Source organism: Ylistrum balloti, unplaced genomic scaffold (genome assembly GCF_031769215.1).
Source record: "Ylistrum balloti isolate Yb309-2 unplaced genomic scaffold, AGI_CSIRO_Ybal_v1 Utg370840, whole genome shotgun sequence".
NCBI classification, from domain to species: Eukaryota; Metazoa; Mollusca; class Bivalvia; order Pectinida; family Pectinidae; genus Ylistrum; species Ylistrum balloti.
In genome coordinates, this window is record NW_026782484.1 from 1,216,495 (window position 1) to 1,360,673 (window position 144,179).

At 34.4% G+C, this 144,179-nt stretch overlaps 6 protein-coding genes across 7 annotated transcripts; 3 read left to right on the plus strand and 3 right to left on the minus strand.

Annotated features, from left to right (window-relative positions):
• Positions 1-8,835: 8,835 nt before the first annotated feature.
• Positions 8,836-24,165, minus strand: LOC132558941 (probable ATP-dependent RNA helicase DDX28). The gene is made up of 15 exons (XM_060223561.1): positions 24,056-24,165; positions 22,821-22,929; positions 22,254-22,532; positions 21,109-21,225; positions 20,034-20,091; positions 19,597-19,742; positions 18,594-18,665; positions 16,805-16,886; positions 14,814-14,920; positions 13,377-13,493; positions 12,075-12,171; positions 10,950-11,101; positions 10,329-10,421; positions 9,883-10,035; positions 8,836-9,629 (listed from the first exon to the last, which is right to left on the minus strand). Exons 2-15 carry the CDS (start codon positions 22,896-22,898, stop codon positions 9,531-9,533), a joined length of 1,650 nt encoding a protein of 549 aa, XP_060079544.1. The 5' UTR covers positions 22,899-22,929; positions 24,056-24,165; the 3' UTR covers positions 8,836-9,530.
• A 38-nt stretch (positions 24,166-24,203) lies between these two features.
• On the plus strand, positions 24,204-31,753 carry LOC132558942 (BRISC and BRCA1-A complex member 2-like). Its single transcript, XM_060223562.1, has 11 exons — positions 24,204-24,325; positions 24,996-25,072; positions 25,678-25,775; positions 26,208-26,399; positions 26,853-26,927; positions 27,371-27,471; positions 28,511-28,610; positions 29,148-29,218; positions 30,435-30,517; positions 30,886-31,036; positions 31,417-31,753. The coding sequence occupies exons 1-11, from the start codon at positions 24,204-24,206 to the stop codon at positions 31,478-31,480; spliced, it is 1,134 nt and encodes a 377-aa protein (XP_060079545.1). The 3' UTR covers positions 31,481-31,753.
• A 6,322-nt stretch (positions 31,754-38,075) lies between these two features.
• On the minus strand, positions 38,076-46,290 carry LOC132558975 (GDP-D-glucose phosphorylase 1-like). Its single transcript, XM_060223601.1, has 12 exons — positions 46,267-46,290; positions 45,285-45,368; positions 45,056-45,172; positions 44,142-44,339; positions 43,600-43,626; positions 42,817-42,903; positions 42,384-42,442; positions 41,794-41,896; positions 41,352-41,452; positions 41,097-41,242; positions 40,802-40,867; positions 38,076-38,212 (listed from the first exon to the last, which is right to left on the minus strand). The coding sequence occupies exons 1-12, from the start codon at positions 46,288-46,290 to the stop codon at positions 38,076-38,078; spliced, it is 1,149 nt and encodes a 382-aa protein (XP_060079584.1).
• Positions 46,291-48,323: 2,033 nt separating this feature from the next.
• On the plus strand, positions 48,324-51,115 carry LOC132558912 (uncharacterized). Its single transcript, XM_060223528.1, has 2 exons — positions 48,324-48,852; positions 50,838-51,115. The coding sequence occupies exons 1-2, from the start codon at positions 48,324-48,326 to the stop codon at positions 51,113-51,115; spliced, it is 807 nt and encodes a 268-aa protein (XP_060079511.1).
• Positions 51,116-54,519: 3,404 nt separating this feature from the next.
• Positions 54,520-67,798, minus strand: LOC132558949 (AP-4 complex subunit mu-1-like). Its single transcript, XM_060223573.1, has 13 exons — positions 67,626-67,798; positions 65,126-65,211; positions 64,612-64,718; positions 63,440-63,536; positions 62,795-62,908; positions 62,395-62,466; positions 61,767-61,832; positions 60,843-60,963; positions 58,596-58,702; positions 57,821-57,912; positions 57,139-57,237; positions 55,892-56,015; positions 54,520-55,693 (listed from the first exon to the last, which is right to left on the minus strand). The coding sequence occupies exons 1-13, from the start codon at positions 67,681-67,683 to the stop codon at positions 55,499-55,501; spliced, it is 1,338 nt and encodes a 445-aa protein (XP_060079556.1). The 5' UTR covers positions 67,684-67,798; the 3' UTR covers positions 54,520-55,498.
• A 94-nt stretch (positions 67,799-67,892) lies between these two features.
• LOC132558968 (RAC-beta serine/threonine-protein kinase-like) lies at positions 67,893-116,282 on the plus strand. 2 transcript variants are annotated; one of them, XM_060223594.1, is made up of 11 exons: positions 67,893-67,965; positions 79,563-79,651; positions 84,886-85,008; positions 86,382-86,590; positions 87,264-87,395; positions 87,733-87,798; positions 87,995-88,186; positions 89,115-89,243; positions 89,710-89,924; positions 90,181-90,268; positions 109,242-116,282. In XM_060223594.1, exons 2-11 carry the CDS (start codon positions 79,594-79,596, stop codon positions 109,500-109,502), a joined length of 1,473 nt encoding a protein of 490 aa, XP_060079577.1. In that variant the 5' UTR covers positions 67,893-67,965; positions 79,563-79,593; the 3' UTR covers positions 109,503-116,282. The 2 variants fall into 2 exon arrangements, with proteins under 2 accessions (XP_060079577.1, XP_060079576.1); XM_060223593.1 differs by lacking the exon at positions 109,242-116,282 and adding an exon at positions 98,567-99,525.
• The last annotated feature ends 27,897 nt before the right edge of the window (positions 116,283-144,179 follow it).

Genomic DNA, 144,179 nt, shown 5'->3' on the forward strand with positions numbered 1-144,179 from the left:
GGGGCTCGATCTCACAAGAAATCTGTACTGTTGTCTTTCTAGTATTGTATATTGTCCGAGAATTAAGTTGTGTTGTATACGTATATTTTCCGCAAATTGTACTGGAGCAAGCGTTTACACCTGTACCACAAGACGGAACAATTACATCATATGCCTGTCTCGTGCAAAAATTAGGAAACTGTAAGAATGTAGTAACAAATGAAAGTTTTCATAAAAGATTGAAGACTGACGGATGGAAATGGAATCTTCAGACACGATGACAAAACCAAGAGGCCCATAGGGCTTTATTTGGTTAAAATTGCTTTATCCAGAATACTGTAATTCTTACAGATGAAGTATCTTAGAGACTTTATCCTATTTCCTATATTTGGCCCGCCCCTTCCATCCCAGGGGCCTTCATCCAAGGGTGCTTTAGATCCAAGTGGGAGAGAATCTATACATTCTTTCCATATTGACCCATGTCTTTCCTGTCCCAGGGGGCTGAGACCCACTTGTACCATATGAAAGGCATTACTATATACCATAATGCGACCTCGAGATTCGTTTGATGTACATTAAAAGATCAAACTAGTCTTTTCGTCTAGTTCACAAGGTGTCGCATACGGAACTTTCAGTTTTACCATGACATATTCCAGGGGTGCAGAGAGCGAAAGTGATCGTGGCCTATGGAGTATCGAGGATGTATACAAATAATCTTTGTACTCATTTCAAACCCCCCTGTTACCTGTACAAGTAATCAAGATGTCCACCTGTACAATAATTGAGGTACCCCTTTAATACCTTGTCACCTGTACAATAATTGAGGTACCCCTTTAACACCTTGTCACCTGTTCAAGTAATCGAGGTATCCCCTTAAAGCCCTGTCTTCTGTAAAAGTAATCGAGGTTCCCACTTACAACTCTCTGTCACATGTACAATAATCGTGGTACCCCTTTAAACCCACTGTAATCTGTCCAAGTAATTGAGGTAACCCTTTAACACCCTGTCACCAGTAAAAAGTATTCAAGGTACCTCCTTTCAACCCAATACCACTTTAACCAGTATGCACCACTTTCATATGTACAAGCTGTTGTACACCTTTGAACTCCATGTCACCTGTACAAGAAATCAATATAGTCTTTTTAAACTCACTCTCATCTGTACAAGTAGTCGATATACCCCCTATCACCTGTACACGCTGATTTACCTCCTTAGAACCCCATGTCACCTGTACAGGTATGCTGATAAGAGTCAGTATTGATCTACGCTGTAGCTGTTGTTGACGTTAGCATTCTGACCTTACGTTCAGCTTCGATTTGATGTCCGAGTGCATATTTACAGTGGCAAGACTTGTGCTGCACAATTATGCTGGCGGTTTCTCGGAGACAGTCTTGTTGGGCGGATCGAAGCCTTAGATTGTCTAAACCAACTCAGACATTGACAAAACGTTATTCAAAAGTTTTTGGTTAGTTCTTTGATAGAAAACTTACAAATGCGAGAATAGTCGTGTAGAGAGATGATTACATCCTCTAACCTGGAACGTGATCAGCTAACGACCTTCTCGGGACATAGCGCGCGTGCAGGCAACAATAAATCTCTCAAGAAGTAGACAGTAATGTTAGGGAAACCTCAAAACAAGCTACTGATTAACTCTGTTATCATCAAAACGTCAGCGTGTATGAGATATAGTTATGTGCTTCGGAGATGAAACAAAATGGTAGTTCTTAAAAATATATGAAAAACATAATATTACCGACAAGAACGCCTTATCATTATGTTATTTTCTTTAAAACTCTTTCAATGTCAGTAATGACTAAACTGCGTACAAGAAAAAGAAAGTTTATTGCTAAAGGTGACAAAATTTGGATGGTCGGATGGCGCAGTGGTAACACACTCGCCTTTTACATAGGCGACTAGGTGTCCAGGGTTCGATTCTCAGAACGGTTAATGAATGGCTCTACCTGCCCGACCACATACGTTTTCTCCGGGTATTCGTTGCCTACCACCCACGATAAGACCCCCCCTCCCTGCCCCCCACTCGCTTACTTCCATCCAGGCCAGCTCAACATGATAAATATACGCTTAAAGCTTGTTTCCCAATCGTAAAGTAAGTTTATATCCTTATTTCGTTGTAAACACAAGTTCTTGAACCATTTTGCACAAGAACAATAATATGAAGTCGCTTGTTTTTAGCAATCTCAGAACGAACAACAAATATAGGATGCTCACATAAAACACAAGCATACATTATCTTGAAACTAATCTTGAGCAACACATATAAACAGCATTTATAGAAAGCACGTGGGCCTATATTCTCGTGTACGTTAGGTCTTCAGTCTTAATAAATGTAGAGCTTTTGATGCAAGCTCCACAATGTTTCAATATTTCTAGCTTCTTACCTAAGCCAATTTCTGTTGAATACCTTTATGACAGGAAGCAGACATCTATGACGTAACGCCTGTCGCGTGCAGTGCTTTTACCAACGAACCAATCAGCGGGCGGCCAACTGTTGCTCCTGACAGCTAGGTCTGGAATGAATGTGAGGATATTTGAGGCATGGAGAGCGGTTGATATTAAAATGCATGGTGTTGACATTTTAACAATTAAACAGACCTATTTACGAATCATTCGTGCACAGGAGAATTAAACACCCATAGGGCGCAAGTGAGAAATAACCTGATTTTACAGTGATGGCCATTAATATCATTAAGAGAGTTACAGAGAGTTCTAATAGGCTAACTTAAATATCTATACCACAGAATCGTTATATAATCCGTTTTCTTCGACTTAAAGTTTAAATAGTCAGACGTCATCTTTCAAAACAGGTTCTGCAAAGCAAATAAATTTCGTTGCATAAATAACACATCCGTCAATTTTGACCCCGAATCCGTCTCAGCTGTTTGTAACGTCACATTGAGTAAGTTTTTTGGCATGTGGCAGAAGGTATGATGAGTCGCGAGCCAAGGGTTTTCAGCCTTTATCAACAAAATCTTATTTCAAATAAGCTTATTTTACATTTTTTATTAGTTGTCACTAAAGGGGAAACGTAAATGTTGTAAATGTGAAAGAGAAAAGAAACAGCTTGTAAAATCATTAATTTTGTATCATTTCAGCGATTGAACATTTTAAGCATGTAATTAACCATGATTTTTTTTAGTTCTAAATTCAAAGAACTAGGCTTGATATTCCACACACATTATATCAAACTGAAATAGGTTATTCGTAAGCGACGGTGTAATCCTTCAAATTAAACACTTTTCATTGTTGTCTCTACGGCGATAGCGATGATGTCATAATGGTTACCCGCGGGATATCGCGCCATTTTCTAGTGATATTGACATCCGAATACAATTACATGTATAACAATCGAGATAACACATAACATGTTATGATATACCGTATATACACCATCTATACGATTTGTATCTTATAGTTAACACTGTTTTCGTGTTATTACAATTTACACTATCTGTTACTGGTGTTAAAATGACTTAGTGTAGTTAAACTTTACCATCTTTAGTTAGTAGTAAACTATACTTTAATATGATTACAGATAACGCTTTTGTACTATCACAGTTTACACTAATAAGCTTGTATTAAGACATATTTTGGTATTATTACAATGTACAGTATTTAGCTTGTATTAAGACATATTTTGGTATTATTACAATGTACAGTATTTAGCTTGTATTAAGACATATTTTGGTATTATTACAATGTCCAGTATTAAGCTTGTATTAAGAAATATTTTGGTATTATTACAATGTACTTGTATTAAGAAATAGCTTTCAGCTTGTATCAAGAAATATTTTGGTATTATTACAATGTCCAGTATTTAGCTTGTATTAAGACATATTTTGGTATTATTACAATGTCCAGTATTTAGCTTGTATTAAGACATATTTTGGTATTATTACAATGTCCAGTATTTAGCTTGTATTAAGACATATTTTGGTATTATTACAATGTCCAGTATTTAGCTTGTATTAAGACATATTTTGGTATTATTACAATGTCCAGTATTTAGCTTGTATTAAGAAATATTTTGGTATTATTACAATGTCCAGTATTTAGCTTGTATTAAGAAATATTTTGGTATTATTACAATGTCCAGTATTTAGCTTGTATTAAGACATATTTTGGTATTATTACAATGTCCAGTATTTAGCTTGTATTAAGACATATTTTGGTATTATTACAATGTCCAGTATTTAGCTTGTATTAAGAAATATTTTGGTATTATTACAATGTACAGTATTTAGCTTGTATTAAGACATATTTTGGTATTATTATAATTTACAATCTTCAGCTTTTAGTAAACTGATGATGTATTTTTACAATTCAAACTCTTTGTTTTATAGTGAAGTATACTTTGGTATTACATAATGTACTATAATTTTCAACCAGTTTCTGTTAGTAAACTATTTAATACCTAAACGAATACTTTTGTCATTAATGGAAAATATCTTGGTATGTTTTCTATATCTTGCTCAGTCTATTGACTAAAAGATATGTTTTGTAACGTCTTGTGAGCTCATCTCCAAATCAAACTTCTTGTCCGATCTGAAAACACATCGGTAACTTTATGTATATTGTTCAGATACTGGTCTCGGATCGCAGGAGCAAAGTGTTAAACGAGCTCCTGATTTTTGGCCTTTACTATATTGTTGAATATTTTATTGAAATCCATATATGAAACATAGTTACAAGTAGCCTTTTGTTAATAATTACTTCATTCCGTCAGATATTATGGACTTTGTTAATAATTTACTAGATTGTAACACCAGTCCTCACTGCGCTATGTTCAGTTTGTGTTTAAAACAATAAAGCGTCCATACATCAGATGGTGCGGTTTTAGGGATAGCCGACACCACGCTTAATGTTACTCTCGTCGCGACAAACCCGCCACTGTGTTACAATACACCTGGTTTTTATAAATTTATCATACTTCTCTAATCGAATTACGTTGGTTTTCAAATGCTGAAAGGATACTGTCAGCTGATGAACTCTGACAGATATTAGTTACGTATGAGGCTTTGTTGATTTGTTTACCGTAAGTGAATGTCCACTGCAGACCGTTGGTAATTAAACACAGCATACACCTGGTTTATATTCAAAACCCCCGCTCAATAAAACACCTGTTATATTGCGCGTGCGCGCTTGCGGTGTTTCCCAGCACGTATTGTTCTACACATAGGGGCCATATGGCATAAGAGACTGAACAACCACACGGTTTTTAGAAATGTGTTAATTTTAATATGCGGTTGTGTTAAGTAATTCGCCCTGACATATATGTACAATGTACTGAGAATTTTTAATTAGAGATGAACTGACGATTGTCAGCTCCGTATCCCAAGGGCGTTAGGTTAAAGCAGTGACACGTCAAACGCTGGACTGGCATACATGTGCTGCAAAACATGTTAATATAAAATGTTATCAATATAAAACGAGGTAACGATAAAATCCAGCTTAAATCCCGAACTAGATGGATCAAATCCTGTATGAAAATTGCAGATAATTTCCTTGGATTTCGGCAGAATCATTTTATTAATTATTTATCTATTTTGTATGAAGGAAAGAAATACAACATCGAACACTAAGGTACACTGTCCGCAGCACACACTTACCAGAAAGAATCGAAATGTTATTTTAAAATGTTCAACGTTTTAACCATTTATCTGATGTGTGACGTCGCCAGTACAGACACTGAGTTTCAATTTCTACATAATACCCAATGGTATTTCAATATCTATTAAAGCCTGACATTTCGTCTCATACTAATGGATAATCCATTCTTGTACTTTTTTATCTTTGTTTTTCGTAATTATTTTTCTTATGTCGTGTTTCTAGAATCAAGAAAAACAACATTGATTAAATATACATGTATAAATGCAAAGTTTCAGTTATGGTAGTTACTTAATTCGAATCGATATCCGGTACTTATTTGATCATGTATGTATAATGGTAAGTGCTATTATATCATTATGTACATACAATGTATATAGATTCAATTATACTCATATTAACATCAAACTGTTTAAATAGTTTGTATAACTAGTGATGTTACAGTGACATTCTCACACTCTACTCATTTATGTTCTAGGAAGATAATGCTAGGTTTGTGACATGCTGTCGATATGTACTGATCACAGAATCAGGTGTGGAAGATGCGACAGCTGGTTCGTCCTCCGCATCGCGAGTTAGAATACCCTGATCCCTGCTTGCCAGCTGTGATCTTATGCAAAAATACCCTTGCACTGTTTGAGTCTTTGTTAATGCCTCGATTACTGTATGTTTCCTATTGATAATCCGATTACTTTTTTCTTTAACCTTGCGAATTTTACGATCGAATCTTTCATATTTGGTGTCCAAGCCACATAATTCGTTATTTCCCACGTTAGAGCTGCCGATGTAGCGGCGTAGAACACACAGGGATTCGCCTTATGGCAAATCTTCATGTAGTTGAGTTTTAATGGAAATATAATAGAAATCACTTCCAATTTCCTTAAAGTCTGATCACTTTCAGAGAAACCGTTTCCGTGTATTTTTTAAAACTTGTCATAATTAAGCTTATTTGAAAGAAGACACAAGCGCACGTGTTGCGAAAATATTGTTTCAAAAATATATCCAATGGCCACTAATTCTGCCACGACTGTCATGTCAATTATACGACGTTCATAACCGTTTTCTTTAATGTCACGAAACATCATTAGAGCCAATTTTGTTACATTTAACAAGTAAGTAGCACGTGCCTTTCGAAAATATTTTTCATTTCGATAGATTTATTTTCAAATTATTTAAGCATATTTTTCCATTTCGTCTCTAATGAGGACAAAAGCGGAATAGGTACCTGCACATTGTTGCCTCACCTGTGGTTTACGATGCTACTTGATACAGTAATGACAGTTCTGTGACGACAACTGACGTTCACATGTCACATTTTACCGAGACGACGTGAGATGAAGTCCCGCAGTAATGACGTGATATCCGGTAATCAATGCACACCCAGTCTCCAATTAGTTGCAAGTGTCATTTTTCCCAGCGTCAACAAGTTTTGGAATGTATCAAAAAATTTCCTTCTTTCAAAATAAAAAGTCATTTGAAATATTTTTTGAAATCTTGAACATTGATAGTTACCAAAACCGCAGGTTTTACAACGGCTCCTTCCATGATGTATTTACCTATACAATGGACACCTATCATAGTGTACATACCTATACAATGGGCACCTACCAAAGTGTACCTACCTATACAATGGGCACCTACCATAGTGTACCTACCTATACAATGGACACCTATCATAGTGTACATACCTAAACAATGGGCACCTACCATAGTGTACATACCTATACAATGGACACCTACCATAGTGTACATACCTATACAATGGACATCTACCATAGTGTACATACCTATACAATGGACACCTACCATAGTGTACCTACCTATACAATGGGCACCTACCACAGTGTACATACCTATACAATGGACACCTACCACAGTGTACATACCTATAAAATGGACACCTACCATAGTGTACCTACCTATACAATGGACACCTACCATAGTGTACATACCTATACAATGGGCACCTACCATAGTGTACACCTATACAATGGGCACCTACCATAGTGTACATACCTATACAATGGACACCTACCATAGTGTACATACCTATACAATGGACATCTACCATAGTGTACATACCTATACAATCTACATCTACCATAGCGTACATACCTATACAATCTACATCTACCACAGTGTACATACCTATACAATGGGCACCTACCACAGTGTACATACCTATACAATGGGCACCTACCACGGTGTACATACCTATACAATGGACACCTACCACAGTGTACATACCTATACAATGGGCACCTACCACGGTGTACATACCTATACAATGGACACCTACCACAGTGTACATACCTATACAATGGACATCTACTATGGTGTACATACCTATACAATGGACATCTACCATAGTGTACATACCTATACAATGGGCACCTACCATAGTGTACATACCTATACAATGGACATCTACCATAGTGTACATACCTATACAATCTACATCTACCATAGTGTACATACCTATACAATGGACATCTACTATAGTGTACATACCTATACAATGGACATCTACCATAGTGTACATACCTATACAATGGACATCTACTATAGTGTACATACCTATACAATGGACATCTACCATAGTGTACATACCTATACAATCTACATCTACCATAATGTACATACCTATACAATGGACATCTACCTTAACGTACACAACTAATACAATGGACAACAACCATAGTGTGTACATATATTCAGTGGACACCGCTGACAGTTGAAAGGGCAGTAACTCTGACAGGAAAATAAGGATTGTCAGTCAAGCTAAATGTTTGTATAACCAACCATATTTGATGCAAAATGTCTCATAAATCAATATTTGATGACAGCATCTAGATGAAACATAATAAAATATTGATGAAAACAATTTCAATTATACACATTATCCAACCCCTTTCATGCTGTCCTTCCAAGCCTTTTCTCAATACTGACTTATTTTGGAAAAGAAAGAGAGTTTGTAAGGAAAAAAAATCATAGAAATCCAGAATGTTAGCTGGAAAGGGAAACAATCACATGTTGATTTCTGAGTTTTAAATGCCCCAAGGAAAATTCATACCATTTTCCCTTCATTTCTATTACTAAAGTTAAGTGATAATGTGAATATCAATGAGTCCTTTTTTTAAATGTGGCTTGGACATATCTAATATCTGATATGTAGTGTTTCAAAGTGAAAAATCCATATAAAACAGAAAAATTAAAACAAACAAACAAGGATTAAACAATCTCTAAAGGAATAGTTTTATTCTTCATGTTATAAATGTGACATCTGACTAGAATTTCCAGTCGTATGTTTTACTGTAACATAGGTGTTATATGATCAGGATATCCAGCAAGAGTAGCCTCCCCTCATAGCTTTACAGTACATTATACAGGTGATAAGTCATTGATACAAACATTATATATTTTAAATGTCATTGTGACAAGGACATCATGCAGGAGTAGTCTCCTCTCATATCTTTACAGTACATTATGTAGGTGATAAGTCATTGATACAAACATTATATATCTTAAATATTATTGTGACAAGGACATTATGCAGGAGTAGTCTCCCCTCTCAGAACAATACTTTACATATGTGATATGTCATTGACAGAAACATTAGGCAAAGTAGTCTCTCCTCCAATTAACCAAGTCCCCGTTCCAATACCTTTATATAGCATTTATTACATGTAATAAATTATATGTACAGGTATATCTCTTTATCACTTACTTAAAATAATTTTTAGTCACTGTAGACATAATTTTTTAACTCCAAATGGAGTTAGGGTATCACAAAAGATTGCATATATCAACATTAACAATTAGTTTGTTTAAAACAGGCTGTAGTTTTTACCCCTTGGTAGTGTGAATATTGAGAGTACACTCCAAATAAAAAATGGCCACAATTTTGTTATGTCATAAACACTTTATTAAGAAGAACTTCGGAATTTCCTCCTTACAATACTTGTGATTTTCTTTTTGATGTTTGCATTCACATTTTCAAGTTGTGCTGATTTTCTTGCTGCAGTCTACAAAAAATGGAAGAAAAAAAGGTTAGAATGAAGAAAAGTACATAAGGCTGAAAATCAGAAATAATCATTAACTACTACCTTCAATGAGAGCGTTTTGATCAAGAAATTTCTGATTTGATAACTAACATCAATTAAAACATTTGTTCTTGAATCTTTTTAATTTGAAATGATTATTTTTTATTTTCTTGACTTCAAACAGGTTCCAGTATTTTGATAACCACCTTTTCCTTACTGTTTGAATACTACTTACCTCTATATTCCAGACTAGTTTGACATCCCATCTCTGTGTTACAAAGCTGACCACTCTCCCATTGTCCTCAGCTCCCACACGTCCTACTCTCCCTGCACGGTGGATGTAGTCAGATACAAACTGAGGAAGGTCAAAATTAATCACCTGCTGCACCTGAAACATGAGTTACATAGAAAGGTAGTTTTAAACAGATTATAACATTTTCTTAATACAAAAAAAAAGAAAAAAAGTTTATGACCTTTTACTGTGATAGCAAAGACAAAACCATGAACTGCAAACACACCTTTCTGTAGATATGTATCAAGTCTGAGGTTTTTGAAATTTTTTTTATAAGATACATGTAACAAATGGAAAATACGATACAATCCTTCGGGTGGATATTGTAAATGAAAATGGATTTTAAGCATGTTAACAACATGATCGTTGATGTCAATTTTGATCCCTACCCGTAGTGTATCCAGGCCTCGGGAGCAGATGTCTGTACACACAAATATATTGGCGGCTTCATTCTGGAAATTTGAAAATCTGTTCCTCCTCAGCTGAAATACAAATAAGAAACAACTTTTGGCTGTTAGGTTAAAGTGCATTCACATAACACAACAAAACAACACATAAATTGTAGGTTTGTTCTTAAACCTTGAATTCTTGCTAAAAAAAGAGAACTAAACCCACTGATGGTGAAATAAATACTGGTATAATTTCAAGTTAAGTACTAAATACTGGTTTATTTCAATGGTGCAATTTAAGGTTAAAAGCTAAATATTGGTTTATTTTAATGATCCAATTTAAGGTTAAGTGATAATATTGATTTATCTTAATGGTGTAGTTTAATGGAAAGTGTTCAACATTGGTGTATTCTCCCATCATAATGATTTAATTGGTATACGTTTTAATAGTAGGTAATGGAAATGGTAAGTGTTAAACATTGTTATTGGTATATTTTCATGGTTGGATACTTAAACATTGATGTACTGTGATGGTAATGTTAAACATTTAGAATATTTTCTGATAATTATTTAAAATATGACAGCATGGATGAAATATAACAACAAACTGTGACAACACACCTTGCCATCCATCTGAGCATTTAGGACAATGTTATGAATCCCATGCTCCACTAATAACTTATGTAGCCAGAAACATGTGTCACTTTTGTTACAGAAAATCATGGTTGGTATGTTGTTGGTCAGATTTTCCTTTGTAATGTTCAGGATCTCATCTGCAAGATAAAAATATCCAGTCAGTAAATGGGTCAACATATCATTCAATAACCACTAGGAATTCATGCAACAAGTTAGTGAATATCATCACACATTGAGAATGTCCAAAGACAACAAAGCTGTTAGTATGTGATAATCAACATCACAAGTTGTATGTACAATACACAGGATCATGAGACATAGAAACAAGTCTGGGAGGCCGTAGAGATAAAACACTGTAAACCTTTCAGTCTCTGTAGGAAGAGATCAGGAATATCTTAACATGCCCAAGGACACTATTAATCTGTCAAACACAAGGCTTACTGTGGATGGCAAATGAATTATTGTCTTAACAAAATATCATTCTTGTGCACATCACATGCTTACAAAACATCAAATACAATTTAAAACTTTAAATAATTTTGATTTTAATAATAAATTGTGTATTGAGTTTGGATTTTGACAACACAGGATTTTCAGTTTTGAGAATAACACCAGATTTCAGAAGCCGAGGAACTCTAATGTACCATGGTATGTGTACCTGATAAAAGTTGTTCCACTTCCAGGTCACGTGAGTAACATCACTTAAATGGTTTTCAGAATGTGTAGAGAGTACATGTAGCTTGTCTCAACCTATAGGGAACCTACTGGGAAAAGGTTTAGATTTACCTGTCCAGGGTAACAGAATCTTTTATATCTGAACAGTATTTTAATCAACCTTATCTTGGATTAAAGAAGCTTATCACTGACAATTAAGGCCAATTTGATCCCTATTGGCCCAACCTCTAGAGACCCAAAGCTAGTGGACTTAAAATTAACAATCTTGATCCATATTTTGGCCAAGGAGAAGAAGATGTGTGAATGTGAATTGTTTATGAAAGCACAGCTACCGATGATGACGGACAAAAGACAATGTTAATAGGCCACTTCAGACATTGTCACAGGTAATTTAAGAAATATTGAGTATTTCTTCATGGTGTAGTTATGTCTTACCAGCTTTCTGCTCATGATGGAGACGTACAAATGTCTGGGGAACATGTGGCATCAGTCGATGTAAGCTGTCTGTCTTTATTTTCTTGAAAGATTCAATCTGAAATTAATAATTTAACAAAAAACTTTAAAAGCCACAAATAATTTATTACATAATTACAGTGACATCAGTGTAACAACACCCATTGAGTAAATATTTGTTGTGATGTGTAATGTGTCCTGATGGAGCTGGCTGAAGGTTCTCGTTGTTTCCATCCTGAAATCCTGTCTTTTTGTCATCATGTACCGGTATTGTCACGATATCACCAATTTAGCTTTTGTATCAGTCTAATAAAATGCTATTTTAGAAAATGAGCAGAAAGTAAGTAATATCAATTGAATGGTAGTTCTTATAACACAACCAGCAGAAGATTAGAGTGTGATATTTTGATGACTACACTGTCACTTTCTTCAGACAAATGACAAGTGTGCAGAGTACTAGCAATGATTATCAACCAATTTTTAGGGCTGTACTAAAATCTTTTGTAAAATAATCCTGATAAATGATGTTTCCACTAAAGCTTGGAAAACTTGCTGTGATAAACAGAATTTTACAAGAGTTTCCATGAGATCTATTGAACCTGTCACTAATATTTCATTTTATGAATGAAAACCCATTAAGATCTACTATAGACTGACTTTTTTAGAGTCCAAATATCATCAAGTCAACAAGTTTAATCAGGCAAGTAAATTAATGAGCTGGTACATGTAAGATCATGTGTAGAGGCACTACCGTAATCCCAGTGGAAAAGATGAAAACTAGAAACTGATTTCTAATTGTAATGTGACTTTACCTCTATAGGAGTGTTGGTACATAGGATCACAGACAACAGATCAACATACCCAATAGGATCACAGACAGCAGATCAACATACCCAATAGGATCACAGACAACAGATCAACATACCCAATAGGATCACAGACAGCAGATCAACATACCCAATAGGATCACAGACAACAGATTAACATACCCAATAGGATCACAGACAACAGATTAACATACCCAATAGGATCACAGACAGCAGATTAACATACTCAATAAATACGGTTGACAGACGTAGGGTGTTCACTGCTGAACATTTAGACTCATAAAATAACATCACACTGAGACGGAAATCAGGTTAGGATGAATTATCTGCCCTTACTTTGACATGTTATAGACAGATGGCAGCCAGACTACCAAATCATGCCTGATATAAAGGTGGCCTATGGCACTACATATACCTTACACTGTTGTATACGAAGATAGGAGTTGTCTACCCTTACCTCTATATGGTTCCCCAGGACAGTTTCCAGATAACGTGGCATGGTGGCGCTGACCAGCAGTAACTGTGTGCTATGCATGTTTACCTGGTCTTCTGTTAGGCCATCAGACACAATAATCTGTAAATGACAATATTGGTACAAACTTGTTCATTGTTTTCTGTTCCTCACTTTGACAGTCCTGTGTACATCTCATAAAAATATAATTACTAAATATATGTATATCATTGCAATTTCACATTTAAATATTCTTGTCAAAACATAGCTCATTCTGAATCTTATATCTTGGCATATTTTGACCTTTACAATTTCATAATTTACAATTTTAACAAACTTGGTAGGGTTTATGCAAAATGAAGTGTAACTAAATATTGAAATTCATTTCACTTTGTTGAATAGAAGTCGTTTGAAGATTTTACATTGACCTCTGTGGGCTTGAATGAAGGTCAAGGTCATTCTTTTTAACAAACTTGGTAGGGCTTCATCAAAGCAAGCTACAGGCCAAATATTAGTTGCCTGGGCCTTCCAATTATTGAGAAGAAGTCGTTTGAATGAAAAGTTTACGGACGGCGCATGGCGGACGGCGCACGGCGAACGACGACGGACGAAGCATGATGACTATAGGTCATCGGACCCTTCGGGTCAGATGACCTAAAAATATAATTACTAAATATATGTATATCATTGCAATTTCACATTTAAATATTCTTGTCAAAACATAGCTCATTCTGAATCTTATATCTTGGCATATTTTTCTTTACAATTTCATAATTTACAATTTTATACAATTCTGAATTATGCAAAATGAAGCGTAACTAAATATTGAAATTCATTTCACTTTGTTGAATATAAGGATGCCTGCGACTGTATATTGCCTCTTTAGGCTTGAGAAAGGGCAGGTAAGAATGAAAAAAAAAATATCAAGAATTGTCAGAGACACAGAAGGGTTATGCTAACTGAATTGGACAAAATTTAAGCATGAAAAATAACGAAGGGCAACAACTCCTAAATCATGCAAAAGAGAGTTATGGTTCTTATGTGATGTAATCATCTTTGTTGAGATCTACCTACCAAAGTGTGTTATGTTAAGGACAAAATTTTGATGGATGGACAAATGGACAGTTTAATGGATGGCTCAACAGACAGAAGGACAGACAAAGCAACATCTATATGCTCTCTCTTCAGGGAGCATAAAAAAACAAAAATAATAACCTGCATGATAGTGTCAGCAATGGCAGGGAGCTAGACCTATCCTAACACATCATACCAAGAGAAATTGCCTTTGTGTGATCACCTTGCATGAGTGGTAAGTACAAGTCTGTCAAGGCCCATATTTCTGTTGTACAGATATAGCTTTAAATATCAAACACTACCTAGGTACACTACACAACTATACAGAATCAACACCCACACATGTGTTATGGGCACTAACATACATACTTGTAAATGCTGCATTACTTTCTTGATGACATCGCTGAAACTGTCATCCAGCAAGGTGTCTGCCTCATCCAGTATCAAATGCTGACAATTGGCACCACTAAGCTTACCTGTGAAATCATAGAAACAAACTAAAATATCCCTCTAAGACAAGAAATTCCTGCTCTCCAAAAATCTTGGATCTTTCCTTGAAAAATTTCCTTAAGGTGACAGTGAATATGACCTTGTACCTAAAACAACAGCATTGATCTATTTTCCAATCCAATATTTGTATCAAATTCAATTTAAATAATTTGGTATTTTTCAAAAATCTGTTCTAAGACCGCTTTTATTACGTTTAGTACTTAGTATCTATAGTTGTATCAATAAGAACTGGAATAATAGTAACTTTATGGTGTATAACATCTGGATTAGTGTTGACTTGATGGTGTATAACAACGTGGTTAGTGGTGACTTGATGGTGTATAACAACGTGATTAAAGGTGACTTGATGGTGTATAACAATGTGATTAGTGTTGACTTGATGGTGTATAACATCTGGATTAGTGGTGACTTTATGGTGTATAACAACGTGATTAAAGGTGACTTGATGGTGTATAACAATGTGATTAGTGTTGACTTGATGGTGTATAACATCTGGATTAGTGGTGACTTGATGGTGTATAACAATGTGATTAGTGGTGACTTGATGGTGTATAACATCTGGATTAGTAGTGACTTGATGGTGTATAACATCTGGATTAGTGGTGACTTGATGGTGTATAACATCTGGATTAGTGGTGACTTGATGGTGTATAACATCTGGATTAGTGGTGACTTGATGGTGTATAACATCTGAATTAGTGGTGACTTGATGGTGTATAACATCTGGATTAGTGGTGACTTTATGGTGTATAACAATGTGATTAGTGGTGACTTGATGGTGTATAACATCTGGATTAGTGGTGACTTGATGGTGTATAACAATGTGATTAGTGGTGACTTGATGGTGTATAACATCTGGATTAGTGGTGACTTGATGGTGTGTAACATCTGAATTAGTGGTGACTTGATGGTGCATAACATCTGGATTAGTGGTGACTTGATGGTGTATAACAACGTGATTAGTGGTGACTTGATGGTGTATAACATCTGGATTAGTGGTGACTTGATGGTGTATAACATCTGGATTAGTGGTGACTTGATGGTGTATAACATCTGGATTAGTGGTGACTTGATGGTGTATAACATCTGGATTAGTGGTGACTTGATGGTGTATAACATCTGGATTAGTGGTGACTTGATGGTGTATAACATCTGGATTAGTGGTGACTTGATGGTGTATAACAATGTGATTAGTGGTGACTTGATGGTGTATAACAATGTGGTTAGTGGTGACTTGATGGTGTATAACAATGTGATTAGTGGTGACTTGATGGTGTATAACAATGTGATTAGTGGTGACTTGATGGTGTATAACATCTGGATTAGTGGTGACTTGATGGTGTATAACAATGTGATTAGTGGTGACTTGATGGTGTATAACAATGTGATTAGTGGTGACTTTATGGTGTATAACATCTGGATTAGTGGTGACTTGATGGTGTATAACATCTGGATTAGTGGTGACTTGATGGTGTATAACATCTGGATTAGTGGTGACTTGATGGTGTATAACAATGTGATTAGTGGTGACTTGATGGTGTATAACATCTGGATTAGTGGTGACTTGATGGTGTATAACAATGTGATTAGTGGTGACTTGATGGTGTATAACATCTGGATTAGTGGTGACTTGATGGTGTATAACATCTGGATTAGTGGTGACTTGATGGTGTATAACAATGTGGTTAGTGGTGACTTGATGGTGTATAACATCTGGATTAGTGGTGACTTGATGATGTATAATATCTGGATTAGTAGTGACTGGTGTTTTCCAACAAAATGAATACATTGTGCTACTTTTATAAAAGGATAACCTTTTATCTGTAAGAGATTTCAAAAATCTGTCCTACCTGATTTGAAGAACTTCAGCAGTGTCATGGGAGTTGAGATAACAATATCCATGTCTTCTTTTCCAAGATATTTTATGTTTTGCTGCAAACAAATGAAGAATCAAATTGATGTGAACCTATAGAGTCTTGAAACTAACACAAGTGTATAATCCTTTTCAACAATTTTCACACTGCAGAACTATTCTCACCCAACTTGTCACATCATATAAACAAAACAAACATGTACAATGTATTCAAAATTTCTAAAATGTCTAGAAATATCAAGGTTTGATACTAAACATCCAGACACATATAACAATATGATGTTTACAATAAAAAATCTATCTATCTGAATATTTGACAACAAATTAGATTTCTATGGAGGAGTATTCATACATCTAAAATATATGTTGACCTAGTGCCGGTCTCAGACAAAATAATTCCTTTGAGTGGTATATGTTAAACTGTTCTATTACATGAGTGGATTGGTTTCTGGATATTGTAAGTAATAAAAAAAAGTTCAATGGTTAATTAATACCTAATCTGATGAGATTAAATGTGACTTTCCCTTTTTAATTAATTTATTTATTTATTTTAACAGGTTTTACGTCCACTATTACGACCTTTTGGTCTTTCAGCACACAAGTCCCTCTTTAATGTAGGGAGGCTTAACATATACATATACATATAATGAGAGAGGCCCAATTAGAGGCGTGCACAGCTGCCTAATAAGAAACAGAAGTCAAGGTAATGGTGAGTTATGACCTCCAGTAGTCATGGTCAGTCATTATATTCCAGCTTACATTCTTAACTATTGGTAAAGAAAAGGGCAATGCACATGTATGATTTCACTTGGAGATTTTTAAATTGAAAAATGTCAATTAAAGAAAACTGACATTTTGGAAATAAAATCATGTTCTTCTGGTCACATTTGAGAGAATTATGAGGAATTGATAAAACTTTCGTACAGCTTTCAGGAAATCTGTTATACTGCGAATGACAATGGGAACTGAAGCACTGTTAAGATTAGAGATCATACAAAATCTTAACTTCATCTACAAGTGGACTGAATTTTATGTCAGTGGGTAGAAAATTCATTTCTAACCAAATGAAGCAAAAGTAATAATTTCAGAACAATTGAAATGTGAGAAAAGTTTCGTCAAATTCTTCCCTTACAATAGTGACAGTCTTTAATTGTCAATTGATGTCATCATCTCGCTTCCTAGACAGTCCACAACAAAAAATAGAAGGAGTACAGACAATAAGTAGAAACAGTAATTACCCTCTGACTGTCTCCAAAAAACACTGATGACAATGTTCATTTTATTCTTTCAATCAATCTCAAAAATGAATCTTTAACAACTTGGAAACTAAGGAAAATCATTCAGTATACAGTTAAACTGTTTTGCAAAATAATAACAAAATTTCAAAATCTAAAATTGTTGTAATATAGCAATTGATGTGAGTATTACATTGGTGAAAATTTTATTTAGGATCTTAAACTCATTTCTGAAGTGTCAACTGAAATTTAGATCAAGACAATGTTAATTCTTCTCTATATACCTTTCCCATTGTAATGAAAGATGCAATACCAATATTTCAAAAGTGGAACTATGCTAGCTTTCCTGAATGTCATAACTATGAAACATTGCCTTATTTACTTATGGTGGATTGTGTCATCCTCCAGTCCAGAGTATCCATGACAACAATTGTTAATTGACAAATTAATACACCATATGTAAGCTCTTCTCACCTTTGACCAGAAGAGCTAAAACCTTTCAAAAAAAAACCTCATTGTATCTATACTTACACTAGTGATGCCTTTCCCTGATAACAGCTTCACGTTGATATCACAGGCTTCTGCAAATTTGCTGGCAACATCCTAGTAAAAATCAGAGTGAACCATAAAAAGAACTTTCTTCTTTTATATCTTAGTTTTACCTCAAGAGAAAAGCAACATATATATTTTTCCATGGCAACCATATTTGTTTGATTGGTGTTTGTTATAATGATACTGTGTACTGTATCATATTGTCTGAGATTTCGATGGATTGGTACTGATATCAATAGTATTGGGATAATTAAATGCCTTATTGATTAAATGATTGATAATAACAAAATCATAGACTAAATAGCAATTTGTTTATGTGTTGATTTTAATGAGCTATACATTATACTGTTTAATAACAATTACATGTAATTACATGTACTTGCATTGTAACTCTACAAATTGTGGGACATGTTAAGAATCCTCGATTTCAAAGATGTTGAAGTTTTTATCACAGAAAATGAGAAGTAAAGGAGAAAATTTTATGAAATTCTGCACTATTCTGTAATGATTTTTAAGTTATGATTATTTTATACAGCCATTTCTCAAAATATGATGTTTTAACCCAAATATATACAACGAAAGAAATCAAATTCAAATTATCTGTTCGACTGTAAGAGATTGTATCTCTCCTGTAATCATAATGTATGCATTCTTGTACTCTCTGAAAAACAAGCTATTTATACTCAATGCAAAATCTTACATATTCTTTTCTCAGCATTCCTAATTTTCTGAGATCTTGTAAAATATGGACAATATTCAACATAGGATGGGTTTACAGACCTTTCCTCTCTGCAATCCAACTATTTATTAAATTAATCTAGCTTTGAAATACAGTTAAAACTTTCTGAGCAATGGATCTAAGCACAATACTTTACTGGGTGAAATGTTGGTACCACTACAGAAGAAGCTTTTTCACAGTCTTTCTTGTTCACACTATTTTGTAACAGGTGAGGCAAAAACTTCTGCTCAGATAGAAACTTACCATGACTTGGGTGGCCAGTTCAAGGGAGGGTAAAACAACAATAGCTCTGGGTGAGTTGGGCAGAGTACCCTTGTCAGACTCAAAGGACTGCATGCGGAACACCAACTCCATGACTGGAAGCAGGTAGGCTAGTGTTTTACCACTGCCTACAACAGTATAGTACATAGTTCAAACATTTAAAAACATTACCAGATACAGGCAGGCTAACATTATACCAATTAAACTAAAGGAAACTTTCCTCTGGACAATCAGGAACAACCTATTATAAACACTTTGTCCTCATGTGCCCCCTGATAGGAAGTGAACTAAGGGGTACAGACTACCATCTCAATATTCTACAGATAAATTCTCTGAATGATTGCATCAGAAATAAGAAAAAGCTTCTATTGATCAATATAGTTCTATATGTACTAATTCTTTAGATTAAATAAATATACCTGTTTCTGCAGCACAGATTACATTCTGTCCTTGTAACACAGCATTGAATGTATATCTCTGGGGAAAACAAGCCAGTGATCATTAAATATCCATAGAGAAATGCCTGTACACAGAACAAGGGATTTTTACTTAGGCCGGAAATATGGCTGTTTATCATTTTCAAATTTTAAATTTAAACATGCATATTTTTGCGGTAATCTTATTTTAGTGGAAATCTGACAATCTCTCCCAGAATGCATTGCGGCACCCCAACAACACCTCTGTAAACGGCTCATACCATTTCAAGATTTTTGAAAAACATATTCGTGTCAAATATTAAAGTAGCACATTATTTTTCGGTTTTGTTATTTGTATTATTTTCTTGTAAACAGAGATTTTTTAAAATATAAAATTACTACATTAGTTTTATGGTTATAAAACTGTGTGGATTACATCATGAAAGATTATTTTTGAGTAAGCAGTCACCATCCATCATGTTCACATTTTGTACTTTCGTTTTTCAGCTACAAAATTTTACTCCAGTGACATGTTCATATACTGTGACATCGGTGATAACTGATGGTATTCTGGCTAAAATATTGGCTCATAACCTCACAAAAAACTCAGATGTTGTTTTCCTTCTATCGATAGCATATAAAACAGTTTACAAAAAAGTGCTTCGTTGGTGTTGTCGGGGATGACCCTGACTGGAGGTCAACTACGGGTAGTCTGGGAGCTGTTTACAGAGTAGTATTGTGACTATTAAGGAACAACAACTCTGGTAGAAATTGGCAATCTGATTTTAGTGGTAAACTTATTTTAGGACTTTCTGCACTGAAGGGACAGTACTAAAATATGATAAAGCTAATTACAATAAAACAGGTTTACAAAATAAATATGAAACAATTACTTGCCAGGAGGGATTTTGTTGCTGACAGCTAAATTGTTTGATATCTTAAATTTACATGTACAGTGAGGTTGAAGTATGGACAAGAACATCAACAAACATTAAAAAATGTATTGTATAATGGGTACATTATCGTTTAATGTGGAGGTGTTTGTATAACGTACAGCTATCATTCATCAAGTGCATACCTGTATTTTGGTTGGATATTCAAAGTCTAATTTTTCAACCTGCTCTAATAAGTGTTCATTCAGGTCGTAATCTTCAAATCTCTGAACTGTTTCATCAACAATTTGCAAGGCTGGATTCTGTAAATAAGTAATGAATATTTTGTACAGCACTAGAAAAAAATCCCAATGTCTGGTAATGGATATCAAAACATAAAAGTCAAAACACAAAAGTCAAAACACATCATTATTAGTGTAAACAATTAAATCAGGCAATTGCCTAGAGAAATAATTACATAAAATTTAGTGTAAACAATAGAAAGTGGGTTGAGGTCATTCATTTGAACAAATATCTGCCCAATATCAGTCGGTATTAGTGTAAACAATCATATCACACCATTATCAGTTGAAATAATCATATCATGAAGTCCATTATTAGTGTAAACAATCACATTGGGCAAACATTGTTAGTGTAAACAATCATATCTGGTCGGTATTAGTGTAAACAATCATATCACACCATTATCAGTTGAAATAATCATATCAGGTCATTATTAGTGTAAACAATCACATTGGGCCATTGTTAGTGTAAACAATCATATCTGGTCGGTATTAGTGTAAACAATCATATCATGCCATTATCAGTTGAAATAATCATATCAGGTCATTATTAGTGTAAACAATTAAATCAGGCAATTGTCAGTGTAAATCTAGAGAAATAATCTGTACCAGCAGCAGGACATAAGATTTTACAAAGCGACCATAGTTCACATTCCATCATAAGCAAAAAAGTATTTTACCTTTTGCTGAATTGTGTTTTTGGAACATTGTCATGAAATGCTCAAAAACATCGTAATTTTATTTATATTACAATTAGCTGCCTGTATGTCTCGATTCTGAATATACAGGTTTATCTGGCTGTGTGTCCTAATATTGAACAGTACTGATTTAACTGGCTGTGCATCCTAATACTGAACAACGCTGATTTACTTGGCTGTGTGTCCTAATACTGAACAATGCATGTTTACCTAACGTGTGTCCAAATACTGAACAATGCTGATTTGCTTGTTAATATGCCTTAAAAATGAACAAAGCTGCCTTACCTGGCTGTGTGTCCTAATGAACAAAGCTAGTTTATCTCAGTGTGTCCTAATTCTGAATAATATTACCTGGCCATGTGCTTTGATGGTGAAATGATCCCCTATAGACTTATAGTTGTTCCAGCCATGGGAGGCTAACATCTTTGGGTTAAATTCACTGTAGGTCTGCCCTCTGTGATGGTTATATTGTGGACGTTTACAGTTGATTAGAAGTGAAGATTTCCTGTTTGACATGTTCACTTTTGCCTGTATGGCTTTCTTCCTCAAAATTTTTTTCTCCTTCTTTTCAAATTGAACTTTAACCTTATGAGGAGTTGTTATTCTTGGTATTTCTCTGTCTACCCTTGTCTGAAATACATAGTATGTACATTTTAGCCGCAGTAGAAATAAAATGAATTTTGAATAATCCATGATTATGTCCAGTTTTCATTAAAGAATTAAAGTTAGAATACACTGCTTCAATGACCTATAAATATCCAGTTTTCAGTGTATCCTAGGAAATAAATAGTGTTTAAATTACCTTGTATACTACTCATTTCCAACTTTCCCTATTCTGATATTTCCTTTGCTCTCCTACTGTTAGGTGGTAAGACCTTCTAACATACACACATAAAAAATGATTGAAGGAATACTTACCACAAGCTGTCTGTACAGGACAGACACCAGTTGGGACTGGATAGTCCTATTCAGCATAACCAGGGAACACATTTGCATCCTTTGTCTTCAGAAACAGGTATGCTTTAATCTTTTATAGTAAACAAATGTATCCATTAGCAAAAGAAGTACATTTAAAAACATGATTATTTAAAATCACTAGAAACATCGCATTCTTCCATGGTGGAATATTTTGTTTTCTAAAAGTAACTTACTGAATGACTGTTAATGTAAAATGACACTTGTGACATCATCATTAAACAATAGTATGATCACATGTCAGAAACACATACCGACAACTTTCCAACAAGTTGGACACAACCCTGTATATGAGAAATACTAGTTTTGCATCTGAAGGATAGTTATTGCTTTTAGTAATCAATCAGTGATTCAAATTCAGGATCATTTGAGATAGGAACACAAAGTTGTTTTTCAACATTTGACACAAAATTTGGCACTATCTTTTCAACAAGACCCAATAGTCATTGAGACATGGTATCCATCTGCATAAGAAATATTCCTTTTTGTTATCTAACTGTGCTAAACTGACAATTTATATCACTGATTTTGATTTGTTGACTTGCACATTGTATATAGCCATAGGGAAAATGCCAAAGGTAAACATGAATTTACTAGAGTTCTACTTCAAGCCACACTATAACCAGTGGAGGTGATAAAGTGTGTGATTTTTACAAAAAAGCGAGATAACTGAATAACTCATTTTTTGTGTAAAAATGTATAATGTTGCATTTGTTATTAGGCCATGTTTAAAAGATGACATCCTATTTGTCGCAAATATGTATCGGCTTTATGCGTTTCGTTTCCTAATGACCATGCATTTTACTACTCAAAGAAGTAACTTTCCTTCAACTGCAGGACTACTTCCCATATCTGTATACGTAGGGTTGAGTCCAACATGTTCAATAGGCGAGATCTTAAGACAATGTAAGAAAAAATAATGATGTCTGTTGAATGGTTCGTTGAAAAAAAATATACAGAAAGGGCATATTTCAAAACAGTAAGACATTTATTTTTTAAAATTTGACGACGCAACACCACAATCCAGAACCAAATACATTGTTTATAATGAGGTCCGAAACAGACTGACGTGAGAGCTATGGGGAAGCGTGCTTTTAAGTCTGGGTTGCTTGAGCCTTAACGACTATTGTCTGTTCGTTCAAATACTGTTAAAAACATATTTTCAGGAAGGAATATACCTGTTTTCAACTCACACAACCATGGCATATCTTATACTGCCCTGTCGTCAGTCATGTGCTGGTATTTAGTTGGATCATGGAGGCTGACATGACACCGGAAGTTGGTTAATCTTGGTCAAACGGAGGCTTCTCCATCAAACACGGAAAGATGGGAACCGAATACATAGGAAAAATTGCCCCATGCTTTACACATTTGATAGATACGGTCATCAGGAATGGGAAGATTGGAATATGTGGAGCACATGTGCGCATATCAGACATCAGAACTGGGTATAATGCAGCTTACTACTTAATTAGCTAATCGCCTATCAGCTTTTCTGCAAGCGTATCGTTTGCACACTGAATGTTATTATTAACTGAATAACAAATATGTAATAGTACTTAATTAAGATATCAATCGTTGTAAGAGAGTGATGTTTTTTCAGACGACGTTCTTAAAAACTGTTAAGATGTGACACCACTGAACACGGGAGGCAACTCTAACAAAACCGTGACTCATTTTGGTATCTCAATCTTTTCAGTATAATATTAATATTCACTTTCTTCCTAAAAATAAGAATGAAGATTTTCGTTCGAAATGCATGCCAAAACAAGGAAAACATGGAAAGAGCCGCACTGATTGACTCCTTGTGTATGTTCATCCCAGAATCTCAAACATGTATCATATAACTAAATGTGATTTAGCTTTGTGTCTTGCATTTAAAATTTAATCACATTTAGTTACTTTATTTTTAAGAAAATCAAATCCTTTGAAACACACCATATTATATTTTCAACAATTTTATACATGTTAACAATATATAGATATTGTATGATGTATTGATAATGCTATGATAATACTCTTATGATTAATCATTTCCTGCATTGTCTATTATGATGAATGTGCTGTGATCCATAAAAGCCAGACTGAACATAGAACTTTATTGACATTAACTTGCAGGTCACTTAGTACTTCAAAGAAGCCTAACGGTGACAGATTTCAGGTGCTACTACCTTTTGCAGGACAGACACTACAGTGTAAGTTTTGCATTTTTGTCAACATATTTCTTGAAAACTTGGAAAGAGATACAGAAATTTAAATTAATGTTGCTTGTTCACGCAGGTTTGCATCCTCCATAGTTGGGAAACTATTAGTGCGACAGTGTGAAACTATCATTAGTGTAGTTTGAATAAGGATGCTCTGCTGATCAGCACACATTGGATACATTTCTCATATCAGTGACGGTATAAGAAGTAATCATTTACTGGGCAGGTGTTCGATGTTCACAGCTCTAAATAACATCCTGATTGACAAATTTCTAGTAAGCTGCAATATGTACCAAAAGTATCTCATCTAACTCAAGTTTCCTCTGGACCATAAAACAGACTTAAGCATTTTTAGAGACAAATGTTTGACAAGGAAGTCTACATCATATCATGACCACTTTTAATTTTTTGGGTGCTGTTTGGGGATATAAGAGACACCATTGTGCTGTTATAACTGTATACTGGTACATTGTATGTGTTAGATGTAGCTATATTACATATTTGTCTTTACTAAAAACTTCAGGACTGCATTTCAAATTATACCCTATCATTGATCTACTTTATACCTACTGTGGTATGTGTTTTCTGTTTAATAGGGGATGTGATTTTTGACTGTAACTACCCTCAGGACCCACCAGATTTCATCTTTTCCGCAGATGACAGTGATTTTTGTCCACATGAGGAAGATGTCAAGGTTTGTTTCTTATCTAAGATGAAGTTCTTAATACAAGGACTTGCACACTATATCAGCAATTTGTTGATGAAATTCATATGTTTTATACTGCTTATATTTGTTTCAACCGGTGATGAAGTGTTGATTCTGTTAAGTGGTTCCTGATATGTGTACAGGTTTCATTATTCATTGAAAAAAAAATCATTTTCGTAGAATTATTTTCATTTCATTGGTAGGTATTCTATATATCCACATGATGATATAAATAGATAAAAGTTAACATGGATTACAGTACTTGTAGATTTCTAGAGCAAGATTTAATCACAAAATCCGGTTTAAAAAGGTGTAATTTTTTTTTGAAAACCACTGAATTTGAACCCCACAAAATAAATTTGACAGTATAATCACCTGAGTTTAATGACGTGGAATTACAGTGATTTTTATCGTCACCAGGGTTTAGTGAATTGGGATTACAATGATCCCAATAGTCTACTTAACGTACTCAATGAGTTGCTGATATTGTACCGCGAACACCATCAGCGCCGGATTGAGGCCCACTCCCGTCTCCAGTTTGAGTACTCCTCCCTCATAGACCAGGCCAATCTATCACCAGAAGACATTGAGATATTCGTACACAGATCTGAGGTGGGTGTTTTCTTTCACCTACTGGTGAGGATGATGAAATGAAGAGATGAGTATGTGGTATGAAACATCCTCTTTAGTTCTCATCATCCTCCATCAGTTTAATCATATTCAGTTTTCCAGTTTTGTTCATCATTCATACAACTTTGTTTTGGACTTATCACCTAAACCATTGATTAAACTTGAGCATGAAAGTATGTTAATCCGACATTGACAAAATGGGAAAGATTAACTCAGTACAGTATGTATTTTGTACATTTGATAAAAGAATGGACATGAATATTGAAATACTTTGAGGTCATATATTGACCAGTTGTATATACTTTTATCTTGTGATGTCATTAAATGTAGATTTTCTGTCTTAATATTGATAAAGAAAAGGACCTCAAACTGACTAGCTGGATACATTCTTGGGATTGCTGTGTAATCTGATAACATTTTGTTCTGTATTTTCAGTCCAAGGTTGGTCCAGTTGTGTTTCTGGTCAAAATGGCAGTAGATTTTACAAAGATACCAGCTTACCTGACCAAGGTGAGTCCTCAGTTTAATGTGGGAATCAAAAGTATAACATATTGTTATAATGTTGTAGTTGGTTTTTTGTTTTAATAAAGTAAAATAATGAACTTTGATTTTTAGGAAAACATATGGCATATTTGCTGTGAACATTTATGTCAAAACCATATCCTGACAAGTTGATGTTAGATATAAGTTTCTTGTCAGTATCTCAAAACTATCAAAAAAAACAACAACAAAGCTTTCTGGTGACACTGATCATTGTTGATCATGTGATCAGTGAATTATGTTGATCATGTGAAAATTGAAAAATTGAAATATGTTCATCACTTTAGACTGTTAACTTAATGGAATAGTCCGTTATGCTATGTAACTCAAATCCTGATGTCACTACTTGTAAGTATGACACTCAAGTTGATGCCAAGTACCAGTGGTCATGGAAAGGTGCTCATTTATTTTAGGACAATCCTGGAGAGGACTCAGCAGTGCTTCTGGTCAATTTCCCCTCCCCAAATACCTCACGGATTAGCCCGCAACTGTACCTTTCACCCAGAGTAGAAAAGTAAGTAATTTTTTCACTGACAAGCACTTACACCATTAGCAGATAAATTGATTAATGATAAGTAGCACATTAAATCTCCTCATCTCTGATTTATCTTGAAAATTGTGAAGAATAATCAATTATACTTCTACATGTTGTACCACAACTTATTATATGAGAAAGGGATATTAATTCAAGATAAAGATTGGATGCTGCATTTCTGTACATCCTTCGGACGTCTGTTGTCTGTCAACTTTTTCCTATAAATCGCAACGAGTCATGAATAATTGAGTGCAATTGAATCAGATTTGGTCTGAAGCATGCTTAGGAAAATGGAAACCAATTTTGTATAAACGGTGGGTCTGACTCCCTTATGGCCTGATTTTTCCCATATTTGGTCTGAAGCATCCTTTGATGAAGAGGAATCATTTCAGAATTTCTGAACTTTCTACTTCTGCCCTTTGGGCCTTTGGGGTGGGAGGGGCAGGGCTCAATGGGTGAATTAGAGCAAATTCCATTAAATCCTTCATCTGTAGGAATACCTGGATGTTGTCCCAATTTGTCCTGAAGCATGCTTGGGTGAAGAGGATCCATTTTGTAAAAACAGTGGATCACTTTTGTATGAACATTGAGTTCCTGTCTACTAAGGTTGGAGGGGCGTGGCGAGACAGTAGAAATAGAGCTAATTCTTTAAAAATCTTCCCTATGTTAGAATTGAATACAAACTGGGTGAAGATAACTTAGATTTTACAGTGCATCCCCTTTTTAAGAAGGGAAGAGTCTATTACAGGGATATAGATACAAGTGTTTAAATGTTTTTCCCTGTGTTATAATGAATCAGTTTCAGCAAACTAAACCAGGTGAGCAATACAGGCCATATGGGCCTCTTGTATTTATGATTGCTTAGGTGGAGTATTCCCTTCTGACATTGTGGGATTTAATAACTACCAGGGTATGTTGCAGTTTATATTTCTATCTCGTATTTAGTACTGAAGGTAATATATAAATGATCCCATTTTTTATTTTGCTATCTGCCATTGTGTGGTTTTATAATTATCAGTGCTTTGGGAGGATCGGCTAACCTGAGGATACCTCCTTATCCCAGTGGTGGCTGTTTGCTGGATTATGTTCCAAATGTCTGCGAACTCTTACAAAATAAGGTAAAATGACCCAAGTCAACTTGATTTTTAGTAAAACAAGGTAGGGTTCTGATTAATGACAAACAGGAATTAGGAACAAAATTATTTAAATTGTCAGAGTTGCATTATATTGATACAAATTTAGATATTTCATAAAATTCCAATCTTCTTTCAGATTGATTGATACTGAAACAATCATTTTTGTAGAGGATTTATTTTCGTTAGATTATTATGTAGTCAATCAGAGAAATTATTTGTCCTATAAGTGGAATTTGTGAGCATGGTTTATCCATGAACTTAATTTGTAACAAAAATGTATGTTTTTGAAAACCACAAAATTTGAGCTCCTAAAAATATAGGATCTTACAGTAGATGATAATCAGAATTTAGAAATATGAAATTAAACATGACAATGAAACTAATTATTGCATTTATTTTTAAAAAGAAACTATCAATTTATTGTTAACTATTATTTGTTATCATACCTTACAGCTAATACATCATCTACTTGTACTCATTGTCATGTATACACACATAAAGCATGTATTATGTGTTTAGGTGGACCAGATATCAAATGTTCATGAAAAGAAGAAAGAATATATTGCTGCTTTTCTCAGTAATTTTGGCAGGTGAGCATCATTGGTTTCTTATCAATATTATAATGTTAAACATAAAAAAAATTGGATTTTTAGGTCATCTGACCCAAAGGGTCAAGATGACCTATAGCCTTCGTGCTTCGTCCGTCGTCCGACGTGCGTAAACTTTTCATTCAAACAACTTCTTCTCAAATACTAGAAGGTCTAGGGGGCTAATACTTGGCACAGAGGATACTGGCATGGAGCTCTACCAGTTTGTTCAAATGAATGACCTTGACCCACTTTAAAGGTCACAGGGGTCAAATATGTTAAAATCTTTAAACAACTTCTTCTCATTAACCAAAAGGCTCAGAGTGTAGATATTGGGCCTGTGACATGCTGGGATGAAGTGCTACTAAGTTTGTTCAAATGAATGACCTCATCCCACTTTCTAGGTTTGGCTTGCTTTTTGTCAGATGACCGTTAAGGCCCATGGGCCTCTTGTTATTGTATTTGAACATCTTCAAACATCCTCAATATTCCAGGGGTTATGATCATTTTGTTCCCTGCACCCTTGGATCATGTCATAGCCAAATTGAAGGCACAAGTGAACTAATTTGATTGGCTCCAGGAAAAAACCCTGACCAATCACAGCCTGATATGTTCCTTTTGAAGATTACAAAGGAGCAACCCCCAGATTCAGAGCATTACCATATACGGTTATACAACCACAAGATTTGGTCTTAAAAGGATCAAAGTGTCGCAGACAGAACCTTCAATTTTGCCATGACATGTTCCAGGGGTGCAGAGAGAAAGTGATTATTTGATTTATAGCTGAAGCTTTTATGGCATTTATGATCAACATTAATGCAAGAGCTTTGGAAACAAACTTCTTATAACACACAATAGTGAAATATGGTATGTTTACTAACCAATCTCTCTCCGTAAATGTAACAAGACAGTTCAATTTCCAAGCACATTACACTCTTAAACATATTTTAACTCATTGTGAACGAAAGTAATTCATTATCAGCGGTAACCCTTCAAATGGAATAGTACATACTATGTAGTTGTAAAAGTGTATTGATAGGTGTCACTGTCATCAAAAATGATATATATTTCTTAATAGATTCCTTATGACTCATCTTTCTGGTTTAAACAGTAAAATTGCCTTCAAAATATTAACATTTTTGGAGAGATATCAGTATGGTTATATTTGCAGATATAAAACTTGTATTGATTGATATGTATGTTGCTGTTTTTTTTTCAGATCGGTGTTAGAATATGATGCAGAATTGTTTAGTAGGATTTCATTTCTGTTTGAATGGAATGATTTCTTCTTTATCCTTTATGGTAAGATAAAAAAATTCTATTTGAAAAAAAATCCAATTGTACATTCAAAATTATTGATGTTGAATCAGATTAAGCTTACGAGAATGTAAGAAATAGCCAAAGACAAGATTAGTATGGAATATTTTAAAGCTGTGAAATAAATTTGAAATTTGCATAAGATTAGAATTTCTATCTTTGAAAGATAATCTTGTTTGGAAAACTTTGTAAACCTGTTGATTTATTTATATGTAAGTACATTGATATTCCAGCAGAGTTATGTTGGATCAGATTTCATCCAGTAGTCGTCCTGTGATCATCATCACAGCACAACTGTAAATGTGTACATATACAACAACTGATCTTCAGATCACTGTCTTTTACTATTGCAGTGGAGCTGCCTTCATTTTTCCCCCAGGAGCCTCCCATCTTTACTTTCCAGTCCATCTATCATGAATCCAAGGGCAAACCTTACACAGAGACAGTCAACGACTACCCATACAGTCCTCGCTGGAGTGCACTCAAAATGGCAGAGAAAGCAAGGCAAGCAATTATCACCAAAACCTTGATTTTTATTTCTTATTTCTGCTATGATTGAAGAATTCACTATAGTTAAGTAAGAAAAAAACATTACCTACCTTTGAAAAATCTCTTGAGTATAGAGATTAGTATAGATGGTTGAACTTTATTTTTTCTTCTCTACAACAGAAGTGATAAGATTTAAATGAAAACTTTATGAAATCTTTTTCATTATTAGTGTGTGAACCACCCTTTTGGTATTTCAAGATGTGATTTAGTGTAATGACAATTTAGTAATAAATTTTTCACTAAAATTAAGCTTACCTTTCAAATACAATTCATAAACATTATATCAAAGTTAACAGTGCATTCTTTTAAAAACAAGTGTTTTATTTGTTTTGTAGGGAGTACATCCTAAGCAATATTGGAACATTCCAGAAAGCTTCAGTCCACAGTGGTTCTCTGTAGACTTTCATATCAACTACTGAAAAATCAGTTTTCTTTTGTTACCATAGCATTATACGATACCACTTTTATATGACAATTTTATATGCCTTTGATTCCTCAAATATAAAAATCAAAGTCATTTTAAAATATTATTTATTGTATTATATAATTGAGATTCTCCTAAATGGACAATAAAGTTAACCTACCAAGTACATTGTAATAATAAATGTGTATTTCATTGTTTTAGTCTACTTTTGAGATGAGCTTTAATACTCTACCTTCAGTCAGTGAACATATATGGTTTAAAGATTTGTCATCTAGAATCATTAAATTCTGATTTTATCACTTGACAAATTGTTAATTATTTTTATCATTATCTGTAGATTTGTATCACAGCAATCACTTTCAGGAAAAATCTTGAAAAACCAATAGTTGTTATTAAAGATTTGGTAAAATGTTTGTCACCCATTGTGAAACATTTTCTTTTGATTGTTAAGTACATATATATATAAAATAGAAGTTAATTTGCCTTCTTGTGTATTCTTCAACACTGATTATGATAAAGGGACATCTATTCTAGGTATGCTACCCACATGTTTTGTAGTTTCTGGAGGAATTGTTAACCTGTTATACTAGTGATCCCACTTCAGAATCCCTAATTTCAGTTTAGAGCTTTGTGTTGGCTCTCAGAGCTTTCTGCATTATGAATATTTTAAGACCAAAGATAGCCATGGACATTGAATATTGAATACTGAATACAACATGAATTGGCATTATCATTTATCCTTTAGACCAATTGTGCAATATTTCTCTTTTTCCTTGAGTGATAATTTTTAAATAAAACTCCCATGATTCAGTGTTAAAAGCCAAAATGGCCACAGGATTCATCTCAGAACTGGCCAAACAAACATTAACTAGTAATAGCAGTTATAGGGCCATGCTAAAACAAGAATCTAACAAGAAATTATGGATACTTGTTATTTTTTCAAATGTGAGAGATTAACCATCTACGTGCTGTGAGCATGCTTTTGAATGAGATTCATCTTTTTTGTTGACACGTATATATTTAGTGAATAATATAATGTACATAAAGATGATAAGAATGAACTCTTCTTGGTGCAATACGCACTGTTTTTACAAATAAAAGACCAAATTTAGTTTTCAAAAACCTTTTATTAAGAATAGCACAAAAATAAATTTGCAAATAAATGTACACTTAGTGTAAATAGATACTTTAACCAAACTTAAATTCCAGAATAAACAAGACATCCCAGAGGGATCTTGGCGCCCACCATTTGAGGATCTGTTTTCAGTTCTTGAAGATTTTTTTTTTTTTTTTTTTGTTACAGGTTTTGTAAATGTTCATGAACTGGTCTTCATTGAATGTACTCAGTGATGGCACAAGATATTTTTATCAAGCACCTATTAGCAAATATCATTTGAAAAAGATCCCAAAGTATTATTAGATAGCAGTCAGTTACAGGTGGATAATGGACAATATGCTTGTGCTGTATTACTGTCGACATCCAAGATGGCTGCCTGTGGGCCACCTTGATTTCAGATCAGTCCAAAAAAGGTACAATGCACAACTAGGGACCAAGGGAAATCAATATCTATGAAATATCAGAAGGATCGATCCAGTACTTCCTCAGATATAGCAGTAACAGGATTTTACTCTCAAAACAGGCAGCCATCTTGATTTCGGATCAGTCTAAAAAGGTATAATGCACAACTTGGAACCAAAGGGAACTTGCATATGAAATTTGAGAAAGATCCATCCAGTACTTTCCAAGAAATAGCAGTAACAAACTTTTACTTCCAAAATCCAAGATGGCCACCTGTCGGCCATCTTGAAAGCGAATCAGTTCAAAAAAGGTACAATGCACAACTAGGGACCAAGGGGAACCTGCATATGAAATTTGAGAAAGATCCATCCAGCACTTTCCCAGAAATAGCGGTAACAAGAATTGTTTACGGACGGACGGACCACGGACGCAGGGACGATTTGAATAACCCACCATCTATTAGATGGTGGGCTAAAAATATACCCTTACAATATTATATTACATTGACATTTCATTGGTAATTCTGTGAAGCAGCAAAAATAATTTCTGCTACTACAAAGTGAAGAAATATATAATATCAGATAAAATTCTCAAAGGTGGTAAAATCTGGGCTTTAGTTGCTACCAACACAAACTGTATCATCAAAATGCTACAGACACATTGTGTAACTACTGTTACCTCTCCCTTTATCACAGTATTAGTCTAACTTCAATGTCCCAACATTTAAATGGTCCCCCAAGATGATCTTTTGTGCAATTCAAAGTTCATCTTTGTATCAAAATTATTTTTTTCATTCTTTATTGCCACTAGAGCTCTCAATCTTTAAAAATATTGAAAGACTTATCAATTTCACACACTCTCCCCCTCTTTAGGAGAACTTTGGCCAACAAGTCAACAATCACATAAGAGACCATTAAAGACAATTCATTTGGTGTCCCAACTGGCATGTAATACTGATGTGCCAAAATTGTATTATAAACTGTACCTTCACACTTGCACATTACAGGTAAATGACTCCCAAAACTTTTTTGTAATTCAGATGGTGCTCATTCACTTTTTAAAACATATTTGACCCCCGTGGCCCTGAAAGTAAGTCAAGGACATTTATTCAAATATAATGGCTCTAGGCCTCTTGATTATTTGGAAGATTGATTATGGCATAAGCTCAATGGTTACTGTTCTTACAGGTGAGCTTGACATATTCCAACATCTACATGTAATTGGACTGATGGAAAATTGTATTACAGTTTTACTGTATGTCATATTCATTACTAGGCTTAATTTGAGCTGCGTATTAAATTTGCACTCATGAGGTCGTTGCCAAATGTACCTTTGATGTGAGAGTATTACATACAACAATCAAGCAGCTATGTAACATGTAAACAGAAATGGCTAAAGAAATTGCACATTTAAATAAATTTATCAAAAAAGGAGCATGGCAGTCTATTACACTGAACTGTCATTATTTCCAATCAATTATAAGTCATTTTAGCACAATTCAATCCATGTCAAAATCATACAGGGAAATCTTAGAAGTTTGATCATTTCTCATCTTTTCTCTTCTCTCCTCTGTATTCGCTCTTAATGATACAAAATTTGAACACATCTTTGCAGAAATAGCAATAATAATCATTAATTGCCAAATCCAAGATGGTCACCTTTAAATCATTTTGGTTTTCTGATCAGTCCCAAAATCAAATGGGCATAACTAGGGCGAAGGTGATTTTTAACATGAAATTTGAGAAAGATCCATCCAGTACATCTGAAGAAATAGTTTACGGACAGATGGACAATGGACTACGGACATTGGAAGATTTGAATTGCCCACCATCTGATGATGGTGGGTTTAAAAACATTGAATTGTACAAGCACACCTGGTCAACTGTATCACCATTAAATAGCCTATCATAAAGAAAACACTGTCTGTGATAAAATTGCATAGTAATTAAAAGTGAAAATTGAATACTTGTAATACAGTAAAAAACATTAAATAGATATAATTGTTATTATGCATCCAAATTAAAAAATATAAAACCGATATTGACAAAGGTCTTCAATGGTTTATAAATGATATATTATCAATTTTTTTGTTTTAAAACAATTGTGAAACAAGGTTTAAGCTTATATCAATCACTCTTGTTGGCCTGGGTGGAAGAGCACAAGGAGTATTTTGGGAGGAAACCAGATTACCCGGGGAAAACCCATGTGGACAGGTAGGTAACCCATACGTTTTCACGTCTGTGCCTGGAATTGAACCCCTGATGCCTAGGTGATGGGCAGGTGTGTTACCATTGCACCACCTGACCACTCAATGGTCTTCAATGGTTTTCTCCCAAACCTGAGATAATGGACATTGTACCACTGCTGCCTGTGTCAACACTCTTCATTTATCCATTGCTAAATCACCATAGTCCAGGCAAGCTCCATACAAAATAAACCAGACATCCCCTTACCAACTGTGGATCCCTGTCTTTGCATGTACAATATTTAGTTCCCACCTAACCTACATTCCTCTCTGCCATTCCCAATATCAGTATTGCTTTAAAATTGATGTTTTATTCACAAGCACTTTTCATTTAAACATTTAAAATTGTTTTCAGTGTACAATATTGCAACTGCTGCAATGATCAATAAGGAATAACACCACGATTAAACACCATTCAAATTGGTCCCCATACCTATCTAAAGGAATGGAATGTGCTCTAATCCTTCTTATTTATTTATTTATTTTTTTAATTTCCTTAAGATGAACTAGGTGTTTGTTGCTTTCACATCATTGCTCATTTCAAAGTAGATATAATAAATAAACACACAAATACTGATATTCAAAAGCATTAATACTGTATGATAGAAATTCCTGACTGCAACGTATATCAAAAAATGAAACAGTAATGCTGAACAAAAATTGATGTATTATGCAAACTGTAAAATAACTTGTGCTCCAACGATCTGTTTCCTTTTATTGATCTGCCGATGTGTTTGATAAATTCAAACTTTGAGTGAAACAAGAATGAGAGAGTTCAAACTATCACCTGACAGAAAGTTATTGTTGGTATTGAACTTTTTCTATCGAACTGACCAGAGGTTAAGTATATGTTAAGACAATTTATGAGCAGAAATTGAAAAACTATCAAGACAGTATACAGTACACAAAGTAATGAAGTATTTAAAAAAAATGTCTCTATGTCAAAGATTAGAAATATCTAGTTTGACAAAACTTTGCCAGGAAAAGACTTTAAACAGGTCAGCAGGGCATGACTTAGAGTGAAGAAGCAACTTTTACTCTGAGACGTTAAACCCGAGTGGTGTAAAAATGACATAATTAAAATGTTGTAGATTACTTTACATTTTATAAACAAAAAATATTTTAATTTGAGATTCATGAAATGAATGTCAGTCTTTATTACAATGACAGGTTCTATGAAATAGGTTGTACAATAGATACGAAAGTGAATATCGCTTTTTAATGGAAATTTTGAGTTAGATACAGTAGAGCCAATTAATGAATTAAGCTGCATCATCTGACTGTTCCGTCCTTCTAGGACTCGTCAGTGATACTAAAGACTTAAGTTTTGAAGCCTTTGAGGCAACTAAGGAAAATGCTAAGTGATTGAACAAAAAGGCAAAATCTAGACGGGGAGGAGCTATCCCATAATTCAAGAAATTTGGTACTTTTCATATACACGTATTAGAAAATTTGAGAAACGCAAAGTACAATTGTATATTCTGAAATGTGCCACTATTTGATTGAATTTAAATGTAGCATGCAGGTTATGGTTTTTGCAATGACTTCACAAATATATAAATAAAATCGAATATCATTTACATCATAATAGCAGTAATGTACACATTAAGTAAGATTATGTTTATCCACCTTGTCATCATTATCAGGTCATGTCAAGTCTCTTGAACCTGACATCTAAAAAGGCTACTAATAATACATTAACAAGCAGGCCATGGCCCTTGCAGTCATCTGACAGACCACAGAATTTCCTGATGGTGCTCTAACCAGTCTGATGAATTCAAATTTTGAACATTCTTGGAAAGTGTTTGAAACTTATAAATGGTAGGCTCTGTGAATGAAAAACAGTTGCACAATCATGTTTAAAAAATGGTTACTGTGGCAACCATATTAAAGTTTTGACCAGACTGAAAAATAACAACATATCTGTTTCTTTTCCTTGACAAATTAAACTCAAAAATATTAAGTAGTTCAGACTATTTGTTCAAGATGAGTTACATTGGATATTTGACCAAACCTAAAAACAAGATTTGTTCAAGACAATCTCTTGAGCACTTCATGCATGTCTGATATTGGAGGAAATCCACCCACTAAGGAATTAAGAAGGAGTAGCATTTTGTAGCAAAATATTGCTTTACTTCCCATTTTGGGGTTCTGTCCCAAGTCCCAAGGGGTCCCTGGGGATTGAATCAACTTTCTGACTTTAAGAAATAATTACCCACCCGTAATGATGTTTCAGACCAAAGCTGATTCAAATCTACCCAGACATTGAGAAGGAGTAGCATTTTATTAAAAGCAACATGTAGTTTAACTTCCCATTTCTGGGACTGCCCCTAAACCCATAGGGAATAAATTTTCTGAATTCAAGAATTGTTTCAGACAAAATTTTAATAGCATCCAATCAAGCATTATTGAAGGGTAGCTTATTGGAGCAAAGTATCGTCTGACTTCCCTTTTGGGGTTTCAATCCCCAGCTCTCTAGGAGTCGAAGCAACTTTCTGAATTTAAGAAATTATTTTCCACCCCCAATGACATTTCAAGGTAAATTTGGTTGAAAGCTTTGCTGGCCTTAAGTAGGAGTAGTGTTTTAAATGAAAAGTTTATGTAAAGCAAATGGTGAATGGCAACGGATGACACATGATAGCAATACCCTAAGGGTTAAGATGACCTTAAAACAATCAGTAAGGACTGACACAATGTATAAACACAAACATACCAACAGATTCCAGCATTTTCTCCAAAAGTTATTCATTACATTAAAGTCATACAAGACACTATTAAAATGTGAAATGCTAAATATTGGCCATCATTAACTGGAGCTGTTTGCTGGAGTGTACAACTTCATAACATTGTCCTTTATGGTTTGGTACTCTGCTTCATCCAGCTGTGCTTCCCGGATGGTATCGTTGATAGACTCTTCTGTAAGTCCTCCATACAACTCAGATACTGAAATAGTAAATAGAATGATATATCCAGGTTACACTGACCTCTGGAAGATTTTAAAGGGGTATTTCAAACAAATCAATGTTGTGTAAAACATTTTTTTTTACTAATGACTTGCCACAACCTTTGTTCAGAAACCCTATTTATTTTTTGTTTTTTTATTTCTCATACCTGAAATTTCCTGAATGAATAAAAAGTTCTTTTGACTAATCTAAGGAAACTGCCTAATGTATTTGCCAGTGATGCTATAATCCATCCTAAATTGAAGCAACAAAACATCCTGTGATTCTAATATATAAAGGAAAAAAGGGCAGAAAATATCATTTTATTGAACAACATAAACTTGTTTCCATTGGCAGTGTGATACAATGTGCACATATTTAGGTACCAACAATGCTTCCTGTTACATGTACACATATTAGGGTGACTGACTACAGGTGTTTCCTGTTACATTTAGGGTGACTGTCCACGACTGTTTTCTGTTACATGTATATATGAGTATATATAGATACTGTTTCCTGTTACATGTACACATGTTAGGGAGACTGACTACGACTGTTTCCTGTTACATGTACACATATTAGGGTGACTAACTACAGGTGTTTCCTGTTACATGTACACATGTTAGGGTGACTTGCTACAGGTGTTTCCTGTTACCTGTACACATATTAGGGTGACTGACTACAGGTGTTTCCTGTTACATGTACACATATTAGGGTGACTGACTACAGGTGTTTCCTGTTACATGTACACATATTAGGGTGACTGTCCACGACTGTTTTCTGTTACATGTATATATGAGTATATATAGAGTGACTGACCACGACTGTTTCCTGTTACATGTACACATATTACGGTGACTGACTACAGGTGTTTCCTGTTACATGTACACATATTAGGGTGACTGACTACGACTGTTTCCTGTTACATGTACACATATTAGGGTGACTGACTACAGGTGTTTCCTGCTACATGTACACATATTAGGGTGACTGACTACAGGTGTTTCCTGTTACATGTACACATATTAGGGTGACTGACTACAGGTGTTTCCTGTTACATGTACACATGTTAGGGTGACTGACTACAGGTGTTTCCTGTTACATGTACACATATTAGGGTGACTGACTACAGGTGTTTCCTGTTACATGTACACATATTAGGGTGACTGTCCACGACTGTTTTCTGTTACATGTATATATGAGTATATATAGAGTGACTGACCACGACTGTTTCCTGTTACATGTACACATGTTAGGGTGACTGACTACAGGTGTTTCCTGTTACATGTACACATGTTAGGGTGACTGACTACATGTGTTTCCTGATACATGTACACATGTTAGGGTGACTTGCTACAGGTGTTTCCTGTTACATGTACACATGTTAGGGTGACTGACTACAGGTGTTTCCTGTTACATGTACACATGTTAGGGTGACTGACTACAGGTGTTTCCTGTTACATGTACACATGTTAGGGTGACTGACTACAGGTGTTTCCTGTTACATGTACACATGTTAGGGTGACTGACTACAGGTGTTTCCTGTTACATGTACACATATTAGGGTGACTGACTACAGGTGTTTCCTGTTACATTTAGGGTGACTGTCCACGACTGTTTTCTGTTACATGTATATATGAGTATATATAGAGTGACTGACCACGACTGTTTCCTGTTACATGTACACATGTTAGGGTGACTAACTACAGGTGTTTCCTGTTACATGTACACATATTAGGGTGACTGACTACGACTGTTTCCTGTTACATGTACACATATTAGGGTGACTAACTACAGGTGTTTCCTGTTACATGTACACATGTTAGGGTGACTTGCTACAGGTGTTTCCTGTTACCTGTACACATATTAGGGTGACTGACTACAGGTGTTTCCTGTTACATGTACACATATTAGGGTGACTGTCCACGACTGTTTTCTGTTACATGTATATATGAGTATATATACTACAGGTGTTTCCTGTTACATGTACACATATTAGGGTGACTCACTACAGGTGTTTCCTGTTACATGTACACATATTAGGGTGACTGACTATTTTACATGTACACATATTAGGGTGACTGACTACAGGTGTTTTCTGTTACATGTTACATGTACACATATTAGGTTTCCTGTGAGTGACTGACTACAGGTGTTTCCTGTTACATGTACACATATTAGGGTGAGTGACTACAGGTATTTCCTGTTACATGTACACATGTTAGGGAGACTGACTACGACTGTTTCCTGTTACATGTACACATATTAGGGTGACTGACTACGACTGTTTTCTGTTACATGTACACATATTAGGGTGACTGACTACGACTGTTTTCTGTTACATGTACACATATTAGGGTGACTGACTACGACTGTTTTCTGTTACATGTACACATATTAAAGTGACTGACTACGACTGTTTCCTGTTACATGTACACATATTAGGATGACTGACTACAGGTGTTTCCTGTTACATGTACACATATTAGGGTGACTGTCCACGACTGTTTTCTGTTACATGTATATATGAGTATATATAGAGTGACTGACTACAGTTTACCACTGTTTTGGAGAAGAGTTTCTGACATACCTTTAATTGGTAGGTGTCCTGCTAGCTCTACCACGGCCACATTAAAACATGCCTCTTCCTTTACACCTGGCAAAGGACAGCAGCAGATTGAAACCAGGTAAATTAGGTCAATTCTCTAAAGCAATTCATAATGACATGATTCATATTTGAAGATTTCTTGATCACACCTAATTTCATTTAAAATAGATGGATCTTAATTCAATATATATTACAGTAAGTTAGATGAAAATGACGGAAGATGTTTTTGATTAAACAAGAAAACTTTTAAACCCATCAAAAATATCACTTTGTGTACCTATAAACTTTTTCCTTGGCCACAGAAATAACCTGACAGTCCTATTGCGACTGGTTTTGTCTTCCCCAAACACAGTGCCTCGGGTTATAAACAGGTTGTGGGCTACCTCAGACCTCTGCATGTAATCTGCCACTAGATAAATCACCCTGAAGTAAAGATGATAAGGCTAGCAATATAACCAGTATCAATTTATGTGCGAGAGAAATAAAAAAGCAACTCTACCACTTATCTGTGTATATCAGTGACAGTACTAACCTAGAGACTTCTTCTATTGTTGATCCATGTAACTGGAACACAAATCCCTTTGTTGGCATCACCTCCAATTCATATAAGATTCCCTTCAGGTGTTTCACAGGCTGTCAAAACAATAATTCAATTAGAGCATTTCTAATAATGTTTACAGCAACTCAATGAAATATATAACAGCTTTTTTTTTTCTCCCCAAAAACCTATCATCCAAAGAAGTCATGCAATGAACTATGAATTTTATTATTTATGTCATTTTCAATGTTCTAATTGTTTCATGCATTTAAGCCATCTATGAAAATAAGAACCTTACAGTAAACAGATTTCATCATATAAATTTTAAGGATTCCATTTATATTTTCACAGCATTTCACCATAATACATATGATAAAAGTGACACCCCAAAGCTGTTTACTCATATCATAAACTGTACGTCAAGACAATTACTTACACAGGATTCAACAAACAATTCCTGTTCCAGGTAGTAGGCATGGAGATGTTGATGATTGACGGATGCAAATGCACAAAGACTGTTGAACCCCAAACGGAAGCCACTATGGAAATCAAACAGACAATACAAACTAGTTTGAAAAAAAAAACAAAATAGACAAAAAAACAATACTAAGATATCCTTTTTCAAAAAAACTATTTAAATTGTATTAAAATGGTTAAACCATATTCAAATTAAAGCATATTTATTGTATAAACACTATATACTATATGAACAGTATATATGTATATACTGGCAACACACTAGACTTGTACTGATATCTACTGACAACACACAAGACTTGTACTGATGTCTACTGACAACACACAAGACTGACAACACACTAGACATGTACTGATATCTACTGACAACACACTAGACTTGTACTGATGTCTACTGACTACACAATAGAGTTGTACTGATATCTACTGACAACACACTACACTTGTACTGATATCAACTGACAACACACAAGACTTGCTCTGATATCTACTGACAACACACAAGACTTGCTCTGATGTCTACTGCCAACACACTAGACCCATACTTACTGATGTCCACTTAACAGAAGAGTCTCCATAGCTAATTGTATTGCACTCTCTGTCAACATCTGAAGAAAACAAAGATCCAAATGAATAGAAACATTTCCTAGATGTAACAATCTTTCAGGCCGTTGAATGTTTTACTGATCCAATCCATACATTCTTTAATCACAATTAATATAGGAAATATATTTTTATTAATATTCATCATATTGGGACGAAGTATTTATTTGTAGTTATATGAAAGCAATTTAGCAATATATGAAAAATGTATTAAAAATTCTGGTTATTTCATAATTTTCTTTTCATCCAAATCGTTACTGAGTTAACAGAGAAAATCAGTGTCATGCCATCGGATAATTTATTGTTTTTCAATAAGTTTGTGGCCAGCATTGTTATTTGATTATCTCGTCCATCAGATGGATGTGCTATAAAAACTCACCTGTGGTTTGAAGGAGTAAACGTCTGGTACTAGGAGGACATGGCCATACTCTAAAGGGCTAATGTTTATTATAACCAGATTCTGTGGCTGAAATGGCAACAGACAAAAGAAAACATTAACAAGTTCATAATGCATGAAATAGTCCAATATAGATTTATCTTTACTTTGGTCATCTGAGACAGTTTCAGGCGACCAAAGGTTAATGTCTTTTGTCACTGTCATTGTGCGTTGTCCTGCATCAACTGTGCATTTGTAAACAATTTATATTTTCAACTTCTGAATACCCTTTAACCAAGTTTAATGAAGTTTTGCAGAAATCTTCCATGGCAAGGGATGAACCAAATTTGTGAAATATATTGTCCCCACTCTCAAGGGACCTTAAGGATGGGACTAAATGGGGTCAAATTGACTCAAATGTCAAAAATCTCCTCTAAAGAAATCACATCCTTTGTACAGAAGGATGGGTCTTCAGGTGCTGTAATAAAACTGTGAATTTCATGACCCCAGGATCTCATATTTCCTCCTGAAGAGGGATTAAAGTTTACTTTAGATCATATTAGGAAATGACATTTCTGAGCAGACTTTGTTCAATTTCCAATGGAAATAATTCAAACTTGATTAGAATAACTAATGACATATTGACATATTATTTGTGGTTTACCTTTACCCTATGTAACTCATTATTTAATCTGTGTGTATCAAGAGTTCTTTACCCTGTGTGACACTAAAGTTTGTCCAGTACCTAATTTTATGCTGTGACACACTGATTGTTCTGTACCTAACTTTATCCTGTATGACACACTGTTTACCCTGTATGACACAATGTTTACCCTGTATGACACAGTTTACCCTGTATGACACACTGTTTACCCTGTATGACACACTGTTTACCCTGTATGACACACTGCTTACCCTGTATGACACACTGATCATCTTGTACCTAATTTTACCCTGTGTAACACACTGATCATCTTGTACCTAATTTTAACCTGTGTAACACACTGATTATCTTGTACCTAATTTTACCCTGTGTAACACACTGATCATCTTGTACCTAATTTTACCCTGTGTAACACACTGATCATCTTGTACCTAATTTTACCCTGTGTAACACACTGATTATCTTGTACCTAATTTAACTCAGTGTAACACACTAATTATCTTGTACCTAATTTAACTCAGTGCAACACACTAGTAATTATCTTGTACCTAATTTTACCTTGTGTAACACACTAATTATCTTGCACTTAATTTAACTCAGTGCAACACACTGATTAGCTTGTACCTTAATCTTCCTAGGTGTCTACACACTATCCTGTACTTACAGCATCATCCTCTGTATCATCACACATTTCCCCCTCCACACTTGTTGTATCAGGAGGACTTTCAGTCTTTCTATCCAACAAGAACAACACCTCATCAGGCTTTATACGGGAAAAATTGAAGAGGTTAAGGTTAAATGGCTGATTTACGATGGTGATCTCTTGGGGTTTCCTTCGCTCTGTGGCCCTTTTGACATTAAGCTAAAAATGATCAGAACAGGAAACATTACTGTATGTTATCAGAGTACAACAAACGTCAGCATAACTCTTCAAGTAAGTATATTTAGTATACCATAAAAGGCAGATAACAATGTTCTGATGAACGTCAAATTTACCTGTTTGATTGTTAGTTTACATAATGATCATTAGCATAACAAAGTTTTTCTTTGTGATATAATTGTGTAACATCTCTTCAAACACCTCTGATATACATCAAATGTAGAACTCTATGGGTGACCTACAATATTACATCACTTCCTCTCTATTTTTTCCAATGTACAATGGATATGATGAGATTGTGAGTTTTTAGTGGAGAATACATCATTATAGCTCAATGGCTCTATGCAGAACATTAAAAGTTACAAAAAGATTACATCACATTCATTTTCTCAATAAATTTATTGAAACCTAACATGTTTATATAAATCATACCAGATGTTAACTGTTCTTTCTGAGCATTGTATTGATAAGACAAAATCTTTCCCTACAGCAATGATTTGTAAAATAAATGGCAACTTTAATTTTCTGTAAAAGACTTTTTGAAACTTTGATTGCTGACTTGAAACAATCCTCCAGACAGACGATCAAAAAGTTAGATTTCTCTGTCATATATTGGAACTGGAAGGAATTTTTATTGGTTATTCAAAGTAACATTATTGACCCAGATAATTATCTTGTAGTAATCAAGTAATCATCACCTGAGCTACATATCTTTTCTCCCCTGGAATGATTTTAGTTTCCACCTTGTCCAGGTGATACCTAAAGTGTCCATTCTTCATACATTCATCCCACTTTCCTCTCAGCAGTTTGTCAAACTGGAAAAAATAGGAGATCAGACAAGTTGTACAGAGGCCAAATAAAATTTAATAGAATATTAACATATACTGTTAATTACATCATGATGGATATACATGCTGTTGTACTTGCCTCACTGAGATGATACTCCTTGTCATCCCAATGTTTAGTGTCTGTAGTCAAATCTTTATCATCGTAATGGAAAGAATCCAGATCCTAATAACAAAAGAAAAACATTTCAATTCATAATCACAAAAAGTCATATATTGGTGTAGTATTGTATTGTGAAGCTCAGAGTGTGGTTCTTCTAGTTACAAATTTTCTTTACCTGATCCAACCAGAGACTATAAGATATTGTTCCAATATCAGATTTGCACACTACCAAAATGAATGGCTGTAGTAGAAGTATGTGTACTTGTGAATGGAGAGACACAATAACTGGAAGTGTCACATGGTTGTCATGCCAGTATTTATCTAACACAAGACCACTTTTTCTGCCTTTACAATCAGAGAACATTGTCAACAAAGCAAATTTTGGTATTCCTTTGTCAAGTACATTACCATGCAGAACTTGAAACAACAGTCAGAAAAACTACAGTACTACAAATTGTCAGAGGCCACACATTCAAACTCAGGACCTCATTATGCATAATTATAGACGTTTTAGGAAAGATCATTTGTTGCTTTCCTGAAGTACAGATTTTACTACATGTACAATATATTTAACTCTCATTTGCGCTGATTGAATAAAATGTACATTTTGTTGTTAGGGCGCTAATTTAGTTATCCTGTGGTGATTACTAGGGTCATTAAGTACACAAGACGTCAGGCTGATAAATCTTCATTTATAAATGTACCAACACAAATCTCTTTATCCATGTCAATAATTTTTTAGATACGAGATTTAAACACATATTGAACAATGATCACAAACAGGAACGTTTATCCAACATGAAGCTGTTTTTTATGAAACGACAACAATTAAAAAATATCACAATCAACAGTGCGTTAGCCGGTTAGCTGCCACTCCCTGACTTGAAATAGAAAGGCCAGAACCATCACAAAATCTTGTAATTAACATTCATTATTCTAATTAAATAAATTGCTATCACACCTTAAATCCGTTTGTTGTTTGCATAGCTATAACTGATTGAAAGTGAAGCACACGTGTACAGAGATGTCGCTGTCAAGTCAAAACAAACACAAACAAGTCTGATCTCAGTCCGTGTTGCGTTTGAAATGTACATCTAAATCACTAAATTGAATAATTATAATATCCGGAATCCACTCATCTTTTCACAAAATAACACACTTGCTACAAATATTTAAGTTTCTTTAAAACTTATGTGTATTTGTCTTTTGTTTGTTTTTGTTTTTTTATTCATGTAGTTAGTTCATCGCATACGACATTTTTATTAAAGCATAGCATATGATTTTAAACGCAGCTGTATCAGCAGAATACTTTTCTGAAGGAACGATAAATGATTTTTCGAACATTTAATATAAACACGATTTAATATGATATCCAATGGACGCAGGATCTCTGTCCATATCAGTCAAATGACTTTAATTCAAATAGTTTAATAGCAACTTCAAGAGTCGAAGTATCATAATCTTCAATAGAAACTAGAAAGTTATTTTTCATAAGTGCATTGTTCATCCAATCTTATTTTAAACTGTTAAAAAACATATGATGAGTCTACACATAATATTGCGGAGTTGTTCCATATACATTTTTTTATCAATATTTGCGTTGACAAAATTTCCCTCCGAAATTCGGTGTTACAACATTTAAAAGATATTTTGTGAGTGTGTCCTCTTGCCCTGTCGTTACTATCCACGACCGATGTAATTGATTTTATTCGGATCCATAAGCTCGACATGTCTCTAGGTTATATGGCACGAGTGTTTCATTATTTGACCATCTAACTACTAGGTAGCTATAGGTAGCGCTAGAGAAAGAATCTTCGAGCGAGTCCGTTAATACTGCTTGCTTTGTTTCCGATAAGTTGAAAGTGTGTTGTGAAGTTGAAATCTCCATCCACTGTTAGTCTGATGTACTTACTGGTATACATGGGGCTTGCGCACCTCCCAATGTAAACTTTAACATTTTTTTTCGATCACTGTGGATGTTCTTCAGTCGCCTCCTAGGTTTCACATTTTGCAACTTAGCATCACTGACGAGTCCTAGAAGAATGAAACAGCTTTATGGTGCAGTTTAATGTTTCGCTCTACTGTAACTGTATATTGTCTGTGTTTTAACTTGTGTTATTCACTTATATGTCTTTCGTAAATTCTTAATTTCCGGATGCAATCATTTCTCTTAATCTTCGATATAACTGATGAAACTTCAAACTTCTAATGGTGGATTTCAGGAATCACTCATCTGACCAGGCTTGAAGTAAAACCTTTCGTAAAACGTTCTCGATATTCCTTTTATATATATATATATATAACTTCTGGAATTCCTAGTTGTCTCGTATCTCGTTTATACAAACAATAAAAGGTTATCGGACCTAGTGCAGTCTCTTGCGTAACGATGTCACTAATGGATATGTATCACACGTATCTCCTTTTGTATTCAGTTCGTACATGCATGCATCGTTTAATACTTTTACGATATTATATGAAAAATGACGAGTTAAAACAAAGGCGATATTGGTTCTGTTTTTGACAAAGCATACTTAATTTAACTTGTCAAAATCTCCAGTAGAAACTAACTCTCGGTTGTCAAAAACAACATATTTTTCTACCTAATAATCGTGTCATAACATTAACTCCATATGAAAGACAGTTCGTTGCGAGGCAGAGCCAGAGATATCTGATTTGTACAGAACGTTCGCACGTGTACTATGCAGCTAGTGCGGGCTGATATCCATGTTGTAATTTAAATGTCTACACCACCTTTTATTTCTTTCCAAGAAATACCTTTTAATTTGTATACGAGATTCTTATATGCGGGCACTATACGTAACATTATCATTTATGTTTTGATTTTTAGGTTGAAATTGGTTAATTGAAATCCTTCAAATTCTGAAAGTCTGTCGAGTAAACAAACATGGTGTTATCTTTGGAAGCTTATTATGACGTCATAGTCAGCAATTGATTAATGCAACTTATGACGTCATAAGTGTAGTCAATGGGTAATAGGCCTAGTATAATCCCGCAACCATGCTGCATATGACCCAACAACAAGCTATGGAAGTAACGATGGTGGCGAAACAGATGCTCAATGAGCATTCCTACACATGCAAACAGTCCCCTGAATCGGCAGGATGCAAGGTGTCTTCACCAAACATGCATTTGTCCTTTCCCATAGTAATACACGTGAATGAGCGAGAGGGCGTTGATCCTAGCACGGGTTTCCCCCGTCGGACTTACTACGTGCCTTGCCACCGAGGAGATCTGCTGTATCCACACTGGTTACACAGTTTGTTGGATCGCGAACTTAAGTTCTACACCTCGTTAGATAATGAGGCGACACATGCGGCTAGTATGTTCCGAGAGGGACAGTTGTTGATGCAGAAACTGAGGTCTATATCTGCGAAGTTTTCGTGGGATCCAAAGAACCCAGTTGGACTGAAACTGTCATTGGCTGAAAACCATGGAAATTGTCGCCTGCCACAGCGAAGACGACAGAAGGGTCTATTGGCTGATTGTGTGTTCTTAGACAATAAAAGTGATTGTGTCGCCATCCAAGGTATGTTTGAAAACAATAGTGCCGATTGCTATAGTTGGCGTACTCATGTGTGTAATAATGCGGAAATCCAATAAACGAAATGCTTCATCTTCTGGAACAAGTATACATAATTAAAAAAATAACCAAGGAAGGACGAAAGGAGGAGAGAGCAGACTATAGAAATACGAATACATAATAAAAGAAAGCAACTGGGATGCTTTAACTATGGAAATCTCAACAAATCATTTAACTGTCGGAAATCACATGTTGTATACCATGTCCGGCACAGACAGCTCCAGAATACCAACTTATGTGTATCGGGATGATAAGAGAAGTATATGTGCATGCACAGACAATACGAATACTTGTTTGGCAATCTTTAATTAGTCGGAAGGGGAACTCGCGGACAGATAGTCAGAACATTTGGACTGTTATTTGGGATGAAAAGTAGATACCGAGGAAGTCATTTACATAGTACTCAGCGGGGACGAACCGTAACGAGTGGTATTTTGAAATTAGGCTTGCTGTAAACTTATATATATGGAAGCTGGAACGAATGCTAGATGCTTTGTGCGAATTGCGTTATTACAAATGCTAAATGTGAAATTCTGAGTGCGAAACGCTTTGTGTGAATTGCTGTATCATATTAATATGTGAAATGTTGTATACTAAATGTTTTATGTGAAATAGGTCGTAGTACTTTAGATGCTGAATGCTCTGCTCTTGGTCGTCTTCACACAACCGTGGACACTTTGTGTATCTTTTCCAGTGCGATCTTCTCCAATCAAACATTAAGCATTTAAAATTTGGCATAAAGCGATCTGCAAAAAACATTAAGCATGTCCTGTTTGCGTTCCATAGCTATCTGAATAAGTTTCCTTTTTATAAAGCATAATCGATCTAACTTGAAGCTGGAAGGACAGTGTTTAGGGGCAACATATTTGCGTAAAAAACACTTCACGAACATCACTATTATGATTTACAAATGGCTATATACACATGTATATGTACAATTAAGGAAATGTACACCAGTGAAATAACTAAAAATATAGAAAAAAGGAATATATGTAATATTACATACTTAAATACAAGCACGTGTCTACCTGACAAAGGTTCCAGTTAACATCAATAAAATCTTCGAACATAATACGTTTTCTTATTGATCGACGCATGTTTGATCCGTACACTTTGAACAGGATCACAGAGACAATTTATCGATGAACATTATTAAGGAAATGTGTCGTCATCGGAAAGTCGTCTGAATCCATGGTAACAGTATACATACCAATATACACATACAAACCATTTGGGTACACATGTACTCGACAGGAAACAACGGTATGATTTGGAAAAAGGAAAGACAAAGAAGTGAAAATTGAAAATGAAAGACCTGTTGTTAACAAAATAAATTGTATATCGACAATCACCAGGTCGTGTGTAGTTCACAGTTGTGACCAGTTTCATTAACGATCACCAGCTGGTCTTGTGTAGTTAACATTTTGACCAATCTCATTAACGATCACCAGCTGGTCTTGTGTGGTTAACATTTTGACCAATCTCATTAACGATCACCGGGTCTTGTGTAATTAACAGTTGTGACCAGTTTAATTAACGATCTCCAGGTATTGTGTAGTTAACAGTTGTGACCAGTATGTTTGACGATCACCAGGTCTTATTTTAATCGACACTCGTTCATATTAAATTCATAGTTTGACCTTACATTGTTTATTATTTACAGTTGTTAAGAGGACATATATGTAAATAATTTGGTTGGAATATAGTTCTCAGAAATCTGTGTACAGTGTACTTGTTGACATGTGTACATACCTATAAACCGTTTGTAAATTTTTTTTTTTTTTTTTTTATTCTAAATTCGGTATTCTTAATCTAAGAAATTATAACGGTATTTGTATATCCCACCCCTATTACATTATTGGCGTCGAATAACATGTACATAGAAGCAACATGTCGCTGAAGGTAGTTTTTTTTGTTTTTGTTTTCTAAAGGTAAGCTATTTTCGATGATAATTGGGATGCCATTCCCCGGAGACGTGATGCGTGACGTAGAAGACCCAGGGACGAAAATTGATGTCGGGATGTTTTTCCGTACACTGGAATGTGCACCCAACATCCGTGCTAAATGGACCATATCACTAACACGAAAAGACATCCCAAAACATGAGCTAGACGTTATTAGCGAAAGGGAACGTGAATTGGAGGATTTCGATGACGACGATGAGACCTTGGATGGTGACGAGTCGGATATGGAAGATGATGAATTTTAACTAAAACAACTCAAAAGAAAAAATACAAAACGAGAAGAACATTTCATGCCGCAAAATGAATTGAGTTTCTTTGACCAGGGATGGTGTGCATCTCTGGTGAGGTCTTTTATTAAAATCTTATATATTTGTCTGTATGTAATTACAAGGTTGAGTTTTGTTTTTCTAAATATTTATAGATATTGAAAGGTGTCTTGCGCAAACACTAACACATAGCATCATCAATGTACGTTTCTGGAAATGTTAGATTAATATGTTCTATTCCAATTTATACTTAACCATGGATTTCCATGTAGTGATGTAAAACCTATACACACACACACACACACACACACATATATATATCATTGGTTTGCAAGGGTCGATATGCTTGTTCAAATAACGTCAGGTTGATAATGTAGGTAAGATCTACTTTGTAGGATATTGTCTTATCAAAACAGGGGATAAGGCAAACATCATTATGTAACAATGATGTACATGTCCAATTGAAACAAACAGTCCAATGAGATTGATACAAAACCTTGGGTAGGGATGATGTCATTATAGAAACTGGTGTAAGAAAGTAGGACAAAGAATATACATTTGTACATCATTATAAGGTAACTTTGAAAGGCTGGTGTAACAGTGGGTAAGGAAGTACACAAAGCAAATACATTATTATGATGTAATTTAGGGAGGCTGGTGCCACAGTGGGTACGGAAATAGGACAAAGCATATACATTATTATGATGTAATTTAGGGAGGCTGGTGCCACAGTGGGTACGGAAATAGGACAAAGCATATACATTATTATGATGTAATCTAGGGAGGCTGGTGCCACAGTGGGTAAGGAAATAGGACAAAGCATATACATTATTATGATGTAATTTAGGGAGGCTGGTGCCACAGTGGGTAAGGAAATAGACAAAACATATACGGTACATCATTATGATGTAATTTAGGGAGGCTGGTATCACAGTGGGTAAGGAAATAGACAAAACATATACATTATTATGATGTAATTTAGAGAGGCTGGTGCCACAGTGGGTAAGGAAATAGACAAAACATATACATTATTAGGATGTAATTTAGGGAGGCTGGTGCCACAGTTGGTAAGGAAATAGACAAAACATATACATTATTATGATGTAATTTAGGGAGGCTGGTGCCACAGTAAGGAAATAGGACAAAACAAATACATTATTATGATGTAATTTAGGGAGGCTGGTGCCACAGTGGGTAAGGAAATAGGACAAAGCATATACATTATTATGATGTAATTTAGGGAGGCTGGTGCCACAGTGGGTAAAGAAATAGGACAAAACATATACATTATTATGATGTAATTTAGGGAGGCTGGTGCCACAGTGGGTAAGGAAATAGGACAAAGCATATACATTATTATGATGTAATCTAGGGAGGCTGGTGCCACAGTGGGTAAGGAAATAGGACAAAGCATATACATTATTATGATGTAATTTAGGGAGGCTGGTGCCACAGTGGGTACGGAAATAGGACAAAGCATATACATTATTATGATGTAATCTAGGGAGGCTGGTGCCACAGTGGGTAAGGAAATAGGACAAAGCATATACATTATTATGATGTAATTTAGGGAGGCTGGTGCCACAGTGGGTAAGGAAATAGACAAAACATATAGGTACATCATTATGATGTAGGGAGGCCACAGAAATGACAAAACATATACATTATTATGATGTAAAGAGAGGCTGGTGCCACATAAGGAAATAGACAAAACATATAAAGGCTGGTGCCACATATACATTATTATGATGTAATTTAGGGAGGCTGGTGCCACATAAGGAAATAGGACAAAACAAATACATTATTATGATGTAATTTAGGGAGGCTGGTGCCACAGTGGGTAAGGAAATAGGACAAAGCATATACATTATTATGATGTAATTTAGGGAGGCTGGTGCCACAGTGGGTAAAGAAATAGGACAAAACATATACATTATTATGATGTAATTTAGGGAGGCTGGTGCCACAGTGGGTAAGGAAATAGGACAAAGCATATACATTATTATGATGTAATTTAGGGAGGCTGGTGCCACAGTGGGTAAGGAAATAGGACAAAGCATATACATTATTATGATGTAATTTAGGGAGGCTGGTGCCACATTATTATGATGTAATTTAGGGAGGCTGGTGCCACAGTGGGTAAGGAAATAGGACAAAACATATACATTATTATGATGTAATTTAGGGAGGCTGGTGCCACAGTGGGTAAGGAAATAGGACAAAACATATATATGATTATGATGTAATTTGGGGAGGCTGGTGCCACAGTGGGTAAGGAAATAGGACAAAACATATATATGATTATGATGTAATTTGGGGAGGCTGGTGCCACAGTGGGTAAGGAAATAGGACAAAACATACATTATTATGATGTAATTTAGGGAGGCTGGTGCCACAGTGGGTAAGGAAATAGGACAAAACATATATATGATTATGATGTAATTTGGGGAGGCTGGTGCAACATATCGGGTGCTGATATACATGTGTAAGCATTAGGTATATATATCAGGCCTGAGATATAGATGAATATCTAAATGTGCATTTGTTTTATAAAGATGCTGCCCTACCAAATCCTCAAGTAAACAGTAATTTAATATGACTGGTAAATTGTATTACCATGGAATGTATTTAGATTAGAAAAGTAGTACACATCATGGAAAAGACTCATTTTTGTCTATTACTATTATTCTAATCATGACTCAGGGTGAGCCAGTCCCATGCTAGGATTAAGTGCTATCAAGTTTTCAAATGGATGACCTTGACCTAGTTTAAAGGTCATTGTGCCAAAGGTGTTAAAAAATCTTCATACAACTTCTCAATAACAGAAAGGCTCAGGGTATTATGAAATCACGCCAGTAGCATGAGTTGGTAATTGGTTATCAAAGTTTAATAAAATGGATGATCATGCCCCAGTTTCAAGGTTAAAGTGGCCCAAGTCTTAATTGTATAATCTTAAATCACATCTTGTAAAGAACATGAAGACCACTGTATTGAGCCATAGTACAAGTGACATAAGACTCCCCATGTTTGATCAAATTAATAACCTTGACATTCTTCCAAAGTATCCCAGTATTTTTTTCTGAATAAGAAGAGACCCTTTGTCATTTGGTTTTACTTGCAATATAACAGAAAGAAACGGTATGTTGCATTGTTTGGGATAAACTTTAAAACAGCCAGAATGTATTTTTAAAACAAAGTCTCTGTAGAGACTGTAGAACAGAGGAGTGATACAAAACTGTTGGACCACTTGTTATCAAAAAATCGTCTTTACCCATCACAAGTAACTACATGATGTACATTACACAAAATAGGATGTCATATAGCATTATGGAATGTGGGTCATGGATAATACACATTTTAGATTAACAAGAAACAGAAATGAACAATTTTCAAGTAATTTTATTTGACTAGTTGAAATACATCTCAATGGTGTTCCAAAAATGCTTCACAAAGGATACACAAAGTATTTAAATTCAACTTTTCATGTGAATAAATAATTACTCATTAAAAAAAAAATCATAAAAATTTCACAAGCCATACGTAAGCTTAATGTTATTTTGGGGAGAACTTCCTTATTGTGAAATCAAAATATCTAAAGAAAAAATCCTCACTGTTAGATCAACAGCATGATTTTTCCTGGTTTAAAGCAATGGGCATGTGATACTGTTACAACATTATGTAGCTAACAAGGTGTCTTTATATAATCAAGCTGTATTTATTCACAGCTACAATGACCTTTAAATTTTAATCATCAGAAATGGAATAACACCAGATTTTCAGTCTCATTCAGTCAAACTTGAAGTGATAGAATTGTTACTAAACATTTTCATTTTGCCTGATAAGGATTATACAAAAAGATTATGCAAAGCATTAGTGTAACAACTTCTCATCTCCTCAAACTTGCCCTCTCTGTTAAATGAAAAGGTATATAAATTTAACATATTTTCACCTCTTCTTAGATTTGCCCTCCCTGTTAATGCCCCCAAAAAGTAGAAGTTAAATGAAGGCAAACATCTGATACAAAAAGCAAATTTCAGATACATAAAACGGATATCATATACACAAATAACACCACCTCACTTCTAGTGTTTCTCTTCATATGTTAAGCTGGTTTAAAATATTGCACATAACAGCAAAACCCTGTCCATATAGCATACAACCTTTGGTTTTATGTCTAGATTTACCCTGTTCTATTTGAAATAGGTATTAAATCTAGCCAATTTACCATTAGCCAACTTAACTCAGAATGAAATTAGCCTGACTAACAACATTTGAAACAATTAAAGTATGAATTAGTCCAGCACAATGACTTACTTAAATACTTTCTGAAATGATGTGTAACAATAGAATAATATTTTAATTTCAAATTTTGACAAGGTAGGAGTCACTGACAGTCATAGATCTGACCCAGCGATGAGGAGTGTTGGTAGGGTCCTGTACAGGAATGTGTAGGAATCTAACTCGCAGCCCAGAACATGTATACTTTGATATCTCAAACTCCACAACCATTGGCCCTAATTCTTGTTTGTTCAATTTGCCATTGCCTTGATTGATCACCTGAAAAAGAAAAAAAAAGTGTATCAACCCCATGTATTTCAACCAATGAAAACACTTTGCCAATTCAGAGAAACAAATTAAACCTGATTCATTTAAATTTAATTTGAATTTCTAAAATATCAGCACTGGTAAATCAATTAAATACTGCTCATATATTTCACTAAAATAAATTCTGCTATAGACCAAGTGCTGTCATACCCTAAATCGAGCCGTTACTTCAGTCTGCCCTGGAAGTTTCTTTATTTTCCATACAATTTTCTTGTCATCTTCCTTTTGTCTCAACTCTGCCATCTGTCCTGGGCCATCTAGGTGTTGTGAAACACTGCATTTATATCAAAAGATAATGTTACAAATCATATCAAACATTTGCCAAATAAATGTTAATGGTCAATCTGTATATATAACACTTACAATAAAAATAAATAAAAATATAGAAAGCAGAGTCATGAAACTTGAATTATTGGTAAAGATAAACTAAGAATTCATTCATATGTTGGTAGAAAATTTTATTTACTACATAGCTAGACAGACTTTTCTACAATCTTGTTAGTATCCAAACTCTATCAACTTAAAATGTTCTAGGAAGATTTGTATCCAACTAAAATCAAGGGTAACAGTAAAAGTGCACAAAATTAAACAAATGTTTTTTCTAAAGTTCTGATACTCCACCAGTTCTTCCAATGATCTTGATGATAGCATATCACAACATGGGGCCAGAGTTACAGATGTAGCATGTCACAACATGGGGCCAGAGTAACAGATGTAGCATGTGTCCCAACATGGGGTCAGAGTAACAGATGTATCATGTCACAACATGGGGCCAGAGTAACAGATGTATCATGTCACAACATGGGGCCAGAGTAACAGATGTAGCATGTCACAACATGGGGCCAGAGTAACAGATGTAGCATGTCACAACATGGGGCCAAAGTAACTGATGTAGCATGTCACAACATGGGGTCAGAGTAACAGATGTAGTATGTGTCCCAACATAGGGGCCAGAGTAACAGATGTAGTATGTGTCCCAACATTGGGCCAGAGTAACAGATGTAGTATGTGTCCCAACATTGGGGCCAGTGTAACAGATGTAGTATGTGTCCCAACATTGGGGTCAATGTAACAGATGTGGTATGTTAAGAGTAACAGCATATTTAGCATGCACCTATCTATCATTTTTAAGGGGTGTTACGTACACTATTACAGCTTTTTTGCAGACAAGTGACCCCAGGATGTACCTAGAACCAATTTTTCATTACCTTCCCTAGTGACAACTACAAAGCCAACACTTTTGAATGAGCTGAAGAAAACATGCTTCTTACCAAATCAGTCAACAGAGTCTAGCACTTAACCAAGTCAACATCTAAAATACTAGTAGTACACATACATGGTCATACATTGTCTAGGGAAATGATAATTACAAAACAAGTAATAACAGGCAGACTGACCTGGTAGTGTTGTGAGGTACTGGGATCCGCACACAAATGTTCACTGCCTGTGTATTTACTGGAGATTCACTCTTCAATCGCAGAGTCAAGGACATGTCTCTGAAGGTTTAGACAATATAATTCAAGGTCATTTATTTTCATAAACTTTGTTGGACTTCATCATAGGAACATACCAGACAAATATCATGCCTCTAGGCTTTTTAGTTCATGAGAAGTTGTTTATATGTTTCAACAAATTTGACCCCTGTGACCTTGAAAATCAGTCAAGGTAATTTGTTTTCACAAACTTTATTGAGCTTTATCATAGGAACATACCAGCCAAATATCATGGGTCTAGGTCTTTTACTTCATAAGGCCTAGAGGGCCTTATGAACTAAGGGCCCTTCAAGCCAGGTGAGCTAATAAATGCTTATTTCAAAAACATGCTAGTAAAAAAAACTGATTATTAGAAAATAAAATTGTTTAAATGATGTTACTCAGGTGTTGAATTCAATAGCTTCAACTGCTATACACCCGTTTGTGAAATTGAAAAAAAAGAGTGGTCAGATGAACAATTCTTGTTTCATTGTGTTTTTAAAACTGTAACAAATGATGTTGGTGCCTTTTCCTGCTGAAACTGTATTTAATTCTAATATCAGGTACCAAGTTTTAATAAAATTACTATTAAGTAACCCCTACATACCGGCTGTTTTCTGTGTGGTCCACAAATGGAAGAATTCTGAACGGTGGACTGAGAGCACCTTCCCCAGACACACTGTAGGTCATCAAGGAAAGCTGAAACAGATCTTATCTCTGTAACATCAATTCGTCAAAAACATCTAAAACAAGTCTGGTGTACATTGAAATAACCTGCAACTTTTTATGAATATGCAATGAGTATACAAACAGCTTTATTATTTCTATGACACCAGAAGTAAGCCTTTTTGTCATTGTTTTTATTACTCATTGGCATTATGTAGCAATGTACATATCTACAAATTCTTGTGTGGATGGCTTATCTTATCTTATTTACAAAGTATTTGCAAATATTTACCACTTACATCTTATCTAATTTTGCTGATGGTAACTTACACCTTCACACCATTCCATCAAAGTTCATTAACATTTTCAGCAGATATAATGGTGAAACCAATTCCTACTAAAGAATTTAAAAAGCTCCTATGACATTATAAGAGGTTACACGAGTGTTTGTTGTATACAAGAATACTTATTATGTACCAATGTGAGTTTAATTTTTGACATCAGTTGAGGAGAACTGATATGACCTATTGTGAAATGCAGCTAAGTTAATTACTTATTACAAATATATGGAAATAAAATGATCCATTACAATCCATTTATCTAACCTTCATCACTTAATCTCAATGGTCTGAAAGTTGGATAACACAATGTATTGTGGTAGAACATTTTCTATCAAATTAAATGATGTATCTTCTCCTTAAATAGTTCTTATATACCTCCCCAACAGATGGTTGTATCTTCAACACCCTAGATTTCTCAAACTCGTCAAGTTTGACTTTCTGGTGAAAAGAACAGTGGTCCAGTTGTACTTGGTCACCATAGGCTGGAAGACACAAGAAAAATGAAAATGGTCAAATACTTGTGACATGTCATAAAAACTTTGTACTAGATGTATTGTCAATAAATCAAATACAGTATTGATGGGAATACATGTCTTTCTGACAAATAAATGAACTCTGTTGTAAAGTCAGAGAACAGCATTAAACAAATATTCTAGCAATAGTATCTAAAAGATTTCTGCTCTCTGTAATTGTGATTATTTGTATTAAATAGTGACATATACAACCTTAAAATAACCAAGACAGACAATTTCAGTAAAACAGAATCTGATCCTGATGTTTTATAACAACTAAGACAACTTCAGTAGAGCTGAATCTGATCCTGATGTTTTATAACAACTAAGACAACTTCAATTAAACAGAATCTGATCCTGATGTTTTATAACAACAAGACAATTTCAGTAAAATAGAATCTGATCCTGATGTTTTATAACAACTAAGACAACTTCAATTAAACAGAATCTGATCCTGATGTTTTATACCAACAAGACAATTTCAGTAAAATAGAATCTGATCCTGATGTTTTATACCAACAAGACAATTTCAGTAAAATAGAATCTGATCCTGATGTTTTATACCAACAAGACAATTTCAGTAAAATAGAATCTGATCCTGATGTTTTATAACAACTAAGACAACTTCAATTAAACAGAATCTGATCCTGATGTTTTATAACAACAAGACAATTTCAGTAAAATAGAATCTGATCCTGATGTTTTATACCAACTAAGACAATTTCAGTAAAACAGAATCTGATCCTGATGTTTTATACCAACAAGACAATTTCAGTAAAATAGAATCTGATCCTGATGTTTTATACCAACTAAGACAATTTCAGTAAAATAGAATCTGATCCTGATGTTTTATAACAACAAGACAATTTCAGTAAAACAGAATCTGATCCTGATGTTTTATAACAACAAGACAATTTCAGTAAAATAGAATCTGATCCTGATGTTTTATACCAACAAGACAATTTCAGTAAAATAGAATCTGATCCTGATGTTTTATACCAACAAGACAATTTCAGTAAAACAGAATCTGATCCTGATGTTTTATACCAACAAGACAATTTCAGTAAAACAGAATCTGATCTTGATGTTTTATACCAACAAGACAACTTCAGTAAAACAGAATCTGATCCTGATGTTTTATAACAACAAGACAATTTCAGTAAAATAGAATCTGATCCTGATGTTTTATACCAACTAAGACAATTTCAGTAAAATTGAATCTGATCCTGATGTTTTATAACAACAAGACAATTTCAGTAAAACAGAATCTGATCCTGATGTTTTATAACAACAAGACAATTTCAGTAAAATAGAATCTGATCCTGATGTTTTATACCAACAAGACAATTTCAGTAAAATAGAATCTGATCCTGATGTTTTATACCAACAAGACAACTTCAGTAAAACAGAATCTGATCCTGATGTTTTATACCAACAAGACAATTTCAGTAAAATAGAATCTGATCCTGATGTTTTATACCAACAAGACAATTTCAGTAAAATAGAATCTGATCCTGATGTTTTATACCAACAAGACAATTTCAGTAAAATAGAATCTGATCCTGATGTTTTATACCAACAAGACAATTTCAGTAAAATAGAATCTGATCCTGATGTTTTATACCAACAAGACAATTTCAGTAAAACAGAATCTGATCCTGATGTTTTATACCAACAAGACAACTTCAGTAAAACAGAATCTGATCCTGATGTTTTATACCAACAAGACAATTTCAGTAAAATAGAATCTGATCCTGATGTTTTATACCAACAAGACAATTTCAGTAAAATAGAATCTGATCCTGATGTTTTATACCAACAAGACAATTTCAGTAAAACAGAATCTGATCCTGATGTTTTATACCAACTAAGACAATTTCAGTAAAATAGAATCTGATCCTGATGTTTTATACCAACAAGACAATTTCAGTAAAATAGAATCTGATTCTAATTTATAACATTAGCACTAATCTAATTTCTAGGAAAATGTAAATACCTGTAAAAACTGACCTTTCTCACACAGAAATTACAACATCTTAACGTTAAACAATATAAACTGGTAGACAATTTTTTTGTGGAAAATTGGATCATGTTATAATGCATATATTACCTTTGAGAGCCCCTGCCTTAATGGCAAGGTCCTCATTCAGGCCGATTTTTATTTCTGGGCTGTCAGAAAGGAAATTCTTCATGTTTATGCTACCGTTGGCCTCAAGACGAGAAACTGTGCCCTGTAGAATGCAAATAAATCAGACCTTAACATAGTGAAGGTGCAACTGAACTTTCTAATATGCTAAAGCCACCTGCTTTTACCAGAGTGCAACATGTAACTGAATCTTTTACCACAGTACAGCAAATAATACTCATTCCAGACTTTCATTTTTTGCAAAGCCAGTCACATGATTTCCAACTTTAAAGAGTGCAAAGCCATATCTTCATTATGCTGATTTCTTTTTTTGCTTTTTTGTTTTTGAGATCAAAAAAATCAAACTGCTGATTAGAAATTATTACTATGACTAGACAGATGGATGGACATAAGCAAAACAGCGCAACAAATTGTTCTCCTCACGACGGAAATATTTACATTACACAGATATGTAAACATATACAGAAGATCTTACATGAGTGTCAATGTAACATGAAATTTATCATTATTATTATTATTATTATCATTGGAGTTTCATTATTTAATTTGTCATGGGCCATTAGCTGAGTAACATTCTAAATTATTCAACACTTTTAATAAACTGAATAATACATTGACACTCGTGTAAGATTCTACTTATCAGTATGATTTAACCTATGTTTCTGAAAACTAAGCTAAAACTCTTGAATAAATTTCCCTATAAGACAGGCTTATTTCAACCTTGATAGTACATTTTTGAATATCGTGAATTTGCAGGTATAGTACTGAAACAATCATGTGGCGTCATTAAGATGTGACTTATTCATAACATCAAAATGGTATTATCACACCTGTATCAACTCATAATATTTATGACATGGCACAACATTTTGTGAGAAAAGAACTTACATCACTGTTGATTACAGCTATTAATCTCTCAATCACATCAACAAAGATTTCATTCTTCTTGTGTTCCTAGAGAAAAAATATAAGTAAACTTGCATGTAAACCTTAGCAGTGAAACTTAGCAAAGCACACTTATATTTACATACACATGTAAACAAACATTGATAATTCATTTCCATGACACTCAGTCATTTAAGTAATTATGTTAAGTAATAAACTTTCTCTTCCATCTTAAGTAATGAGTATACATTTTAGCTTAATGATACAGATTTTTATTCTGATAATTGTTACATTTTTAGTTTTTATCTTACCCTTTTTTCATCTTCATATATGGATAACTTACAGTATGTTGTACATGTGTTTCCCTGACTCACATTGACACTGTGTTTACTCATGTCGCTTGGTTTTGCCTGATAAGCTTATGATTGATCAGTACATGTATATAGTAGAAAGTGTATTCTGAATTCAGTATACTCTGGTCAGGTAGGTTTTATTACACATTCTTCACAATATGCCTTGGGTTTGATTCTCTAGAACCAGCTAATGTCTAAGAGTTAATATATCACACACCACTAAAGAATTTTCATTTGAAATATTTAAAAGGTTTGCAATATCTAAAAGAAAAACTCACCTGGTCAACAGAGGAAGATACCAATGGTTTGCTGGATGCCGATCCTGATGCTACTTTTGTCTCTATACCAAACTACAACCACGAAGTCAAGATAAAATCTAACAATATACTTAAAATTTGAAATAAAGTTGGGATCAAAATTCAATGAAGGATCTGACAGTGATCTCTTTGCCAAGAACAAAAGCAAATTTATTTTAGTAAACGCATGGACCTCCTTCCAAATAGCCTTTACTTTTGATGCTATGAACGACTTGCCTTTAAGAGAACAATGAGGATCCATTTTTTTTATTTCAAGCAGCAGATATCATTACAAACAGAGATTCAATAAAGTTATGGCTGTATACATACACTCACAAACACTAAATTGGTAACTAGCTTAGTACAAACTTCATATACTAACCATTCGTGACCCAAGATCACTGGTTGGTTCTCTAGTAGATTTGATGATAACTGGGTCAGACTGAATGTAAGGTCGTAACTTTTCTGTTGTAGCCAATTGAACATAGCCATAATCCTGCAAAAAAGGAAAAAAGTCATTGGAAAGAAACATCTTACAGGCTTGAAGTAATAACATTAAGCCAATGTAATTAGTAACAATAAGCTCTCTTTTTCACAATAAAGATTAAGTTTACTTGTAAAGCCAATTAACACAAACATTTAATTCTTCAGTGAAATAAACCTTTTTTCTCAAAAAATTTAATTTGCAATTTTATTTCTTTTATATCATTTGCTTTGAATACTTGTAGTTGTCAATTTATTTCTCTCCTATACCAAATCTTAAACCTAGAAACAGCGATCAGTAATCAACATGCAAAACATTAAATAATATTTGTCAAGGTCATTCATTTAAACAGTTTACTGGTCAATGACCCTGGGCCTTATGGTTATTGAAGAAAATTCTTTGAAAATTTCATAACCAGTATATTTGACACTTCTGACATTCTAACTGGGTCAATGTCATTAATTTGAAAACACTTGATATCCCTTCACCCATGCATGCTAGTGGCCCTATGATGAATAGAAGTTAGAAATCTGAATGTCTTACTAATATTTCATCCAGTACTTCAAAAACAAGGAGACTATTCATCCGTACAGATTCTTCATTGACAACGCCACAAAAGTCTTTGCAAGTCTGATAAATTCTGTAAAAGAATTAAAAGAAAATGGAACATGTTACTTGGAATCATGGCAATTAGTACAATACTTACAGTATGATACAAATTTTGTTAGCTTACTACAAATGATTACAACATAAACTATAACATCTCAATCAACATAGAATCATTAGAAACAGAATGAGAAACATGATCCAATTGCAGGTAGAAAAAAAAGACTGAGTTATATAATAATCGTATGTAAGTATATTTAAGCTATGTATCTGTTTCTTTAAATGTTCTGAAATGTAATAAATGGAATTCATGATCCTTAATGTAGTTTTCATAAGGAAAGTTCTTACACAATGAACTTTGACCTCTTCCCGATAACTAAACAAGAGATCGCAGAGATTTTGGCATCCACCAAGGAATGATATCATTAGTTTTAAGAAAAATCTTAATCAATTCTTCTTGTTCTTTTTTTTACTATCCTGTTCTCTGTATCAACAGATGTGCAATATTGTTAACAAGGGAAAACTGCATATAAAATGTGAGAAATAGCTATCTAGTACTTTCTCTCTGAAGTTGATAACAATCTTGAATGTCAAAATTAAAGATGGCTACCGAGGGCAATTTTTTCCTATAATCAGTCCTAATATGGACCAGGTACAGCATATGGGACCAAGACATCCTTTATATGAAGTCAGATAAATATTTGTCCACATTTGTCAAGAAAAAATGATAACAATATTGATCTCGCAAAATCTGCCTTTTTCTACTTATTGTCAATGTTTCAAAACTGCACAACTAGGAATCATGGGTAATCTACATGCTGAGATTCATCCAGTGCTAAGAAAAAGTGTTAATAAAAATGGTTAAATAACAAGACAATGGACAAACAAACAAGTAACAAAAGAAGACCATTTAACAGCCATTCAGTCATCAGATGATGTGCCAATACATATGTATATTATACCTGTATATAACAATTTAAAATCAGATATTTCTGTCCTAACACTGATTATATATACAACATAACACTCTAATAGAAAATCTCATTAAGCAGTGAAAATCTATCAAATATTTTCTAATTTTTATTAAAGAAATAATTTTTTACACCTACCTGGTTAGGATCTCAATGACAAAGACTGGAGAAACATCTGCCTGAGAAGTGGCTACGAAGTACACACCATTTCGCTTCACATAATAATATGTAGTCCCGTTCTCTCTCTGAAATATGAACAGAAAATTAGACTTAATACAATGTATTAAGAAATTTAATTCAAATAAGTAAAAATCTAAAAGGTAATGGCCAAAGACATAATTGTTACAGTACTATGTACAATGTTCATTGACTCTCAGTACAAATGCCTACCAGTAAATGTACATAAAGTGGACAGCTAATCGATAAGTTAATGTCTAGACATTCCTTTATATCAAAAAGAATTGTTCAAGCTGAATTTGTACAAAATCACCGAAGGATGTCTATTATTACAGTTTGATAACAAATTTTGATAAAATAAAACATTAAAAGACCAATATAATATGGTTATAATACAAACTCACAATCTAATTAACAAGCATTTTAAATACTTAATTGATAGCTTTTGCATACATTGTAAATATATCATACTCACAAAGTGAGGAGGAAGCTGACTGGATTTAACGTCACGCAGTTTCTGAATGAACACATCTTTTGATGTTCCTTCACAATCAAATCTATCTTAATGTTCTTAAGGAAATTTAATGTTTTGTGGATATATGGTAATGATAAATTGTACAACACACAAATATTGACAAAAAAAAAATTAAATACAAATCGAGACATTGATTTCTGCTGTCTCTTCCCAAACAGTGAAACTCTTCTACATTTCACAGAACATTGTTGTGAACCAAGACATCTACGGGATTAAATTTTAAATTTCGTAAAATTTCTAAGACACAACATCTTTTCTGAGACAACTATTCACCATTGCTAAATGCATATTTCCCCATTTTTTTCAAAATTTCCATTTAGGAGATTCTGCATACAAGACTTCAAAATTCAGAAAAAAAATCAAGTTTGATGAATTAATACAGCACTGAAGTACAAGATCATATTTCAACATGTTTTTTTTTCAAAATCATTAACAAATAAGATGACTTAATGACAATAGAAGTCCAAAAACTCATTAAATGGACAAAATATCTTGCCTGAAAAATATCTTTTCAGGCTCTCTTGTGGAAATAAAAACTGTTTAGAATTTTTAGTAATTAAATGAATTGATCAAACCTATAAATACAGTAACAGATTGCAAAAAACTTTATGCTTAAAATAATTGTCAAAACTCGTTAACAAATACAACTGAACCAGTTAAAGTATGAGCACATCTCATTTTCTATTTACCTGAAATCTGGTTTAAGGCTCAGGAACCTATATCACTTTCTGTATATGAAAAATGCATCGTCTCTTACATGAGAGATGTCAAAAGGTCCCGATTTGGCATGGAACTTTAAACTGCATTATTTAGATGTACTAGATATATCTAACATATTGCTTGCATATAATAAAGCATGAATATTTTAATTCAATTCTTCACTTTATTTGAATGTTTATGAATTTTCCTTTAGATGCTGTATAAACACTTGGAGTGAAGCCAGGAAACAGACAGTTCAAAATAATATATATGTAGCAGGTCTGTACTGAGACAATCATTGGCCCATATATAGCTTAACTGGTTGAGTGTTTGTCTAGACTTTTGAGGGTCCCATGTTCAAACCCCTGTATGGCCATGTGTTTTTCCACTCCTTGGTGCAAATGACCTATCCTTGTTCAGGGACATATTTTAATGGACATATTTTGATACTGAGGGATGAGAAACAAGACCCAGCACAGACTTTTCTATTATCAACATAGGTATTTGTTCCTTGAACCCTTAAGTAAAAAAAGTCCCACTTTCTCAAAGATTTTATCTAATTTCATCCACCTATTCCTCATCCACTTCTATACTGTAAACATAAGAAGTGTGAAATTTGCAGCAACTGGCCTGATCAGAGGCATGTTGTATCCAGTGAGAAGTTAATCTCAATTTTAATAACACAAATAAATTAAAATGACATATATTTTATACAGAATTTTGTTGAATGTGGTTTATAATATAGGGTGGTATTTCCTTGATCACTGAGCTTTCTTCAACTATTTATCGTGAAAGCACTTTTTATATATTTTTGGAGAAATCTGATATATAAACACAGCTAGGCTATAGTTAACTTGAATTTCTTCAATGTAGCTTTTCAAAGAGATATAGACAGTTTTGTTACCCTCAATCAAATGTCCCCCACCTTGTTTTCAATGTACAAAGGATACCCCAACCTGGATTATATCTTCGGGGGCAAAGATTTATTAAAAGGAGGGAGGAATGTAGCAGAACAGGACTAGGGTGATTAATTGCAACAGGTAGCTTAATTGGTATAGTCTTTGGGGTTCAGAGGGCCCTGTATTCAAAGCGCAGTCTGGCAGGGCATTTTTTCAAACCTTACATTATATATCTATATAAATGTACTTCTTCTTGATTGTGCTTGTGTTCATATTTAGGACTTTGGTAAAATACAAGCCACAACTTATCATCACTGAGATAGATTAAACTTCTATTCAGCTTCATTGGTTCAGCATCAGACTAGTAAACCAGCTGTCTCCAGTTCAAATCCTAGTAGCGGCATGAGATATATCATGACCTCTGTTGCACATTAATGTATGGAGTACCTATTTCAGATTACTACTAAAAGAGCAGAAAATACTGAATACAAGTACGTGTATTTCTCTTTTTCTGATGTATAAATAGCTTATTTCACAACATCAAAATTCCGTGTTTTGATCACAGGTACCTGTATCTGGAACGTAAACAACACAAGCAAAAATCCAGTCCACTATGATCATACATGTGTAGTTTACGTTACAGATATAGGTGTCTGTATTTTGATCAACATTTTACCCGCATCTTAATACCATAACATAAAGAAAACATCCTAAACTGAAACCTCTTGTAGGAACCAACTTACAGTAATGAATGTGCACCTACTTCCGGATTCTTGTACCTTTTATGTTTTGCAAGAAGAAGATAAAGCGAAAGTAAGATTAATTCGCTCTGAAAAGGATACATGATTTGGCTGCAAGAACAGTGGTGTGATTGGACAGAAGAAAAATTTCAGAAAGCATGCTTGAGAAATATTTGAAACGTCACTTCCATATCAATTACAAAACCACAAGCTGTAACAAAATCGAAGCGCATAACTGGGCTTTTTCCATCGACTGCTCCATTAGCCAGCCAACCGTGGAGGTTTTTGCTTTGCATCCGGGGATATCCCATTTTCAAATCACGTCGCAAGCGAGACTTGAACGGTGTTTGGAAAATGCAATCAACAGTGCCACTATTACGGCTGGCAATGGGAACACAACAGAATATAGAGCTTTGACTTATTGATCAACGTTCATAAGCAGGTAACGTGATTTTTATTTGTTTGTTGAAATATATAAAAGGTCAAATACCCCACTTCCCGGCTTGATTTCTGTACAGCATTATACTAGTGTACACATTCTTCCTGTCAGACAGATGCAGATCTAGTTCACGAATTCATTCACAAAATGTGTCCTTATTTTTAGGTCACAGATGATAAACTTTAATGTTTGATATCTACAGTCCACGTTGTAAGCAAAGATAATATTCACACTGTTAAAATAAAGTCGATGTAGAACTTATACGTCGAACAATGAGAACAAGTAACAATATGTTATATGGTTCGAAAATGCCGGTCCAAATGTTGACCTCATAAAAGTTGACAGTGGTGGAGAATTTGTGGTATTTTAATCCTTTTATTGCTCATTCTGTTAGAAGTCAAGACAATGGGGTCGCCAATAGGGTGTTAATGTTGTTGATAATTTATTGCCACATGCCATGACCTGTATTATTGTTCAATAGGGTAAGTTATTTTAAGTTCTGCAAATATGCCTTGTTGAACAAAATTAAGTAAGAGAAATATATATTCCTTACGAGATTTCAGCTGAGCAATACAGTAAAATTTAAATCAGAATCTAGGCCTATCTTTATGTCCATTTTCTATCAAGGTAACAAAAACAAATCAACCTAGATGATTCAGACACTGTATTTGTGAAATTGTGAAACTGAGGTTTTATTTCATACTCCACCTATTTTGAATTTCTGGACTTGATCAGGACTTATTGTTTCAGTCTTGGCGATATATAATTACTGTTATAAAAATACCTAGTTGAATTCATCATATTGCATAATCATACAGGAAACATTATGTTGGAGTTTGTGCAGAGCGTACATTGAAAATCTAAAGATCAATGAACTAGCAAAAATATGATAAAACCTGTTTATGTATAAATGTTTACATGCAGTGTAATCTTGCTGTATGATTTTAGGATAATGTCTTGTTAACTACTACATTTACAAAAACATGATATACACTGTAATTATTGTTTAGTATTGTGATAGAATGAGGAAGGACACCCTATATATATATCTACTTAGATCACTTTGGTCTATATTTAGTCCAAAGTAGAAGTGGTAACCCTTTTAAATATGATCTTATCCTTGACATCCCTATAATTGAGAAGATGAAGTAACATATGAGAAGCAACTCAATGAATTCCTGTTTATATTTTGATGGTCTATGAAACTGATACTAATTTTTAGTGGTTCACAATTTCACATGCAGCAATACATTAATGTATGATGCAAAAGGGGAAAAAATCTCATATTAAAAATCTTCTAAAATGAAAGAGGAATTTCCAGTTCTGTTACTGATTTGACATGTTTTTGCATTGGTAAAGATTTAATCAGTGTTTTGTTTGTATTCAAAAATAGTATTTATAAATATCTTTACAGCAAAAGCTTTGACACCAATGGTAAATTGTCACCATAATACTTATATGGAAATATTGAACGTGGGTTGTTGTTGTCTTTGGGATCCAAGACTTTATAAAGGAGGGAGTAGTGTAGAAGTTTAGATTGAAGGTTGCCGTACTATTATTGACTAGTGGGAATTTCCTTCTAGTCAAGCAGTAGAGTGTCACTTGAGACCAAAGGGTCACTAGTCACAACCCCAGAGGTAGTACAGAGTTTTTCATTTCTTCTTTCTATTACAATACTGTCAATTTGACTTAATTATGATAAGGGAAGTTTAAAAAGTTCAATGTTAATTTAAAGGTGAGAGAGAAGCTAGTGTACGCATAGTACAAACAGAACTCATGGTTTATTTACATATTTGTACATACTTAAAGTTATATGTTCACTATTGCATGCGATTATGGTCATTATATGCATATACTACATAATGGTAAGGTCTCACTTATGAACAGTGTATAGAATTAATTACCTAGCATATAATACAGAGTACATATCATTTCAACAAGCAACCTTTATTTTATAGAGGGATTCTATCTTTAAAGCTAACAGTAATCTGATAAAACAATATAACTGATATAAATATACACATGTACACAGGGTCAAAATTTTATACCATTGTTTATACGAGTAGTGTTTCTTTATGAAAATGTATATGACTTTTAAGATATTAATATGAATTCTTTTGTACACAGTTTGAGTGTTCAGCTAATCAGAAATTTAGCAGAAATAAATACTGTGACAGGTGCTTTAAATTTGGGTTAACAAAATGAAGAAAAAGAAACACACCAGAAATTTAATTAATTTGATAAGAAGTAACAAGCATTGAACAACGTATCATACATAGAAATCATTTCATCAGGAAATGGTGTGTTTTGTGAGAATTTTTTTTTTGTTAATTTAAGAAAACAATATTTTCACAATGTTATTTTCACTTTTTCATGATGGATTGGACATTTCAAAAATGGGGATTGACTTATTCATTACTGTTGGCATATGTGCTGAAAATATGAAAAATAAGGGGATTGACCAATGGACCAATACCTGGTAAAAGATAATGTATACTAAGCTAGGATGTATTTTCTGATGTTGGAACTATACTGAAAATGGGTAGAACCAGCTGATATATCTCATTTGATCACTGAAATTTTTCACAAATTACAATAAATTGATTATCATGATTTAATCAAAATATTCAATGTATTACTGTCGTCTAAAATTACCTTCATTTCAGGAGAGTTCTGTTTTTAGAAAATCATTGTCAGAGCTCTAATCAATTCATTTCTTGAGGGATTGTCATCAAATTTCAGATACTTTAAAGCACTTTAATTTCTTGAACAGGTTTTCAGGGTTGTAGGGACAAGGTCTAGGTCACAATTATTACTTTTTGGAAAAAGAGTTTAACGAAGCCTCACACACTTACAATGGCCATTATCGCACTCTGGTGATCGAACTGTGTTGTATGCTTTTCATACATATTTTTTTTTTTCACAAATTAACACTAAACAGCACTATCTTTAGAAATTGTTGCAGTGTGATAGCTTATAGGAGCTGGTAGAGGACATGTATGATTGTTTAAACAATACTCAGTATGCTTTTAGATTTTAAATGATTTTATGTGATTAAGTGAAATCACATGTAAATGGAAATTCTAGAATTACTGTACTTGTATCTAACATCCACAAAATTTAGTTAGTTGATATCCCTGACTCATCAATCTTCTTTCATTAACTCACCATCATCAGATGGTGGGCTAATAAAAGTGCCCTACATCCGAGGTCCGTTGTCCATCTACCCATCCGTAAACAATTTTTGTTATTGCTATTTCTTGTGATGTCATGAATGAATCTTTTTCAAATTCCATAAGTCGGTTTCCATTGGTCCCTAGTTGTGCTAGTTTGATTTTGGGTCTGATCAGAAAAACAAAATGACTGACAGAAGATGATCTTGGATTTTGAGATTGTTATCACTATTTCTAGAGAACTACAGCAGAGATCTTTCTCAAATTTCATGTGTATGTTTCCCTTGATCCCTAGTTGTGCCTGTTTGATTTTGGTACTGATCAGAAAAAGGAAATGGCCACAGTTGGCCATCTTGTATTTTGAGTTGAAAGTTTGGTATTGCTATTTTTAGATTCCTCTTGATCCCTAGTTGTGCCTGTTTGAGTTAAGGACTGACCATGGAAAGAAAATGGCTGACAGGCAGCCATCTTGGATTTTGCCTAGTAAAAATTGTTATCCCTACTTCTTAAGAAGTATTTAATGGATCTCTCTGAAGTTTCATATGTGTGTTCCCTTTGGTCTCTACTTGTGTCTGTTTCATTTTGGGACGGACTGATTAGAAGAAATAAAATTGTTTCCAGGCAACCATTTTGGATTTGGCAGGTAAAGATTATCATCACTCTTTCTGCAAAGGAATGTCCATACTTCCTATCATTAAGAGCAAAAACAGAGAGGAGAAGAGAAAAGAAGGGTAAAGATCCAACTTTCAGAAAGCAAATAAAGATCAAGCAATGGAGGGTGCCATTATCCCTCTGGGATCTCTTGTTTTTCTAATATGTTTATGAAACAAGGATACCAACTAGTTCATTGTAAATATCATTGATCCTGAATTGATTGAATGCAATCAAAATTCATTGGCAACCTTGACATTGACCTGTTCTGTGTCCGAATATGAAAAACATTGCAGAAATACTAGTGTTTGCTTCACTCACTCAGTGTTATAGGCCTCCATCAAATATGATGGAGATCATGTAACTAGATGTTGTCTGTCCATCCATTCATCATAGACTTTCGTTTGGAGGTTCTCTTATTTTTCTCATCACACACATCTCTTAAAATTGAAACTTTGTAGACTTCAATTTGCTGCTTTGGCATGAATTCAAATTGTCAGGTGTGGTCTATTCAGTTATGTCTAGTGTCTTAAATTTATACCAAACAGTCTCATAGAGACTTTGTAAGCTTCATCTGACCATAACAAGATATTCAGGTGTGTTTTCCTGATTGGCAAATGCATCTCCGTGAACAGTTTTGAATAGAAAACTTGGTATATATAGCCAAGGTCTACATTGCTATAGTTCAGTGGAGTCTGGTCTGTAAGACGGATGAAGTGCTCATGCACTGGTGGCTTGGCTGTTGTTAGATGGTAACTGCTACATGGTATTGATTTAGTATACTGTCATGTATGTAGGGTAATCTCACCACCCACACATCATGTAACGATTATCTTTTGAAATATATTTGGATTAAAAAGTCAACACCACATAATGTAAAGATGATTATAATTATTTTAACTACTCTTTTTGCTGTTTTCATTTACATTGAGTTGTTACAGTCTGCATGATCTTTGGATAGAATAATTGTGCTGATGTTCTGCTGACTTGTCTTACGGCTGTAGGATAATGATGTCATGATGCTCACACAATTAATGGTATTTAGTTACAGTTTTGACAATCCAATTATTCATTTCCTGTTTAGTCATGAAAATATGTGAGTTTAAGAAATATGTTGCTATTGTCTGTCCATAAAGATTGATTGAAATACAAAAAGTATGTCTTCCTGTCTTACAGTCAGGATTGTACAAAAAAAGGTATCTCCCTGTCTCACAGTCTGGGTTACATATTATTGCTACATTGATTTAACTTGCACCAAAGCAATGATGCAGCAAGCTTACTAGAGTTAAACCAGGACTGCATGTTGTGGATGCTCAATTCAATCAACAAATCATACTTCAGTGATCATCAGCTTTGGTTTTCGATCATCATCCTTCTTTCTTAATAAAACTTGCGTCTATGATGCAGCATTGAATTTTATCTCCTGTGCTTTTAAATTTCATGTTTTCATTAAAAAAATAGTAAAAGCAATATGTGGATATAGCTGTAAGTTGATAGAGATGCTGACATGAGCTTATGTGAATATGTATACATATTCATATTCTAGATATATGTAGCTCCAATTGCCTGAAATAATTAAACTTCACATATGAAGATTTTGATGTTTAACACTTTTATATAACATACATGACATGTTAATTCATATTTTGTATGTTTTTTTTCCATTCTTGTGTGTATTGAAATTTTATATGATTTTGGTTTAAAGAACATCAATAAAAAAGAAAGGTATTGGCTTATGCTGTGGTAGAGAGTCAGTCTGTCATCAATTTTTCACTTCAGGCAACTTCTTCTAAATAATGGAAAGGCCCAGGGTGCTGATATTGGGCCTGTAACATTTGGAGATGGAATGATACCAAGTTTATTTAAATGAATGACCTTGACTCAGTTTCAAGGTCACAGGGGTCAAATATATGAAAATCTTCTAATAACTTTTTCTCATGAACTGAAAGGCCCAGAGTCATGATATTTGGCTGGAATGTTCATAGGATGAAGCCCCAAAAAAGTTTGCAGTTTCATCCCTAAACATTTCCTTTAAAACACTACTTCTGTTCAACACCTTGACAGATTTTAACCAAATTTGATCGGAAACATATTAGGGCATGGGATCATTTCTTAAGTTCAGAAAATTGATTTTCCATTCAATTTTGTCTGTAACATCAGTAGGGGTTGGCAAATAATTCTTTAAATTCAGAAATTTGATTCGACCTCTAAGGACTTGGGAGTGCGTCCCCAAAGGGGGAAATTATATTTTGCTTCAAAATGCTACTGTTTTTTAATGCTTCAATGGATTTCAACCATAGTTGTTCTGAAATAAATTTGGATTTGGAAATCAGTTCTTAAATTTAAAAATGTGATTCAGCCCATATGGACTTGGGGGCAGAACCACAAAAGGGGAAATAAGACAATATTTTGCTTCAAAATGCTACTTTTTCTTATTGCCTGGGTAGATTTTAACCATATTTTGTGTGAAACATTTTTGTACATTGGTTCTCATTTCTTAATTCAGAAGGTTGATTTGATCCCTAGGGACTTGAGGGTGAGGCCCAAATGGGGGCAGGACCCCAAAAGGGGAAATAAGACAATATTTCATTTCAATATGTTACTCTTAATGCTTGAATGGAATTCAACCAAATTTGGTAAGAAACATCATTGAGAGTGGGAAATCATTTCTTAAATTCAGGAAGTTCATTCGATCAAAAGCAGAAGTTAGACAATATTATGCTCCAAACACTACTGCTTTTAATACCTAGGTAGATTTCAACCATATTTGGCATGAAGTATTATCAGAAAGTGGCAATGACATGAAACATGCATGAAGTGAATCATGAGATTGTCCTGACCAAATCTTAATTTTTTACCCTTTGGTCCAAAATCCAGCATAACTCATCTAGAACGAATAGTCTGAATTTCTTTACATGTTTCAGTCACACCAATGAGAAAAATATTTTGGAGTTTGATTTTTTTTAAAGAAAAGAAAGAGATGATTTGTTGTTATTTTGTAACATGATTGTGCAATTGTTTTTGATGCACAAAACCTACCATTTATGAGTTTCTGATACTTCCCAAGAATGTTCAAAATTTGAATTCATCATATTTTGCAGAACACCATCAGCAAATTCTGTGGTTGGTCCATCCGTTCGTTGAATGTCAGATGACCATTAAGGGCCATGACCCTTTTGTTTTAGTTTGAGCCTTTCTTAGGTACAAAAGGAGTATATCACCCAACAGCAATTGGAATTCAATTTAACAGTATTCAAATCATTCATGTTTAATCTGCTAAGAAAAAACATTGATGTATATGATTCAAGAATGTTAGACATCAGTGAGTTTTATTGCTCAACTGCTGGGTAAAAAAAGTCTCATTTGTAACATGATATGAACATACACAAATGCTCTATATTTACAACATTGATAAATTAACTGGGTCAACAAAAAGCAAAGTCAGTTAGAATGTTGGTTTAAGTACATAGCCACAGGGGAAGATCGGAGGTGCATGGTTTGGTGTTCCCTATCTGTGGCAGTTCGTGCTTTTCTGGAAGCTGAGAAAGGGACCAGTCTGAGCTTTCATAGTTGTGTCCTTGGGCAAGACACTTAACTCAAATTGCTCTGGCATGCTCGGGCCTCCAGTATGTTGTTCAGAAAGGTAGCTACTATTAACTACAATTTGACCCTGCTGCAAAATTACCTTGGCTATTCACAGGGTGAAAACCTGAAAAACAAACAGACTAGTAAAGTAACTATCTTGTTTAGTCACTATAAAGCACTCATTGTGTCAGCTAAAATATTCATTATAAATCACGGTTTTAATTGATTTCTTTTTAACACAGTATTAATCATATATTGAAATGTTATAGCATTATCTTTCAAGGTTTTTAATTAGCATCTGATATATATATATATATAGCAGGAGGACTGAATTACAATTTTTGTGTCAATTTCATAAATAAGTGTTTAGAATATAGTTAGTACTTGTATATTGGTAAAGTATGTACTTGTACTTTGGGTTGAGTAATCAGTGCGTATTTATATAGAGCTTAATAATTAACTAATACATGTCAGGTGATGATTAAGATTTATAAATATATCAGTGATACAACTGGTTATAATGAGGGCAAGCTTTCATACACTAAACCATCAACACAATATTGTAACAGGGATTAATCTTCAGTATCAAAATAATTGTTACGCATCCTGAAGCATACGGTATATGCAGGCAATAATATAAGAGACAGCTAAACTAATTCAGTATTTTCATCTTTGGCTTATCAGCTTTCACCAAAACTAAAGTGTCATTTTCATATAATCAAATTATCACATATCATCATGAGTCAAAATGCATGTATATCTCTATTTTTAGGTCATCTGATCCGATAGGTCAGATGACCTAAAGGGTCCACCATGAGTTGTGCATAAACTTTGTCTTTAAAACCCTATTCCTCTTTCATACTTATATGGATTTCAACCAAAATTTGGTCTGAAACATCATTGATAGTGGGGAATCATTTCTTAAATTCAAAACTTGATTTGATTCCTAGGGACCTTGGGGGCGGATGGGGCCCCAAATGAGAAAGTTAGTCAATGTTTTGCTTCAAAATGCTCCTCTTTCTTAATGCTTGAATAAATTTTAACAAAAATTAGTCTAAGGCATCATTGAGAGTGGAGAATCTCTTCTTAAAATCAGATCATATATGTTAAATTCTTTAAATGACTTCTTCTCAATAACCAAAAGGCGAAGGATGTAGAGCTTCAAACTTTGTTGATATGAATGACATTGTCCCACTTTCAAGGTCACAGGTATCTAATATCTTAAAAGGTTTAAGTAACATATTCTCATTAACTAAAAGGACTAGGGTGCTGATGTTGGACCACCTTCAAGGTCTGAGGAGTCAGATGTGTTGAAATGCTTAAGCAATGGAAAGGCCAAGGGTCTTGGTATTGGGCCTGTGGCTTGCTTTTTCAGCAAGTAATACATCTGGAGTAATGGCAATTGTGTAGTACATGTATAAAGAATATGATTTCAAGTTTGCAGAATATGTCTTGATGAACCAACAATGTCTTCTATGTAAGCTGTAGAATAGTTGAGCATACATTTTAGGCCTATTGTGCCTCTTTCATATATAAAGGTCTTCATAGTCAAATGACTGTTAAGGCCCAGGGTCTTCTGCTTCATTATTCACTATTGTACTGCCAGTTAAATTTTGTAAGTTAAGGATGTACTTCTTTGAGTGATGAAAAAAATTGAGGTTTAATCTTTTGTGTTAGTGATGATTTTTTGAAAGTCTAGATTTTAGAAAATAAATTAAAAGCAAAAAATCAATATGTTGCAGTACTTTTTTAGGTTACCTAGGACCTGCGGTCTCATGGTGACCTATATCGATCATCTCTGGAGGCGTGCTTATGCATCCATCAAAATTTTTAACATTTTCGACTTCTTTTCAAAAACCCCTTAAACAATTTCATTAAAATTTTGCAGAAACTTTCCCTGGCCTAAGATAAACCAAAAGAGTGAATAATATGTTCCCCACCCTACAGGGGCCTAAGTGGTGGGGCCAAAAGGGGTCAAATTAAATCTGATTTCAAAAATCTTCTTCAGAACAACCAGATTTATGGTAGAATAAAAAAGGATGGAAAGTTTACTGTAGTTTATATGGTGAAAATAGATTTTTGAGCATAATTTGTTTGATTTCTATTGGAAATATTTGAAATTTGGTTAGAATTATTAGTGAAGGATGATGGCTAGATGGTGTGCATATATTGACCCTGACTGACCCCCAGGGGCTGATGAGCAGGGCCAAAAGGGGTCAAATTGACTCAGATTTAATGAAATTTTATCAACACCCAGATATGGTAGAATCAAGAGTTCTTCGTGGATGGAAGTGTCTTAAGGTGCTATAATTACCAAAATGGGTCTCACATTTCTTCCTGGGGAGGAGGTTAACTTTTTCTGTGTTTTTTAATAGAAAAATTGTTTGTATTAGTATAGGATGAGGGTTTCCATGGCATGCATGTATAGATACTGGCTTACTATCACCATTGTCACAATTTCTTTTTCATGACACTTGAAAGCTACTTACCCTTTAACTTTTATAATCAATATTGCGTATCACACTTGACTGTCAAGGCCACTAGGCCTATTGTTTCTGACACAAGTATCAGAATATGTGTGCAGGAAATTATTCATTTTCACATGTTGTTCAGAATTTTTTCCTGAGGAACAGATGTTCATTGTTATTTTCAGGGCAACCATTTGTAAGATAAAGTTTAGATTTGAATGAATGAGTTCTTAACTGCATAGCATTCTTTAAAAATATCTAAAATCCTTTATTTGACCGTCTTCTTACATGTAACTTTTTTTTAAAGATTTCATGCTTGAATAAAAGAGAGGAGGTGGCTGTGATTTTTTTTTTTTTTTTCGCAATTTCCATCAAAATAGCAAAGTTGTTCACCAAGTCTGAATTTATGAATTTGAAATCTGTGATTTGGTGATAATTTGTATAAAATTTAGGTGAAATCTACACTAGGCTGAATTATAGTCAAGAGAAGTACCTTAGTAATGAAAAAACATTGAAATTGTAGACATGTTTAACCTAATAACCATGCCATCAAAAAGTCTAGTCCATAGGCAAAATATCTTCAGTACATCATGTAAGGTGCCCTTTCTCATTTTGTGTAGATAACAAAAGTCTATAAAAAAAAGTAAGTCCAAAATATGATGCAATTAATTTTACATTGAACTAGGTCCTACTCCAGTCAAGCATCACAGGAGTATATCCTTAATCAAACTACAGTAAACATGAAGGAAATTAACACTTGATGCATATTGTACTCAAATCATTTGTCTGCATAAATTTCCCCCACAGGTTTGGTTTTGTGGCATACAGGTTGATGGTACATGGTCTGTCAAATCAGGTATCTAAAATGAATTTAGTAATTGATTACAGGCTGAGAAATTGATCACAGACAGAGTAATTAATCAGCACCATGTAATTAAAATGCCATAAAAACATTTGGTCATATAAATTAAAAAGAACTGTATATTTATTAACAACTGAAAGATGTAAGACCATGTTGCACATTGAAGCTGAAAAAACTGAGACAAGGTCATAAGACTAGTAATTGTAGAAAAAATGGCGCTCAAGGGATATAACTCTTGTTGAGATATTTTGTAATGATTTCTCATTCATCAGTTATCATTATTATGTACTACAGCATCAACATGACACTTGTTGAGAAACATAGCAAACACAAATAAGAAAAAAAGCAAACAGTTGCAGTGATATCAAAAGGATATAAAATTACTTCTCATTTGCTGAGTAAAACCATATTGTGGTCTGGTTATCTGCTACATATAGTACATGGCATTAGCCGACAAATGAATGATTTTTCTCAGTGAATGTTAGATTTGATGTAGTATGAATCATAAAACCACAAGATTTTTGGAATACTAGTTTTTTGGTAAATGTATATAAATATATCAAACTAGAAAGTTTTTTTATTCAAATCATCAAACAAGAGGCAATGTTCACCACTAAAGCTTGAAATATTATCATCATATGGTGTGTTTTCCAGTTCCGCATGGTGGCATATTCAACGTAGATATATTAGACAATTCAGTCGTGTACACTGTGGACTTCTCTTGTATGAAAATACTGACTTTATTGTATATTTGTGACTGGTAAAAAATATTTTTCTTGAGAGGGTTACAATTTAATTTAAGGTAAATCATGTATGTTAATGATAATATGATCTATTAACACATTCACATTATTTTTACAGATCTGCCTGTGTTTGGTTGTGAGAGGCAGTGATGTCTGCCCAAGACAACCCTGTGTCCGTCATAAAGGAGGGATTCCTGTGGAAACGAGGTAAGACATGCATCTATAGAATAGAAGTTCTTGTATGAAGGTAGAAATTAGTGTGACACGGTTGTTAAAACATTTTTGAAAAGGGGCACAAAAGATGATAATTATGAACTGTACCATATTTTCTGGGTTATAAGTCACATAGCCGATTATTACTGATTTTTTTCTTTTGATCCACATATAAGCCGCACTGAAATATAAGCCGACCATTTCTTATGATATGATAACCACTATTGTTGACGTTTGACATGCTGGTGACAGATAAGGGAAGGCAGTTGTTATGTAGTGGTAAGGGTTCTGTTGACCAAAGTTCATTGATATAACCAACAACTTAGGACAGCTTATCAAGATCATTGGTGATACATTTGATAAAGTTTGCAAATGAATTATACACAGATAATCCTTTATTTTATTGATGTAGCTCAAAAAACGGAAAAAGCAAATATTGGACTTGTTTGGCTTGGGGTGCATTCACAGATTATCTGTGCACAGATATAGGGCCTGACATTATGTACAGTTTGCTAAACAATTTCTCCATTATTTTCTGTACTGTTAAATATTAATGAAGGCCCTTGCATGCTGAAAAAATTCTTATAGTCCCATATTATTTCTTCATGTAAGTTACAGGAAGCAATTCATATTGTAAACAAACTTGACAGTCATTCTAGAATTTGACCTATAACCTGAGGACCTATTGATACCAGACTATTGTAAACTTCCGCTATGGCTGTGAAGTGCCCACGAAAATCCAAAAGAAATTATTGTATTTCATATCAAAAGGTATGATTAATTAAATCCACAAGAATGTTATTTTTATTTCAATCTTCAAATCATCTTGTATATGATTGCAAATGACAGTTCTAGACAATCTGTTTCAGTCACAAACATGTGATTAACTGGTACTAGTAAAAAACTCATGACAGTCTCTACTCTAAATGTATGATGTTTTACATGTCGAGTAACTTATGACGGCTGTATCCCGGAACGCATACATATCATAAACATGTACCTGGAACTTTGTTTTTACAGTGATTATAGTCTATATCATTAATGTTAGTTCGGTTTATCTATGTTTTTACCTGTGGTTCTCACCTGTACATGTATAAAAAAAATTCAGCCAAAAAAGGAAATAAAATAAAATAATTAAAGACGTTATATGATAAAAAAATATATGGTGACATAATGTACATGTAATTATTATGCAAATTTTAATGATGTTATATTATTTTTGTTGTATATTCCAAAATAATATAAACTATTGTGATATCATTTCCAATATATAATTTTTGATTATAATATTTTTGGGTTCAGATGACATTTTTCCAGTGAAATGTTTTAATATGAAAACTGTTCACTTATCTTAGTTCAGTCTTTTAAAACATGATTCAAAGTTAATTCAATTTATTTCTCTTTTTACAAATGTACATAGAGAATGTCATACAAAACACATATACAACAATTAAAGGTTCACAGAGGCAGAAACATTAATGATATATATAACTGATGTCATGGAGGACAAACAATTGAAAATATAAATCTTCTGAATTCACACATTTGTTTTAGTAATTAATATTATTTGTATTCATCAATGATTGGAATTTAATCATTTTTATTCTTTTACAATAATATTCACCTAAGTAATACTTCCTTTTACTGAGAAATCTAGAACATTTTAATAAATAATGAAATTCATCTCCAATTTTATAATCATTACAATACGTACAGAATCTTTCTTCCTGCGCAATACCATTCCATCTACCCGTTCCAATTATAAACTTATGATTAGTTGTTCTTTGCATATCCCATATATAGCTTAAACCACATTCATTGAAGATTTTTCTGATATATAACAGCCACGGACTAGTTATACCATTTTAAATGTTACTTTTATATAAAACAGTGTATAAAATATAAGAGTACTTGCTATCATGTGCCTGTAACAATTTAGACCAATAGGTAATCATGCGGACCTTTACATGATTATGTAAATGATTATGCGTAGATTTATTATTTATCAATTTGACATAGAAAGAAGATGATTCAATTTTTTAGAAGGACATGTGCATGTATACATGTACTTTCTGTCTGCAATACTGAAGTATTAAGAGACAAAATATCAATAATTAATTGTTGATTTATAATGATACATCTGTAATATCTGTAAAAATTACAGGTAGATCCACAGGTAAAATATCTCAGGTAAATACAGCATCTATATGAAATAGATTATAATTACCCTCCCTTTGATGTTTCTACCTATTGTCATGGACATGGATGCGTTCCGGGAACACCCCCTTATGACAGACGCTGTTTAGTTGCAATCAGCGCAGTAATGACTGATAATTAAACAGCTGGCCAGCAGCCTCTTATGTTATAAGAGTATACCGTCTCATATTGGTGTACTGATACGCTTCCCGTTTTGTTTTTGTTTTGTTTTGTGTTTTTTTTTTGTCATCCTGCCCATTTTTTATTTTTGGTCACATATAAGCTACATGCGCGACTTACAAGGAAAAAAGATGGTGCTTATAATCTGGAAAAAAATGGTTATCTATTTGGCCACGAAATGGAAAGAATCACATATTGACAGACAATAAATGTATAGGATGTAGCAGTACAGGATTGTGTGTTAAAAAAAGTAGGCATTTATAATAACAGATGTTATAGAAATGCAACAAAAAGTATTGTAGTGTATAATTAGGTTAGATGGAAAAGTTGTAGAAACAAGTCTAGATTTAACAATGGTAGATGCTAGGTGAGATTGATTTAATATCATGCATAACATACGAGGTAAGAATTTGCAGAGCACTACTGCTGTTGTAACTCTGTGATTGCTAAGAAAATAATCTTTATAATTTGGGACTGTAATGCTGTACTGTAATCTGTCCCTAATACTACTCTCTGAGCACATTTCTGGATCAGTATAGTGGTCTTGAAATCATTGTAATTCCATGCAATGAATGATGAGAAGATGGAAATTAAGCTTGTTCAGATATTGATCGTTACAAAAGCCCTAAGAAACATTAGTGACATGTCATTTAACAAATTCGCTCAGTGGTGTCATTAGCCAAGCAGACCCAACTACAGATATATAAATATGCTTCTGAGTGTAAGATGAACACAGTGACTTCTTGGGTTATAGCCATGTGACACTGTTCAAGAAGTGCTTCAGTCAATGTCCTTTGTTTGTGTACATCATGTACAGTACTGTATATGTGTTTAGTTTGGGTCAGACTCATCAGAAACCTGAATGTTTTTATTTATAGACTTAAACATCCTTTCTGGAAACCATACAATTTACAATCAACAATTGTAGTTGACTAGACCTTATCATGAGATAATTTTGATAATTTCTAACCTGTAAACTGCATTAACCTTTGAATCAAAGAGATGTACAATAAACTTATTTTGTTCACTTGTGTATCATTTTTCAGAATTCTTAAAAGTACACAGTGTTATAAAATGGAAAAATATCTTATCAAGAGTTCTATCTACTAGTATTCATATGAATTTTTACTGTACGTGTAATAGATCTGTGCAATATACATTTGCCATAAACTAGCTTAACAAATAATTGCTGAGTGGTTTCACAAGTAATTATGGGATATTGGAAACTTTGCCTTGTAAATTCTGTGCTACAGCCGCAAGCAATGATTAGTCTGAAATGTTGAGAGGTGTATTGTGTTATAACTTTTTAAGACTGATGGCTGAGGAAACCCTTAATAACATATACATGTAGTCTAGTTTGAAATTTCAAACCAGTCTTGTTATGTACTGTCAGTCTTGTTTTAATATAACCACCTGCTTTATACATGTTACAGTTTGTTTAAGCTCAAAATTAACTGAAGACATTGTTGTTATTTTTCTTCAACTTTTTCATAAAAGTTTCATTTCAAGTTATTTCAGTGTGGTGACTGTTCCTTTAGAGTTGCTTTCAAATGTATTGTTGTATCAAGTTGTAGACCACTTCAGTGTTTATAGATTTACAATCATCCTATATCCTATTGCCTGTAAGTTTTAGAACTCTGTAAACGTTATGTCAGAGGAAATGTACTGATCTAAAAAAGTTGTACGAGGAAGGAAGTGTCTCCTTGTCTTAGACATGTTAGCTTTACACCTGCTACAGACTACAGTTATCATGTCTACCCTTCCTACAACAGTTTTGTTTCTGAGCTGTATAATGATGTTAAAATCCACAACAGATGTCTCCTGGACACTTTCATGTGGCTTTTAGGGGGTCTTGTGACTTCCTCTATAGGGATGGTCAAAATATAATGATACATAGTATAGTGCTACTTATATAACAGCCGGACCTTAAAAACTGTTTATGCAGAACTTTTAATGACTGGGTGTAATAGAGGTGTTCATTGATAACTGTAATTTATGTATACCACTGCTTCCTTTTTAGTCTGGAAAAAGGATGACTCATAATTATGTACATTTATATGGCTTTAGACATAAGGTAGAAAAAATCTTTTCAAAAATTGCCAGCTGATATATTTGACATGACTTCCAATGTTTCTTTAATTATGTTACTAGTATCTGATGGAATTTTATATTTATGTTGAAGGGAGTAATGTATGCTACATTTCATTTGTATGCTTGGTTATGTTAATTGGTTTTACCAACACATATTTTTGTGGCCTTAAGGGTTTTTTTTTGTAGCATGATGTCAAAAAACTTCAACGATAAAGAATTGGCCTTTCATAGTAAATGTTGAATGGCTACCTTTCATAGTAAATGTTGAATGGCTATGTAAAACTATGTAAAAAATATAGGATGTGATCACACAGTTGGTAATAGTTACAGTGATGGTAACCTGTTAAGGTAGAAACCTGATTTGTCAACAATTATACAATATGTACTTAGATATCCTTTATATAGATTTACTTAGAAACAATCTTGTTTTCCAGGAATTGTTTATGACTGTTTAAGTGGTCATATGGTTTTTGCCTATTAATCAATAACATGAGGAAGAAGAAATTTTATTCATTTTCTGAATATTTACTGTTATATACATGTATGTCAAATGTGGTTAATTATAAGTGTCAACACTGTTTAAAAATCCAATAGGTTAATCTTTTGTTTATATGTACATTAAGCTGTTATACATGTACAAAATTGATATGTTGGATGAAGTGATGAAGTTTGCATGTTAACAACAGTGATATGTTTTGATGTAAAGGTCCTAATGATATATATTTGATCGACTACTAAAAGATTGTTTGTTGTTTCTTCAGGAGAACATATAAAGAACTGGCGGAAGCGGTACTTTATCTTGCGTGACGATGGATCCTTTCTTGGCTTCAGGACAAAGCCAGAACATGGTCTCAGTGACCCACTTAATGACTTTACTGTCAGAGGTAACATTTAGTAATCTGTTTCCAAACTTGTATTTGGCTTTAAAGTGTGAAAGTATAGCTATAGGCAGCTCACAATTGTAGTTATTGAATAATGGTGAAATGTCACTGCCAGAGGTATAGAGGTCAAGGTCCCAATTACTGTCAACAATTTTAATGACATGACTCAAGTGACTTAATTAGTGATGGGGATTTTATGTAAGTTTACATTTTAGATAAATTTATGTTTCAGTGTTTCAAGGTCATTGTCAATATTACTGATTATAGAAAACAATCATCAACAGATTCGCTTGTCTGATTCCTTGAGACATGAATAAAATTAACACAAAGGTAAAACAATATCAGATATTGGTTACATTTTCTTCTGGTTGGAAATGTATTTTGAATAGATTTTGAAGTTCTTACATGACAGCCATTTAAGAATGTACGTGTATAAAGTTAAAGTGTATTTGCACCAAGGTGTAAAGTGTACTGTGAGAAAGTATTAAATTCATAAACTTTTAAGCTATATACATAATCTTATCTATGTACACTAAGGTTGAAAGTACTGTGGTGAGATGGCGATAAAATTTGAGTGAAAACAGGTAAAATTAGTGATTTTCCATCCATTAGGCTTGTTACTATCCCATGACAGTCAATTCAGCTACACTTTGTTACTATCCCATGACAGTCAATTCAGCTACACTTTGTTACTATCCCATGACAGTCAATTCAGCTACACTTTGTTACTATCCCATGACAGTCAATTCAGCTACACTTTGATTTAAACCTTGGTATGTAATAATGTGTACAAGAGTTTATGGGCCCTCTCATCTCTGTTTAGTACCTGCCCTCTGTGGCGTATCTAGATGGCTTCCTTGACCTGCTGCAGGAAAAGGTTTGGGAGATATATATTAAGAGAGTAGCTCTAGCTCATTTCACTATATCTAGAAATGTGTCAACACAATGATACTTGTGTGCATTGGAATAGGTGCAATCATGTTAAAAAAAACAAATTCTTGATTAAATATTTTCATTTGCAGGTTAGCTTTGATACTGCCAAAAACAAAATTAATGTGCTGTTAATAGAATTAACATCAATATTTTCATATTGTGATGTCACAGTGAATCCTAAATCATCATAGATCGTACGACTTAATGATAATGAAATAAAAAGTGGGATTGCAAAATCCATTTCAGAAGCATGAAAAGGATTCAATGATAAAAATTTCAAAACAAAATTGAGGAGGGTGTTTTAGAAAAAATACTTTGCACTACATGATTTTACTGTAGTAAACTGTTAAATCTGCATTTTGTTAGGCTTTGGACTTTAAACTATGTATTTCCAATTCATGTCTCTTTCTTAGAAAATGGAATATGTATACATTTGGTTACAGATTGTCAGCTTATGCCCCAGGAGAAGCCTCGTCCAAACACTTTTATAATACGTGGCCTGCAATGGACAACGGTAGTGGAGCGCATGTTCTGTGTGGAAAGTGCTGATGAGCGTCAGGAATGGATGGAGGCTATCCGTTCTATTGCTGCAAACATGAAGGGTGTAGATGATGGAGGAGCAACTGTCTTTGATAAATCAAAAAAGAAAGTGGTATGGTCATTTAATAATTATGTGAACATAGGTACAATGTCCACTGAGCTTTAACATTAAATCCAAATTAATGGCTTGGCAGTTGTCCAGTATAATGTGTTATCTAGAAATGTGAAAGAGCTTTAACATTAAATCCAAATTAATGGCTTGGCAGTTGTCCAGGGGAAAATTTACTTTATTTTATATAGGAAAATTACATTTTTGAATATAGTTTATATTCTTTCAGAAACAGTTCAAACTTAGAATTTATTTTTTATTAACCAAAGCTGACTATTTGATGAGATGTACATATTGAGCATGACTGACCTCAAGGGGTTGATGGGTGGAGCCAAAAATGGGTCAAATTGACTGAAATTTCAAAGATTCTATATAGGAAAATTCAAATCTTAAGTGTAATTTCTTTTATTTCAAACTTGATTAGAAGTCTTAGCATGGGACAGCAATTAATGTATACACAATTTACATCTGCATTATGTGTACAATATAGTTATATTACTTTTTCAACAAAATCGTTACAATGACATGTTACAAGAAGCATTGTGACTCAGGTGAGCATTAAGGCCTCTTTTATTAGTTTAAGTGTAAAACAAAATGTTAGTATGTTCATATTATTTGTTACTCTCTGTCCATCTTAAAAACAGGACATAAGTTTGTAACTCATACTTTGCTTCAGACCTTGGATGACTTTGACTTCCTCAAGGTCTTGGGAAAAGGAACATTTGGAAAGGTAATCCTGTGCAAGGAAAAGGCCAACAGTCAGCTGTATGCCATCAAAATTCTCAAAAAACAAGTTATTATCCAAAAAGTAAGTATGAGGTTTTTGTAATGAAAATTCATCATTTAAATTTATCCAATGAACATGTTTGCTACTGCAGTCAACTGTAAGAAACAATTTGTTAAGTTTTTTGTGAGGAAAGCATTACACAAATTTTCTGAAGTAATGATATTTCAACTCCAATATTGATTTCTGTTTGAATGTTTTTGAAACCGGGTATTGATGTCATCTTCCTACTTCCCCAGAAATGTAGTTAAGGAATACAAATGAAGTAATATATAGTAAGAAATTTCATTTTACAATTAAAATTAAGTGTAAGTTATGTAGTACCTTCTTGATTATCAAGAATTTTGTTTTTATTGATCAGGACGAAGTGGCACACACATTGACAGAGAACAGGGTCCTACAAACGACCAAGCATCCATTTTTAACAGTGAGTATTTTCATACCTGTCTCATATGGTTTTTTTCCCCAGGTTTTCTCCACCTTGAATGTATTATCAGTATCAGTTGATGCTAATAAGATATCTTCTTTGTTCAGGTTTCACAGCATAAACCAGCAGGATACCTTTGAATTTAGTGATTTTTCCCCCAAATGTCACTGAAATATACCTGTTTGTCTTTTTGCAGCAACTCAAGTATTCATTCCAAACACCAGACCGCCTGTGTTTTGTGATGGAGTATGTAAACGGAGGAGAGTTGTTTTTCCATCTGTCCAGGGAGCGAGTATTCACAGAAGACAGAACACGGTTTTATGGAGCAGAAATAATCTCTGCTTTAGGATACCTTCATGAAAATAATATAGTCTACAGAGATCTGAAGGTTTGTTGTTCTCTTGTAGATCCTTGTCCTTCGAATGTAATTTTGGAGAGAACCCTATCACAGTTTCTGTTTTTCTTTTCTATTTCATATCTTGGGTTAAGATTAACTTCATCAGCATTAGATGGGATTCTATCAGAAGGAATAATGTACTTAAATCACTTTTAAGGTCATCCGAGACAAAGTCGTATGGTGACCTATTGCAATCACCTCTGGCGCCATGTGCCATCAAATGATGTAACATTTTCAACTTCTTCTTAAAAACCCTGGAACCAATTTCACCAAATTTTGCGAAAACCTTCCCTGGCCAGAGATGAACCAAAATAGATCATTATACGGTTTCCATCCTCAGGGGCATGAGGGGCAGGGCCAAAAAGGTCAAATGTATTCAAATTGACTCAAATTTCAAAAATGTTATTTTCAACATCCAAATATGGTAGAATCAAATACTCTTAGTGGATAAAAGCTTCTTAAGGTGGTTTACCAAATTGTGAATTTCATGGCCCCAGGGTCTCACACTTCCCTTTGTTAAGGGGTAAAGTTTACTATAGTTATATAGGAAAAATAGATTTTGACATGATTTTGAAATTTGTTTAATTTCCATTGAAAATATTTCAAACTTGGTTAGAGTAAAGGATGACAGCTTAATGGTATACCCATATAACAATAAAAATCACTCATTCATTGAAAAAAATCCACTGTTAGAATAAGTGCTTTTGTCTGACCCTGAGATTTCAAAATAAAATGTTTGTTGGCAAAACCACCCATTTCATATACAATCTAGACATACTATTTTTTGTACATTTGAATTTTGTTTTCCAAAATGAAAATGATTTGATGTGTTGAGTATTAAGTGCTATTAAAATAAGTTATATGCTTGAAGCACAATAAATGAAAACTGCTATTAATTTTTTCTCTTTTTGTTTTCCAGTTAGAAAATTTATTACTAGACAAAGATGGACATATCAAAATTGCTGACTTTGGTCTGTGTAAAGAAGAAATGTTTTTTGGTGCCAGCACAAAGACGTTTTGTGGAACTCCAGAGTATTTGGCACCAGAGGTAAATATTTCACACATCTAAACATTAGAGGTAAAAACCGTACACACACCAGGAAACAAAACACCAGGGGTAAATATTTCATAATAGTAAAGAATACCTAGTACTGGGTTTTTATCAACATCACTGAAATCAGAAGGCAAATATTTCACTTACTGTAGTCTTGTATGACCAAAGATAAATATTTTGCACAATGAGATAATTAACATCAGAGGTTGATATTTCATACACCAGGGTACCAAATACAGGAAAATATTTCACACAACAAGGTGCTTATCACGAGGGATAAATATTTATGATACTGAATTTCTTAAGTAACAGAAGAAGATATTTCTTGCAAGAGGAAACTGTTCACCTGAGGTAGATATTTCATGCAAAAGGAGACTTTTCAAGTAGATATTTTAGACAGTATTTTAGATCAATGATTTCGCACTGCCGATTATTTTCATGGTGTACTTATGACTGCCAGGTGCTAGAGGACAACGATTATGGCCGAGCAGTGGACTGGTGGGGTACAGGCGTCGTTATGTACGAGATGATGTGTGGACGTTTACCATTTTACAATCGTGATCATGACATTTTGTTTGAACTTATTCTTGTGGAAGATGTGAGATTCCCAAAGACTTTAACACAAGCAGCGACTTCTCTGCTGGGAGGATTATTAATAAAAAATCCAAAGAAGAGGTAGGTATGGGACAGAAATGTATATATAATAAAGAGAACTGTCATAGCATTGCTGCTGACAGTGCTTTATATCCATAAATATATCTCAAAACTTGTTTATAATGATCAATGTGTTTAACCGTTTTATTTTAGTCTGGTACAAAGTCCTACTCTCTGTGAAATATATGATGGACTTCAGGAATAGGAATAATTTTCCACTGCTTGTGTATAGGCCTTAAGTAGGAAAGGATTGCCTATTATATATTGTCATTTCCAGACTTGGTGGTGGAGAAGCTGATGTAAAGGAAATCACTGGACATCCATTTTTCCAGCCAATCAACTGGGATTTATTGGTCCAGAAAGCAGTAAGCAATATTTGTTTTTATATCATTTCCTATCCTCACTTCTGTTAACAACCACAGCCCCATATCTTCCATTCCTTCTGTATATTACAGTACCCCCCATCCTTCCTTTCCTTACTGAATCTCCCATCCCTTCCTTACTGTACAGTTTCCCCTTCCTTTCCTCACTGTACCTTATCCCCAATCTATTCTTTAATGTCAAATTTCTCCCTTCCCTACCTTATAGTACAGTATCCCCTATCCATTACTTACATAATAGAATCTCTCAACCCTTTCTTACTGTACAATATCCCCATCCCTTCCTTACAGTGCATTATCTTCTATCCCTTTCTTACAGTCCAATATCCCAATCCATTCATCACATTAAAGTTCACCTGATTCCATCCTTTTGTTACAATATCTCCAATCCTTCATTACAGTACAGTGTCCCCATCTCTTCCTTAAATAACAGAATCCCCTATCCCTTTCTTACAGTACAGTATCCCCATCTCTTCCTTAAATAACAGAATCCCCTATCCCTTTCTTACAGTACAGTGTCCCCATCTCTTCCTTAAATAACAGAATCCCCTATCCCTTTCTTACAGTACAGTGTCCCCATCTCTTCCTTAAATAACAGAATCCCCTATCCCTTTCTTACAGTACAGTATCCCCATCTCTTCCTTAAATAACAGAATCCCCTATCCCTTTCTTACAGTACAGTATCCCCATCTCTTCCTTAAATAACAGAATCCCCTATCCCTTTCTTACAGTACAGTATCCCCATCTCTTCCTTAAATAACAGAATCCCCTATCCCTTTCTTACAGTACAGTGTCCCCATCTCTTCCTTAAATAACAGAATCCCCTATCCCTTTCTTACAGTACAGTATCCCCATCTCTTCCTTAAATAACAGAATCCCCTATCCCTTTCTGACGTTCTACATTACACTCTATCCCTACAATTCAGTGTCTAACATCCCTTTCCTTTGTGCAATGTTATCCTTCCTTCCCTACAGTAATCCTTCTTATAACAAAATGTTTTCATCTCTTTACATACAGTATTTCCCATGCCTTCCTACAACACAGTATTTCCCATCCCTTCCTATATCACAGTATTTCCCATCCCTTCCTATATCACAGTTTTTCCCACCCCTTCCTATAACACAGTATTTCCCATCCCTTCCTATATCACAGTTTTTCCCACCCCTTCCTATAACACAGTATTTCCCACCCCTTGCTATAACACAGTATTTCCCACTCCTTGCTATATCACAGTATTTCCCAGTCCTTGCTATATCACAGTATTTCCCACCCCTTGCTATATCACAGTATTTCCCACCCCTTGCTATAACACAGTATTTTCCCACTCCTTGCTATATCACAGTATTTCCCAGCCCTTGCTATATCACAGTATTTCCCACCCCTTGCTATAACACAGTATTTCCCACTCCTTGCTATATCACAGTATTTCCCACCCCTTGCTATAGCTCAGTGTTTCCCATCCCTTCATTACAGTACAGTGTCTTCTCTTCCTATCGAAGTTACATTATCTCATGTTTATTCACTATTTTTGTCTGGGTCATTACAAGTTGTTGTGGAATGAGATTGAAATGAAATACTTGTACATCAGTTAAAACATGTACAATGATTAAACAAATAAAGCAATTTGTGACAGCTAGCTTCATTCTATGATATTGTATAATTATTCATCTACGACTTTATATAGGCAGTTAATTGGTGTGCTTATCAGACTGGATTCTTGGTTTGTGAAGTTGATTTTTCATATCTTAAGTAGAAACATCTCTGTAGTATTGTAAGGCCACTAAACACCTGTTGAGTTGTTCAAATTACCTTATATCTGTGGTCCTCCATCCTTTGTCCATCTGTCTTGGGTCCATAAACAAATCTTGTAATAGCTATTTCTTGACAAACACTGGATGGATTGTCCTCAGAATTAATATGTAGGTTCCCCTAGTTGCTAAGTTGTAATCTCTGATTCTTGGACTGATCAGAAAAACCAACTAGCTGGCAGGTGGCCATTATGGATTTTGATAATGAAAGTTTGTTATCTCTGTTCTTGGGAAGTACTGTTTAGGTTCTCATTGGTCCCTCAATGCACCTTTATGATATTTGGACTGATCAGAAAAACAAAATGGCTGACAGATGGAAACCATCTTATGACAGTTAAAAATTATTTTATCACTAATCCTTTAGATGAATTCTCAAATTTCATGAGATGCAAGGCAAAAACAGTGAAAAGAAAAGGATATCCAACTTGTGAAGACCAAATAAATATCAAACAATGGTGGACACTAAAATCCCTCAAGATTTCTGACATAATGTATATTTCAGCCCCGAAACAGATAGGCAGATATGTATTTCAGCCCTGAAACAGATAGGCAGATATGTATTTCAGCCCTGAAACAGATCGGCAGATATGTATTTCAGCCCTGAAACAGATAGGCAGATATGTATTTCAGTCCTGAAACAGATGGGCAGATATGTATTTCAGCCCTGAAACAGATAGGCAGATATGTATTTCAGCCCTGAAACAGATAGGCAGATATGTATTTCAGCCCTGAAACAGATAGGCAGATATGTATTTCAACCCTGAAACAGATAGGCAGATATGTATTTCAGCCCTGAAACAGATAGGCAGATATGTATTTCAGCCCTGAAACAGATAGGCAGATATGTATTTCAGCCCTGATACAGATAGGCAGATATGTATTTCAGCCCTGAAACAGATAGGCAGATATGTATTTCAGCCCTAATACAGATAGGCAGATATGTATTTCAGCCCTGATACAGATAGGCAGATATGTATTTCAGCCCAGATACAGATGGGCAGATTATGTATTTCAGCCCTGAAACAGATAGGCAGATATGTATTTCAGCCCTGAAACAGAGAGGCAGATATGTATTTCAGCCCTGATACAGATAGGCAGATATGTATTTCAGCCCTTATACAGATAGGCAGATATGTATTTCAGCCCCGAAACAGATAGGAAGATATGTATTTCAGCCCTGAAACAGATTGGCAGATATGTATTTCAGCCCTGATACAGATAGGCAGATATGTATTTCAGCCCTAATACAGATAGGCAGATATGTATTTCAGCCCTGATACAGATAGGCAGATATGTATTTCAGCCCAGATACAGATGGGCAGATATGTATTTCAGCCCTGATACAGATAGGCAGATATGTATTTCAGCCCTGATACAGATAGGCAGATATGTATTTCAGCCCTGAAACAGATAGGCAGATGTCCAAATATAATCCTAACACTATCAATAAACCCATACTCCTCACAAGTCTAAATGTTGCAGGTATTTTATAAATGGGGTCCTTTTCAGATTAAATTGAGTACATGACATGTATCTTTAGTGCTGTACGTGTAATACATACCAAAATACTGTATTCAGCTTTGATTTTAAGCAGTGTATTGCTTAGAATGAAACATTAGCATTGGGATAACTTAGTGTGACATGTTAACACTGTTTTGAAATCTGTGTACTAAAGTTAGCCTGTGTAGAATATTGGATGCTAATTTCTGTCTTCCTCTTATGTTAACAAAAAGTTGAGTTTATTCAATCTTTGTTCAGTTTTTGTCTCTTTTCATATTTGAGTTTTGTATTTTTATAATATTCAATAGAATGCAATTCATTGTAAATATTATATGTGTATTTTCTTTGATATTTTTTGAAGAATGGGTAATTTTCATTTTTTTACAGATATTTTATTTAGTTACAATGAATGCTTTGGGAAGCATTCAACTTTGAACACTGTAGAATCAGATGAAATTGTTTGTATTATCTGTTATGTCAGTATATATATATATATAGTGTACAGGTGACATTCCCAATACATGGACATATTCAATTCAGTCAACATGACAATTAACACATTTAGTACACTCAACACAGATAGTACATTTTGTACATCTGACACATGAAGCACATGTGGCACGCCTTGTTTAAACCATACTGTGAGATCTGACAGCTATAACCAAAATGTACAGCTTCACTCAAATTTTGGTACTGTTATCCCTTATATAAACTGTCATTCACATACACGTGTTTCAGCTTATATTAAATTTGTGATAAAATTATTCATAGCAATTTAAGTAAAATTTCCTATTTGTTTAGTTTAATGAAATGTGACTTGATTGGAAGTGGGTCTGCATCATGATCTAACTGATAATATTCTATAAATATACTCATGTTACCATCATGTACATGTATATTAGTATAAGTTTGTTCCAGTGGATTGCATTGTTATAGAAATATGTTCCGTGTCATGATCATGTTTCTCCCTTTCAGCTCGGAGGTCACTTGAGCTTACGAAAAATGTCCTTGATACCATTTTCAAACCTTACTATTAATCCCACAGAATGTTGCCATTGTATTGTACAGAGAAACACTAATTTTCAGTATAGACTGACTTGATAGCATGTTCAGTTACCTACCTTAGTCATGGATGTTCTGTGCATATTATAATAGCAGATAGATATAGCATTGTAGAAACCATCCTTATAAAAAAAGTCAGTCATTCTCAAATTGGTGAAATCACTGTAACATTACTGCTTTTCTCTCTGAGGCATGTAGAATTGCCTCCCTTTGCATGAAGTTTAATATAAGACTATTGCAGTTTGTCTCAACTGTGGTGGAAATTTACTATCCCTTTCTGCTTAAGTTTAGGACTTTATTTATATCGCCTAAATAAAGATGTTCTACATGTAGTTACTTATATTGAATTAGCTACCACCTGCCATCGGCAAACTGTTGTTTAATGAGCAGAATGTAATAAGTTTATCAATCTGTGGATGATAAGTAGAAGTGGGAGGTCAAATTATAAATGTCACGATATCAAAAATAAAATGTATCTGTATATGAAGGACTCCAGGAGTAGACCAAGGGTACATGTTGTTTCCTATATCAGTCTCCAATGACAAAGTTGTGTACTTTGAATCCTATATGAAAGAGGTTCACCTGACTGAATTCCAAAGATCACTTTAAATGTCGAAGTTCGATTTAAACTACAAATTTTGTCCCTTCGCAACAGGAGGCCTTATAAGATATTGCATAATGTATTAAGTAGCTGAACAAATTTATCACTGAGTATCAAATTTATTGTGCTGTTTTCTAATCTGACCACGATAATGTCAAGACACAAATATACATTGTAACTACCAGTAAACTTTATCTTCTTACCCATGAATCAGGAAAGGAAACAATTCATATTCATTTTAAATTTATAGAATGACAGCAAATCTTTTTTTTTATACTTTATAAGGCATGATTTTTATAACTCTTATTATTTAATTATAGGTAACATTCTTGCATGATTGCATGTATTTTATTTTATCTATTCATTTATATATCTTTTTTTTCTTATGTAACTTCAATTATTTTAATCTATTTAGTTATAAATAGAGTTATAATTCTGATATTTGGTATTTTGCTTTTCGTAATATTGTGATATTGAACATATTGTAGACTTTACCAGCTGAATGAATCACAAAAAGCTTCTATATGTGTTTAGGTAGCTTCCATGTGTATATCTGTAGACATGTTTATTCTTAGTACAGGCTATTGGAAGTTAATATGTATCATTGTGATATTGATCTTTTAAGCTTTGGAATTCTTGATTATTCATGTCACTCCTCGTATAATTTGATACACAAGAGAGCACTCTGTTTCCATTAAACTCCTTAAAAGCCTTGCAATGGGGGAAATTAATGTTTACACACGCTTAACTTTGTCTGCATTCCATAATCACAAACATATTTACAGCAGTGTGTGTTTTCTTTGTCCTTTCCTTCCTTCCTTCCCTGCTCAACATCATCTTCTTTGTTTATTTTGGTGGGGGGGGGGGGGGGGGGGGTGGAGAGGGGTTAGAGTATTCACCCATTTTTTTTTGTTTATTTTTCTTTTTTTTTCCTTGCACACAGATATATATAAATGTTCTTTAAACTGACTCCTTCCAGATGACATTAGTTCCTATAAGTTTGTTTTATTTTACCAAGTACAATGGAATTAAACCTACAGCTCCATATACAGTCAGAAAGTTTTCTGTTTTGTTATCTTGTGTTCATTATTAAAAGCCCATGTTTGTCATCTGAATATGCAAGATGATTTTACCATAAACAAGCACCTGATATATAGAATAAAAAGTTTATGTATACTTCAAACATTGGTTCTGGTTTACTACTGTCCTGTAGATAATTATTAATTACAGATATAATAGTATATAAGCTCTGTGGTGTGTTACACTGCCGTTTCATTAGTAACATTAATGGTATGATGTTACATTTTCCTGGTATTATCTGCCCATTAGTTCAATAGCATTAATTTTCTGGCCCTGCGGCTTAGTAACACCTTGGGTTACAGTGGCCTTGTGACTTAGTAACACTTAACAACACTATAGTGTTGCAGAGGCCTTGTACATTAGTAACATGAGCGCCATGATGAAAGTAGCCATATGGCTTATTAACATTAACACTGTTGTGTTGTTATGGCCCTGTGTCGTAGTAACACTTAAAATATGGTGTTACAGGGGCCTTGTGGCTTAGTAACATTAACACCATGGTGTTACAGAGGTCCTGTAGCTTAGTAGCATTAACACCATGGTGTTTAGTGGCCATGTAGCCTAGAAACACTAACACTACAATGTTACAGTGGTCCTGTAGCTTAGTAACATTAACACCATGGTGTTACAGAGGTCCTGTAGCTTAGTAACATTAACACCATGGTGTTACAGAGGTCCTGTAGCTTAGTAATATCAACACCATGGTGTTACAGAGGCCCTGTAGCTTAGTAATATCAACACCATGGTGTTACAGAGGTCCTGTAGCTTAGTAACATTAACACCATGGTGTTACAGAGGTCCTGTAGCTTAGTAATATCAACACCATGGTGTTACAGAGGTCCTGTAGCTTAGTAATATCAACACCATGGTGTTACAGAGGCCCTGTAGCTTAGTAACATCAACACCATGGTGTTACAGAGGTCCTGTAGCTTAGTAATATCAACACCATGGTGTTTAGTGGCCATGTAGCCTAGAAACACTAACACTACAATGTTACAGAGGTCCTGTAGCTTAGTAACATTAACACCATGGTGTTACAGAGGTCCTGTAGCTTAGTAACATTAACACCATGGTGTTACAGAGGTCCTGTAGCTTAGTAATATCAACACCATGGTGTTACAGAGGCCCTGTAGCTTAGTAATATCAACACCATGGTGTTACAGAGGTCCTGTAGCTTAGTAATATCAACACCATGGTGTTACAGAGGTCCTGTAGCTTAGTAATATCAACACCATGGTGTTACAGAGGTCCTGTAGCTTAGTAACATTAACACCATGGTGTTTAGTGGCCATGTAGCCTAAAAACACTAACACTACAATGTTACAGAGGTCCTGTTGCTTAGTAACATTAACACCATGGTGTTACAGAGGTCCTGTAGCTTAGTAACATTAACACCATGGTGTTTAGTGGCCATGTAGCCTAGAAACACTAACACTACAATGTTACAGAGGTCCTGTAGCTTAGTAACATTAACACCATGGTGTTACAGAGGTCCTGTAGCTTAGTAATATCAACATCATGGTGTTACAGAGGTCCTGTTGCTTAGTAACATTAACACTATAGTGTTACAGTGGCCATGTGGCCTAGTAGCGTTTTTTTAATGGTTTATACTTTTCTCTGATTTGTTACATTTACTCAGTATAGATTGGAGTTGTGTTGTCTTATTAGAAACATTAACAATCTTATTCATGGTTTGATATTAACGCTAGGTCTTTGTGATGTTACCAAAGTTATAGTAACCTAGTGATATTTGACTGCCCCTTAATGTTACTGAAATATACCCTTTGAGTATACAGAATTGGAAGTTGGAAACAATATCAACACTTTGTTTGAAAGATCCACTTTTGTATTAATTTTAATGTCCTGTATAACATCTACATGGCTACATGTACCATGGAAATTTAATCAGATTTTGCAATAATGCAATTTTAAATTTTCTTTGGAATTTAAACAATTATATATTGTCTGGTCCCAAATTAGGAAAAAAACATCTTTAAATGTATACTTGCTAGTTATTCTTCTTTCATTTTCTCAGTATTGGTTTTCTCTTCAAACCTAGAACCTACTTCTGTACTAACTGTTGTCCCAGACCTAGTGTTTTGCTGCCTTAGCAGGTGGCACTGGACTGCTGATGGCTGGGTTCACTGGTTGGTATAGAGGGTTCCTGGAACCAATACTGTAGATATTGTAGTGCTACCTCTCTCTAATGTGTATGTCCTCCTCTCTGTCAGATTCCACCGCCCTTCAAGCCTCAGGTGACCTCCGAGACTGACACGCGCTATTTTGATGATGTCTTCACTGGGGAGTCAGTGAGTCTGACTCCGCCCAACAAGCATGGGCCTGGGGAGTTCCAGTTTGGGGCCTTCAACCTGGCCAATGGAGGTCACCCACTGGAGAGTATTGATGAGGAGATGCCAGAAGCCCTACCTTACTTTGAAAAGTTCTCCTACCATGGTAGTAAAGTGTCCCTGGCCCACAGCCATGCCTCCAGTTGTATGAGCTTTGAGACTACGTGGAGCACATGACCTGACTGAAAGCCCCATAGAGTCATGAGGCTCCCAATCAAATGTCATTATAAGGATCATCTGCCATGGTGCCATCCTCTGCTTACAGGTGACATGGTCTAGTTGTTATACTGATCATGTGATTTACAGACTAATTTGTCATGCATACCATGGACAAGGATTGGTGTTCACATGTACATCTATTAACTATTTGATCCATGAAGTGTAATCATTGAACTATATGAAATAGACAATGGTCATTGCGTAATAGCTATTTTACCTGTAAATTGATCATAATCAGTGTTCAGAAGAGAAAATAAGTAAGAAACCTTTTCAAGTGTGGTTTGAATGATGATGATGAGGTATTTAACACACTGATTATATTACTTGTCAGTCGTGACCTTCAGTGACCTGTATCCATAATATGACTTCGGTCCTTACATTGCGCTTATTTACATGCTTGTTAACTGGAAGCTGATGTATGAAAGATGCTTAGAGCTACTTATGTAATGGTGTAAGGTTCAAAATTTGTGTAACATGAGTACCCAACATCCACATATTCTAGGTGTTGTCTGTATCAATTCAGACTGGTCTGGTTATGTCATAGGACACATTTACAGAGACAGGGTTGTAGAATTCTGTTTTAAAAGTAGGCCTAAGTATTTTATGTACAAAGTAGTTGTGTAGTGATGATTGTCTCATTAACTTCAGCATTTGTTAATTGTAGTTAGTACAAATTATTACACACATTTACCACTTTTTGAGATTGATCTAATTATTGAACAATGTTTTACAGGTCTTGGTTTTCAAAGTACATGTTTAATTCTTATACAAGCAAAATTAAGAAGCTTGTGATTAATCTTCGTGGAATTTTGAAAAGATTCAAGTTCTGTACTCTGTTTTAAAGATGATTTATAAATATCATCTTATCCATCCATGTATTATTTTTAGTTTCATTGTCAAGAATTTATAAAAATATTATAATAGGATCTCTTTTTCATCTTCTGATCTTTTTTGTGACTATTTATGTGTAGAAAAATAGGTTAGAACCTTCAATATTGACTTCATACTTGTGTGCTCTGTCTCAATAATAACATAAATAAATTCAGTAGAACAATCATAAATTGTTAAGTATTAAACTAATAGTATAAACATGACTGAAGTTCAAGGGACAGGTCTTCTGGTTACTCAGGGTAGGTGTTCAGGACAACACATACATACAGTTTCTGGGTAGGTGTTCAGGACAACACATACATACAGTTTCTGGGTAAGTGTTCTGGTCAACACATACACACAGTTTCTGGGTAGGTGTTCAGGACAACACATACATACAGTTTCTGGGTAAGTGTTCTGGTCAACACATACATAAAGTTTTGGGTAGGTGTTCAGGACAACACATACATACAGTTTCTGGGCAGGTGTTCAGGACAACACATACATACAGTTTCTGGGTAGGTGTTCAGGACAACACATACATACAGTTTCTGGGTAGGTGTTCAGGACAACACATACATACAGTTTCTGGGCAGGTGTTCAGGACAACACATACATACAGTTTCTGGGTAGGTGTTCAGGACAACACATACATACAGTTTCTGGGTAGGTGTTCAGGACAACACATACATACAGGCTCTGGGTAGGTGTTCAGGACAACACATACATACAGTTTCTGGGCAGGTGTTCAGGACAACACATACATACAGTTTCTGGGTAGGTGTTCAGGACAACACATACATACAGTTTCTGGGTAAGTGTTCTGGTCAACACATACATATTGTTTCTGGGTAGGTGTTCTGGTCAACACATACATACTGTTTCTGGGTAGGTGTTCAGGACAACACATACATACAGTTTCTGGGTAAGTGTTCTGGTCAACACATACATACTGTTTCTGGGTAGGTGTTCTGGTCAACACAAACATACTGTTTCTGGGTAGGTGTTCAGGACAACACATACATACAGTTTCTGGGTAGGTGTTCAGGACAACACATACATACAGTTTCTTGGTAGGTGTTCAGGACAACACATACATACTGTTTCTGGGTAGGTGTTCAGGACAACACATACATACAGTTTCTGGGTAGGTGTTCAGGACAACACATACATACAGTTTCTGGGTAGGTGTTCAGGACAACACATACATACAGTTTCTGGGTAGGTGTTCAGGACAACACAAACACACAGTTTCTGGGTAGGTGTTCTGGTCAACACATACATACTGTTTCTAGGTAGGTTTTCAGATCAACAAATACATTTGTTTCTTGGTAGGTGTTCAGCTCAATATATCTGGAAAGTATCTGTGTTTTCTAATCAGGTCAACACAAACAGGTTTAATAAGATGTTCCAACAACCAATGAAATCCATTGACACTTCCTTGTACAATATCTGATGAAACTATAGGCTATTTTTGAACCATTGTTTTTAAATAAATTAAGATTATTTCTTACTTTGTTAAGAGTTTGATACATTTTTTAATTGATATTTTTACAATTTCTTAATTGATATTAAGTTTATTTAATATTTTAGGGGTAATTTTTTCAAAAGAGATAAAATAGTTATTGATGGTTAAGTTGTTGTCAATCATGTTTGACTGTAACATTGGTCTATATACTGTTTACCACATGAATGATCACGCCAGAGGTTTATGATGTCCAGTTCGTCAAAAAAGATACTTTTTTAAAGTCTTGTTCAGAATGCTTGTAACAGGTACAATTATTGTGCTCTGACGGTTTTTTATGAGCTTTTTGTTGGGTCACCTTTGGATTCTTTATAAGCATTTTGATAGGCTGTTGAAACAATGCCTTCTACTATATCTATCAGAGTTTTATTATAAAATCATGTCAAGTTTGACTTCCTGAAATTGATCTGACTTGTTCAAGCATTAAGCTCAATCTATCCTATGTCAAAAATTTTTCACTAATTTTAAAAGATAAATCAGAAGATATATTAATTGTTCTCTTTTTTTTCTTTTTTTTTTTTTCTTTTTGCAGAACAATTCAATTGAATGAAATACCATTTTTTTTTTAAAATGTTAAATATATCAAGATGTAATTAAAAAACTTTGAAATCAGTGTCAATGTAACATGAAATTTCATAAAAAAACAAGCAAACTAATTGTGATGTCCTAATCAAGCATAAGATTTAAAATTAGAATACTCGTTAACAACAATACATATAGAACTTAAAAACTCTGGTATGGATAATATATAGAAAACATTAAAGAAAAAATTGTGAGACCGCAGACAGTTATCTAAGGCTGCCCATTTAAATGTCATATTGATCATGTTTTTACCATTACTGGGGTCACTGTCCGAGCTGAAGAAACAGAATCTTGTAATTGAGATAAGGGATCTATATTGGTAAAACATCCAATGTCATGGTCACATAATTTGATATACATGAACCAGAAGTAAGACACTCTTTTTACTGAGTGATCATATCTTTCTTTGTACTACATATTAGAAAGAGTGCTGAAAATCAGCATAAAGTGAAGTTTTCTGTTATGTAACACAATCTAGATCGTCGGTGAATAATGCTCCCCAAAGTGATTTAGTTTGTTTCAATAGAAATTTTTTTAGCAGATATATATAATTTTTTTTTTATTTTTAGCAGTTTATATAAATTGTGGGGATTACGTTTGAAATTTTAAACCCTAAAGGATAAGAAAATTTCTTGATTTATTTTAAAAAATTCAGTAAGTATGTAATAATTTGCACTAGTTAGTTTCTTGCAGTGATGACCTGTTGTGAGCCATGTGCACTGTTCTGTATTAAGTGATGACATAGAGATGTTTTAATTTGAGTGGTGTATGAGATCACAACAACTTAGCTGATTTATGGTCAGAGTTATTGTAAATATTTTTGCCACTTTGATGTTAAAAGAAATGTATAGATGTTATTTCATGTTCGGCAGTAGACCTGTTGTATGTGTGGTACTTCTGTGATTTTATAGACATTTGTGATAGTTGTATTTTTGATATTTCACACTATTTTATTTGTAGCATCTAACAAATAAAAAGATGTTTTAGAAATGAAGACCATTAAAACATATTGATTTAACAGTGAGAGAAGAAGAAATTTAATTTCTGTAGATTTTGAACATATTAGCGTCACTTTGAAATAAAATGCCAAATACGTATAAATGTACAAATGAATACATATATTTACATTGTTAAAAATACATAAAATGTATATAGATTAGTACATACTATACTGCATTTAAATCTTTCAATGTAATATTTTTGTTCAATTATTGAATTATTGTTTCCTTTGAAAACATTGGGGTTGGAGTGAGGGGTGGGATGGGTTGGAGTGAGGGATGGGATGGGTTGGAGTGAGGGGTGGGATGGGTTGTGTTGGGGGTGGGGGGCTGAGGATGTAGCATGTTTTCAGTGGATAGCTATGGAAAGATTTTATTCCTACATTTTAAAAACGGTTTCTCTTACACTTTTACTTGACCAAACTTGGCAATAACCAACATCAGTGAATTCTTACTTCTACCACTTAATGCTATAGTTATACTGTTATCGGAATTAGTCCTTACATAAAATTAATTTTAAGATGGTAATCAATGACACACTTACAACATGATTAAAAAGTTGATTTTTGTGTTTTATTTTTCGACATATTAAATTTTACCATTTAAAAAAAAATCTATTTAGAATGGAGTTAGGAATTTCCTTTCTTTTTCTTAAAATGTTACTTTTTTCATCGTAAGAAGAAATTTTACTGAAAGATCACAAAGTATTATATACTCTGTCTTTATTGGTGTTGTCCCATGTAAAAGGAAAGTTTGTCTTTAATTCCTTCACTTCCTTTTATGATATTAAATAGATGTGGCCATCAGAAAAAATAGATAATATACTATTCATCTGTGTCATTACTGAGACATCAACAGTCACAACTGGTGACAAAAATGTAAAGAAATCCCTGTAGTTATGTTTCAATAATGTTGATTTAATATAATGTTGATTTGTTGAGTTTCAAAATTGTTTTAAAATTTAATTTTATGCTGAATTAGGCATATGAAGTGTTACTAGTCTAGTTTATCACAGTCGTTTCATAGATTAGAAATAGTTGATATACTGACATTTTCAGGAAATTCAGGTCGTTCTCATTATGAGGCTGAAAGTCACTACCTCAAAACAAGTTTCAATAAACAGATCGCTTCATAGCTTCGTGTGGTGGCTTTTTAATGTTGTTTTTAATTTGCATAATTTTAGCCAGCTGAATTTAACAAAATTTAATCAAAGTATTGAGATAAGAGATAAATTAAAACCACATACTAAGGTTTGTTTGTATTGCACCAGTCACTTATAAAGTTACTGGAGCATGACGGTTTGAAAGGTTTGCTCTTCATTTAGATTTACCTGTCTTTTGTCGTGGATATGTATAGAGTCCTAAACATTCAAAAACTTTTTATTATGATATCTATGATTTCTTATATAGACATTGTATCAGCTTCCTATTTCTTTTTCCATGTATGTTATGCTAAGTGAATATCATTCATTCATTGTAAAATATTAAGGTTATGCATAATGATTCAGATCACAAGGTAATTAAAACTCCTAAATAATACCGTGACAGGCATATACAAACTGCAACAACCTGTACATCCTGTTTGCAAGTTTCTTTCTCTGAAATACAGGTAGGGGGTATATGAAGATAAACTACTGTCTACATTTACATATACCTTTAAATATCACTATAATGTTTCAGACTTTTATAGATTGAATGAAACAAAGTATGCAACCAGAGATTCCAGCCTTCTCCATACAAGTTTTAGTGAAAAGCTGTAGTAGAGAGTTTTGGTTAGACCCGATAGGAAAAGTACTGTATGAATGAAGACTGATTGTTAAAACCCAGGTATATAAAGGGCATACAAGTGTACAGGTTGTTATGTTTGCTTTCATTTTGTAAAATATATTGCATTGTGTGTTTTCAGTCTGAGTAAAATATGTTACTGTTAGAATTTTTATACAAATAATGTACAATTATGATAATGTATACAAGATATATGTATCATTGTTTATTGTTATTAAGTTCTTGACACAATTTTTTTTATAGTCGATTTGTCTGGATTAGACTGTCCCAATCTGTTTCGGGCTACAATCTCTAATATTACCTTGTATGATTTGGAGTCAGGAACTCTCAATATTATGAATATTCTATAGAATATATGATGATTAATACAAGGTGTTATGCTGGTAGTAGTTCTGACCTTAAGGGGCCAGCATCAAGTAATATTTCATTTGAGCACAAACCTGGATCCATTATCGACTAATTCTGTGTGTGTAAGAATGGATGCCATTCAGTGTCAGGAACATTTATTGTCTGTTGGTCAGTAACAGGTGAGAGGATGGGATATAGTACTAATATTTTCTTGTGGAAAGAGGAGCAGTGTAAGAGTCGTCAGTTATAACGATGAGAAGTCCAATAGATAGAACATAGGTTTTTATCTAGGTCACGACTAATGCTACTGTGTGTGTATGTGTGTAAGGATACCAGTATATAGTCTGTAGGGTTCTCGATAACATTTATCCTAGATTGACCCATGAATGATTGGTAGAACATCACATAATAATTATTGATAGTAAGAAGTGATGTAAATATGTGGTGATAATCTTCTTGTGTATTGTAAAGAAGTCAGTAACCATGCTAGATCAATAAAGTCAATCATGTACTATCATTGTGTTCTTCTGATTTGCAAAACAGGCAATGCTCAATTTCATTTTCAATAATTAATATGACTAAGTAGCTGTGGGATTGTAAAACAAGTTGTCACCCATGTTTATTCCTCAACCAAATTATAATGGTCAGTTTCTTCTGTCCGTTGTAGACATTTAGAACAATAAAAATAAAGTATACACAAGATTGTCTTTATCCGTCGCTTGTAGTATGTAACAGAAATATATGGTACCTAGTAACTGTGAATTATGGAATCGTAAGGTCATTCCCCACTCGTCTTTAATCAATACATGAATTATTTATATTTCAAGGCAGGACCGACCAATCCAAATGGCAGATAGGTTGTTCTCTATAATTTCTTATATGGTAGGAACATGTTTTTGAGAAATCACAACACTTTGTGCACTGGACACCAGTAAGCTGTTCAGGATAGAATCACTGAACCAAGAGATCTGTTCATGATAGAATCACTGAACCAAGAGATCTGTTCAGGATAGAATCACTGAACCAAGAGATCTGATCAGGATAGAATCACTGAACCAAGAGATCTGTTCGGGATAGAATCACTGAACCATGAGATCTGTTCGGGATAGAATCACTGAACCAAGAGATCTGTTCAGGATAGAATCACTGAACCAAGAGATCTGTTCAGGATAGAATCAGTGGGTACAAGTAAGCTGTTCAGGATAGAATCAGTGGGTACAAGTAAGCTGTTCAGGATAGAATCAGTGGGTGACAGTAAGCTGTTCAGGATAGAATCAGTGGGTACAAGTAAGCTGTTCAGTGGGTACAAGTAAGCTGTTCAGGATAGAATTAGTGGGTACAAGTAAGCTGTTCAGAATAGAATCAGTGGGTACAAGTAAGCTGTTCAGGATAGAATCAGTGGGTACAAGTAAGCTGTTCAGGATAGAATCAGTGGGTACAAGTAAGCTGTTCAGGATAGAATCAGTGGGTACAAGTAAGCTGTTCAGGATAGAATCAGTGGGTACAAGTAAGCTGTTCAGGATAGAATTGGTGGGTACAAGTAAGCTGTTCAGGATAGAATCAGTGGGTACAAGTAAGCTGTTCAGGATAGAATCAATGGGTACAAGTAAGCTGTTCAGGATAGAATCAGTGGGTGACAGTAAGCTGTTCAGGATAGAATCAGTGGGTACAAGTAAGCTGTTCAGAATATAATCGGTGGGTACGAGTAAGCTGTTCAGAATATAATCGGTGGGTACGAGTAAGCTTTTCCAGATAGAATCAGTGGGTGACAGTAAGCTGTTCAGGATAGAATCAGTGGGTGACAGTAAGCTGTTCAGGATAGAATCAGTGGGTGACAGTAAGCTGTTCAGGATAGAATCAGTGGGTGACAGTAAGCTGTTCAGAATATAATCGGTGGGTACGAGTAAGCTTTTCCAGATAGAATCAGTGGGTGAAAGTAAGCTTTTCCAGATAGAATCAGTGGGTGACAGTAAGCTGTTCAGGATAGAATCAGTGGGTGACAGTAAGCTGTTCAGGATAGAATCAGTGGGTGACAGTAAGCTGTTCAGAATATAATCGGTGGGTACGAGTAAGCTGTTCAGGATAGAATCAGTGGGTGACAGTAAGCTGTTCAGAATATAATCGGTGGGTACGAGTAAGCTTTTCCAGATAGAATCAGTGGGTGACAGTAAGCTTTTCCAGATAGAATCAGTGGGTGACAGTAAGCTGTTCAGGATAGAATCAGTGGGTGACAGTAAGCTGTTCAGGATAGAATTAGTGGGTACAAGTAAGCTGTTCAGAATATAATCGGTGGGTACGAGTTAGCTGTTCAGAATATAATCGGTGGGTATGAGTAAGCTGTTCAGAATATAATCGGTGGGTACGAGTAAGCTGTTCAGAATATAATCGGTGGGTACGAGTGAGCTGTTCAGAATATAATCGGTGGGTACAAGTAAGCTGTTAGAATATAATCAAGTAAGCTGTTCAGAATATAATCGGTGGGTACGAGTAAGCTGTTCAGAATATAATCGGTGGGTACGAGTAAGCTGTTCAGAATATAATCGGTGGGTACGAGTAAGCTGTTCAGAATATAATCGGTGGGTACGAGTAAGCTGTTCTGGATAGAATCACTGGACAGTAGTAGGTTGTGTGGGATGGAATTACAGGGCACCAGGAAGCTATTCACGATAGAATCGCTATACATCAGGAAGCTATATTGTCTTGCCCAAGGTACAACCACAACAACATAGAGTTATCATTTTCTCAGCCTTGCCTGAAAAACCAACTGCCATGAATAGGAAACATCAAACCACACATCTGGTACCCTAACATCAAGTTACATAGGTTTATTCTCCAACTGTCTGAGCTGTCCCTGCTTCTAAACACAGGGAAAATCTCTTACTGGAAACATAAGTATTTTACAACTTTCCACTCTGAAACAATTGTTCATAGAGCAAATATTTTGAATGCAATTTTAATATACTTGAACATCACTACATAATAAAATTTTATTGCACCAAGTTAAGAATGTTTACGGTACATAAAAATATAATTAAGTGTAAATTTATGTCCCTGATATCTAAGACTGTTTTTTGGTCTATCTATCTTATGGTCTGTTTATCTGCACACAACTTACACCTGTAAAACCTATTGTTTGATAAGGCATTTGATGACCTTGACATTGATCTTTGCACCTACCAGTGCTTATTAGTTCTTAGGTTTCTCTGAATAGCTTCAGTTTTTTTCTGAGAAGTTTTGTCAGATTTAAACCAAATTTTTGATATATTGCTTTCTACCAATTGGATCTCAATTGAGTATATATCGGTAAAACTTTGTCAGTATTTGCCTGTGAAAACTATGTGAATTTAAAAAATATCTTTAATTCTTACCATCAAATTTAAAAAAAAAAAAAAAATTGAAATATTGCTTTTTATCAATGTCATCACCAGCAGTTTAAGTTTATCTATTCAAAGCACAATCCGTCATTATTTGCCAGGGTTATTGGACTTTCAGTTTTAAGAAAGGTTTCTCAAACATTTTTTATTTTCTTTTATCATTATTTTCTGTATATGATTATGATACAGTTTTTTATGCCTACAATAAAATTACTAGGACATGTAGACCAATCACCATTAAACAGGTAAAAATTACAATAATAAGTGAACACTTGAGAATAACATAGGTCAAAGCACTCATAGATTTTCAAATACACATAATTTGATTATTCAGATTTCTCAGTATTGCACTCCGTATCAGGAAGCTTATGGAGAGACTAGACATTTGTGTAAAGTTTCCTGGTGTCTGTATAAGAGTTAAGGGGCAAATGTTTGTTTGATACATTTATTCAATAAACATTGATGTTGTAAACAGATTTTGATTGTCCCTAATACTGGTATTGTACTGATTTATCTGTCCTAAAAGCAGAGGTTACTACTTACTATCTAATAAAACCTATATTACAAACATTTTTATTGCGTAAAGCACAAGAATATCATTACTTTAACACATGCTCAGATTTCACCTTCACTGTCCCATACATATTGAATTTTTTTCTGTCCTCGTTAATCAGAGTAGTAATGCTCACTTTTACAAGCTTTCAATTTCCTCCAGATAATTTAACTCCTCTTTCACTTCTCTATAAGGAATAAAATTACTGTTTTGAAGATTCTGCTGTTCTGTTTGGAGAGATTTCCCCGATGTAAAAGTAAAACGTTAAGTGAAGACATACTACAGTATTTAATCTCTCTCCACAGATTACTCCTCCATGGAAGCCGGATGTGAAGAGTATCTGCGACACAAAATACATCCCCGAGGAGTTTGCACGGGAGCCAATGTCTCTGACCCCACCTCGCCATGGTCACGGTGAACTGTCACAGAGCTCACGACAACTGCTGTCCATACAAGAGGAAGGCGAGCTGCCTTACTTTGAACAGTTTTCTTATCATGGGACTAGTAGTCGCAGCTTTGGGAGCTACCTTAGCCAATCAGTGACTGGTTCTGAAGAAATGTTTTGATGTATCATCAACAGATTAAAAACTGTTATAAATCCATTGATGATACATCAAAACATATGAATATTTTAACCTTGAAGACCTCTCCTTTATTTTGGCCTCAGTTTTAATATTTTTAATAGTTTGGTTTGAAATTCATCAACACAACATATTTACTGAATCAGAAACTTTTGAATGTTAATACTCAGCTCCCACATCTTAACACTTAAATAAGTGGTCTCTTCATAAACATTTCCCTTATAATCAGATCTGTTAAGTAAACAACAGTGATAGAATAGTGATTCTTTAACATAGAATAGGAAACACTGTCATTGTCTTCTCTGAAGATGGACACATGCTTTAAGTTTGTTTTCTGAATGTAAATGAAAGTTGTGAAAAATTATGTGTCCCAAAACAGAATAAAAACACAATGAAAATAACAGGATCTGTAGAGATATCTCTGTAAAATACTGGTGTCAGTAGGGATATCCCTGTAAAATACTTGTGTCAGTAGAGATTTCCCTGTAAAATACTGGTGTCAGTAGAGATTTCCCTGTAAAATACTGGTGTCAATAGGGAAATCCCTGTAAACTACTGGAATCAGTGTACAGTAGGGAAATCCCTGTAAACTACTGGGATCAGTGTACAGTAGGGAAATCCCTGTAAACTACTGGAATCAGTGTACAGTAGGGAAATCCCTGTAAACTATTGAAATCAGTGTACAGTAGGGAAATCCCTGTAAACTACTGGGATCAGTGTACAGTAGGGAAATCCCTGTAAACTACTGAAATCAGTGTACAGTAGGGAAATGTGTGTTACTAATTCTGAAGTGATATGCAAATGTAGATAATCAGTAACTAGCCCAGTTATGCAAGCACCATGAAACAATAGGTTAAACTAAGTTCTGTTTGTATGTCCTGATAAAACAGCAGGTTCATGGTACTTCTTCAAAGTAAAAATGAAACCTAGCTAATGTGGTGATTGAAAAATGATGCCTAATATCAGATAGGTGGACAACATCTGTTTCAGTACATTTGTACAATGTGCTTATGAAGGAGTGAGTGATTCATGATTAATGTGTGTATGTACAAAGCTATAAAATCCATAGAGTGCTTATCTATTTGTGTCATATTTTAATGTAAAGGAGGTCCGATTTCACAGGTTCTTGTGTCAGGTGACTTATTCCACTATCAAATTCTGTACTTAACAAGTCTAGCACCTATATAATCTGTGTAGTTGCCTTGCTAATATCCAAGGCGATGAGATTGTTTGTTGTTATCTTCATACCAAAGACTTGTGTCATATTAAGGGATTTTTTGTCTCTTGTTATCTGTTACATATGAATTGCTTCCAACTTCAATGACAAACTGTTGTGCCTTTTTTGTGTTATGCCAAAATGACATTTTCCTTGCAGCCGTAGTAGATTTGTAAGTTTCTATTATATATAGCTAAGTTTATTTTCCTGAACATGTTGATAACACATCTTGTTGAAGTAAGAAGTGTTGATGAATGATAAATGATTATTTATGACAAGTTTGTAGAGCTTGAAATCAAAAGAAGTCTTAAACTCTTTATGTAAGAGTTGTTAATAAGGAAATTGGTGTATGCAGACAAAAATAATATTAATTTTTTTATCCTTTTTTTTTTTCCTTTTAGTTCCTAGAATTCATGTTTACAACTACAATTTATTGTTGTTCAACAAGTTTTCGAAAACATAATGAAAAGTGATTGAAACAAGTATTTCTATCAGACTGAATTGTATGGTTTTAATTTTTGTCAAAAAACAAAAAAAAAGATATTTCAAGATGTTTAGGTCATATGACCTGAAGAGTCAGGATGACCTATAGCCAGTGTGTTTTTTGTCCGTCAGTGTCCGACGTGCGTAAATTTTCCATTCAAATGACTTCTCCTTAATAACCAAATGGCCCAGGGTGCTATTATTGGGTTTACACAATGATGATGAAGGGCTACCAAGTTTGTTAATATGAATGACCTTGACCCACTTTCAAGGTCATAGGGGTTAAATTTGCTGAATCTTTAAATGACTTTTTCTCAGTAACCGAAAGACCCAGGGTACTGATATAAAGCCTGTAGCATGCTGTAAGCTGTAAAGTAATTGAACAATTAATTTTAGGCCTATTTGGCCCCTTTCATATTTAGGTCTGTATACTCAGATGACTGTTAAGGCATGTGGGCCTCTCGTCTAGATTTAGAGGTTGTTTGTCAGCAATGACAATCCAGCCAGTAAATAGGCTTCTCCTCTCAGGAATGGTGTGATAGTTTACAAGTATGAGAATGAAAAGTTTTTATACAGTAGAAGAAACTGGTATAGACAGAACATTCTTATCGTTAGAATATCAAACATTGTTGTACCTACTGTGTATATACTATACTGCTGACCTATAGGTCTTTAACACTCTTGGCTATCACAGTGTTTCTGCAGTAGTTCCATGATGTGCTGAACACACTTCTCCAGATGAAACACCTTATTGTTGTTCTACAATATTATTTTTTTGATGGAGACATTAATTATAAAAATTGACATATTTTTGTAAATACATGTAAATTTAACAATTCATTGATGATATGTATTGAAAACAGTTCAGATGTGTTGTTTCTTGTATGTTGTGAAGGAAGACTTATGTATCCTGTTGTTTTTATAGTGCACAAGACTGGAATGCTGGCATTCTTTTCAAATTAAATCTGTTTTACCTTCCTGTATCATACTAAGGGTTATGATATATTATGAATCCTTGTGTAACTCCTCATTTCACCACACCCCAGTTTTAAAATAAGTTGCTTGCATTTTATAGGTTTGCAAATTATAGATCAACAATACAGTAACAGTGGACTCCTGCAAAACCCAGTTTAAAATGCTATCATTATGTAGTTCAGGATTTTACAGGATTTTGAACTGGTGTATCACATACTATATATTATAGTATTATAACTCAGTGTCTTAGTGGTACATAGTTTTTGAAAATCTCAAAGAGAACCAACAAATTCTTTTTTAAGCTTATTAACTTTTACAGGAAAGAAGAAAGAGTGATTTCCTGTGAAGCAAGCGTTGTTCATGGCAACAGTTAAATTGAAGTGTTCACACATTTTTTCCCCAATAAATTTTTCCTCATGCAAATGGTCTGTCTGCTCATAAACTATTTTTATATCACTATTTCTTGAGAAGTATTGTAAAGATCTTTCTCAAATTTCATTTATAGGTTCCTCTTGGTCCCTAGTTGTACCTCTTTGTTTTTTGGACTGAGGGGAAAAAAATGGCCAACAGGTTGCTATCTTGGATTTGGCTGAGTAAATTTTGTTACCCCTATTTCTTCAGAAGGACTAGATGGATCTCTCAAATTTCATATGTAAGTTTCCATACATAGTTACGCTCATTTGATTTTGGGTCTGATCAGAAAAACAAAATGGCAGACAGCTGACCATCTTGGATATGGCAGGTTAAGATTTTCATCGCTACTTCTGCAAAGGAATGTTCAAATTTCTTATCATTAAGAGCAAAAACAGAGAAGAGAAATAAGGGAAAGATCCAACTTTCAAAGAGCAAATAAAGATCGAACATTGGTGGGTGCCAAGATCCCTTTGGGATCTTTTGTCATCTAACTGAGTTTGTTGTTTGATACTGGTGTAAACGTCTAAAATGGACTTTGCTGTTGTGAAAATTAATTAGTTTTATTGACCACGGCTATTGCTAAGTAAATGTTTCACAATTTTTTCACCTTTGAAAAATTTTATTGATTCACTTACAAAGTTATTCCTTCTGGATTAGTATACAATGTGTATATGCTTTTAACAATAGGGGAAATTATTTTAGGTCTACCTTATCATTACTGTTGTCACGAGGACACTTATCTGTCTCAAAATCATGAAATAATGACTGTTTTATTTCCTTAATATTGTTTCGTTAGCTGTAAGTAGACTAGACAAAATACAAATACTTCAGTAACTGTACCTAAGTGCTTTAGTGCAATATAACTATTTGAAAAACATATTTACACATCCCATCTGTTTTTATGGACTTCTTGAATAGACACTCTATTTTACCAGCAATAAACCTCTGTCTGGTAATAAGCCATCTCATAACAATTGCTGTTAAGGTAAATAACAAAGATTATTTGATTGTCCAACAATCTTTAACAAGGATTTCTATGTAGGCTGTCAGGTCTCAGTGCATGATGAAATTGGTATGAGAAAATGCTTTCATACCTTAATTGTACCACTGCAGCATAATTTCTAAAAATAAGTCTTAATTTTGAACGAAAGATATTTTGGGATGAACTTTTCTCTTACATCTTACATGCTTCCTTTAGCTAGAAGTTAAATTATTTGGCCTCAAGTGAAGACATAGTGAAATGACATATTCAATTGTTGTTCTGATGTATGCACCACAAAGGGAGATAATCAAATCAGAGAATTTGACAGTGAGTTTTGGCCAAATAATGTATGAGAAATATAATCTATTACTGGTATATGTTTGCCTTAAGAAAGATTTTGTTAACAACAGATTCAATTAATGTGTAAATAATCATGAATCCAGTTATAAATTAGTGTTCAGGTGTATACTTAGCTTTATAGAATTATTGTTGTACTTTGTAAATGCTTTTTGAAAATCCTGTCTGAATTTTAACAATAGTATGTTTGATTTTGAAGTAGGGCAATATGTTTGAAGGGGTTAGATATAAGACATATTTGTAATTTGGATTTATATATACAATATTTGTTGCTAGTCTCTAAAGTGTCTTATCCTGTTGAGAAATCTTTTTAAATTGTTTTCTTTTACCTAGTTTTAATTGACTTATGATCAGAAATGTAGGTCTGCACAGGTGAGATTTAGTGTGAACCCAGTGATACCCACCTGTGTAATGTTTCCACCTAATATTAGCCACTGATACACAACATACAACTCTACCTACACCTTCATGTAATTTTCTATTTCAAAAATAAAAAAAAAACTTTAGAAAGAATATTTCATTTTTCCAATGTTTGATTTATAAATATATGAGACAAAGAGACCTGTTTTCTATCCCAAAACATGTACAGATATTTGTTTAATGTAATCGATAATGAGATCTATTATAATTCATTTTATCATATTTCATGACAAAACCTTGAAATGATAGAAGATTTTGCAATTTCCCAAAATCAAAACATATTCTGTATCTGGACTATCTTGAAAATTACGCGAGTCCCATTCACAATTTACATATAATCTATAACAATATGGATTGAGAGGCTCTGTAAGTACATGATGTAGCAGAAGTTATGAGTTGACTAGACTGGAATTTTACACATCTATTATGTCTGTGATGAAAAGGAAACACTAAACAAGATCAAAGTAAAAAAACTGACTGCATTGCTTTATGTATCTATCAAAGGACAGATGTAAGCCTAAGGTTTTGTGAGATATTTTTGACTAACATATCAAATTGCTAATTGCCAGCATCCAGGATCACCCTGAGATCTTCCAGAGGTAGTATAGCTAAAGCAGAACCCTTGGTTCTTGAAGATGACATTAGATACACATGCATGAATATGATTTTTTTCTTATTTTTTAACTGAAAATATTTGGAGTTTTAAATATTGGCAAAATATAGCTGAAACATTATTTTCATTTTCACTCAATAAACCATCATAAGGAGAGATTGCATTTAGAGAAAATTTGAGTTTTAATAGCGATTATATCATATGGTGTACTCCAGTAAACTTTGCTCTATATACTATGGTGTCCCTGACCTTACTGATGATAAACGTTTTTCTTGTGTAATGCTACACTTCCTTAATTGCTTTGATAAACATCAATTGTTGAGATGAATAGATGTGATAACCTGGTTGAACAGAGTTTGGTTCCATTGACTGATATGAGTTTCATTCTTGATATAGTCAGAGTATGTGAAGAAATGGAGAAAGAGGTGCAAGGATTGTAGAAAACACAAAGATAGTGTTGCTTAAGCAAGAATTGATAACATTACAAACACATTTCCTAATTCTGACTCCTACATTCCTCCAAGACACACAAACAGAATGCATTTTTTGTGTCTACCTTTGTGTCTTTGAAGAAATCTGAATTTGGGAATCAAAATATTTGAATAGAACTGTAATTTAAGTATGAAAATATGTAGGCCAAACTTATTATGTCAACATCTAGGGTCTACAGCTGTTGTCAGTTGTTCTGAATGCTATAAGCAATGGACAGGTTTTTACATATAGCATACCACATATGTATACCCTTGCCTACTCAAATCTCTTGCAATATCACTTACTATCGTTAGGCATAAAAAAAATCTGACTATAAACAAGGACCTCGTTATGTAGCCAACATAGAATTTAAATTGTCTCCAAGAAAAGCTGACAAAGACCCCCAATATGGCCTGCTTTCTCCGTTTTTGAAAGACGCAGGGCTGTAAAATGCTCCTTAAATGTAAATAGCCACATTCTTGTTCTCATCTCTCTAAAGTTGTCTGTTAGAATCAGTGACAGAAGATGCAGGGCAGTTATTTGCTCTTTAAATGTATATAACCTCATCCTTGTTCCCACATATCCTAAGTTTTCTGTCAGTGACAGAAGAAGCAAGGATGTTACATGTTTCTTACCCTGTACATAGCCTCATTCTTGTTTCCATCCCTCCTAAGTTGTCTGTTAGATTCAATAATGAAATGTTGATTGAGTGTTTAGCCTGGTGCCAGTGATAAGGTACAGATTCTGTTGTATAAATGTAATCATTTGAACATATCATGGAGTCAACAATCCATGGTGGTCATTGTCAATAAAGTTTCTACGTAGTTTCATAAAGAGATCTTGTGATTACTAATACATATTCCTGAGTCTATTAATAGTGATTTGCAAATGTTTTATGTCTCATTCACTTTATATGTCATGTTTAATTTTGAGAATCAAGAAAGGACAAGATGGCTAACAACCATTGCAGTAGATATATAGATGTTATAATGATACAGTATCTTGAGTATGTGAACAAAAGAGATAAGCCATTTCCTGTGTATAAATTATACTTTTTCAAGAAAGTGAGAAGAAGTGCCAAAGTCCCATTCTATAGAATACTGATCATTCATTCTCCTTTACATATCCTACATAATGTTCTAGTCCTCAGTTATGAACATTGTTCTTTAACTTGAAACTCACATCCCTCGTGTTAGTGTAACAGTATCAGGATTAATTGAGAACAAGAAAAAAATTTTCACTATGTTAGGCATAATTTTAACGGCAATCTTTCCACAAGTTTTGTATAAGAGTTTCATAAGAAAAATAAGTCTTATTTCCTACACAAGATCTTTTTTTCAAATATAACATTGATCTTGACTGCTTCCACGACTGAAAAAATCAGATATTATCCAAAATATCAACAGAATCATAATTCAAACTTGATGGCGATGATGAAACTATGGCAAAACATGAACAAAAGAACGATTAACACAAAGACCACTGACATAAGACCGGAAAGAGAGTCCATCGACGACACCCGCCATGTAAAGCTTGGTCAATCCAAGTATGTAATGTCACGTTCCCAGATGAGAACAAAGGTAAACAACAATGGAATTACCAGGCAGACTAACGAGTATTAAACTTTTATACATTCATAATGCACAAGAAAATATGAATATTTCTTTACGAGATCATTATATCGACAATAAAACTTACCGTAATTTTCATCAACTTATAATAAAAAAATTAGATATTGGATAAAAGTGGAATATGTTGAAACATACGACGGTGTTGATGCTGTTGAGTACAATGGCACCCTACTTTGGATATATATGTTAGTAAACATATACATATAAAGTAACATATTAAGTTCTAACATAGCTCCCGCAAAAACCCTATTGGACAGGTGTGCCGCCAATGGATAACTGCCCACTCAGTGAGATCCCTAGATGATCAGTGCAGCTGAAAGAGAACTATTAAACTATGATAGCTCTAAATATACAATACAGGTGTATGATAGCTCTAAATATGCAATACAGGTGTATGATAACCCTAAATATGCAATACAGGTGTATGATAGCTCTAAATATACAATACAGGTGTATGATAGCTCTAAATATACAATACAGGTGTATGATAGACCTACTCATATGATACAGGTGTATGATAGCCCTAAATATACAATACAGGTGTATGATAGCTCTAAATTAACAATACAGGTGTATGATAGCCCTAAATATACAATACAGCTGTATGATATAGCCCCACCCATACAGTACAGCTGTATGATATAGCCCCACCTGTACAGTACAACTGTATGATATAGCCCCACCCGTATAGTACAGCTGTATGATATAGCCACACCCGTATAGTACAGCTATATGATAAAGCCCCACCCTTACAGTACAGCTGTATGATATAGCCCTAGACGTACATTACAGCTGTATGATATAGCCCCACCCGTACAGTACAGCTGTATGATATAGCCCCACCCGTACAGTACAGCTGTATGATATAGCCACACCCGTATAGTACAGCTGTATGATATAGCCCCACCCTTACAGTACAGCTGTATGATATAGCCCTAGACGTACATTACAGCTGTATGATATAGCCCCACCCGTACAGTACAGCTGTATGATATAGCCCCACCCGTACAGTACAGCTGTATGATATAGCCCCACCCATACAGTACAGCTGTATGATATATCACAAGACATACAACACAGCTGTATGATATATCACAAGACATACAACACAGCTGTATGATATATCACAAGACATACAACACAGCTGTATGATATATCACAAGACATACAACACAGCTGTATGATATATCACAAGACATACAACACAGCTGTATGATATATCACAAGACATACAACACAGCTGTAAGATATATCACAAGACATACAACACAGCTGTAAGATATATCACAAGACATACAACACAGCTGTAAGATATATCACAAGACATGCAACACAGGTGTATGATATCCTAAACTCACATTTACAACTGTGATAACCCTAGACATACGATACAGCATTGTAGTTCATTTGAATGTCAAGCTGCTTAATCCTGAAATGATGAACCTAGTGGATCTAAATCGCTTTTAAAGTGACAATATTCAGCGTGCTCTCGATTTAATTCGGCGTTACAATGATTCTATACATCGTGTCCTCCTTTCTGACCTTGCCTATTCTCAATGTCGTTATTTTCTTTGTTCAATAGCTTTAAATTCAGAGTAAAGATATTTTGACAATTTTGATAAAATGCAAATGTGTGTACTGCGTGCTTATGAATAATAGTTTTAGTAGTTAAAACTGGTATTAACAAAGAATAGCTTTGGAAGTAATACGACATGTCGGAACACTCTCATGAACTTTAACGAGGAAGTACAACCGGCTGATGGAAAAACCGAGACACGTTTCTGCACGTGTTTGTAATTTTGTATAATGATCATGTAATAGAAGTACCTGTTTTGACAATCACATCAAACTTGTTAACTTCAATAGGTAAAACCGCGTGAGAATTCAGAATATAAAGGACAAAAATTGTGCCCGTTCAGAATTTGCTCCTTTTAAAATTGGATTAACGATTGTTATGAATAGTATAATGACTCACTGGCGTACGATACCTGAATTATCAATACAATCTGCTATTTGATTCCGTTTTAACTGACTGTTTGTTACATACGGATTGGACAAAGTATAGACATAAGCGTTGTTCCTGTTGATTTCCGTACTTACTTCCTTTGTCGTCTTAACAAAGAAATCCTATAATCCAATCGGGAGAGTGAAGAGTTCAGTTAAGACAAGAAAAATTATGGTCTTCATAAAACGATAATATTGGTTTATTGCAAAATATGTGTAATTGATACATTTCTAGTGGAGGAAAATGTACAGCAGAAAATACATCGACTTTTTACGTCACGATTAGGCTATTTTCTGTCGACAAAGACAATAGAAAACAGTGACCTAGTTTCTAGGACCACGAAAACAAATCAGTAAAGTAATTAAGGAAAAACTTGTGTAGTATGTATATTCACAGGAATATCGACTTACAATAGATATATAAGAACCGCTGTTTCCGCTACACTTGATTGATGTTCTAGGTTTAAAATCAGATCGTTAAAGCAAAAACATTTCTGGAAATGTGTTGTGTTTTGTATATTGATGATGAGGATAATCTGTTGTCAGGAATAACATCAAACGCCACACCCCATGAAGTGAACAGTTTACAATTTTAAAAACCCATTAAAATCGAGATTCTGATACTTTGAATCGATCGGGAATTTTCATAATTTCGCTCAATGTTGTAGTAAGACTGATTTATTCAACATCTGTAACATAAATAAATTTTAGATTAAATATTCATATAGCCACACCAAACAGTGGTACTGACATTACACGACCCTTTCCATTAACACGGTAGGTACAAAATGATTTATAAACAATATCATTATTTTATTCAGATAATTTGCCTCCTTGCTACTGTAGATTCCTAGATTATGATATCACGTTTTTCCAAAAAAAGAAAAAAAAATCGGTGTTCTTTTCAAGGGATGAAAATAATTAATAATGAAATCTTTGGATCATTAATTAACTAGTTAACCGAATAATCAATTTGTGAAATATAAGATATAACATTATGTTAGGTAAACCAGGTCTGACCACATTGCCTGGTTATCATAATTAGAATGGTGAGGATAACCAGGCTTTGTCAGGTCTCACCGCATTACCTGGTTAACATAATTAGGTTGGTGAGGATAGCCAGGCTTTGTCAGGTCTCACCACATTACCTGGTTATCATAATTAGACTGGAGAGCATAACCAGGCTTTGTCAGGTCTCACCACATTACCTGGTTATCATAATTAGAATGGTGAGAATAACCAGGCTTTGTCAGGTCTGACCTCAATAACTGGTTATCATAATTAGAATGGTGAGGATAACCAGACTTTGTCAGGTCTGACCACATTAACTGGTTATCATAATTAGAATGGAGAGGATAACCAGGCTTTGTCAGGTCTGACCACATTAACTGGTTATCATAATTAGAATGGTGAAGATAACCAGGCTTTGTCAGGTCTGACAACATTACATGGTTATCATAATTAGAATGGTGAGGATAACCAGGCTTTGTCGGGTCTGACCACATTACCTGGTTAACATAATTAGGTTGGTGAGGATAGCCAGGCTTTGTCAGGTCTCACCACATTGCCTGGTTATCATAATTATAATGGTGAGGATAACCAGGCTTTGTCGGGTCTGACCACATTAACTGGTTATCATAATTAGACTGGAGAGGATAACCAGGTTTTGTCAGGTCTGACCACATTACCTGGTTATCATAATGAGACTGGAGAGGATAACCAGGCTTTGTCAGGTCTGACCACATTAACTGGTTATCATAATTAGAATGGTGAAGATAACCAGGCTTTTGATATTATGTCAGACTGATCTTACTGTTGCCTTATTCTATACCTGGTCTATTATGATACCAAAACTAATCCATTTATTGTTTATTGATTTCTATTTCTATAATATTCACAACATTTAAATATGTAGGCCTATATCAAGTTATTGACATGACAAACAAGAAAAAAACTACTTTGGAATACTATACTCAAATGCGTGTCATTGGTTGATCATCTAATTTCGGTGCTAGACAATTTAATGGCTATGTTTTTTTTTTTGTTTTTGTTTTTTGTTTTTTTCCATATTTTAATTTAATTTCATAATTGAATTAAATGAAAACTCATCTCATAATATATACTTTTTATCATTTATATATCTTGTGAAAACCAAATTTCTAGTTCAAGTTTCAGTTTAAATAGATTAAATTTCCTGCAAGGCCTTGACATACAGTGTCATTCAAACACTCAAGCTATTACACAGCTTGTATTCAATGCGACAACCAAATTGTGTCCTCTAATTGTGACATGTCACGACGTGTAATTTTGAAATGCTAGTGGTTGTAGAAACATAAATATCACGAATTTTCGACAATAATTTAAAAATCAGTTACTGGTACTTAATCTTGTTTGTTATCTATTTTCTTTTTCTGATACCACATTAAAACACCTTTTTAAGACCAGTGGACATCTAAAAGCCTTTGGAGAGCTATCTGCATTTTTAAAAAATTATTTCTGCTTACAAAAAAGCAAAATCAAGAATTTTAACATGCAAGCAACGAATAATCGTACTAATGAGCATAACTTATCTTAGAAGGAAAGTAAAATTAGAGCTGTATTGGTGTGAATTTGACACCGGTTCTATTGCGTTTAACAAATTAGTGTACAATGTTTCCATTCAAGACTTATATAAGAATAGAACTGTGTATGTTTAGATTTAAATGGCCAATGACAAATCGACCAATCAGCGAGCCGATCGTATAAAACTGAAATGGAGTTTTGATTGTACAAAAAATTAACTTTCCAATCAACCAATAAACGAGTCGATCTTAAAATGACAACGGAAGTGCAGCATAAAGTTTCATTTCAGCATGAACCTCTTGTCAGTATTTAAGGCACCCGAAAGCTTTGATAGTCTCCAAAGAAGAAATCATGCGCCTTGTTGGCTTTGTCACAGTATGTCTCGTTTCGCACTTTGTGATTATAGAATGTGCGGATACATATTGGCTATGGCGTCTAGAGAATATGACGGATCTGTACTGTCCAGATAGTTGTGGTCAAGACACCAAGTGTTGTGTGTGTGAAAACAAACGTGGATGGCAACTTGAGGGACAAGTAGTAGATCTTCACGTTAGATATACAGACATTCGAGGATCTTCGATCGTATACATTCACTGGGATGATTCAACACACAACTATACTAGATTATCTCATGTAAACGGACGTCTACGAAAATTACCAGCTAATATATGTACTTTTCCGTCAACTGTGGAACTGGAGCTAGACAGCAATGAAATCGAAAACCTCGACGGAATCGGCTGTCTGCTCAATCTCGACTCCCTCTACCTTAACGATAATAACCTAGAAATTATACGCAACACAACATTCCGAAACTTAACGAGTCTACGTAATCTGTATCTAAGTAACAACAAGATCGTCAGCATTGATCCTAATTCCTTCAGTCTTTGTTGCGGTCAGTATATCCTTAACGTCGACGTATCCAGAAACCAGATCGAATCCATTGACGTTACAAATTATGCTCTGAAAACCTTCTGTAGATTATCGATATCAGATAACAAAAAAAATATGAAAATTTCTAATCAGTTGGGTTTCAAGATAATGCCTGATGAAAAGTTTGGAACTGGTGGTACCATTGACTTTGAAAACTGTTCTCTACAAAGTTTCTTTAACTACTCCGATTTCGGACTGGATTCATGGCACGAGTTCTATAAGAACTTGGATTTTTCTGTGTCATTCACTAGTGATGCACTAACGTGCGATTGTAATATGGCGGAACTGCTTTCTGAAGACATTGGATACATTAAGAAATTCTGGAAACAAGCGGAAAGATATATTTGTGAAAGACCACCCGAGTTGAACGGTACAAAACTGACTGATATTTATGTGACATATCCAGAGAAGCAGGACCTCCTTATATGCAATATTACTGAGTACTGTCCTAGAAAGTGTCACTGTTATAACCAACCTAGCCATGATCGGGTTGTTGTCGACTGCCAGGGACAAGGACTTACAACAATGCCGAAACATTTACCATGGGGCAACGGGGACAGATTAAAACTTCTCTTTGCCGGAAATGATATTCAACACTTGGAAGAAAGACCTTATCTAGATCGTATTTCGGAATTTGATCTTTCTGGAAATAGACTGTCTCATATCTCGGAGACAGCAGCATCAGTTTTACCTAACGATGCACGACTCAACGCAACTGGAAATAAATTGACATCTTTGCCGCGTCATTTTCAGAACAGAAGTCCAGCTACTCTTGTTTTAGGACGTGTTCTTCTTTCATGCTCTTGTGAAGATCTGTGGACAAGATCCTGGCTTTCGTTTCGTCGCTATGAAGACAGTCCCACCTCATACATATGTGAGAACTTAGACGGGAAAGTCATCACAGAAGCTGATTTTTCTTCGCTACAATGTTACCCAGACACTTCAAATATAAACATTATTCTAGGAAGTTTGGCGGCTTTACTTGCTATTATCGTGGTTATCATCCTCGCTCGGGTATTATGTTATCCTGAAATATATGTTATATATCGTCGCAAACTCCGACGTGTAAAACAATCACAAGGATTTAAATATGACGCCTATGTATCATTTTATGACGAGGACACCTTACAACGAAAGTGGGTTATTAGGAATCTCGCTAAACATATGGAAAAGCGTGGATATACCTTATTTATTCCTGTCCGGGATGCAAGCATCGCCGAGTCCAGAGAGGAAGGCATCCTGAGTAACATAGGGAATTGTAAACATTTCATTATCATTTTGTCAGAAAAATACTTCAAATCATCTGAGCAGGATGAAACAACTCAAGAAGTCTTCACTCAGTTTGAATTCAACAACATGTGGAAAGTGTACCAAAATGATATGCGACGAAATTTGGTCATTATCAACTATGATAACCTATCTGTCAGTGAAATCAACAACCGTTGGGTGAAGGCTTGTTGTCGTGTTGGGGAGGTGGAAGACTTTACTGAAAGACAAGGCTTACTGTTGGATGTTATTGAACGAAACATTCGTCGATAACATTCTTAATCAAATCTACCATGTAGAGTACTGGACGTGTTGAAGTATGAGGCATTCGTACAAATGACATTGTTTTAAATGAATATATCTGTTATCATCGAAGAAAGCAAATGACGTGTACATGTATAAACTATAGACTAGCTTGTAAATCAAATTCATAGTTTAATCCAATTCATATTTGGATACTTGAAATATGTTGCGAAGAATGTAGTATAAATATGTTTGGAACTTATGCTTATTTTGATAAATAGTTCATTATTGATATGAAAATCACACCCTTATAATACTTGTTGATTTTTATTTGCTCATTTGGAATAATGCATAAACATTAATCAGAATAATTCTTTTATAAACGCAAAAAATCAATTTTCCTCAATAAATTAAGTTCTTTAGTACGCATCATACATTTCCCCTTATATTTCAAAACAAAATAAAGCAATGTGTATATTTGTTGATAAGTTGTGATTGAATTACAACACCTGGGAATGTTTCTTCACACTGTAATGCTTGAATTTAAAGGTTGCCTTTGGTTTACAGCGAACGTTCAAACATTTCTAAAGGAATACTAAACAAAGAAAGCTGGTATTTATTTCACCCACGTGTAAAATAAAGGAAAAATCATAACGAGAAAGGAAACGAGTCATAGATTCAGTTTACCACATAAATGATATACTTCTACAAACACAAGGCAAAGTATTAAATGTTCTTATACATTATAGTATAAGCATTAAGCGGCGTTTTACGATTGAAAAAGAATGGTAACTTCTATGGAGTAATTCGAAAAGAGATTTAACTATAACTGATCTAGACACATTCTTTATATCATCTATCTTCAAAACTAACTGCCTCCACTATACAAAAATACATGATGCATAATATTTCCTTTAAGGCAGCATAAAAAAGATTCGTGAGTGGTATCATGTTCAGACTTCTAAAGATAGCCAGGGTCTGTCAGGTCTGATCACTTTATCTGGTTATCATAATTAGAATGGAAAGGATAACCAGGCTTTGTCAGGTCTGATCTCAATAACTGGTTATCATAATTAGAATGGTGAAGATAACTAGGCTTTGTCAGGTCTGACCTCATCAACTGGTCATCATAATTAGAATGGTGAAGATAACCAGGCTTTGTTAGGTCTGACCACATTAACTGGTTATTACAATTAGATTGGGATGAAAACCAGGCTCGGTCAAGTCTGACTCTTTTTGACAAGATAATTTTATCAGATTGGCGAGGATGATCAGGCTCCGCAAAGTTTGACCCTGTTAACAGGTTATTATTATCAGGTAAGTGAATATAATCAGGCATGACCTGATCAGATATAAGTTATAGATGGAATCGATGATTCAAGTGGAAAATCATACTATATACGATTTATTTAGGATTTGTACGTGGGTATTTTGTACATAATGTATCTTGGAGTTCTTTTATTTCAAGCAGTTTGAACCATAATCATTTAACTATTTCATCTTATAATTGTCGGTATATTTGAATATATTATTTTCGTTTTTATAAATCAGTAACCATTGAAGTAAGTATTCATTATGTCTTATCCTTATTTCCATTATTATTATGGGAAATTTTAGTAATTTTTTTAGACTTTACCTTATTGCAATGATGTATAAAGTTGTACATGAAATTTATTCATGCGCGTGAAATCAGCACATGACATAGGGTGGAACTGGCCTTGTACAAATAAGTACTAAATGATATATTGAGTTAGACTAGCTATATTAGTATGGGAACGTGTTATAGTATAAGGTTTTTATAGACTGTGACCACGGATTCACTTTTTTTTATATAGGAAGGCAAACCGGAATATATAATCATAAGTAGTATTATCATTATAATCACAAGTAATACGTATTTATATACAAGTGTATATTGTTGAGGCCATGTGCCACAAAATACAGTGGTCGCGTTGAAACATTTTATAAAAAAAAAAACAAATATTCAAATCTATGCTAGGAAACAAGTTCTGGTACAAGATTTATGTATTTATCAATATTATAATGAAAAAAAAATATATGTATAATACATATGCATATAAAAATATCCCAGCTTCGCACTCTTGAGGCGTAACCGGTTATCTTGTCCATGCAATTTCACAGATCGCCACTTATATCTTAATTGTGACTTCATTTTGCGATTATATGTATTATTTAGTGACGTGATACCTTATAGATAGTAACGTCATGATGGCCATACCAAGTCATTAAAACAATATGATGTCTGGATGAAGGGACAGATTGCCTCGAAAATTTGACAATTCGCAATGTCGTTATATATACCAACATTCATATTCCAGTAATACGCATCCAACGAACATTTGTTTGTTTTGATCTAGTTTCATTAGATTGGACCTATACCGTCAATATAACTTACTAGATCATATATATACATATGTATATATATATATATATATTCTTTATTAATTTTCTAATAAGAAGTGTTTCCAATTTTATCATTGATGTGTCTATATGCTACACGTATAAATAGAGAATACACAGTGTCTTAAGAAATAAGCTGTATTTTAGGACATCGACCATGTATTCTATTTATTCTGTAACACTGACTGAAAAAATAGACTGGGCAACTTAAACAGTTTTGGCGTTCACTCTGTGTTTACCCGACGTTGACTTTACGCTGAAATTTGCCTGATAACGGACGCCATAGTAATTCCTCCGACCGGAAATATAGTTACAATGTTCATCGGATATAACAACGATTTTTGAATTTTCATCAATCAACATGTTCATTACAACATGTAAATTCGCTTATTTCAACAACTATGTATATTTCTAAACGTAATATTCAAGTAAATTTAGAGAATAATTCTGTCGAATTTCCGCACGTACTAACCCACATCTGTTTTACGTCACTGCCGAATACGGCAAATATATATGTAGCAGGCGTTTTCTGACATGTCGGTGCTAGTTACAGGATAGATGTATATATCACAGGTATTAATATGCACCACCACATGTATATACCACATGTATAAATACACCATATGCAGGTGATATAGGGTTAGTAGGTTGAAGGCTTATTTTAGGTAATATATTTTTTTGCACAAATTATGTTCTCAAAGTATTACACTTCCCGGAACTTGAACCAGGAAGTACATTGGAAAACCCAACTTCAAGGAACTGTGTACAATAAAATTAGGAACTCAAATTCAATACACATACGTAATGTAGATTCCTAACTTTTGGTTGTTTGATTTTGTTTTTGTATTCGAATCCTCATTGACTTGTTTTTTTTTTTTTTTTTTTTCTTTAATGTTTAAAGATCGACTTTCCCCAAAAATACATCGAGTAACAAAAATAATTATCTTTAAGGACCATGTACTAACTGTTGTATTTTTGTACAATCTTACATCTGTGACGGAGTCAATACTTTGCCACTGGTTATATAATGATTACTTAAGATTCATTTTCTTTTTACAGTTATTTACATCAAATATGTACAAAACACCCATGTCTCATCCACGACTCTCAGATTGTGATCACACCTTTACTCTCCCGTGTCTGTACCACGACTCTCAGATTGTGATCACATCTTTACTCTCCCGTGTCTATACCACGACTCTCAGATGGTAATCACATCTTTACTCTCCCGTGTCTATACCACGACTCTCAGATTGTGATCACATCTTTACTCTCCTCTATCTCTCTCTCTCTCTCTCCGCTGTCTCTCTCTTGTGATCATCTCTCTCTCTCTCTCTCTCTCTCTCTCTCTCAGATTGTGATCACATTTTTACTCTTCCGTGTCTATACCACGACTCTCAGATTGTGATCACATCTTTACTCTTCCGTGTCTATACCACGACTCTCAGATTGTGATCACACCTTTACTCTCCCGTGTCTATACCACGACTCTCAGATCGTGATCACATCTTTACTCTCCGCTGTCTATACCAGCACTCCTCTCTCAGAACCCTATCAACCTTTTATATTCTCGTTCACCTCAACGACCTCACACCTTACTCTGTGCAAACGGCACTATTTACTTTCAAAAGTCAATAGTTCAATTGTATGCGTCTACGTAAATTTACTGCATCGATTTGTTTTCAAACAGGTTAAATGGTTTGAAATTCCTAACAATCAATGTCTGAATTACACAAATGCACGTTTATTCCTATTGGTATGTTGATGTAAATTGGGTACTCTGACTAGATATTTCAGTGTAAATTATTAATATTTTAAGGAATATCAAATACTACTTTTGCGTCCATCCAAATTTCTACTTAATTAATATTGACTGAATATCAATTGCAGCCAAACTCAATGTTCTTTTATTATTTGTCACTACTTTGAAAAATATTAATTACAGTCAATATCACTGTTCTTTTATTATTTTCTCACTACTTCGAATATTAATTACAGCCAATATCACTCTTCTTTTATTATTTTGTCACTACTTCGAATATTAATTACAGCCAATATCACTGTTCTTTTATTATTTTGTCACTACTTCGAATATTAATTACAGCCAATATCACTCTTCTTTTATTATTTTGTCACTACTTCGAATATTAATTACGGCCAATATCACTGTTCTTTTATTATTTGTCACTACTTCGAATATTAATTACAGCAAATATCACTCTTTTTTTAACTATTTTATAGCTGTGTATCAGTAGGTACATAATGTATGAATATGAATACACTGTTCGACCAGATTCCTTTGTCGTGTTGATTCTTATCTCTTTCGCTGCAATGTGAGAACAAAATAATCTAACAAAGGATGTAATAAGATCTCATAAAACAAACAAAACAAAACAAAAAAAAAACGTAAATAGACCACCACCATTTTAAGTCAATGCATTGTTCAGTCAAGATATATTTCAATTGCATGTTAACGTATTCAGTGTTTAATCCTATTACCTTTTAAATTTGACACCGGCTATTATTTTCTTCGTGTGGTATAACTTGGACAGTACTACCGTTGTGTCAATACACCGTAAATGTATGTGATAGGTCGGTTAAAACCAATCTTAAATCGTTCAAACAATATTCGGAAGCAGGATTTTGTATTTAAAAACGCTTCGCGAGATACTTCACAATCATTACCGAAGGCACCATGCTTGCCGTTATCATTATTCCGATATGTCTAGCATCATACCTTGTGATTACAGAGGGTGTGATGACCTACTCGTCCTGGCGTCTAGAGAATATGACGGATCTGTACTGTCCAGATAGTTGTGGTCAAGACACCGAGTGTTGTGTGTGTGAAAACAAACGTGGATGGCAACTTGAGGGACAAGTAGTAGATCTTCACGTTAGATATACAGACATTCGAGGATCTTCGATCGTATACATTCACTGGGATGATTCAGCGCACAACTATACTAGATTATCTCATGTAAACGGACGTCTACGAAAATTACCAGGTAATATATGTGCTTTTCCGTCAGCTGTGGAACTGGATCTAGACAACAATGAAATCGAAAGCCTAGACGGAATCGGCTGTCTGGTCAATCTCGACTCCCTCTACCTTAACGATAATAACCTAGAAATTATACGCAACACAACATTCCGAAACTTAACGAGTCTACGTAATCTGTATCTAAGTAACAACAAGATCGTCAGCATTGATCCTAATTCCTTCAGTCTTTGTTGCGGTCAGTATATCCTTAACGTCGACATATCCAGAAACCAGATCGAATCCATTGACGTTACAAATTATGCTCTGAAAACCTTCTGTAGATTATCGATATCAAATAACAAAAAGAATATGAAAATTTCTAATCAGTTGGGTTTCAAGATAATGCCTGATGAAAAGTTTGGAACTGGTGGTACCATTGACTTTGAAAACTGTTCTCTACAAAGTTTCTTTAACTACTCCGATTTCGGACTGGATTCATGGAACAAGCTCTATAAGAACTTGGATATATCTGTGTCATTCACTAGTGATACACTAACGTGCGATTGCAATATGGCGGAACTGCTTTCTGGTGACATTGAATACATTAAGAAATTATGGAAACAAGCGGAAGAATATATTTGTGAAAGACCTCCCGAACTGAACGGTACAAAACTGACTGATATTTATGTGACATATCCAGAGAAGCAGGACCTCCTTATATGCAATATTACTGAGTACTGTCCTAGAAAGTGTCACTGTTATAACCAACCTAGCCATGATCGGGTTGTTGTCGACTGCCAGGGACAAGGACTTACAACAATGCCGAAACATTTACCATGGGGCAACGGGGACAGATTAAAACTTCTCTTTGCCGGAAATGATATTCAACATTTGGAAGAAAGACCTTATTTAGGTCGTATTGCGGAATTGGATCTTTCTGGAAATAGACTGTCTCATATCTCGGAGACAGCAGCATCAGTTTTACCTAACGATGCACGACTCAATGCAACTGGAAATAAATTGACATCTTTGCCTCGTCATTTTCAGAACAGAAGTCCAGCTACTCTTGTTTTAGGACATGTTCTTCTTTCATGCTCTTGTGAAGATCTGTGGACGAGATCCTGGCTTTCGTTTCGTCGCTATGAAGACAGTCCCACCTCATACATATGTGAGAACTTAGACGGGAAAGTCATCACAGAAGCTGATTTTTCTTCGCTACAATGTTACCCAGACACTTCAAATATAAACATTATTCTAGGAAGTTTGGCGGCTTTACTTGCTATTATCGTGGTTATCATCCTCGCTCGGGTATTATGTTATCCTGAAATATATGTTATATATCGTCGCAGACTCCGACGTGTAAAACAATCACAAGGATTTAAATATGACGCCTATGTATCATTTTATGACGAGGACACCTTACAACGAAAGTGGGTTATTAGGAATCTCGCTAAACATATGGAAAAGCGTGGATATACCTTATTTATTCCTGTCCGGGATGCAAGCATCGCCGAGTGCAGAGAGGAATACATCCGGAGTATGATAGGGAGGTGTAAACATTTCATTATCATTCTGTCAGAAAAATACTTCAAATCATCTGATCAAGGGGAAACAACTCAAGAAGTCTTCACTCAGTTTGAATTCAACAATATGTGGAAAGTGTACCAAAATGATATGCGACGAAATTTGGTCATTATCAACTATGATAACCTATCTGTCAGTGAAATCAACAACCGTTGGGTGAAGGCTTGTTGTCGTGTTGGGGAGGTGGAAGACTTTACTGAAAGACAAGGCTTACTGTTGGACGTTATTGAACAGAAACTGTTCCCATCTTGCAGACAGTATAACGAATCCGAAATCGATGAACACATTTCCCGGTATGATTTTAACGCAAAGCTTGTGTTTCATGGAAAATTGTAGAGTGTAATCTTGACGTTGATGCAGATATTTTATTTCTGTTGATATATCTAAATGTATTAAGGGATAAACTCTGCAAATTCTCTTCTATTTGTTGATCTTTGATATACATATTCCAGGACTTTATCTCCTACATTATCAATAATCATCTCTTCCAGTACAGGACATTATAGCCTACATTGTAAATAATAATATATTCTAGCACCAGACTTTATTTACTACAGTATAAATTATCATATATCCGAGCTTAAGACTTTTTCTACTACACTATAATTTATCATCAATTCCAGCTCCAGACTTTATCTCCTACATTATAAATAATCATGTATTCCAGCTCCAGACTTAATTTACTGCATTATAAAGCATCTTATATCCGAGCTTAAGACTTTATCTACTACACTATGAATAAGCATATATTCCAGCACCAGACTTTAGCTACCATATCATAAATCATCATTAGCTTAACAACTTCAAGTGAACATTTTAATTGGTTTCTTTAGGAAATATATATGATTATATAGACTCTTTATAGGATTTGGTACATGTTTTAATGAGCCTTAAGGTAAATATCAATATACCCTTGGGTATTTATCAGTGACTGCTCCAGTCAAAAATCGCTGTGATGACATAACGTAGACGACGATATGACGCCATGAATTGAAATTAGCGCGACAAAACCTCTGCCCCCATTTGGTTTTGTCCTCCACATGTTTACTTTGAGCCTGTTGAAATGTGACATTTTCTTTCTGGGTCATGTGATACAAAGCATCTGAGATTTGTTGTATTTCACATGGGATTTGACTTAACTCGTCTCGAAGTGTTCATCTCTTGCTCGCCAAGGCGCACAAGAATTTATTTCAGATGTCGTTTCAGCCAAACTTAAAAGGCGATGATATTTTAGATTTAGTATCAAAATTCTGTCTCAAATTGTATATATGGATATTCTTTCAAAAATGACGAAGGGAGACATTTTCCAGAGTTTCGGAATGATTCCATTGCAGTCATTCGCAAATTTATAGACATTTTATCTAACTTAGCCAGGTAAGTTGACATGTAGATTTCCTATTTAATCAAAATATGTATATAGCGTGCTCTATTGCAGCTGTCTAATAGGAGACATTTCATTTTGCTCTTTCTCCCGTTTCGATGTCTTTCCTATTAATAAAGTTAAAGATGTTTAAAATATTGAGTTATGTTGTATGTAATATGATATTATATAGGCGATTTTGATGTCATTCATTCTATTTAACTAGTATTTGTCTTTTATGTCCAGTATATGTCTTTTTAAAAATATTAATACATGTATGGATAAAATATATAGCGTTACATATTTTAGATATTGAATATCAACAAGTTTTCTTTGTAGTAATGCAGTTCCTATTTGTTATTCTTTCAAAGAAACATTTCCTTTCGAATACCGATGAACACATCCTCTCACTGTCCTTTCTCGGCTTTCTTCTCTTATGCCGTCCTATCGCCTGTTTAGAGGACGAGTGTATGCTGCCCTATCGCCAATTTAGGGGACGAGTGTATGCTGTCCTATCACATATAACGAGACGAGTGTATGCCGTTGTTCTATCGCATATTATGTGACGAATTAAGTACCCAATACTCGTTATCGAATCCTTCATTGCATATTGATAATGAAATATAAGCTACTTGGAATCACTGTATGTGATATTTTCACTCTTTTGTAATGCACTTCAATGTTAGGTCTGGATCATGAATCAAGGGATTCCCAAAATCATCCGAAAGCACAGATAGTGTTCAACTGTCTAGGATGATCATCTCCCACTAAGGAACATCTAAGCCAACACTTACAGCGGAACCAAGACTGGAAGAAACTAACACAGGGACGGTCATTTTCAGAAATGAAGTCCAGCTACTCTTATTTTAGGACATGTTCCTCTTTCATGCTTCTTGTAAAGATCTATGGACGAGATCCTGGCTTTCGTTTCGTCGCTTTGAAGACAGTCCCACCTCATACGTATGTGAGAACTTAGACGGGAAAGTCATCACAGAAGCTGATTTTCTTCGCTAAAATGTTACCCAGACACTTCAAATATAAACATTATTCTAGGAAGTTTGGCGGCTTTACTTGCTATTATCGTGGTTATCATCCTCGCTCGGGTATTATGTTATCCTGAAATATATGTTATATATCGTCGCAAACTCCGACATGTAAAACAATCACAAGGATTTAAATATGACGCCTATGTATCATTTTATGACGAGGACACCTTACAACGAAAGTGGGTTATTAGGAATCTCGCTAAACATATGGAAAAGCGTGGATATACCTTATTTATTCCTGTCCGGGACGCAAGCATAGCCGAGTGCAGAGAGGAATACATCCGGAGTAAGATAGGGAGGTGTAAACATATCATTATCATTCTGTCAGAAAAATACTTCAAATCATCTGATCAAGGGGAAACAACTCAATTAGTCTTCACTCAGTTTGAATTCAACAATATGTGGAAAGTGTACCAAAATGATATGCGACGGAATTTGGTCATTATCAACTATGATAACCTATCTGTCAGTGAAATCAACAACCGTTGGGTGAAGGCTTGTTGTCGTGTTGGGGAGGTGGAAGACTTTACTGAAAGACAAGGCTTACTGTTGGATGTTATTGAACGAAACATCCGTCGGGAACATTCTTAATCAAAACTACCATGTAGAGTACTGGACGTGTTGAAGTATGAGGCATTCGTACAAATGACATTGTTTTAAATGAATATATCTGTTATCATCGAAGAAAGCAAATGACGTGTACATGTATAAACTATAGACTAGCTTGTAAATCAAATCCATAGTTTAATCCAATTCATATTTGGATACTTGAAATATGTTGCGAAGAATGTAGTATAAATATGTTTGGAACTTATGCTTATATTTATAAATATTTTATTATTGACATTAAAATCACACCCTTATAATACTTGTTGATTTTTTATCTTCTAATTTGGAATAATGCATAAAACATTAATAAGAATCATTTTTCTTTTATAAAGGCCGCAAAAAATCAATTTTCCTCAATAAATTAAGTTCTTTAGTACGCATCATACATTTCCCCTTATATTTCAAAACAAAATAAAGCAATGTGTATATTTGTTGATAAGTTGTGATTGAATTACAACACCTGGGAATGTTTCTTCACACTGTAATGCTTGAATTTAAAGGTTGCCTTTGGTTTACAGCGAACGTTCAAAAATTTCTAAAGGAATACTAAACAAAGAAAGCTGGTATTTATTTCACCCACGTGTAAAATAAAGGAAAAATCATAACGAGAAAGGAAACGAGTCATAGATTCAGTTTACCATATAAATGATATACTTCTACAAACACAAGGCAAAGTATTAAATGTTCTTATACATTATAGTATAAGCATTAAGCGGCGTTTTACGATTGAAAAAGAATGGTAACTTCTATGGAGTAATTCGAAAAGAGATTTAACTATAACTGATCTAGACACATTCTTTATATCATCTATCTTCAAAACTAACTGCCTCCACTACACAAAAATACATGATGCATAATATTTCCTTTAAGGCAGCATAAAAAAGATTCGTGAGTGGTATCATGTTCAGACTTCTAAAGATAGCCAGGGTCTGTCAGGTCTGATTACATTATCTGGTTATTATAATTAGAATGGAAAGGATAACCAGGCTTTGTCCGGTCTGATCTCAATAACTGGTTATCATAATTAGAATGGTGAAGATAACTAGGCTTTATCAGGTCTGACCTCATCAACTGGTTATCATAATTAGAATGGTGAAGATAACCAGGCTTTGTTAGGTCTGACCACATTAACTGGTTATTACAATTAGGTTGGGATGAAAACCAGACTCGGTCAAATCTGACTCTTTTTGACAAGTTAATTTTATCAGATTGGTGAGGATGATCAGGCTCCGCAAAGTTTGACCCTGTTAACAGGTTATTATTATCAGGTAAGTGAATATAATCAGGCATGACCTGATCAGATATAAGTTACAGATTAAATATTTAGGATTTGAACGTGGGTATTTTGTACATAATGTATCTTGGAATTCTTTTATTTTAATCAGTTTGAAACATAATAATTTAACTATTTCATCTTATAATTGTCGGTATATTTGAATATATTATTTTCGTTTTTATAAATCAGTAACCATTGAAGTAAGTATTCATTATGTCTTATCCTTATTTCCATTATGAGGAATTTTAGTAATTTTTTTAAACTGTACCTTATTGCAATGATGTATAAAGTTGTACATGAAATTAATTGATGCGCGTGAAAACAACAAATGACAAAGGGTGAAGCTGGCCTTAGAAATATAATTACTAAATGATATTGAGTTAGACTAGGTATATAAAGTATAGGAGTGTGTTATAGTGTAAGCTTAGACTGGTCATATATGTAACATAAGGGTTTGATAGACTGTGACCACAGATCTTTCTTTATATAGTGAAGGCAAATAGATACAAACATTTTCGGATTTAACAACGATTTTATGAATTTTCATCAATCAACATGTTCATTACAACATGCGAAATCGCTTATTTCAATTCTATTTATAATTCTAAACGTAACATTTAAGTAAATTCATAGAGTAATTCTGTCGAATTTCCGCACGTGCTAACCCACATCTGTTTTACGTCACTGCCGAATACGCAAATATATGTGTAGCAGGCGTTTTCTGACATGGCGGTGCCAGTTACAAGATAGATGTATATATCACAGGTATTAATATGCACCACCACATGTATATACCACATGTATAAATACACCATATGCATGGGCTATAGGGTTATTAGGTTGACGGCTTATTTTAGGTAATATATTTTTTGCACAAACTATGTTCTCAAAGTATTAAAATATAAACAATACTGATACAATTAAATGTTGGAAGACACTGCTATATTCTTCCACGTAATGAAAAACAAGCTTTGACATTTCTCGGAACTTGAACCAGGAAGTACAATGGAAAACCCAACTTCAAGGAACTGTGTACAATAAAAATTGGAACTCAAATCCAATACACATGCGTAATGTAGATTCCTAACTTTTGGTTGTTTGATTTTGTTTTTGCATTCGAATCCTCATTGACTTGTTTTTTTTTTTTTTTTTTTTGTCTTTAATGTTTAAAGATCGACTTTCCCCAAAAATACATCGAGTAACAAAAATAATTATCTTTAAGGACCATGTACTAACTGTTGTATTTTTGTACAATCTTACATCTGTGACGGAGCCAATACTTTGCCACTGGTTATATAATGATTACTTAAGATTCATTTTCTTTTTACAGTTATTTACATCAAATATGTACAAAACACCCATGTCTCATCCACGACTCTCAGATTGTGATCACACCTTTACTCTCCCGTGTCTGTATCACGACTCTCAGATTGTGATCACATCTTTACTCTCCCGTGTCTATACCACGACTCTCAGATGGTAATCACATCTTTACTCTCCCGTGTCTATACCACGACTCTCAGATTGTGATCACATCTTTACTCTCCGCTGTCTATACCACGACTCTCAGATTGTGATCACATCTTTACTCTCCGCTGTCTATACCACGACTCTCAGATTGTGATCACATCTTTACTCTCCCGTGTCTATACAACGACTCTCAGATTGTGATCACATCTTTGCTCTCCCGTGTCTATACCACGACTCTCAGATTGTGATCACATCTTTACTCTTCCGTGTCTATACCACGACTCTCAGATTGTGATCACATCTTTACTCTCCGCTGTCTATACCACGACTCTCAGATTGTGATCACATCTTTACTCTCCGCTGTCTATACCACGACTCTCAGATTGTGATCACATCTTTACTCTCCCGTGTCTATACCACGACTCTCAGATTGTGATCACATCTTTACTCTCCCGTGTCTATACAACGACTCTCAGATCGTGATCACATCTTTACTCTCCGCTGTCTATACCAGCACTCCTCTCTCAGAACCCTATCAACCTTTTATATTCTCGTTCACCTCAACGACCTCACACCTTACTCTGTGCAAACGGCACTATTTACTTTCAAAAGTCAATAGTTCAATTGTATGCGTCTACGTAAATTTACTGCATCGATTTGTTTTCAAACAGGTTAAATGGTTTGAAATTCCTAACAATCAATGTCTGAATTACACAAATGCACGTTTATTCCTATTGGTATGTTGATGTAAATTGGGTACTCTGACTAGATATTTCAGTGTAAATTATTAATATTTTAAGGAATATCAAATACTACTTTTGCGTCCATCCAAATTTCTACTTAATTAATATTGACTGAATATCAATTGCAGCCAAACTCAATGTTCTTTTATTATTTGTCACTACTTTGAAAAATATTAATTACAGTCAATATCACTGTTCTTTTATTATTTTCTCACTACTTCGAATATTAATTACAGCCAATATCACTCTTCTTTTATTATTTTGTCACTACTTCGAATATTAATTACAGCCAATATCACTGTTCTTTTATTATTTTGTCACTACTTCGAATATTAATTACAGCCAATATCACTCTTCTTTTATTATTTTGTCACTACTTCGAATATTAATTACGGCCAATATCACTGTTCTTTTATTATTTGTCACTACTTCGAATATTAATTACAGCAAATATCACTCTTTTTTTAACTATTTTATAGCTGTGTATCAGTAGGTACATAATGTATGAATATGAATACATTGTTCGACCAGATTCCTTTGTCGTGTTGATTCTTATCTCTTTCGCTGCAATGTGAGAACAAAATAATCTAACAAAGGATGTAATAAGATCTCATAAAACAAAAAAAAAAAAAAAACGTAAATAGACCACCACCATTTTAAGTCAATGCATTGTTCAGTCAAGATATATTTCAATTGCATGTTAACGTATTCAGTGTTTAATCCTATTATCTTTTAAATTTGACACCGGCTATTATTTTCTTCGTGTGGTATAACTTGGACAGTACTACCGTTGTGTCAATACACCGTAAATGTATGTGATAGGTCGGTTAAAACCAGTCTTAAATCGTTCAAACAATATTCGGAAGCAGGATTTTGTATTTAAAAACGCTTCACGAGATACTTCACAATCATTACCGAAGGCACCATGCTTGCTGTTATCATTATTCCGATATGTCTAGCATCATACCTTGTGATTACAGAGGGTGTGATGACCTACTCGTCCTGGCGTCTAGAGAATATGACGGATCTGTACTGTCCAGATAGTTGTGGTCAAGACACCAAGTGTTGTGTGTGTGAAAACAAACGTGGATGGCAACTTGAGGGACAAGTAGTAGATCTTCACGTTAGATATACAGACATTCGAGGATCTTCGATCGTATACATTCACTGGGATGATTCAGCGCACAACTATACTAGATTATCTCATGTAAACGGACGTCTACGAAAATTACCAGCTAATATATGTGCTTTTCCGTCAGCGGTGGAACTGGATCTAGACAACAATGAAATCGAAAGCCTAGACGGAATCGGCTGTCTGGTCAATCTCGACTCCCTCTACCTTAACGATAATAACCTAGAAATTATACGCAACACAACATTCCGAAACTTAACGAGTCTACGTAATCTGTATCTAAGTAACAACAAGATCGTCAGCATTGATCCTAATTCCTTCAGTCTTTGTTGCGGTCAGTATATCCTTAACGTCGACATATCCAGAAACCAGATCCAATCCATTGACGTTACAAATTATGCTCTGAAAACCTTCTGTAGATTATCGATATCAAATAACAAAAAAAATATCAAAACTTCAAATCAGTTGGGTTTCAAGATAATGCCTGATGAAAAGTTTGGAACTGGTGGTACCATTGACTATGAAAACTGTTCTCTACAAAGTTTCTTTAACTACTCCGATTTCGGACTGGATTCATGGAACAAGCTCTATAAGAACTTGGATATATCTGTGTCATTCACTAGTGATACACTAACGTGCGATTGCAATATGGCGGAACTGCTTTCTGGTGACATTGAATACATTAAGAAATTATGGAAACAAGCGGAAGAATATATTTGTGAAAGACCTCCCGAATTGAACGGTACAAGACTGACTGATATTTATGTGACATATCCAGAGAAGCAGGACCTCCTTATATGCAATATTACTGAGTACTGTCCTAGAAAGTGTCACTGTTATAACCAACCTAGCCATGATCGGGTTGTTGTCGACTGCCAGGGACAAGGACTTACAACAATGCCGAAACATTTACCATGGGGCAACGGGGACAGATTAAAACTTCTCTTTGCCGGAAATGATATTCAACATTTGGAAGAAAGACCTTATTTAGGTCGTATTTCGGAATTGGATCTTTCTGGAAATAGACTGTCTCATATCTCGGAGACAGCAGCATCAGTTTTACCTAACGATGCACGACTCAATGCAACTGGAAATAAATTGACATCTTTGCCTCGTCATTTTCAGAACAGAAGTCCAGCTACTCTTGTTTTAGGACATGTTCTTCTTTCATGCTCTTGTGAAGATCTGTGGACGAGATCCTGGCTTTCGTTTCGTCGCTATGAAGACAGTCCCACCTCATACATATGTGAGAACTTAGACGGGAAAGTCATCACAGAAGCTGATTTTTCTTCGCTAAAATGTTACCCAGACACTTCAAATATAAACATTATTCTAGGAAGTTTAACAGCTTTACTTGCTATTATCGTGGTTATCATCCTCGCTCGGGTATTATGTTATCCTGAAATATATGTTATATATCGTCGCAGACTCCGACGTGTAAAACAATCACAAGGATTTAAATATGACGCCTATGTATCATTTTATGACGAGGACACCTTACAACGAAAGTGGGTTATTAGGAATCTCGCTAAACATATGGAAAAGCGTGGATATACCTTATTTATTCCTGTCCGGGATGCAAGCATTGCCGAGTGCAGAGAGGAATACATCCGGAGCATGATAGGGAGGTGTAAACATTTCATTATCATTCTGTCAGAAAAATACTTCAAATCATCTTATCAAGGGGAAACAACTCAAGAAGTCTTCACTCAGTTTGAATTCAACAACATGTGGAAAGTGTACCAAAATGATATGCGACGAAATTTGGTCATTATCAACTATGATAACCTATCTGTCAGTGAAATCAACAACCGTTGGGTGAAGGCTTGTTGTCGTGTTGGGGAGGTGGAAGACTTTACTGAAAGACAAGGCTTACTGTTGGACGTTATTGAACAAAAACTGTTCCCATCTTGCAGACAGTATAACGAATCCGAAATCTATGAACACATTTCCCGGTATGATTTTAACGCAAAACTTGTGTTTCATGGAAAATTGTAGAGTGTAATCTTGACGTTGATGCAGATATTTTATTTCTGTTGATATATCTAAATGTATTAAGGGATAAACTCTGCAAATTCTCTTCTATTTGTTGATCTTTGATATACATATTCCAGGACTTTATCTCCTACATTATCAATAATCATCTCTTCCAGTACAGGACATTATAGCCTACGTTGTAAATAATAATATATTCTAGCACCAGACTTTATTTACTACAGTATAAATTATCATATATCCGATCTTAAGACTTTTTCTACTACACTATAATTTATCATCAATTCCAGCTCCAGACTTTATCTCCTACATTATAAATAATCATGTATTCCAGCTCCAGACTTAATTTACTGCATTATAAATTATCATATATCCGAGCTTAAGACTTTTTCTACTACACTATAATTTATCATCAATTCCAGCACCAGACTTTAGCTACCATATCATAAATCATCATTATTTTCATTAGCTTAACAACTTCAAGTGAACATTTTAATTGGTTTCTTTAGGAAATATATATGATTATATAGACTCTTTATAGGATTTGGTACATGTTTTAATGAGCCTTAAGGTAAATATCAATATACCCTTGGGTATTTATCAGTGACTGCTCCAGTCAAAAATCGCTGTGATGACATAACGTAGACGACGATATGACGCCATGAATTGAAATTAGCGCGACAAAACCTCTGCCCCCATTTGGTTTTGTCCTCCACATGTTTACTTTGAGCCTGTTGAAATGTGACATTTTCTTTCTGGGTCATGTGATACAAAGCATCTGAGATTTGTTGTATTTCACATGGGATTTGACTTAACTCGTCTCGAAGTGTTCATCTCTTGCTCGCCAAGGCGCACAAGAATGAAAACTTGTAAGACTCGTTTTATAAACATTTGAAATGCAATAAAATTTATTTCAGATGTCGTTTCAGCCAAACTTAAAAGGCGATGATATTTTAGATTTAGTATCAAAATTCTGTCTCAAATTGTATATATGGATATTCTTTCAAAAATGACGAAGGGAGACATTTTCCAGAGTTTCGGAATGATTCCATTGCAGTCATTCGCAAATTTATAGACATTTTATCTAACTTAGCCAGGTAAGTTGACATGTAGATTTCCTATTTAATCAAAATATGTATATAGCGTGCTCTATTGCAGCTGTCTAATAGGAGACATTTCATTTTGCTCTTTCTCCCGTTTCGATGTCTTTCCTATTAATAAAGTTAAAGATGTTTAAAATATTGAGTTATGTTGTATGTAATATGATATTATATAGGCGATTTTGATGTCATTCATTCTATTTAACTAGTATTTGTCTTTTATGTCCAGTATATGTCTTTTTAAAAATATTAATACATGTATGGATAAAATATATAGCGTTACATATTTTAGATATTGAATATCAACAAGTTTTCTTTGTAGTAATGCAGTTCCTATTTGTTATTCTTTCAAAGAAACATTTCCTTTCGAATACCGATGAACACATCCTCTCACTGTCCTTTCTCGGCTTTCTTCTCTTATGCCGTCCTATCGCCTGTTTAGAGGACGAGTGTATGCTGCCCTATCGCCAATTTAGGGGACGAGTGTATGCCGTCCTATCACATATAACGAGACGAGTGTATGCCGTTGTTCTATCGCATATTATGTGACGAATTAAGTACCCAATACTCGTTATCGAATCCTTCATTGCATATTGATAATGAAATATAAGCTACTTGGAATCACTGTATGTGATATTTTCACTCTTTTGTAATGCACTTCAATGTTAGGTCTGGATCATGAATCAAGGGATTCCCAAAATCATCCGAAAGCACAGATAGTGTTCAACTGTCTAGGATGATCATCTCCCAATAAGGAACATCTAAGCCAACCCTTACCGCGGAACCAAGACTGGAAGAAACTAACACAGGGACGGTCATTTTCAGAAATGAAGTCCAGCTACTCTTATTTTAGGACATGTTCCTCTTTCATGCTTCTTGTGAAGATCTGTGGACGAGATCCTGGCTTTCGTTTCGTCGCTTTGAAGACAGTCCCACCTCATACGTATGCGAGAACTTAGACGGGAAAGTCATCACAGAAGCTGATTTTCTTCGCTAAAATGTTACCCAGACACTTCAAATATAAACATTATTCTAGGAAGTTTGGCGGCTTTACTTGCTATTATCGTGGTTATCATCCTCGCTCGGGTATTATGTTATCCTGAAATATATGTTATATATCGTCGCAAACTCCGACGTGTAAAACAATCACAAGGATTTAAATATGACGTCTATGTATCATTTTATGACGAGGACACCTTACAACGAAAGTGGGTTATTAGGAATCTCGCTAAACATATGGAAAAGCGTGGATATACCTTATTTATTCCTGTCCGGGATGCAAGCATTGCCGAGTGCAGAGAGGAATACATCCGGAGTATGATAGGGAGGTGTAAACATTTCATTATCATTCTGTCAGAAAAATACTTCAAATCATCTTATCAAGGGGAAACAACTCAAGAAGTCTTCACTCAGTTTGAATTCAACAACATGTGGAAAGTGTACCAAAATGATATGCGACGGAATTTGGTCATTATCAACTATGATAACCTATCTGTCAGTGAAATCAACAACCATTGGGTGAAGGCTTGTTTTCGTGTTGGGGAGGTTGAAGACTTTACCGAAAGACGAGGCTTACTGTTGGATGTTATTGAGCATAAGATTTCCCCACCTTGTAAACAGACGTATTTAGTTGGTGACAATGAATTTCCTTTGCAACGAGATTTTAATTTTAAGAGTGTGTACCATGGTAAAGTATAGTGCTGAGTGTATCATAGTTTTAATTTTGATGTTATTAACTGTCAAATTTCTCTGAACTGTTTCTACAACTGTATAAACCCAAGAATTGCCTTTATTATAGTAATCACTCTAGCGTGGGTGTTGCACTTTTCTGACTAATATGTTTTATATTATAATCGAATTAAAACAATTACAAGTTTTAAATATAACGCCTACGTATCATATGACGAGGACACCTTACAAGGAAAGTGGGTTATTAGGAATCTCGCTAAACATATGGAAAAGCGTGGATATACCTTATTTATTCCCGTTCGGGAATTAGGGTACGGAATAGTAGGTTTTTGTCGTACAAATACTACAACCAGTAAAGATAAGTTTCAATGTATATACTAACATGAATGATCTTTTTTTCAATTTCGAAATAAAATCAGTATACATCAAATATTTTTCTGTATTCAATTCGATTCTACGACTTTGAAAAGTCAACTTTCGACAACTTTCCAGAGGAACGCTACTTAGTAAATGTCAACACTTTTCTATAGGCTTTGAATAATTTCTTGATTTTAATTAGCACAAGTTAAAGACGATGACGATAAGTTCAAACTGTAGTCACAACGGCGGCAGACCTTTCCCCGTTCTGTTTAGATGTCTAGCTACAATGAATTATCACGTAAAAATAATTTCTGAAATTATTACTCTAGC

Excerpts from the sequence above, each read along its gene's own strand:
- LOC132558968 (XM_060223593.1), top strand. The coding sequence starts at position 79,594 with ATGTCTGCCCAAGACAACCCTGTGTCCGTCATAAAGGAGGGATTCCTG. Across the intron at positions 86,591-87,263 it reads ATAAATCAAAAAAGAAAGTG|ACCTTGGATGACTTTGACTT; the intron begins GTATGGTCATTT and ends ACTTTGCTTCAG. Across the intron at positions 89,244-89,709 it reads CAGAGTATTTGGCACCAGAG|GTGCTAGAGGACAACGATTA; the intron begins GTAAATATTTCA and ends TATGACTGCCAG.
- LOC132558912 (XM_060223528.1), top strand. The coding sequence starts at position 48,324 with ATGCTGCATATGACCCAACAACAAGCTATGGAAGTAACGATGGTGGCG. Across the intron at positions 48,853-50,837 it reads TGATTGTGTCGCCATCCAAG|GTAAGCTATTTTCGATGATA; the intron begins GTATGTTTGAAA and ends TGTTTTCTAAAG.
- LOC132558975 (XM_060223601.1), bottom strand. The coding sequence starts at position 46,290 with ATGCAAACAACAAACGGATTTAAG. Across the intron at positions 41,897-42,383 it reads CTTCTGTTAAGTGGACATCA|TGGCTTCCGTTTGGGGTTCA; the intron begins GTAAGTATGGGT and ends TGATTTCCATAG. Across the intron at positions 40,868-41,096 it reads GCCAAGGAAAAAGTTTATAG|GTGTAAAGGAAGAGGCATGT; the intron begins GTACACAAAGTG and ends GTCCTTTGCCAG.
- LOC132558949 (XM_060223573.1), bottom strand. The coding sequence starts at position 67,683 with ATGCTTTCTGAAATTTTTCTTCTGTCCAATCACACCACTGTTCTTGCA. Across the intron at positions 60,964-61,766 it reads TAGCTGTAATCAACAGTGAT|GGCACAGTTTCTCGTCTTGA; the intron begins GTAAGTTCTTTT and ends TGCATTCTACAG. Across the intron at positions 56,016-57,138 it reads GTACCTCACAACACTACCAG|TGTTTCACAACACCTAGATG; the intron begins GTCAGTCTGCCT and ends ATATAAATGCAG.
- LOC132558941 (XM_060223561.1), bottom strand. The coding sequence starts at position 22,898 with ATGCAAATGTGTTCCCTGGTTATGCTGAATAGGACTATCCAGTCCCAA. Across the intron at positions 13,494-14,813 it reads AAGTAATGCAGCATTTACAA|ATTATTGTGTCTGATGGCCT; the intron begins GTATGTATGTTA and ends TGTCATTTACAG. Across the intron at positions 10,422-10,949 it reads ATGCTCAGATGGATGGCAAG|CTGAGGAGGAACAGATTTTC; the intron begins GTGTGTTGTCAC and ends TTTGTATTTCAG.
- LOC132558942 (XM_060223562.1), top strand. The coding sequence starts at position 24,204 with ATGGGAACCGAATACATAGGAAAAATTGCCCCATGCTTTACACATTTG. Across the intron at positions 28,611-29,147 it reads GCGAACTCTTACAAAATAAG|GTGGACCAGATATCAAATGT; the intron begins GTAAAATGACCC and ends TTATGTGTTTAG. Across the intron at positions 29,219-30,434 it reads TTTCTCAGTAATTTTGGCAG|ATCGGTGTTAGAATATGATG; the intron begins GTGAGCATCATT and ends TTTTTTTTTCAG.